This window comes from Ixodes scapularis, unplaced genomic scaffold (assembly GCF_016920785.2).
Source record: "Ixodes scapularis isolate PalLabHiFi unplaced genomic scaffold, ASM1692078v2 PGA_scaffold1__304_contigs__length_218370807, whole genome shotgun sequence".
Taxonomy (NCBI): domain Eukaryota; kingdom Metazoa; phylum Arthropoda; class Arachnida; order Ixodida; family Ixodidae; genus Ixodes; species Ixodes scapularis.
In genome coordinates, this window is record NW_024609846.1 from 130,511,064 (window position 1) to 130,641,599 (window position 130,536).

General features: G+C 47.0%; 2 protein-coding genes across 2 annotated transcripts; one reads left to right on the forward strand and one right to left on the reverse strand.

Annotated features, from left to right (window-relative positions):
- Positions 1-6,255: 6,255 nt before the first annotated feature.
- LOC120848693 lies at positions 6,256-62,535 on the forward strand. Its single transcript, XM_040220708.1, has 5 exons — positions 6,256-6,301; positions 42,475-42,608; positions 52,773-52,856; positions 61,950-62,058; positions 62,492-62,535. Exons 1-5 carry the CDS (start codon positions 6,256-6,258, stop codon positions 62,533-62,535), a joined length of 417 nt encoding a protein of 138 aa, XP_040076642.1.
- Positions 62,536-102,920: 40,385 nt separating this feature from the next.
- Positions 102,921-103,770, reverse strand: LOC120848699. Its single transcript, XM_040220714.1, has 2 exons — positions 103,734-103,770; positions 102,921-103,609 (listed from the first exon to the last, which is right to left on the reverse strand). The coding sequence occupies exons 1-2, from the start codon at positions 103,768-103,770 to the stop codon at positions 102,921-102,923; spliced, it is 726 nt and encodes a 241-aa protein (XP_040076648.1).
- Positions 103,771-130,536: the final 26,766 nt, after the last annotated feature.

Genomic DNA, 130,536 nt, shown 5'->3' on the forward strand with positions numbered 1-130,536 from the left:
TGCTTGGTATCGCAGCCTACATCGCACCCCCAGCACGCGTGTTTCACTGCACCGGTCACCCAAGCAGCACGGATTTTGGCCAAGCAATGGCCAATGGCTGGGAATGGTCTTGTGGCCAGTGGCCAAAGAGTGGCCATTCAGTGGCCAATGTTTGGCCGATGGCTGATGGCCAGTGGCCATTGGCCAATGACCATAGAAAGGCCAGTCATCGGCCAATCTCTGGCCACTGTCTGGTCACTGGCCAAAGGACCAATGCTTGGCCAACTCTATGTTGTTTGGGATATCTACTCCAGGTCGCCCGCCCACAGTCCCGCACTGTCACTTTTTCTACCTCACCTTTATCTCCAGCAGCCAAAGACTGGAACGACCTTTCCTACAGCATCGCTGCCATCACCTGCCGATCAAGTTTCATAGAAAATGTCACCATTAATGCATCGTAGTGAATTCATGTTGCACTTTTTCAAATGTTTATTTTGTACAACCCAACCCTCACGTAATACCCCATAACGGGCGTCTTAAGGTAATGAAGGGAAGCGAAAAATGTAAAATTTTGCATTTTGTATGTGCAGGTGACAGTGTGATTCCGGTAGCGAAATGTGTGATCCCGACAGTGTGATTCCGGTAGCGAGAGCGAAATTTGAGGAATTACAATAATTCCCTAACGTAAATAACTAAGGAAATTACTATACAATTACTTTTCAAAATATGTAATCATTCCCTTACACAAGTAATTTTGTTACTTGTAACGGATTACGTACAAGTTTGTATGTACACCTTTAGCTTGAACCCCCCCCTCCTCCCCCTCCCCCGTATTCTGCAGTATTGTGAAATAAATATAAATAAAATAAAAGGAAGAAACAAGGCACGCTATAGAGGCTTTATAAAAACAGTAATATTTTGTACTTCAGGTTCGGTTGGAGCTGAGGCTATGTACCGATGAAGTCCACCAAGCAGCGCCAAAATTACATCGTCACAGCGCTCATCGTCTTCATGCGTTCGCTATCCCTGCCTATACCAATCACGCTGAGGAGATGCGCCGCGGAAAGTAGTGGTAAAACAGGATGTATCGAGTGCCGCTAGCCAGACAATACGTACGACATGTGCCACGCACTCGATACATTCTGTTTTCTTCGCCGCTTTCCCGACTTTGATGGAAAGGGGCGAATTGTTTACTGTTAAATTGCGCGTTTCGTCATTCCTTTCCTGTCTTGTTGCCATGTGTTCACTTTCTTCCTTCGTGCATTTCCATTGAACTGCAACAGCCGAAGCCCATGAAAGCGTACCGCAATAACCAGCATGCGAGAAAATACTTTACGTTAAAGCGAGGGAACACAAGCTTTCCGTACGCAATAATGCGGGAGAGCATCTTGCGGAGCACGGCAAACGACGTGGGTGCGAACGTTTGTTAGAGCACTTAAAGGGCAAATCCGGCCAAAACTCAAAATGAAATAAATTACTGGTATCGCTGTAGTGACAAAAAATACGACCCCAGCCAAAATATTACGTCCGTGGGATGCCGCATTCTCAACTAATGCCGATAATAAAAAAAGAAAGCCGTTTACAACCCCCTGTAACGCCGAATTAGAGCGCAGCTCTTGAGGAGGAGGAGCCAAGGCCACAAAAGTCACGTGACCTCATCCCCAAAATCACGTGGTGGTCACGTGACCTAAGGGGGGTCACGGGACCTGGGGGTGTCACGTGATCTCGGGGGTCATGTGACCCCCCAGGTCACGTGAACCCCCAGAGAAATTTTTCCGCTAGATTTAGCGGGGAAATTTTTCCGCTAAATCTAACGAGGAAATTTTCCGCTAGATTTAGCGGGGAAATTTTTTCGCTACATTTAGCGGGGAAATTTTTCCGCTAGATTTTGCGGGGAAATTTTCGGCTAGATTTAGCGGGGAACTTTTGCGGCTAGATTTAGCGGGGAATTTTTTTCCGCTGGATTTAGCGGGGAAATGTTTTCGCTAGATTTAGTAGGAAAATTTTTCGCTAGATTTAGCGGGGAAATTTACTCATAATGCGCCGCGCGATTACCCCGACGGCAACGGCGCCAGAGATGCCGATGGCGACGCCGCTCAAGCCGGAAACGGGCGCCTAGCTGCGCTTTAAAATGCGACCCGCCGCGAGCCGCTGCTCCTTAAGTACTCCACCGGTTTTTTCATTGACTCCGATTTGCTTGAAATTTTGCTAAACTAACCAACAAACATTGATAAAATAGTATCCCAAATATTAGGTCAAAATATTGTTTTTTCGCGAAGTTATTGATTTTACAGTTTTGGTCTTCACCGTGTTTTTCAAACTGAAAGTCTCTACTGGCAACAACAACAAAGTGACGTCAGTGGAAGGCAGGGGTTAACTTTTTGGACTACAGAAGTTGTTCCCAACGGATTTGAAGCAGTTTCTTGGTGTCAAATGAGTGCTTTGGAAGCTCGCTCCCGTATCCGCGCTCCAGCACGGAACAAATGATTGGCATATTCTATTTTTAGACTACTTGCTCGACTGGCAAGCCTGCCTGCCACTGACGTCACGGCACTGAAAAGTGCGCGAATATTTGAATATTGGTTTTTGCACCATTTTCATTTGCCGATTTCACAATACTTATTAAGAATTTCGCGATGCTGAATAGCATACCGGAAAGGCTAAAGGCCATGGAGTCAGAAAATATAGTTAGTTGAGGTAGCTCAAAATATCAGTGGAGTACCCCTTTAAAGGCGTATTCACACGACGGACCGGGCCGCGGACCGATTGATCACGTGACGCACGGCCCGCGGGCCGCCCGGCTGCAATGAGCATCCCCACGGCGGACCAAAAGAGCAGACGACAGAGCGAACGGGCCGGTCTAACCCTCTACCTGACAGTTCCGCCAAACGCATGCAGCGAGCTGCTTTGAGGCTATTTGTAAGGAGCCAAGATGGAGGTTGAACGAAAGAGACGTTTGGCCGCGGTGGTCCTGGCGTTGAATATTGAGGGCGAGGAGGACTTAAGTGAACCGAAAAAGGCATGGGGATATCTTTAGACGATTATTCGGGTAGTCTTCGTGACTATTGTCCCACGGAGCGGGGAATCGCTCCATGAGCGCGATGAAGTAAAAAGTTTAATCGTCGCACAACAAAAGGTTCGTCTTCTTCGTCATCCACAGTTGGCGCCAAAAGAAAACGACTTTGGATTTGGATTCCAATCCAAACAACAAAATTCAGCTTGTTGCCAGACTTAGCTCTTCAATTATACTAAAAACGCCGCGGTCCGCCGCCAAGGTCCGGGCGAGAAAAGTCGCTTGGCATTTCTCACAAGCGCGGGCCGCGGACCGCCGGCGGACCTCGAAAACCGGTGACGTAAGATCACATGATGCGCGGCCCGCGGACCAAAAGAGCAATTTGGTCTGTTGTGTGGATACACCTTAACGGGCGGCCAGCGGGTTGCCGATCGCTAAAGCGACATTGGGCCGTGACGTCAGTATCATTCTCTTTTTTTCCTCCGGTTCGTTCGTTGCGCGGAGTGCGCTTCTTTGAGCTGCCACCACCGCTACTTCGGCTTGTGATTGGCGTGTTTAGCCGTTGCTTTTATCTGTAGCGCCTGTAGTTTAGGTATAACCTTTGGTTTATTCGCTTGTGAGGACTCCAAGATCAGTGGCATACCAACTGGTTTTTGAGTTAGGGGCAAACCAGCTCCCCCCCCCCCCCCCCCCCTTCCTCCGCCCCAAGGGCGGGGGGGGCGGTGCCCTTGGTGCTCCTTGGGCGCAAACGGACAGTGTTTTCCCTGCCCAGTGGCGGCTGTTTCAGAGGGGGGCAAAACACATGCCTTGCCCCCCCCCCCCCCCCCCCCCCACTTTGAGAACTGAGGGAACGAGCACCCCCCTTGCCCCCCCCGGTTGGTACGCCCATGTCGAAGACCCATGTTAGCGAGCAACTTGGTGCGCCCATGACCTCCCAGCTGTTCCTCGAAAGATGCCGAGTGCAACTTGTAGCGCTGTGGGCTGCTCAAACAACCCGCTGCGCAATACGGATGTTCTTTTTCACAAGTTTCCAACGGACCGAAAATTGGAAAAGGTGTGGGTGAACGCTGTTCGACGAGTGGACTTTGGACTTCGGCTTTTACGCACCCGAGGAAAAAAGAACGAAAAAAACAGATGTGTATAGCCCAGCACACGTGTGTTCGGGCGCCGCAGCCCGCGCCGGAGAGCCTCAAAGCATCGTGTCTGGGACTGACCCTCAGCGCGAAGACGAGAGGGCCCCCAGTGCTGTACGTCACTGGCAGCGCGGCGTAGAGCAACGCCGCTCCGTCCACGGAGCCCCGATGACAATTTAGGCCTATCGACGAGTACGGAAGACCCCACACACGGCGACAGCCGCCGAGTACGCTACCGAACGAGTTCCTCGTTTTCCAGTCGTTATCTTTCTCGTATACAAGCGACGAGTACGGCGCAGCGCACCCACGGTGGCGGCCTCCGAGTACGGCACCGTACGAGTTCACGGCTTTTCCAGCCGCTGGCGTTTGGGTATATGCACTAACTCTTGCTACGTATGCGGGATAACTATACCTCGTATACAGAATTAAAACAAAATCAGCTTATCTCCTATTTTTAGACGGCTAGCGCAACAGAGGTAGGTGCCGCTCGGCCTGCGTACTCGTTGAACAAGAACGATCCTGATGTCACGTTCACATATATAGCGGCTGATTTCTAATGCTGCCAGGGCCTCGAGCGGCTATTGTTTCGGTTTTGTTGGCCGCGCCTAAAACAAAACTTTGAGGCGTCGATATCTTTAAAACTACGCACAGTAACGAGAAAAAAATTACACCTTGCAATGCAGGGACGCTGACTGCACTAAAAACAGTCCTAATTCAAAAATCGAAAGTATGGACAGGAGCTGCCCTTTAAGAAAGGTAATGAGAAGATGTAAAGAGAATTAAAAGAAGAATTCTTTATACACAAAGCGGCTGAGAGATGCGTAAGCTTGCCATTTTTTTGTCTACTAAATAAAAAAATATGTGTTTCTTGAGGGCTGTGTGTAATGAGTGATAGGAACCTTTATCAGTTGCATCTGCTTAGGCGATTGGGATCGACAGTTTGACGATGATTCGTGTTTCATTAAATCAGCTGGAAGTTGGCGCGTGTCCGTGTCGTACGTGTGTCTTTTTTCGGCCTGTTTTGTTCGCGCCTTTTAACCTTTTAATCGATATGAACCAACTATATATATAGCCCCAACCAAAGTTTTAATTCCTACACCGGTATTCCTTCACATGTACCCCTTCCAGTTTCTTTTCTTTATTTTAAGGGCAAGAGAAAGAGAGGGGGGGGGGGGGGGGGTGCGACGTTGCTAATTACGATTGGAAGCCGTTCTTTGTTTTTTGGTGTTTCATTTCGTTTTATCGAGGAGATATTTACGATTTTGAAAAATATCGTCTGCACACGCGCAGCTCTACGCAGACACTGGTTCGAACTTTGTGGGTAGGAAAACACGCGATTGCGTGTTCGAGCGAATCAAGCCACTGCCTCCCGAAAAGAAGAGTTAGATACTCCTTCCTCAATGCAGTAGCCCTTTCAGCGACCTAAGATTGTTTTGAACAGAGTGAAGTCGAAAAGGACGCACAGCACACTTTGTCAGCGACGGGAGGGGCCCTGTTGCGCCGGTGCAGCGTGAAGGGCTGCCCCAGAGGCATCATAACCAAAACTATGATGGTGCAAACGCACATAACCCATTTGTCTTGACCGTTTGACGATTTCATTTTTGAAGTCTGAGCGGTCGTCGGGCACCGAAAAGAGAACTTCGTCCGATTCCTCGACTCCCCGATCATTATTAGTACTACCGGTGCCGAACGCCGCCATGCTTACAAAAAAAAAAAAAAAAAAAAAAAATATCCCGGAGGCAACATAGCTTGCGGGCTTCGATTTTTGAGATTGCGTTAAAAAACACGTTTTACAAATTCCGTTGTTAAATATTACATATATATCGTGTAAGAGAGAGGAGGTGAGCAGGAGGGAAAAACGCCCACGATAAACAAGCGCGCGGGCGCGGGGGTGAATTTTTTTCGCATTGTTTAATTATTTTGCGTGTCGATGGCTATAACTTGCATTGTATAGGGAAAAAAATTAGAAAAGAACACGCCTTGGGTTGTTATTGCCTCTACAGCGCCTCTGGAGGTACTAAAGCTGACGTCGCCCAGCGAGAGTTTCAGAACTGTACAGGCGAACTTCAACGGTTCCGCATACTATCACTCAACCTCACTTTATACGGAAAATCTCCCGCATCTACTAAAATGGTGTTGCTAAAAGTTATACTCGTCGTTCTAATCTCGGAAATTGGTGAGTGAACAATATGTTTCTTAACGTAAATTTCTAGTCACACACGAAAAAAGGCTCGCTGTTACGTTAGCATTTAAGAAAAACAAAGTAAAAACGATCTGTATGTGGCTTTAGTGGAATATGCGATCATTATAATAATTTATGTGATTAATAAATTATAAGGAAATATCTAAAGAACATTGCGAAACTTGTGAAAAAAAGTGGATAGGTGAAGTTCTTTGCAATCATCTGTTGAGTATTGCAGTCGCTCGAAAGCTTGTCATTGGCAGGGTCTCTGATGAAGCCGCCAATCGCAAACAAACTTTCTAATTTTAGTGTTGAAAATAATTTGTAACCCTCCGCTAGCACATACTTTGAAACATAACAGGTAATAAGTTATGATATAACATAAAGTTATAGGCAGTCATGGGTAAGTTATTTCTAAAAAGTAATTCGTTACAGGTACAGTTACTTTCAGAAAAAAAGTAGCGAAGTTACCATTACAATTACTGCAACAAAAGAGTAACTCGTTACGGTTACAGTTACTTTCAAAATGTAACGACGTTACTTTTCAGTTACTCTTCTATAACACAAAAATTAAGAAAAAAACTAGTGTTCGAAAGAAAAAAATATAGACATGAATCAGTCGGGCTTCCACCATAGCGGTAAATTCAAACCTAATAATTCACCTGGAAAATTAGTCAATATTATGAAAAGAACGAAGTCCAAAATTCAACTGGATATGGTTTCTCAGATTTGAACACGAGGACTTGTTGTCGGAGTACTCCTTGTTGCAAAGTTTGCATACTGCGGTCAAATAGTTCACAACCACCTTCACCACAGAAGAATACTCTCTGTACGCCGGCCACGCTAGTTCTTTGTTTTCATCTACATCCCAATCCTTGGTAGCACTAGCACATTGCTGGCTCGTTGACGGTTGCGCTGGGTTCATGGACTCCTTTGATATATTTCAGTTCGTACCCGGCAAACCGGAAACAAGCCCTGCGCAAACAGCAGTAAATTTTGCCTCCCCCGTTGAAACCACGCCGGAATAGTGGCGCAAATCAAAATACGAAACATACGAAGTTCTCTCCGCGTGTATTGTTGTTTCACGGTTGATTCACCCGACTAAAAGGCGTCCGCAGAAAAAGGAAAAACGGCAACAGAGATAGTGCTTCAATATACTAAGACGTAAGTGTTCAGTCACAAGGACAAGCATATGCGTAAAGATAACTATATTCTTTTTTTTTTCATCAAATCTACACGTGGCTATATTCGGATAGTTACTCGCGAGAAAGAGCGTATTCTCAAGTTAGTGCAAGGCCAGCTGACACTCGAAATGTCGGAGCAGACAATTTGGGAAGTGCAAGAAATAGCTAGATTATACTCGTTCAATGATATATTATTCACAAAGAACTGAAAAGTAACGACAAAAGTAGCGTCATTACTTTCATCGTTACTTCAGAAAAAGTAATATAACTACAGTTACAAGTTACATTCTTACAAAGTAACTCGTCACAGTTACAAGTTACCGAAAAAGTAACGAAGTTACAGCAACGCGTTACTACCCAAGACTGGTTATAGGTGACATAAAACAGCAGGTCATAAGTTAAATCATTAAACTCCATGACAATTTACTGTATCACGCACCGCTTAATCGCTGCAGTGCGAGTGCAACCACCGGATGTTCCGAATAGGTTACTTAGGTCACCAAATAGGGAGCCGGGTAAAGCGCGGCAGAGTCTGTGTGGCTGCCTGATGAAAGACATATTTTCTGCTCGTTCGCCGTCATTCGTCGTAGTTCTCTATTTTTTTTAAACCTTGTGTGGACGACCGTAGCTGCCTTTGTGAAGCCGTGGAAATTTTTACGAAAGTGCAGTACCGCAGGAAAAATGCGCAACTCGTCGAATGCGAGTCTCGCGGTCTCAGGCGGTGTGATCAAAGGACATGTTACGGAACCCCCAGGGTTGGGCAGGAATACTCCAATATGTATTTGGAAATACTGTAGGTAACCTGGGCGGTTCCAAGCGGTTGGCCCAGGCTGCCCCTCTGACAATCATAAGGGGTCATCTTGACCACGAGGGGGCCAAGGGCAACTGGCCACGCGAGCGGCGCTCCGCCGCTGATAAAAGGCCGTCGCAGCGGATGCGCGGGCGCTGTTGGGATCGCGGCGCAGGCGATAGCAGTCATTAAATGTTTACGTGTTGTTGAACCAGTGTGCTGCGTCATTCTCCGAGACGGCAAGCAGCAAGGGAAATCCCACAATACAAATACTGGTATACATTAAAATAGTAGCTAAAATACCGATACTAAAATATATATGTAAGAATGTATCGCGATACGTCTCGGAAATACATTTTAAATAGACGCAAAAAGTCTTTGGGAATACAAATACAGGAATACATTTTAGGGAGGGCAGAAATACAAATACAGAAATACCGATACTGCAATACATTTTTCAAACTTGTTTGAGATGGCAACTGAGATGAAGCTTGAAGTTTGAACTGGAAGTTTTTGATCCCGAAATTACTTTCCCAAAGGCTTGGCACTTTGCCTTGATGGTATGTTTGGAACGACGACGAGGCTTCAATGGTCTCAATAGAACGTTCCATCAAGGACTGACCGCGGTCCCTTCCTTGACATCCTGTCTGTCTGACGAGGGATGCGAAAAGTCTTAAATCCCATCAAAACGTCACCACGGCCCTGCTCCATAAGGACGCCCCTGTCAACATTGATCACATGACGTCACGGTGGAATAAACTGCTATTCTTGTATCTGTAGGTGTGGCCTTGAACATGAAACTTTACCATGCTGCTGTACGAAAGGACAATTCATACTTTAGTTGTAGGTTATCTCGTTGAAGATCGTGCAGGCAGTGCCATTTGGAATTTTCGAAAATAGTGGACCACCTGAAGGATCCTGGAACACATAGGGTATCTTCTGTTAGGGTTGAAAAAACGATACGGTTGCATCCCTGTTGTGAAGGTCCTTTCTGCGGACCCTCCGCCACCGACGCATGGACAGCAGTCCCCAAGTATCGCCTAGCATCATCCAAACGGAAACCTCGTGGATTGCGACCTGATATTGCCGTCACAGGTGCGAGCACTCCGAGAAACAGCGCGCTCGAGACGAGTCGCAGGTGTGCGAAGTCTGGGTCGCCACAGCGAGGGCACGTCCGGCCTCCCTCCTGGGTTTCGGATCACCAGAGCAGCGGGTCACATTCAGGTCGGCTGACGACGTACCCTTGAGCCGTGCAATATTAAGGGCACAGACACAGACACATTCAACCTACCTAAGGACCTGCGGCAGAAGATGCTCTGACTCCTAAAGCCCCTCGATGTGTTTGCGCTTGTTATGCAAGTAGCGTCAAATGCGCGAGTGCACGAGGCCCATGTCTCGAGCGGCCCTTGGAAGCAAATGGCGGCGCAGCACTGAAATGAGTGGGCCTTGGAAGCGAATGGCGGCGGAGCACCCGCTCATGGCACGTGTCTCGCGCGCTTCCACAACAATGGTTGGCGGTACTTGTAAAAAACGCTTTTATCAAGGGGCTTTACTGACTCCACTTCTGGCACGCCACCTGGTTCGAGTCCCCGACTACGCAACACTTCTCAGAATAGAGAAGAGGAAGCATAGAAAAATAGTTTGGAGAATCTGAAGGAACCTTGGTCAGCATAGCAACAATGCTCCAGCATCTCCTTGACCCAGCAGGTGCCCTCACAAGTAAAAAAATTAAAAAAAATCATTCGGACTTGTTTTGTTTGTTCTTAAAATGCGGGGGGTATTGGGGGGGGGGGGGTATTCCCCAAGAAATGCAACGAAATACATTGTATCCTGATTGTATCGCGATACAAAGAAACGTCCAAAATGTATTTCGATACAGGAATACAGATACTGGTGAAAAAATGTATCGCGATACAGAAATACAGATACGAAATGCATTTCTGAAATACTATCGCGATACATTTGTATCGCGATACTGCCTAACCCTGCCTCGGAATACTAAAGTACTTTGTCTTGGTGCCTTTGCACGCTTGGATGCCAATCAAGAACCCACGCACCTTCGGACAAATTTTGAAGGCGCGTCTCGGGTATATGTCTTTGCTGCATACACACAGTGGCGGAGTTCTGGATCGTCCAGCTAGCTGTTCAGGCGACTTGCTGTCACTTTTCAGTAATTTCCAACAGTTGAAAATAAAAAAAAATCACGAATATACACATCCAACCGTCTCATTTCCTATTTCCTCCACATCGCATGAAGACACGAAAGCTATGTCCGTCGACCGCTGATAAATGATGAATTTTGCGGTATTCTGTCATTCGTATCACTACAAAAAGAATACGTATCTAAGAAAAAATCCTCCATTCGACCCTTAGCTATCCAGCATCACATGAAACCAAGGTAGCGAGGGAAACGTTTTACCCTTAAAGGGATGCTGAACCGAAATTAGAATTTCACAAAATAAGGTAGCCGGAGTGTTCAATGGGCGCCAGAAACTCCAAAACACCACCCATAAAGCGATATACGATGGTCGTATTTTTGTAAAATAAGGATGCGATTATAACTTGTTCAATGCTGCTAAAATGACGAAGTGGTTCCTAATAATATCTGCGACGGAAAAGACCACACGAGCTCTCGTCCGTCACGTTCTCTGTTGCTCATCCTGGTTTCGTCGTCGTCTTCTACTATAGTTCACTACAGGTGCCCCCCTCCTAGGAAAGCAGGCTGCAGAGAGGCGCAGCCCACGTGACGTGGTGACGGAGGAACTTGTGTGTAGTTGTGGAAAAAGGAAATGCAGACGGTTGGCTAGCAGAAATATGACGAGATGAGCGAGTGTTGGTGGCCGTTGCCAAGTGGGCCGGTTTAAGTCGGTCAACATACACGGTGTCTGTTCGATCACCTAAATTCAAGAGGAAATGCTTGTCTCGCCGTTTCATGACTTTAAATGGTCCGTCATACGGCTGCTGTAACGGCTTTTGAACCGCATCTCGTCGGACGAAAACGTGCGTGGATGTTTGAAGATCTTGTGGCACATAAATTGACGGCCTTTGTTGGTACCTTCGTTGCACTGGCCAAACTTGTCTCATGAAAGCTTTTAGTTCGCTAGCGAAGGTTCCGGGATCAAGCTCGACTTTATGATCAGTCGGGGTAAAAAAAAATCTTCGGGAAGGCGTAGAGTGGTGCCATAAACGAGCTCTGCTGGGCTGCAGTTGAGGTCAGCTTTGACTGCCGATCGAAGTCCAAGGAGAACTAGAGGCAGGTGTCTGGCCTAATGTGTTGTATCCCCTTTTACCTTGAGTGATGACTTGAGTGATCGATGGGATCTTTCAACCATGCCGTTGGCGATGGGATGATATGATGTTGTGTGCCTCTGTTGGGCACCTAGAAGCTGTGCGTGGGAACGAAATAAAGATGATTCAAACTGTCGTCCCCGATCTGTTGTTATGCTTGATGGTACACCAAACCTTGCCACCCATCCGCTCACGAATACTTGTGCAATGGTAGCAGCTGTACTGTTGGGAATCGGGAAGGCCTCTGGCCAACGAGTAAATCTGTCAATACAGGTAAGTATGTAGGTGTTGCCCTCTGACGGAGGTAATAAGCCCACGATGTCAAGATGAACGTGATCAAAACGGTGTCGGTTCCGGGAAGGATTGAAATGGTGCTGAGGTATGGCGATGAATCTTTGATTTTTGACAACCTATACATGTTCGTGTCCATTGCCGGACGTTCTCATTTATGCCCTGCCAAAGGAAACGTTCAGTGACCAAGCTTTGTGTCGCGCGTATGCCGGGGTGTGACAATCCATAAAGTGCATAAAAGACCTGGCGGCGGAATGGCAAAGGGACGACTGGATGAGGCACTCCAGTTGATATATTACAAAGAAGAGGATAATCAGCAAGCGGGATTGTGATATTCTCAATCTTCAACTTGTTAGAAAACTGACTAAGCAACAGAATGGCATGTCGTTCTACTCTGCAGAAGCCATTGCATTGAAGTCAATGGAAGATGGGAAGGTCTTGCAATTGAAAGTAGCTGAAATGCGCGAGAGAGCGTCTGCTGCTGGATTGTGGGGTTCCTTGACGCGTCGAATGTCCATCGTGAACGCGGCGATGTATGTGAGGTGACGTGTTTCTCGTGGAGAAAACTTATCGCTCGCAGATTTTAACGCATAGTTCAATGATTTGTGATCCGTGAGTATAAAAAAATCTCGACCTTCCAAAAAATGTTTCAAGTGCTTGATGGCCAGGTAGATATCGAGGAGCTCACGTCCGAAAGAGCTGTAGCGGCACTCTGCAGGTTCCAGCTTCTTTAATAAGAACGAAATGGGGTGCCAATCTGTTCCGACATACTGCTGCAAGATGGCCCCAACAACAGCATTAGAAGCGTCAACCATAAGATCGAGCGGGACATTGGGCTTCGGATGGAATAGGAGAGTGGCCTTGGCTAGTGCTTGCCTAGTTTGGTCAAATGCTTGCGCCGTTTTGGCAGACCACTGAAGCGTTGCCGAAGGTGTCTGGGTGCCTTTGAGGAGGTCGGTTAATGGTTTGAGTATTTCAGCGCAGTTAGGAATGAAACGGCGGTAGAAATTAATCAAACCCAGGAATTCCCGAAGTTTCCGTATGGAGGTAGGACGGGGGAAATGTCGAACAGCCTTGACTTTCTCGTCGAGAGGTCGAAGTCCATTCTGGTCGAGATGGTGGCCGAGAAAGTATTTCGGTGATACCGAATTCGCACTTGGCCTTGTTAATTATGAGGCCATATTCATCCAGCCTTTGGAAAAGAAGTTCGAGATGTTCCACATGTTCTTTAGGATCGAGGCTGTGGATGATGACGTCATCAAGATACGCATAACAAAAGGGAAGGTCTCGAGTTACGTGGTCGACAAAACGCTGAAACGTCTGCGCGGCATTTCTTACGCCAAATGACATTCTGATGTATTCAAGAAGACCGAATGGGGTGGTGATGGCGGTCTTGGCGATATTAGCAGAGTATACAGGTATCTGACTGTACGCTTTGACGAGGTCAATTTTGGAAAAGATTTTAGCACCATGAAGGGATGCCGTGAAATTTTCGATATGTGGGAGGGGATAGCCATCCGGCACTGCTGAGTTGTCCAGGCCGCGGTAATCACCGCAAGGTCGCCAATCCCCGGGTGTTCTGTTTTTTTTGGCACCATGTGTAGAGGCGATGCCCATGGACTTGATGAGGGACGTATGATTCCCAATTCAAGCATGTGGGCGAATTCCTGTTATGCCACCTTTAAAGGGATACTTCAACGAAATTTGAAATATTCCCGTCGTGTTGAAAAATAGGTTGAATATGATCCACAATATCCGTAAATGACAATCGCACGTTTGTATTTTGAGCCTGGTGGCTGTATTTTTCGTTATAAACGGCCCACTCTGGCAAGCGCTCGGAGAAGGCCCAGCTTAGAGAACGTGACATCCAACGCAATCGTGACGTAGGTCGTCTCAAGACGAGCAAAGCTACGGCGAGGCTGACGCCGAGAGGATGGCCTAGTCGTTCCAGCCACCGAAGCGGCTGCTTTTGTACGAATTTTGAGTGACGGGTTAATCTTCTATAATCTTCTGGGGGGACAATAGCGACTTCTGCGACACACAAAAGGCATTCTCGGGAAGAGGGGAGTTCCTCCTTCCCCCCTTCTCTCGTAGTGGCCGGAGACGAGACAACCTCCGTCACTAGCTTTCAAGGTTCCTAGACGAGCATTACAAACGAGGCGTTAGCGACATCCACCAGGTGCTCTTTGCTAATCGTTTAATTCGTTTTAAAATTCCTTTTCGAGACTTTTTTAACAAGATATTGGTATGTTCCATGTGATACTGCTCTTTTGAACACATATAGACCAAAAATGAGCGCCGAAATTTCGTTGTAGTATCCCTTTAAGCGATCCGGGTGTAGCCGACGTGGTCGAGCATAAACAGGTTGGCCCGTTGTAACAATGTCGTGGGTCACGTCATGTTTGATTAGATGTTGAAAGTTATGAGGGCGAGTTAACGATGGAAAATGCTGAAGTAGCGTCTCATACCTCGACTCTGCCTCTTGGTGCTCTCTAGTACGTGGATCAGAGGTAGTTAGTGCTATTCTCTGAACCTTGAGATCAGTGGTTGGGTCTACAAGACGCTTGTTCAACACATCAACAATGAGGTTGAAATCCGTGAGAAAGTCAGCACTATTGGGTAGGCAACGTCCGCGACTAAAAATACGCATCGGAAAACTCTCCGGAGTCCGATGGTGATCGTCAAAGCTCGCTCACCGTAAATTGCGATGGATGTTTTATTGGCAGCCTGAAGGGAGGAGTGGGGTTGCTGAGGCTGGCGAGGAAGTGGAGATGAAGGGCAGTACGCTTACTTCAGCGCCAGTGTCGTTAAGGAAGCGCTGGCCGGTATCGCGATCTGTGACGAAGAATAAGCGGCCAGCATCCGTCCCAGCACCACTCGCCGCTTCTAGTGGTGGGGGTCGGCGTTTTCCCTCTCTGTGCACAGTGGTGTGCAGTTCCTGGCCCTTCTCCGAATGTCCGGTGGTACCAGTAGGCTCTGGAGTGCGATGAAATCGAGCGGTTCCGAGGATAGCGTTCATTGTTGCGCTGCCGCGATGTTGATCGAGAGCGCAACGAAACTGCAGCTATTTCATTTCTGAGTTCACTCAACACTCGTTGGAAAACATCCCGTAGCTGGTGCAGCTTTGTAGAGAAATTTGTAGATGGTGATCAACAGATGCGCTAGATGATACTTGCGATTGATGCAAGCCTGCTACCAGCCGTGTGGCAATCTCCCTAAAGAAGTCTGCCAGCTGTGCCAGGGCGGGCAGCTGGAGGTCTGACGTCGTGGCAAGCACCATGCGAACATTGGTCGGTAATCGTTGAAGAAATAGTTCCTTCAGAAGTAACGTGTCGAATGATGCTGGTCTCTCGCCGAGGAGTTGTTGGCGGCGTCTGAGACGCTGCGACGGTTTGCGGTCGCCGAGTTCTTCGCTTCTCAACAGCTGGTGTAGTGGGCGCTGTTCTGATTCCGACGTGCGCTTCACCAGTTCCGTCTTCAAGGTGGTGTAAGGATCGTTCGGTGGTGGAACGAAGATCAAATCCTGTACTTCTGTCGCTATTTCGGGTGGAAGAGCGGTGACGACGTAGTGGAACGTGCGGATTTGCGAAGTGATGCAATACGTGGAAAACTGGCTTTCGACATGAGCAAACCATACCTCCGGATAGGCGGTCGAACACTTCGGAAGGCGAACGTGTACGGATGAGATTTCGCCTCCCGTGGAATCTTCGTTGTTGCTCATGACGGTGCACCGAAGGCGATGGTGCTTTGTCCGCGTCACCACTGATAACTTGTTTACTGTTGCTAAAAGGACGAAGTGGTTCCGAATGATGTCTGCGGCGGAAAAGACGACACGAGCTCTCGTCCGTTTCGGGCTCTGTTGCTCATCCTGGTTTCGTCGTCGTCTCCTACTATAGTTCACTACACGATTGAGTGAGAATCGCGACCTCGCGTCTTCTGCAGAATTCCTGAGGAGGAAGAAAAACGGCCTTGCTTCCGTCAGGGAGCAGCCATGAGCTGCTCCCTAATGTTTTTGTGCTCGTGAAGCCCGAAGTTGGTCGGAACTGCCAAGTCCTGTAAGTCAGTCAAATAATCTGACAATGATTCTTCGGGCTACTGGTAACGCTGGCGGAACCGGTGACGCTCCAGGTCGATGTTGCACGACTTTCTGAAGTGCGCGCTGAGGGTGTCGACAGCCTCTTAGTAGACGTCTCTCGTGGGAGTCCTAGAAGCGGCTGCCGCTGACGTCGTTGCTGGTGACGTCACAGCGACAGCGCGGGAGGAAGGCAACGTGTCGAAGAGCCGCTGACACCCTCCACTCCTAGGTAGTGGCGGAGCAGGCATCGACAACGTTCCTAGGGCAGTGCGTGAGCACCAGATGCCCCACGAAACATTCGACGAGCGAAATCCATCGCTCCCAGGGAATTTCCGACTTCCCTGATCTAATCAAGAAGTCTTGAGGAGGTTTGATGCCGAATCCATCGTCCATTCCGTCGTCAAAAAAATGTGGAGTCCTCGGTGGACCCGGCGGGTCGTGAAGGAACGTCCAGTCACCAGTGCTGCTCTCATGACATTTTATTCAAAAATGATGATGATGATGAAGTAAGTGAATGAACCACTGGAATGAACGCTTACCATAGAAGAAAACGAACTTACCCGAATATATGGAGATATAACAATGAAGACAACATTGGGCTCAATGGGTGCACGTAGTACAAGTGGCAAATGACGGCTTAAGAAACGCAGGGCGTGACTCGTTATCTTCCTGGTCGTGATTGGTTCTGCGGCGTTCGTGTCGGCTAATGTCGCACTCTCGTTGGTTGTGAAGGGATGACGAAACGCTCAAGACCCGCCATGCCCTGCGTTTCCTAAGCTTGAGCTCAAGAAACATTAGTGATCTTTGTTTCTGTAGATTTATAGATTTTTTGTAGACTTTTTGTGGATTGAACTTGAAGTGACAGCTTCCACTTATTTTATTTGTGATATATGTGATTCTGTAAACTGGTGCCATTTGCAACCCAAGTGGTACCACTTCAAGCTGATGTGGCTCCATTTGCAACACAAGTGGTACCACTTGAGGCCCAAGTGGTACCTCTTGAAGCCCAAGTGGTACCACTTGGCTTGCAAGTGGCCCTCCTTGATCTCTAAGTGGTACCAGTTAAATTGCAAGTGGTACCACTTACCTTGCAAGTGGTACCACTTTACTTAAAAGCGGTACCACTTAACTTACAAGTGGTACCACTTGACTTGAAAGTGGTTCAACTTGACTTGCAAGTGGTACCACTTGATCTGCAAGTAGCACCACTTGGAAGCAAGTGGCACCACTTGAAGTACCATTTCATATTTTCACCTGGGTCGGTGTGTTCGATCTTTGATTGCTTGTTTCATAGGAAAATCGGCCGCGCATCGTTTGGATTTATGAATTTCTAGGATATTCAGAGCCCGCACAGTTAGTTATCGCCTTATTTAGGCGATCTCAGAAACCTTCTCAGGGCACCTTTAAGTTCGGTTACCTTTCTCTGGTCCAGTTCAGCTTGCACCAGGCGATTCGCCACGACGACCGACTGTGCTTCCAGCTTTTTAATCCTGTCTTCATGTGCATCACGCATTTTGTCAAACGAGGCACAGACTTTGCATGCAAGGGCGCCGGACTGTTCCGTGCAAGTGGTGGTCGTGTCCCAAAGTAACCACAGCAATCTGCAGCCATCGCGCGTCACCACCTCATTCGTCCTTATTTTTTCATGGTCATCTGGGTCGCCTCTTTCTTGCACGCCATCTAGTGGGGCGCCAAAGAACATCCACCGTCTCACCACTTGGCTTCGGCGCTGGCAAAGATCTGGGCTCGAATGCATAGTTCTGAAGAATTCTTCGCTCGCGCAAGCACTCGCTCAGAGAACGCACTTTCGAAAACAAGGCGCCCACGGCCGTGCCTTTGCCGGAACTACCGGAACTAACATCGAAATTTCGAACTGAAGTGTACGTCCGTCACGTTTGTTACAGTGAGAAACCAGCGACCGGCGTGGCGACGAGCACGTACATGCTAAAAGAAGAGCGTAAAACAATATTAATTCCTATCTCGCAGGTGTGAGCGAGGATCGGTGACGGTGATCAGTGGTCTCGATTTTTACCGACAACTCTACGAAACTGACAAACAGAAGAGGAATCTGTACCTAACAAAGATGGCAGCGCACAGAGTGTTACCAGACGTTCGAACAATTTCGCATATCGTCTATTCCAAGTGATTTGGAGCCGATTACATGCCACGAATGTTTATTATAGCCACGCGGAGGGTTGGTAAAGCACAAAACACGCGCCGAGTTCCACACACATTGTTAAGCGTCGTCTATTTCCGTCCTCAGAACGATTGGGCACGAGCAACTACACTGTTAGCAAAAATAACACGTCCAGACGTGTAAACCGTTGTCCCATAGCGGACACGTCGAAACGTGTTCGTTTTACATGAGGCCATCTGTGTTTTTCGTCTACACATGAGTTGCTGTGTAAACTTAACACGCTACACCGTGTCTGCCTTCCGCAAAACCGTTTCGAGCGTGTTCCTTATGAAACATGGCGGCCAGCGGCCGAGAACAGGCGAGAGACGAGCCCAGCGAGCCGCGCGCCTTTCAGCCGAATTGAAAGCACACAGGGCGCGTTAGTTCTCGTTCGATGTCTTTTATACACAGTAAAGTCTCCAAGCGGCGGACGTAGCCACTTGCAAAGGTACGTACGTGCGTTGTCGGCGGTCGGCGGCGTCAGTAGCTTTAACAAACCGCTAAACAAAAAAAAACAACAAAAAAAAAAAAAAAAAGAAACGAATGCCGAACTTACATGGATAAAAAAACTTGAGCAAACTATTTCGAATCGGGCGGTAGCTTGCGCAACCTATCGAGATTTCTAGCAGCCTGTTTTTTAAAAAAAGACGAGTTTGTAAACACTGCGAATGACCACGACCACACAGCAACCCTACATACAACGCAGGCAACACAGCACACAGCTACACAGCACCGACATGTACACAAACACAACAACTGACACTACGCCCGACACTTCCTACTCGATATCCATTTCTCCTCGCGGCGCATATAAGCTTGACATGTGCGGGTGAGCTCTTTGGTTTGCTGACCATTACAGATTTATAGGAGAATACACAAAATACGGCGCAATGGACAGTCGTGTGTTAGAACTGTTTGCATTTAAAATGTATGGAGGCAAAATCTTTAATGTTAGTCCGTTGCAATAAATAACGATATGTTAACAATAAATCTTAAACCGGTCATGAAAAAGTTCAAATTTTTGTTATATTCTTGCTTGACCAGTGTTATGAGCAGTCCGACTCGCTTGAATCAGATAGGAAAACAAACTATTGGGATTTTGTCATTACGTATACAATAATAAATGAAAATGATCCTTGCGCAAAGCATTTTTTATATATTTTTGTGAAGGACATCCGCCCAACACTTCACTTCCGTTTGTTGCAGCAGTTGCAGTACGGGAGCAGACGCCTTCACTTTTGGGGTGTTTTGATGCAGTTTGTTGTCGTATGTCGTGTCGGTGTCGAGAAGAGCGGTGGGCCTTGGGAGTTTGTGACTGGTGTTATTCGTGAACACTAATGTGGGGCGCTGATGCGTCTTTTTTTTATACTGCCACCACCCCGAACTTTGAAGATACACGGGCCCGTAGCAGTGCATTATGCTGAATCGCGAGCTCCTTCTCTGTTGACGTCGCTTTCCTGGTACCACTCGTGGATACTGCAAGCGTTTAAACAGTGTGCACCGTCTCGCCTACATCCCCGGTGACGTACTCGACCTGTTGAAACTTATTGCTTCGGTCATTTTAGAGTACGCAAGGCAGTTATCTCGTTGGTCTGGTTTCGGTTATAACAGCAAGGCAAAACGCTCGTAGTTCCCGCCCTCAGTACACGTTGGACATCTTCCACATTTTGACACCGGATAACTGAATGAACGAGGATTTACATTCACTTCCGAGGTTACTCTCGCCGCTTCCTCACCATTGAGCAGCAGGATGAGCTGGCGACAAGCCGCGGATGAAAGGCTTGAGCATCAACAGCCCAAGCGCACTCGGTGCCGATGCGGGCGACGCGGGTTTCTGTCAACCGGGAGGCCAGCACAAACCGTGACCATTCCAGCTCTTCGTCATGACACGGTGTTGCAGAGAGCAGGGTAAAATACAGCTACACGGATCACCGAAGCAAACGACTGCTATCTTAAATATTGGCTTGTGATTGCGCCTTTGTAGTAGATCATCTTATTCGTTTTGCTGGAGAGACGCAAACGACGGGCATAACAAAATCGCTTGCATATTCCGCATATCTCACAAAAGCATTTACCCTGTCACCTTGCGAAATGCGCGAAACACGGAGTCCGCACCGTCCTAAGCTTCCCGTTTTTTACCTGCTTTAGAGCAGTTTGTACCTGCTAGTAGATATGCCTACTGAAACTGAAACAGGGCAGTGCCAGAGAGAAAGAGACAAAGTTGAGAAAGCTTGCTCGCTGTCCAATTCCTCAACTCTCAAGTGATTGTACCATAATAAATGCACCAACGCGTCTTCAAAATAAAGAAGGAGCACTACATTCACAACATAAAAAATGGTCTCAGTACATGCATCTGTGGGCAGGTAGAAATCTTGCCCTAATTTATTCACGCCACATGATTGGCGCAATGAACTCGTTGCAGGACCGAATCATCTACTCGAGCGGTGTGCGTCGCTATGCAAACGCAGTCCAACACGAAGCATAAAAAAACGGCAGATTTAAGACAACAATCCGGAGTCTATTATTCAATTAAAACAACGTAATTTTGTTGAAAACGACCGCTGCTTCTTACTCACGGTATGTGTCGGGATACTTCCACAGTTTGAAACGGAACGAAGGAAGATTTACTTTTAAAAACGCTCGCTGCGTCCTCCCGGACCAGCTGGACCGGATCAGCTGACGACGACGGGACTGTACCCGTTGAACCTCCACCACGCAACAAACAATTTGCGCTCCGTGTTAAAAGCGTGGTTCAAACAGACTCGGAATACAAAGCACCGCACCACACACGAGGAATGTTTCAGCTCTTTTTCGCATCGCCGGGTTGCACCAAACAGAACGAGATCGCCGAAGTCAACGCCGCGCTGTCGTGAACCTTGGCTTGTGGAGCCTATATCGGCGCAGGAGTTGACGGAGGCTCTCCCGAGTCACTCAAGTGCACCAGGTCCTGACGGCCTCTCGGTCAAGGAGTTTAAAGCTATTCCTAGGACTTTTTTGACAAAACTGTTCAACCTTTTTTTTTATGGTGGGGGCGGTTGCCACTTAAATTGGCCAATGCTAAAACAATTTTTATTCCAAAGACAGAGAGGTCTTCTAACCCAGCGGATTTTAGACCAATTTCTATTGGATCGGTTATTTTGAGAACCTTCCATAAGATAATTGACAGACGTCTCAGGAACATAGTCCACCTTGTGGATGAACAGCGTGCTTTTAAAGGTACTGACGGATGTTTTGAGAATATAACGCTGTTGAGTACGCTTATTAAAACCAGTCATGCATCAGGGCGAAGCTTGTAATGGCAAGTATTGACTTGTCCAAGGCAACTCATACTGCTATAATGAATGCTCTTGCTCACCATCATATGGTTGGACGGTCTGTGCTCAGTTACCTTCAGTGGTTTTACGATTGCTCGTCTACTCAACTGCAGCACGGAGGAGTAAAAAGAGTAGTTAAGCCGGGAAGAGGTGTCCGGCAGGGTGACCCGTTATCGCCATTGCTTTTTAAAACAGTGTTAAATGAATTTTTGTCTGAAATTCCTAAGGAATTCGGGGTTCGCCTAGGAGATCGAAGTTGCTCCTCTTTAGCCTTCGCTGACGACCTTGTGCTTCTGGCCGAGTCAGCGAAGGGCCTCCAGTTTCTGCTGGACCAGCTCGAAGAGTTTTTGTGTGTTAGGGGCTTTACGGTTAATGTTCCGAAATCTTCCACACTGAGTCTAGTTGGAATTACAGGGAATCAAAAAGTAAAGGTGTGTCCACTCGAATTTAGAATTCAGGGAGAAGTATTGCACCCGCTGGGGTGTACAGAGACGTGGAAGTATTTAGGCGTCGAGCTAAATAGTATTGGAGAGATTCGGCTTAAGGAAATAAATTTTGAGGAATTAATTTCGAGACTCGAAAAGGCACCGCTGAAGCCCCAACAAAAGAATAATCTTTTGGTTTTTTTACCTGGTTCCACGTCTTATTTACGGTTTAGTTATGGGAGTGAAATCTAAGGCCTTTTTGGCTCAACTGGGCCGTAGAATTCGAGCCGCAGTGAGGCTCTTCCTCCATCTACCTCGGGACACACCGCTGGCATTTTTTATGCTGCTGTTGGGGACGGCGGCCTCGGGGTCAATTGTCTTGTGACAATGATCCCTAGGATTCGGCGTGCCAGGGTGCTGGCTGTGGCTGAGAAGGACGATGCAATGTTGAGGAGCCTTGTGTCCACTCACGCTTGGAGTGAGGAGGTGGAAAGGGCAGAGAGATATGTAAAGTTCAAAAATATATCTATAGAGACAAGGAATCGGGAACGCAACTTTTGGCGAGGCCAGTTGTTGAAAATGGTGGACACTAAGGGGTTGGCAGAAGCACGTTCGTGCGTGGTAGCGTCCTTTGTCCGTAACCCTCCGCTGTTTCTGACTGGGAGGGAGTACGTGGATCTAATCAAACTTAGAGCCCACGCGCTCCCGACCAAGACGAGATGTGCGAGGGGCCGGGCAAAGGATACACGTTGCAGGGCTGGTTGTCTCTTCCCCGAAACACATACGCATGTTGTCCAGGTATGCCCAAGAACTTATGCGCCGAGACTGGAGCGACATAACTGTGTTGCGAATTGGGTGGCGGAAAAGGCTAGAGTTGAGGGATGGATTGTCACGGAGGAACCGAGGGTGGTTGTTGGAGATCAAGTAAGATATCCAGATTTAGTTTTAGTAAAAGATGGTAAAGCTTCGGTTGTTGATATTCAGGTGGTAGGGGAATATAAATCATTAAACTCTTTAAATGAGGATAAGATTCGTAAATATTCTGGTGAAGCCTTTATTAGGGCTATTAAATTGTCTTTCTCGGTGTCCTCGGTGACGGTCCATGCCGTAACAGCAACTGAAAGAGGACTAGTTTGTCCCAGGTCTGCTGATTTTCTGTTATCCCTTGGATTTTCAAAGCGGAATGTTTCATCCCTGACACTGAAGGTCCTACGGGGAACGCTCAGTTGTTTTTATCATTTTATGCGTGGGACGAATCGCAGTGTTTGATGTATTTGTGACGGATTTAAAGATTGCAAGAAATATGGACTTTAGATTTTATATAAAGATGTATGTATTTGTTCATTATTGTATAATGATGAATTGAGGTGTGTTTTATGGTTTTTATGTTGTGGGGAAATACACAGTGAGGGCATGATGCAGAGCCGTGCATACTTAAGGTTAAGCTTCCTCAAAAAGCGAATGTATTGAACTTGTTCAATAAACAGAATTGCGAACTCGTGAAGCCTGTGACTTTTTTCGCCTTCAAAGCACACACGACGATTACGAATGCTACTTTCCGTCTTCCAGGAACATCACAGGGGTACTTCTCCGGTCACGTCTTCACTATGTGCTCGCAAACTCCGAAGCTCTATGCGAAGCTTCTCGCGTCCCGTCAAACCAAAACAGTAGCGGTGCCATGCGTACTTGCCAGATTTTCTCCGGTCAAACAAAAACAACAAAAGCCAACCGGCGCTTGCTTCCAGCGTACATCGGCGTTGCGCTTGCGCCGTGGCCAGATCGCTTGCAGTTGAAGGTTGAAGCAAAAACGAAACCAACTGCAATGTCACGTGTTCACATCAAGGACGCGCCTTTTATATCCATTTTAACTGTTTGGAACGAATAATTAGACCCATGACTTTATTTGTGGTGCCTAAGAAACTGTTATCAGGACCCCTAAACTAAATACAAACATGGGCGACATGAGGGAAGCCGCATTGCTATCGACCAGAAGATGGCGGCGAGCACGGTAAGCGCGGGTTTCGCCAACGTCCTGTGACATGGCGCAATTGCTTTTGGTGCATATCTGTCTCCGAGACATGTTTCTTTCCGCGGCATTTGTCTCGACGGTTCTTTCTAAGTGTGTCCCCAAGCATTCCGGTGCTTCGATAGCCGGCAATGCCGCGGTCGTCGCGGGGGGCGATGCGTGTTATCGAGGTCGGCTACACGGTTATGCGTGTATGACCGAACCAAAACACGTTTTTTACAACCTCGCATGATTTCTGAACGAAATATTCATTACTGATTCAGTTCAGTTTATTTTATTTTACCTCAAAGGCATTTCAAATGAAATGCATTACATGAGGGGTGATCAAATGACATATACAGATGGCAAAAAAGTGACGACAAGGTAAATAATACGAAAACGCAAAAAGAAAACAAAAGAACTACAAACTAATTGGACAGATATCAGAACATAACATGTATAAAAAATAATTAGCAGATAAACATGTTAAGGATCAACGCTTTTCAGGTGTGCCTTGCATAGTTCACGGAATGTCTTAGGGTTAGATTCACGTACTATGGATTCAGGAAGGGAATTCCAGTTAGTAACAGCGAGAGAAATTGATGAAAAATGATCGTGTAAATTTATGGTAATTTGTGTAAATAGCGTGTTTTTCACCCCAAATATTCGCCAAATACACGGGACTTGCTAACAGTGTACCCGAATGCCTGCCGAGGCATTGATTGTCACAAGCCCAAATCACACAGAGCTCGTGTACTGGTATGGTACTGGACGCGATCACTATTTTTATCCAGTACACGATATTAAAGGGAGATTCAACAACGATTTATTTGGAGCCTTTTCTCCATAGACGGCTCAGAAGTTTTCCGGTACAAACGAGTTGCTCGCAGCTGCGTATGCAGGTCGGGCGCTAGGGGTCGGCTTCGGGCCACGGGCTGTTCGCCGCCGAAATGTTCGCGGCGAGCATAGGGTGCCTTCATAGGCGAGAAGTTTGGGTATTGCAGCCTGGTTGAATTTTTTCACAACCGAAAGCGAAGATACTTCGACTTCCTCTGCTGGTGCCAAATTCCGAGCTTCTATGCATTATGCAAGTTAAAACAACCGCGTGAGTAGCACGTGCACTACCCATAGTGAGGAAAATAGAAGTCCCCCCCCCCCCCCCCCCCCCCCTAGCAAGCTTCTCACCACGAACACTCCTTCTCATGAGTTGCGTGCAGCAGAGGCAGAAGCACAGGTGCGGGCACTTGGCTTTCAGGTTTGCTTTTCTTTTAGGAGCACCCGCGAGAGGTAGGCAAACCTGAGAGCCAAGTACCCGCTCCTGTACCTTTGCCTTTGTTGCACTCAACATGGGCGAGCTAGATTTTGGTCTCCCTGTGTGCGTCGGCAGGGGCCAATGGCCCGCGCGGGTCACGAGCTACCAGGAGAGAAAGTTGTCTGCTTCTAGCGCAGGAGTTGCGGGGACGTCAGAATGACACCGAGCTCTCATTGGCTTTGATTGGAAGGATAGAGGGTACACCTCAATGCTAGATGCCTTGAGGTCTACCCACTATTCTTCATTCAAAACAAATCGGAGTTCGGCGTCCTAACATCCTCACAACCCCTGCAAAAGAAGCAGACAATATTGCGGTCCACATAGTCAAAGAACTGACTCTTATTTCCGATTTGCTCTGTAGTTGGAACCAGGTTTGAACCATTTAATAATTGTTTGAACGTGAATGAATTGGGTCGAATACTAATGGTTATCGAACGAAAATGAATTTTTGGCTGGGATCAATATCTTTATTAAAATCTTACTAATCGCGTATTGTTTAGTGGGTCAAATGAAAGATAGTAGGAAGTCAAAAGACTGCTTTTAGGCACAAAAATTCGAAAATATAGGGGACAATTTCGTGTCTACTTTTCTTCAAAAGATTTTTGCCGTTTTACTGTGACACATCCGCGGTACACCAAAGCACGTCAGACTAAAGTCCCTTAATGCTTCTTAGTACTTTTTATAAGTAACGACAACTTAACGAATAAAGAAGCATATTCCGTAGGAACAATGTGCGTCATTAAGTTCACTCTTCTGCTCTGTGCCACTATTCGCTTTTTAAAATGTGCTCCGTCACGCAGTCGGCGTTTCAAAGAATCTCGCCACTTGTAGGAACCTTTTATCTAGGAACTTTTCTACCCAGCTAACGAATTGGACACGAGAGCTCCGTCACTCGGACGTATGCGCTCGTGAACAGTCAATCCGTCGACGAATATTCGGATTCGCGTTCGTGGCCAATGAGTGTCCTGACGGAACGTATCGTCACTGGGGAATGACAAGTTCTATGGTGTGCATAAAAAGCACGGTGGAAGCTAGGAGTCATCGCACCGGGGCCCAAGCACGTCAAGACCGCGTGATTTCTCATTTCCCTTTTAAGTTGAGGAGGAAAGCTGAGGAAGAAGTTGGAAAATCATTACATGACCACTTTAAAGGGGCCATGAAACGAATTTTGGGCTGGGATAAATGATTTTAAATTGGGACTTTACTAACCGCATATCGTTTAGTTGGTCAAAAGGAAGAGGGTAGAAAGTCAAAAGCCAGCTTTTGGGTACGAACATTTGAAAACATAGCGGAAAATTTTGTACCTTCATTCCTTCGAAAGCTCTCCGCCTTTTCACTATGATACATCTGCGGTTCCCAAAGCGCGTCAGCGGTGGCAACCTGACGTCAGCCGAGCCCAGCTCACGCACTGGACACGAGAACTGCGCCACTCGGATGTATGCACTCGTCAACAATCAATCCGGCGACGAAAATTTGGATTCACGTTCGTGACCGATGAGTGCCCTGACGGACCTTATCGTCACTGGCGAATGACAAGTTCTATGGTGTGCATAAAAGCACGGTGGAAAGTAGGAGTCATCGCACTGGTGCCGAAGAATGTCACGACGACGTGATTTCACAATTCGCATTTGAGTTGAGGATTAAAGCTAGAGGAAGAAGTAGGAAAATCGTTTCACGACCCCTTTAAACCAACGTTACTGGAGCAAGCTCAGTTTCACAGCTCCGCCTGCGACGTGGGCTCAGTGGCGGTCACGAGAGCTAGCAGCGCTGCAGTCGAGTCTTGCTTCCGGATTGTCTAGCCCGCCACGTTTGAATAGCAGTACTTGAGCTTTGGCTAGTTGTTGATTTACACTAACACCTCACAGCGCAAGGAAACAAACGCACACAAAAATAAATTTCGAACACTCAAAAAAAGAACTTACAATGCGCTGACTCTGATCTTTGTTGTGTATTACAGTTCATCTTCATCATCTTTTTTTTGTTGATATTATACACATGGGAGTAAAAAAAAAGAGGAAAAAATGGAAAAGAAAAGGAAGTTCTTAACGCAGTGGCAGCAGACAACGCGCGAGACAGGGAAGCAAGATCCGACTGCAGCGGAGAGAAAGAAGAAGCTGCCGAACAGTTCGGACGCATTTTTCTTGCTCTTAACCTATGGCCACTGAATTTCTTTTCGGGGGACATGGCGAATCCTGTCCAGTTCCCGGAACTCACCCCACAAGCTGGGCCTTCGACGGAAGAAGGTCCTCTGCCTTTTGCAAGCCAGGCAAGTGAGGCTACTTTCAGTAATATTGTAGCACCTGACGCAGCCCAGGTCAGAGAGCCGAGGATCGGGCTGTGGTCTGAGGTCACGGAGGTTACCGAGAATACGGAAATCTCCGAAGACCACGGAAACAGGTCTACACTACAAGAGGCTCAAACTCAGCCATCTTCAAGCAATGTAGAATTGTCGGCAGAGACCGGGATCAGAAGATTGCTCGAGGGATTACCCCACGAGCTTCAACTACAAATTCTCAAGAAGCTTCTCGTAGAGAAGCATAACGAGAGTACGAGCAAACCCAAGAAAAAGAAGAAATCAAAGAAAACCAAGGGTGCTCCCCAAGGTCACGGTAGCGTGGCTGCGAACCAAGACCGTCCAGGTCAAGGAACGCAAGCAGCGCCACTACCCAATACGAAGCCATCAGGTGATGCCGGCGGGTGCCCCGTCGACACCGACGGTGCAACACCTGCAGATGGAGGCCTGACGTCACTCAAGGAAGTTGCGGAGATGGTGGCGCAAGATTTTGCGCACCGCCAAGCACCGCTAGAAAAAAAAACGGAGGAAGACACCGGAGATCCGTGGAAACACGTCACATAGAAGCGCGCGCCTAAGCGAGCTCGCGAAGAACCTGCGGATGTGCTGAAACCACCAAACAAGACCTTCAATCGATTTTTTGAACTGAAAGTGAGACTTACCAGAAGCCAGACTTCGATCAAGCCATACCTCCAGTCATTAAAATGCAGTGCTGTAAATACCTGCCTGACAAGAAAGTCGCACTCACGCTCCACCTTCTAGAAAACGCCAACATCATTTCGATTCGTACTGACTCGGAGGAAGTGGACCGCCACATCCAAGAAATCAAAACGATACAAGCAGAAGACCTCAAGGAGATCCCCGTGCAAGTGTTTCGCACGTACGGCAATACGTATGTCAAGGGGGCCATTTATGACCTTTTTTCCTTAACCCAAGACAGAGACGACCACACTCTAAACAACGAACTAGAATCGAATAAGATCCAGATCGTTGCAGCGCGCCGGGTTGGCAAGACCAACAAGGCAATTATCACCTTTGATGGTGATCAACTGCCGCGATCGATCCTATACGGGAATATTTACAAGCGGGTTTTCCCTTACAAACCAAAAGCGGTGGTGTGCGCCAACTGCCACTGCCTCGGCCATAAGGAGGACATCTGCCCCAATTCAGGGGTATGTACGACGTGTGGCCAGGCGAAACATGCGATGGTTCTCGTCCCTGACACTGGAGGGATGCAATGCGCTGGAGACACACCCTTCTGTCAGGGATGCAAGAAAGCAGGACACTTAGCAACCAGCAACAGCTGTCCCATAAGGAAAGCAACCAGCATGAAGATGCGAGAGGAACACCAGCGATTTCGCAAGCAGCAAAAACAGCAAACACATCTGCACCTTGGCCCGCGGGAACGACTGATTAAGATTCCAGTACCCCCGAGTGGAAGAAGTTGGGCAGATAAAGTAAAGAACGGGAAGAAGTGTTCTGATTCCTCGAAGCACGATGGAGCAGCACCACCTGACTTCAGGAACCTCTATCTCTACCTCCGAGCAGAGACGGAAGCCATTGCGAAGCATACTGAAGAACAACTAGAAAGAAAAGCACGGAATACCGCCGTACTACAAGCCTTGCAAGCATTCATTAAATGATAAAAGTCCTGCAACGGAATTGTCGGGGGCTCCGAGGCAGGGCGGCGGAGCTCAAGGCAAGGTACGTAGACAGACCATCAGAACGCTCTGACGTCCTGCTGTTGCAAGAGACGAACACAACAAACATTGTACTCCAAGGGTACGAATCATACTCAAGTCCATCGATACCAGGGCGGGCGAACGGACACCTCGTTGACCCTCCCGGGATGGCCATGGTGTACGTTCGCCAGGACTGGCATCGGCACCAAATAAACATTACAAAGTTTTGCACTGAGAATCAGGAGGTGGTTGCCATCAGGGTATCGTACCAGCTCCAAAACCTGGTAGTCGTCTCGGCGTACTACAGACCAAGGCGAGGAGGAGGTACTCCACGGGACTACGGCTGGGTGGCCTATCTGCACAACTTGTACCCACGGGACCACAAGTTGTACGCAGGAGATTTCAACGCACAGCACACTCTTTGGGGTTACGCAAGCAGCGGAGGCGGAGCGGAAAAGCTCATCGAAGAGATGAGCAACTACCAGATGCATCTAACTTACAAAAAAGGAATCAAGACGAGGATCGGTGGCGCCGGCCAGAAGGACACTACCCCGGACCTTACTTGGGTAGCGAATCCTTACATACAGCATCACAAATGGAAGTGCCTTCCAGACAACTAAGGGAGTGATCATTTTCCAATCACTTTTCAATTTTCGTTAACTCGGAAGACACGCGACGGGCCAGCGCAGAAACGACAAGTTAAGACAATATACTGGGATAAGTTCAGGCAAACATTGAAGGACGAGACTATGGAGGCCGCCCCCCTAGATCTAAGACTTCGGTGCGCAATTGAAAAAGCCACAATCAAGACCAAAGTGGATGAAGACGCGCCTACACCCGATTTGGGCCTGCTGCAGCTCTGGGCTCACCGCCTGCGAGCGGTGCAGACTTACAGAAAGGGACCACGCACTCCAATCAAAAGACGCAACATTACGCGAGCGACGGTTGAGGCTAAAGTCTACGCCCAGAAGCTTGGGCTTCAGCGGTGGTTAGATTACAGCTCGACGCTTTCCGAGAAGACGTCGGTGGCTCGACTCTGGGCCACCAGCCGCTCCATGCTTGGAAAAAAGAGGACAAAGGCTGCTACCGGCACCCTTGCACTCAAGATAGGAAAGACGGAAGAGGAGCTGACGGTCATGGCGGGGGACTTGTTCTTTCCGCAACCGGCGGCCGACTCCTCTGACTATGACTCCTACGCGCAAGAAGTGCTTGCACCAGACTCAAATCTAGACAGACCATTCACAAGGGGAGAGCTGGAGAGCGCCCTGCACTCTGGGAAAGCCAACACCGCACCAGGGCCCGACCAAGTCACCACGAACATGCTACGGAATTTACCTGACCTCATCGGACAAGAGCTTCTGTGCCAGATCAATCAGACCTGGGAGACGGGACAACTACCGCAAGATTGGAAACACTCTGCAGTGATTCCCATTCCTAAACCAGGGAAAGACAAAGGTGACCTTGCAAACTATAGACCCATCTCCCTCACGTCGTGCACGTGTAAGGTCATGGAGAGAATGGTTCTGCGGCGTATCGAATGGCTCCTTGAGACGACCGGGGCTTTCCACTCCGTGCAGACTGGGTTCCGGCCCGGCCTAAGCACGCAGGAGAGCCTAACGCTCATATCGGCGGGAGTCATCACAACAGCCACACGCCGAGCCGTGCGTGCCATTGTTACGGTGGACGTCAAGAAGGCGTTTGATTCGGTTCCCCACGCCGCAGTCATTCGCGAGGCACAACAACTCGGCCTCGGTGGGAGACCGCTCAACTTTATCCGGGCTTTCCTTGCGGGAAGAACGTACTCGGTTCAGTGTGGCTCTAGTCACAGCGAACCAAGGGCGAACCGGGTAGGGGTACCTCAAGGATCTGTATTATCGCCTATGCTATTCAACATAGTCATGGCAGCACTCCCACACGAACTTTACAAGGTGCCACAACTTGGGTTTACGATATATGCAGATGATATATCAATCTGGACGAGAGAATCGAGCCTATCCCAACAACAAGACACGCTGCAAGCCGGCCTTGATACGATAGAGAATCATCTTCGTCGCGTCGGGCTACAAGCGTCACCAGAGAAGACCAGTTTCGTCGTTCTTGCCCCGAAACGGCTACGCGAAGCCAAGATTTCCGACGCCTTCAACCTGGTGCTGGCAGGGAAGAGGATCGTCGCAGCGCCATCAGTCAAGATCCTAGGGCTCCTAATACATGAGACTGGTGGAGCAGACCTCTGGCTTCGACAAAATATCAAGCAATGCAACTCGGCCCTGAACGTTATTCACCGCATCTGCTCGGCACAAGGAGGAGCAACAGAAGAAGTGGCCAGACGGATGGTCAAGGCGCTCGTGGTGTCACGCGTCTGCTACGGCGCGACTCACTGCAGGCTCACCAAAGCACAATGGAAAAAACTGGAGACGCTAAACCACCAAGCGATGCGCGTAATCACCGGTCTACCGGCTTACACGGCACTTCCAAGACTCAAGGAGAAGGCTCAACTCAACTCACTCTACGACACGGTGCATGCGCGAGGTCGGGCCCATTGGGACCGACTGAAACACTCTAGACAAGGCAGAGAGATTCTCTGCCGACTCGGCAGTAAACAAGAGGATTGGCCAGCACTCCCGGAACAGCTTCCCCCCTGGGAGGATTTGCTGGACATCGTGGAACACAAACCCCTGGGGAAGCTCAGGAAGGGCGACACACAGAAGCAAGAGAGTCTTGTAAAAGCCCGCAACAAAATGGTCGAATCCTGGACAAATCCAAGTACCATACTCGCTGCATACACGGATTTTTCTCTCGGCAACGACGGCCCCGGGGCGGCAGTAGCCTGCTTTCCGGAGATCCAGGTCGATGCGAGCACGCAACTTCCAACTAGCATGACAGTTCGAGGAGGGGAACTAGGGGCCATTCAAGTGGCCCTAGAATCTGTCCTGGAGGACTCCACCACCAGACCAAAAGAACTACACATCTTTTCCGACTCTAAGGAAGCAGTCACAGAATGTAAAAAAGCCAACAGCCCGTGCCGAAGGGTGAGGAAAATAAAGAAAATTGCTGCTCGTCTCCTCTTGGAGGGGACGAAGACTATTATCAGCTGGGTTCCGGGTCACGCCGGAATCCAAGGCAACGAAAAGGCACATCAGCTTGCTCGCGTCGCCGTTATCTCCCTCCGCGAGCAATCCGCTATGCCCTCACACCAGCTGGACCACGGCTACTCCATCGCTTGTAATCAAGCACAGGAGTCCGCGGACGAAAAAAACTACGACCCCGGTGAAGAAAAGCTTCGCATCAAAGAGCAATACAAGCATCGCCTGTGGGAAAGCCTGCCCCCGGATCCGGATCCCCTTCCAGGGGGATTAGGACGAAGAGGACGAGTAATCCTCACTCGCATACAAGACAACGCCAATCCCACTCCGGCCCGGATTGCCCGGTGGGGTAAAGGACGATCAGGCACATGCGTAAAATGCAACGGAACAGCAAAGGCGGACACTGTCCCCCTTCTATGGAACTGCCCATACTACAAGGACTTGAGGACAAAGCACAAGCCCACAGACATCACATCGCTGGAGGAATGGGTGCGCCCACCTCCAAGACAACCAGACAACGTGAACATCCTGAAGAGTATCTTGGACTTTATCTTTGAGACGAAATTCGATGTTCACATGTAGTGTATATAGTATGTAGCATAGTGCCAAGAGTGTCCAGGTCGCCGTCACCACCGACACCGCCCTTATTCTTCATCCCTTAGTTTATGGAAAATAAACGTTTTCAATCAATCAATCAACCGACTGCAGCGTATAGTTCTCGTGACCGCCAATTGGGCCACTCGCCTCTGCAGGCGAGAATAGGGTGCCAGGGTGCCGCGAAACTGAGCTTGCTCCAGTAGCGTTGCTTTAAACGAGGGGGGATCGGTGGCCGAGTGGTCTAGCGCACATCAGCTCGGAGCACGAGGAGCGAAAGCTTGTGCTGCAGACCTCAGGGATCCTGGGCTCAATCCCCACCCCTGCCCGTTTCAATCTGGATGAGCATCGTACCAGCGTGCGGTCGTGTATCACTACTGCGTGATGCACGGTAAAGACCCCAGGCTAGCGGTTGTACCGCACTGGCTAAATTGCTCATCTACAGCCGAGACCCCAGACGCCCATTGAGGCGGACTAACTTCCGGCTGTATAAACGTACACGCAACAATTTGCCACTTTTACGTATTTTGTGAACACCGATCATTAGCGTGCGGATAGAGTCACTCAACAGCTTGCGAATTTACAACATATATTTGAAACTAAACATTCGAGAGAAATCCCTCTGGTTGGGAAATTAAATAATTAAAATATGGCAACCACCCAATTCCTAAACATGTAGGAGCCCTACGTTTCGAACCGACTTGGTTCTTCGTCAGGGGCGACTGTGGCCGTTGAGGAGCGGCGTTTTTCGGTCTTTTTTTTTTTTCTTCTCTCAGAGATGTGGCGCATTTCTCGATCTTTTTATTTCACGAATATGGGGAAGCCCGTTCACATACATTGTTGGTAAAGCACCAAGGCACCAGTTTATGTTTTCTGGCGTCATTTGAATGTGCCAGGACACGATGAAAAGCCTATGTCGGTTGTTAGTCTCTGCGTCGATAATGCTGGTGTTGCCGAAATCGATCCGGTGGTCTTTGACTTCGCAGTGCTCAGCGACTGCGCTGTGCTCGTGGTCGAGCTTGCGAACGTCGTTTTTGTGTTGGCGTATTCTTTCATTAAAGTTTTTTGTCTCGCCGATGTAAGTGGCTGGACAATCTACACAAGGGATCTTATAAACCACGCCCTGCGTTTTTGCTTTCGGAGGGTTCCTTCCTCGGCTATCTGATCGTACGTTACCCCACATTGTATGATGCGCGTTGAAGCCTCCGCATATAATAAGGTCTTGGCGATGTTGTAGACACCAGCTTTGGAAGCGGTCGAACATGTCAGTGCTGCTTCCGGGACGTATGTATAGAGAGACAACAAGTGCCGTTTCCTTTCCAATGCGTACCTTAGCTGCAACAAATTCTGCGTCCTCCGTACATAGATCAGTGGTTGGGATTCGACATTGGGAAAAGCTCTCGGCGAATAAAAAGGGCTGCGCTCCCATTCAGAAAAGTCGAAATTGATGGGCACGTGTAAGTCTTGTACCTAAATAAAGAGCAACCACTCCGAAGGCCAGCCTCCGAGAAAGCCAAAACTTGTACTGGTGACTGTTTGATATATAATTTGATTTCGGAGAGTTTTGAATTCAGACCTCTGCAGTTCCATTGGAGTATTGTTGGGAATTCTTGTTTAACAGTCATATTGATTTGTTATCTGTGTCTGCAGTTTTTCGGTCTTACATTGTCGGAGTGTATTGTCTTCAAGTTGCCGGTTGTGACAATTTATTTTCTTGATTATAATTCAAGGAGGGCCTCTAGGCACAATATACCCTTAAGGGCCGTTTTGCCCTCGCCTGCTGGTAGACCTTCCATGACTTTTCTAATAGTTGCAAATACTGCTTTTACGATTATAGTTTTGGGATTCTCACAGGCATCTCCACGCTCAGGAAGTGTAGTGCTTGCCGGAGAAGCTTTAATCACCTTTGATTCCTCAGTTGAACCACTTGCTCCGACGCTGGTGGAGGTCCTCGAAGCTGCAGGTGTCATGATCTCTTTTGATGATATAACGTCGCAGTCGTTCGGACGTGCGTCTGAAAGAGCGTCTCTCTACCTTTTTGCTCCAGGCTTCTTTGACTTCCTCCGTGAGAATTATTTCTTGGTTTACCAGGCTGGGAGATAGTTGGTGGTTTCGACGAGGCATTTTCAATCTGGGAAAGCAGTAGGAAGTCATCTGGGCGTGCTGAAAAATTAATTTCCTGTTTCTGTAGTTTTGGTCCACGAAGGAATGCTTTAGCACGTGCCAGTGCTGCAAGTCGAACCTTGCAGTTAACGTAGCTTGCGGGGTGAGGATCACCACAGTTGGCACATTTTACGGTGACGTCCTTAGAGCAAGATGTTATGTCATGGGGACCTCCACATTTCTTACACTTTGTTTCCTTTTTGCAGTATTTTGCTACGTGTCCTATGGCTTGGCACTTGAAGCAGCGTGGTGGGGCCACTACGTGCTCTACTACGTCATGTTTTGTGAAGCCAAGATTTACCTGGCAAGGTCTTTCAGTGTTTGGACGGAAGGTTAGGAGAACTTTGTCCGTTGCAATAGCTGCGGTTCCGGGCTGACCATGTTGGTGAAAGAGACGTCGGACAGCAATCACTCACTCTGGCGCAAGGTAATCTAACAGCTGAGCGTCGGAGTACCACTCGAGAACTCGCTTGATGAGTCCGTGATTTTGTAGATATGTTGTGGACACGGAAGCTTGAACTTCAATGCCACACAGATTCTTCACTTTTAGGAATCGTCTGACTGCTTCCTGTTTGGCGACCTCCGCACGGAGACCTCTACGTGCCGTGAAATGGTAGCACAGTAGTTTCCCACCTGCTGCTGCGCTGATCGCGCTGCTGAGGTGCAATGGGTTCTGCTGCTGTAGGCGGCAAGCCTCGTCCTCATCCTTTGGAGTCAAGAGAAGTGGCACGCCAGTGATTCGTTTACGGCGATGTTCCACGAGGATGAAGTCATCTTCGTTGTCATCCATTAGGTCACCATTGTTACTATCGTCGACAATTATCGTAGATTCTGAAAAGACGCTTTCATTGTCTTCATCATCTCTTTTCTTTTCTACGTTTTACTGGGTTACGTGGACGCATATTATCTACGGTCAATGCATCTTTCTTGCGGCATTGAGGAAAAACGTCACCGCTTTTTCCAGGCTTGCCTAAGTGAGTCATATGTCGAAGTTGTGGAGTCCGAAAAAGCCTCCATGTACTACCTTCGGGTTCCAAGGACCCAGTAGGTAGCCGTGAGCCCCTGAAGTGGCAGTGGTCGACAGGGAATGGCTGATTTTCCACAAAAATATTTGAAGATTCGAGGAGCGTAGAAAGCAGCGATCCTGATACTAACAGTCTCCTTTTCTCGATTTGAGATGAAATCACCCAATATATATATATATACACCTAAAGTATGAACAAACTAGTTTAACTTAAGCCTGTTACAGTTGCTTGGCTTTTCGCTCAGCCAAATTGCTTATATGGGGTGCACTCAAATGAAAACACAATCGTGTTGAATCGTGTAAGAGTATTTAGAATTTTTATTGATCACGCCGCTGAACTTTCATCGCTCGAAGAACTTCCTTTTTGTGAGCGCCTTCTCTGCTTGAGTTTGCTGGGAAAACAGCCACTTTGATCCGAAGCAGTCGATAGCTTTGGTGACGTCAACAAGTACGCGACTCACAGAGCACTGGTGAACACCAATGTTTTCGTCACTCCCGACCAGGGTGTAAGATAGACAGGTGAGAAAACGGCCCATAGAAGCCTACCGCAGCGCCGTGACCGGATTGTGTACTCGTCTGCTTGCGGGTACCCCCGATTTGCGACAGATGGCGCTGCAACGAAAAGAAAAAAAATGGGAATCGAATTTGCATGGAAGTCTATGGGAGAGTGCGAAAAATAAACCGAGAGCACGACATTTCTTCATTGAAAATCCACGAGAAATCACCTCCGCCAGTTTAGCCGGTCGCCACCGCTCGCCCACCCGGAGTGAGAGTTCGTGGTGCTCCACATAGATGGCGCCACAGAAAAAGAGAAAACCGAGGGGGACACCATGCGGTCGCTCATTTGGCTCTCGTTTCCCCACCTGTCTATCTTACACCCTGCTCCCGACGGTTCGCTGGAAGCTGCTAGCGGCGTAGGGACGCGTAAATATTCGAGGACGTGTTGGTCAACCGTTACCACACGGGGCCCTTCGCGACGCCGCTGGAGCTTTCCGCGAAGCTGGTCGCACAGCAAGCGAGTCACCCCTTTGGTCAGGCCGGTATTCGCCCACAACCTTGCATCGCTCGTCTCGAAAGCATCCCGGTTATCTCTAAAACTCGATCTGCTGGCGAACCCAGCAGTAGAGATGCATTTGTTAGGGTCGTCATCTTTTACGATACAGAACGATCTCCGGCTTCTTCTCGACCACTCAGTTAACTGCATCGTCAAAGTGTATCGTGACGACATTTTGATGTCACCGCGAACTGCATCATTTTACGAGCATAGCTCGAACTGCATAAGGAAAAACTACATTTGAACGTCATCTCACGTTCCCACCGACCACAACCTCTACTTCCGGCTTCACTTGAGATTTTCTCGTTTGGCTGGGTTGAGCCGGTGTGTCGCCTCCTCCTATTCCTACCTCCACGAGTGGTGCTGAGCTGTGCTCAGTATGCGATCTTCACAGCCCAGCATTTTGTAAACCATGAGATTTTGGCAAGTACCATCATCAGCGTTCGCGCGTGTGGCGGGTACTTTGCTCGCTTTTCCAATCCGCGAAGAAGCGTTTGCTAGCCTCAATTGATGTAATTTTTTAAACAAAAACGGTGAATAATCCTTTGTCAGCATATGCTCACAAGCGCTCAGAAAGCGTAAAAAAAAGAAAGTAAAACACCACATTTAGCGTGGTGTCAAAACGCTAAGAATGGTTTCTTTTCGACTGTGTAATATTCCTTGTTTTCTTTTAAACATCTAAGGCGCATTCAAACAAAGGTGTTTGCTGAAATTTTCTTACGTTACGTTATGTGGCATCGGGACATCCTGGCTTCATATGTTGCGTGCAAGGATACTCCTTAAATTTTCCGTGGTTCGTATGAAGTACGAAGCACGCAAAGCACGAAAGTACGACGCACGCGTGCTTCGTGTGAAGCCGGGCTTCAATCAAAGCGCGCGTGTCCTGGGGACAGGGACGTGAACAGACGCAAGCCCTCGTAACATAACGCAACGTAAGCAATGTGAACGGACATTCATTGTTCATGTGTATAACGTCAGAAAAAGTACGGGATTGCGGGTCGAGTGTGTTAGCGTGACCTACTGTAATCTTAACCTGCCCACAGAAGAGTGTGCTCACGCGCGCCTTGTAGTACGGGCCGCGGCCGCAGCGTTTCGTCACACTATATGACTCCGCGGCGCTACACAAAGACCTCTTTGTTTCCTAGGGTGTCCGCATATTATTCGAAGGCGGGCAATGCGCGGCGGTGTTATCTGGTCCTGACCTGCTCTCCTCGAGGGCCTCGCGGGATCTCGTGAGTTAGTTAGTGGGCCCATAGCGGGTTCTTCACTAGAGGTGCCGGTTGCCAGCATTGGCTATTTGTGGTGACCCGAGAACGATCCTTATTTTTACGATTGCACGAGAGCAGTCGGGGCTAAAAACGGCCTTACGCTTCTGTGCCAAAGAAACGCGCTCTTTCGATCCATACAGGCATGAGAGCGATGCTGGCGATGCGTTATGCTGCAGCGTGTTACTGCAGACTGCTGGCGCCACGCTACGTCAGGGTTTCCCGAAAAACGGTAATCAAATATCACCAGCCGAGCGCCGTGGAGGCCGTGCGCTAGACACGCAGGCTGTTAACCGAGATGGCGCCGGCTGCCGTTCTTGTTAGATTATGTTTTACTTTAAACAAATGTTCAACTTTACAGATTGATCTACAATGCTTGGAAAAATCATTATGTTGTGCTTAAAATGTCAATTGGGCAATTCCCTCATTTGCACTGTGCTGGTCTCCGGCAGCCACCAAAAACTGCCTCAAATCATGCCTCTACATCAATGTTGGCATCGAGGTTTTTGATACTCGAATGCGTTTTAATGTCAGTTTTGTGTTCTTTTTTTGTCAATTTTATAAGCCGCGGTTGTCGGATCCAATAAGGAGGTAAGATACATCAATTTGCTGCACTGCGCAGCATGTTCAGTACGAACTTTAGATTCGTCTTGACTAAGATACTTGCTAAACTTCTGTTGTCTGGATCGCAAAGGTCTGCTTCGTCGCCCTAAAATTGCCTTAAGTTACGCTTGCAACCCAACGCCGACGATCCAACAGCTTAGATTCTTCGGGCTGATTTAATTCTTACCGTGTGCGCCGATCTTTGTCATACTACTCAATATTATAAACAACAATGGTAATTACCATAAATATTCAACTCCAAAAGAGGTCAAATGAAACCTGTCCTCTTTAATAAACCCACCGATAACTGAATAAAAGGTTAAAAAGCGCGAACAAACGAGAAGCGCCTGTCCTGTCGTCCGTGTTTCCCTATTGTCCTCGTTTGTTCGCGCTTTTAAACCTTTTATTCAGTAATGGACCAACTAGCCCAAACCCAGGTTTTATTTCCACTGATAACAACATAAACATGACGTAATAAACTGGTCTGTTGCATTCACTTGAACACATTCCTAAGCGAATTCGTACTTATAATTCACTTGAACACATTCCTAAGCGAATTCGTACTTATAATTCACTTGAACACATTCTTAAGCGAATTCGTACTTATAATGTTTCCGCGCCTTAGAAACCTGGGCTTTTAAGATGTCGAAGGTCACCAACTCACACGTTTAACCCTGGAGAGTGCGGACAGGACAACACGAATGTCTATATTCGGAGATTTGTTTTGTCGTGTCCTTCTATTCAGCCCCCCCCCCCCCCCCCCCTTTTCTAGGGTTAATGTCAATTCTTAACCTGCTCAACTGCACCCTTGCATTAACTTCAGGAATTGACCGACTCGCCGGCATGTTCTATAATATTTATATATTAGTGTTTGTTTGCTTTTGCTGACCAGCTCAACATTTTCTCGGTAGCAGCCGCCAGATCCAAACGAGTTTCGTAACTGCCTCGCGGCGATGCTGAACAAAATAAAGGATCCTCCACTAGCAGATATTTCTAATCATTACAGAAGGTCAAACCACATATAAAAGAACTAAACCGGAAGTAACAAAACATGTCAAGCAAATCTAGCGCTATATATCTACAAAAGGTTATTGAGTTTTGCTTGTTAAAGGAGCTATGCAACAATTTTTGTACTTTGCGCAAATACCGCTTAAAACGGATCCCTAAAGGCCCTGTCACACTCCGGAAACAGTCGGAGAACTTTGTCCTTCAACACGAGGAAGACATGTTTTCGGGGACCCTGTCACATTGCGGAAACAGGAACAGTCCGGAAACATGTTGCTGTCGTCCGAAAACCATGTTTCCCAACTTGTTCTCCGACACTCGGGGAGCATCCTGTCACACCGAGAAAGCGTGTTGGAAGAACACAAATTGCCTCCTCTCCTGCGCGCTGCCTTCCTCTCTCTCTCGCCCTCGTCTGCCCGGCCGGCTCGGCTAAGCTACAAGCGCGAGCTCCAGGCTTTCAGCATCCCTGCCAAGCACGCGCGCTCGTGCAGTGCAAGCACTGTTCTGGGCGAGATGCTCGCGCTTGTAGCATCGGCTGCGTCTGGACCGAGGCTGAAACGAAGTATAGGCGGCTAGGCTCAGATCCGCTGGCTCCGCTCGCCCCTTGAATCGTTGCCATTTTGGATCGCCGTCTCATCGACGTCGCTCTACCGTAGTCGATTCATCAGCCGCGCGAACCATCTCGTGTTCTCTGGATTTGGCGGTTGCGTTCTGCTACAGGGCTAGACCCTTGCACGATGGCATACGCGCCGGCCACAGCAGCAGCTTCTGCTTTGTTGCTTCTTTGTGCCATCTAGTGCCATCGATTCAGATGATTCTGACGATCAGCTGCCGCCGCGCAAGAAGCCGCGTTTAAAATGGCCCTTCATGCAATTATTGAAGTATTCTCGTGCGACTATCTGTACAGAAAAATATAGATGTTGCCGTGTTGCTGGAAAAAAATTCGCTCAGCCACCGAAATGGGCAACACGTGTCGTCCGACACAAGTTGTCGAGGTTTCCGTTGCCAAAAGCTATCACACCGAGACAACATTGTCGCTGTCGCCCATGTTGTGTTGCTGTTTCCTCAATGTGACAGGGTTGTCGGGCAACAGAGCCGACAGCCGACATGTTTCCCAACTGTTGAGAAACATGTTTTGTTCATGTTTCCGGCGTGTTTCTTCAATGTGACAGGGCCTTAACGTTAATGACCTATGAAACACGCGTTCGTTTTTCACCCCGCGCAATAGAAGTCTCAGAAAAAAAATTAAAGAAAAACGAGCAGCGTTTACCCCCTCAACTCGCAGCAAGAACAAGCGGCCACGTGATCTGGAGCCGATTATATGCCGCCAGTGTTGATCATAGCCACGCGCTGGGGTTGGCAAAGCGCAGGACACGCGCTGAGTTCCAGACATTGTTATGGCTCGGCTGTTGTCCTCGTTGCAGCGATTGGACACGGGCGACTACCCGAATGCTTCTCGAGCTAGCAATTGTCACGAGCCCAAGTCGAGTGCCACGCAATGCTCGAGTCCAATCTATGAACCGCATTCAAATATCGTCACTTGGGTGTACTGCGATCCCCACGTTACGTCATCACATTTTGCAAAAGAGAGATTGAATGAAAATGATCGCTTTTGTCCTTGAAATTTCACCGCAACAAAGGAGTTTCTTGGCCAATGGCGTTGCGTGTGAGTATCCTTGAGTCCCAGGTGTGCCAGTAAGCTCGTGTAGAGAGAAAAACATTCCAATTGAATATCGTTGCACAGCTCCTTTAAACCTGTTGTGCTCTGTCCTGGCGAACAACAGCTATATTTTATGTTCACTGTTTCTGATACCAGTTTACTTTTCTTCACGAAAGCTTCAGTGTTTGGAAAATCTAAGACGCTATACGGTTGGAGCTCGAAGTTCACGTTCCGGACATTGTCAGCACGAAATTCGTTAAAATGTTTCGTTGCTGATTAAATAGAAAGTACCAACCATCGCCAAGTAATATCTTTGTGAAATATATTTAAAAAAAAACGACGTCATTGGAAACTCTGGAAATGTTTAGGATAACGGTTTGTTTTTTAATAAATCAAAACTTTGGAACAAACATTTATGCGCACAATGTTGATAGGTCTCTCTTCAACTACATAAAGTTAAGTTGCATCCAGATGATATATTCTAAGTTGATTAAAGTGAGGAATACTGTTGAGATCTCTAACAAAATATACATACAATGTGGACACCAATGCTTCGAGCTCACTTTACAGGGTCTACAAAATCGATTTTTCAACATATCTTGTTGGGTATTTTATATGAAGTCGAACACATGTATTGAAGTGCGTATTTTGATAGCCCCTAATTCTGTAATAAACATAGCCGCTCTTTAAAGATCCTGATAAATTTTATTTATTCATATAACTTTTTTTAAGTGGAGCAAGGTGAAACACCACATTTCCGCTGCGTGACGTTTGTGCCCAGTTTTGTCAGTTGTAAACAGTAAACAAGTGAAAAGAAAAAAAAAACAAAAAAAAACACTCACATCCTGCCTGTCTTTTGCTTTATTAAAATTTTTGCCCAGGTTCATTTGCGAAGGAAGATGAAAATTCACCTGTAACCTTGCCTCCACAGTCATTGATAAATGACACGGACTCTAAAGGGTGCAACCGTCAATTATTACCCTATTTCGATGGAGACGGAGAAACGGGTTTTATGGTAGGTATTAGGTTCCACTAGATGTCTATTACTACTTGCCTGAATATTTTAATGTCTAGAGGCAATTGGAATGTTAATTAAAATATTTAGTACAGCACAAATTAAAAAAAAGAAAACACGACATATTGTACGGCTATGAAAAAATAAAAGCCACTTTAAACATACGACAAAAACGCGACAATAAAACTAGTGTATAACAATAGAGGTTTTACGTGGACGTATATGTATTATACTGTCCTGATCCCATAGAGAAGAGCGAAAAACAATTTAACAAAGGCACATATATTCGCAAGCGGTATTGCATAAATAGCGAAACGGTTCTTGAAAAGGTAATTCCAACAGGTAGTTCATAATTTGTTGTCATATTAAAAAACAAACAAACAGAGGATGTGATAGTGAAACAAACCAGTTTTCTTTCAGACGGAGGTTATATCGTATCATATGTATGTATTTTAAATGCGATTGCATTGATTTCGGCATACCCTCTTTGGAAAAAATCTTTCTGTAGCACGAAACGAATGAAGATGTGCCTGTAAATGGAAAATAGATAAATTGAGAAAAAGGAGCAAACCTCCAAACGTCCCCCAAGGGGAGTCGAACTCGAGACCCCAAGGACGCTTAACCACCGTACCAAGGGGAGACTTGTAAATGCGACAATATGTGATAAAATTTCTTTCGCCAAGTGATACCACGTATGTGTGCAAGTAGCGTGAACGCGTATCTTCAAGTTTTGCTCCACCTGCACGAGGGCCGGTGCTGCCGAGGTGCCAACTGGCAGAAGGAGCTCGCGCTCCTGCCTGCCATTGTGCGGAGATTCCAAAGCTTTCAACAGAAGGCGCACTTTCTAAATGTTTTATGATAGAAGTCTACGCTTGCTGGAAGTGCCCCGGTGGTCTTCATAATGCCTCGAAAAAGAAAAGGGCAAACTGAATAAGACCTGGCTCTTTGGCTAGGACAAAGAAGCAAGGTGGGCTCGTTCTGCTACGAGCCAGGGTCGAGTGTGGGAATGATGGTCGTTTTAATTTAATCAGCGAAATATGACCTTAATTTAAAAAAAAAGACAAAATTCCGTTGCATTGAGAAGTAATCTGCAGCGAATCACTTCAAAAATGCGACCCCTTTTTTAATTTGTACAGTGTATTTAAAGTACCTGTAAGCAAGTAGAGGTTTATTCTATTGGTGAGGAGCGTGTTGGTATACGTTTTATTCTTTATGCTACAAGTGTGTCGGTATTCGTTTATTCTTTCGCTAGAAGTAGAAGTTATACTCACAAACATTTTGAATTGGATTTCTCTTATGTATTCAAAACAACTGTTCCATTTTCTGTTAACCCTTAGCAAAGACGTTTCCCCTAAAATATGTAATTGCTTTATGTATGTTTTGTTTTTACCAACACTAGATGACAGTAATCCAATTACGAAGATCCATACGATCCACCTGAAGGTTATATCTTTACAAACAAATTACTAACGATTAGCTCTTTTGTAACTTCACTGTTCGACAGTCTGGAAAAAGTGCAAAACACACTTACTCCAGGACATATTGTCACGACTGAGGAGGTGACGAAACAAAGAATAACTGAGGAAACAGAAACGTTTAATGGGGCGAGCTTGTGTCCAGAACCAAAACTGAACGGAAGATAACAACAGAATTCGTCCCGGGCGCCGAAGTCGGTGTAACAGCAGGATCGAACTCTGGGTCGACACGAGGAGCCCCTTACGCACACGCGTTGGCTTCTGGAACAATCGACGTAGAAGGTTCGGCGGCTAAAACATTAGGACCTCGAGCAAGACGCACGGTCCTCGAATTTATCAAGACAATAAACCGAAAGAATAAATAAAAGACGCGTAACTGCCAAGAATCGAACCCGGGGCATTCGCACGAAAGTCAAGCGCAGTGACCGCTCGGCCTCGCACGCGCTCGCTCGCCGACGCGCGTGCTTATTTTAATACAGTTAACCAGACACTTAACGTTTCAATTGCATCCATAAAATATTTCAATTTTATTTTAGGTGATGGCGCCTGTAGGCATATATGGAGTATGTCGAACTTTGAACATAATTGTTTTTCTTTGTGAGTCTAAGTTAAGGTTATTAATTTGGGTCCTTTTGTTTTGTTTGAATCTTCGAAATTGCATTTTGTTACAGTAGTGTGTATAACTTTACCTAAAAAATAGATTGCCTTTGCCACATATTGTTTTACATAAAAAGAAGGTAAATGTAATGTTGAAAATAGATGTTTATTTAGACGAACTTCGGGCTACATATAAAAGAAAAGGGAACCTTACTTCCTGCGACGGCAACAATAGGGCGACTCACCCTTTACCGCGCTCGGCCATTTTTGTACATTTCTTTATTTGTCCCTCGCCATTCAAAACGCTTGCGGTGCTTTAAAGGCGTCTTCAACTGATGTGTTGACCGCCATACCATTTATGCATCGGATGCGGACCCGTAGTGGCAACAATTTACGTCACGTGGGCCGGCGTGTAAGGTCATCGAATTCTGTGATCCTGTCGTTTGGTTATAGAAATGCTGAAAATAAATGCGGGTTATTTAAAAATGACACAAATTTAAAAGGTAATCTTCATAAATGTAAAAGTAAAAAATGTTTAGCAAACCAATATATTTGCAGTGGGTGCAGGCGCATTAAATTATAATGCGATTTCTCCGCTGATAATTTGTGAAATATGTAATTCTCGAATTTTTTTGTTTGTTTCTAGATTTTTCGAATTTGTTATGTAGATTTAATTGACTTGTCTTATGAAATTTGAATTTGCCTGTCAGCGGGTAAGCTGGTAATAGCAGGACTATATAGGGCGGATGGCAATCACATTTTATCCTACCATGGTCCGTTTGCTCGAAGCTGGTTAACTCTAACCGCGGTTCGAAGTTTACCGCATTTCCCTACAAGGGGAAAGTTTAGGTCACGTCACCGGCAGAGTAAGGACAGCAGGGAAACATGGCGGCATTCCATTGAGTGAGCGCTGCTCACTTTTGAACTAATATGTCGTTGTAGCTGCAATATCGGTCGCGTTAGTCAGCAATGAATGGTGCAGGAGGCTTTCGCTTTGCCTTACCGCTTTTAAATCGTAAAGTATGAGCAAGGACCTCGCCGCATTTCTTAGACGGTCTTTCGATTCTGGCCATTCCTAAGCCTAAATGAACGCGGTACCTGTCGGCATGGCAACGTCTTTGGAAAGTGGATTGCCTTAACTCAATCGGCCGGGTATTGATAGCACACAAAAGCAGACGGCGTCCCAATATACCTTTTGCTAAATTCCCCAAGCACCGAGGTGCGTGCTACGAGTGTGGTTATACGCGTTGCACGTAGTGGCGTCTGCTGTAGTAATTGCTCTAAAACAAAAAGCCTAAAACAAATTTTTCCTTGCACGCGCGTTCGTCAAAACCTTATTATGATTATTTACTTCGAATCTTTTATAAGAGGAAGGCGAGCGAGCGCGGATCGTAGAATTACTCTTCCAGCGTTCTCCTCGAAGCTTGGTGAATTTACTAATAGGTATATTTTAACTGGAACCGAATCAGAGCTCTTTTTTCAATTCATAATGGTCTGATATGCAGTTCTTACATGCTGGCCAACCATTCTTCCTTATCGTTTCTAGGACTGAACTTCGTCGTCCTCTTTCGAACTTGGAATGAAATTTCAACGAGGCTTGTCTTCACTTCAGACAGCCAAGCATTTAGAAATTTTCCAAAGAAAATACCTATACCACGAGCAACAATAACTGTTTCTTAAGCTCAAATGTATGCCGCGCTGCTTCGCGAAAACCCGGTAGCGCGCGTTTTTGGGTCCCCTCTTTTCTGGAAAATATTTCACGCTACAACTGTTACAACCAGTAGGTGACACCCTATACCACCCCTTAATAAAACACGAAGCTATCGCTTATCCAGCCCTCGTCAAACTTGGCTAGGTACTTGTAGGTACCTAGTAGGGAAGGGCGCTTAACTTTTAACCGAGGTTAAAGTTAACTGGATTTGAGCAAACGGGCCCATGGGTATAATAAGCCTTTCCTATGGAATTTTGCTTATGGCCGTCATAGGCTCTTTCTAGAATCCCCCTATAGAAAACTGACCTTTGCCGTTGTACTAACTTTGTGCTAGCGGCATCTTACAGTTAACCTACTTAAAACTCACCATCATAAAAAACAAAGCTACGCCTTAGGCTTATGCTGGTCCTACCTTCACTTTCATACATGGTTTGCTATCACGTGGTGAGTAGTCCGAGGACGCTATAATTTAATTTGTGTGGCCAAATTTTTATAATGAACTCTCATACTCCATTCTATACTTATAGTGTAAAACGCTGTCAACGGTAGTGGCTTGAATGCGTGGTTTTATGTTCTATTTCATCTGCTCGAGAGCACATGCAAATCACGAGCTAAATAAATAAGTAAATAGATAAGACGCAGGCATGAAGAAAGAGTTTTATCGTCGACATAGTTTCGTTAAAGGGATGTACTGAACCAAATATTTCAGTGTCTATAATAAGTGGCGCACGATCTTTCTACAAGCCAGCAGCCGCCGGTGTGCGCGAGCACACGCAGCGAAATTGACGTCATAGTCCCCCATTCACAATTAAAATGACAGTGAAATGTGTGGGCTCCGGGGAAACAGAGAATAGACTTTCATCTCCAGAATGGGGTTTGGTGTAAAAGGTAAGCAATTAATTGGTCTAATAAGCACGTAGCTTTCACTTGTTGAAATGAAGGGCCTGTCTTTATTCTCCTTTGGCCGGAAGCCCATACATTTCACTGTCATCTTAAGCGCGAATTGGGAGGGGGGAGGGGAATCGGTGGCCGAGTGGGCTAGTGCACACCAGCTCGGAGCACGTGGAGCGAAAGCTCGCGTGCCCGTTCCGATCTGCGTGGTGCACGTTAATGACACCAGGCTAGTGGTTGTACTGCGCTGGGTAAATTTCTCACCTACAGCGAGTGGCTGGTTGCTAATTCGAAATGGCTGACCAACTTCACGCTGTCTAGATATCCACACAACCCCAATATAAACGCGAATGGGGGACTATCACGTCAATTTCGTTGTGTGCGCTCGCGCACACCGGCGGCTGCTGGCTCGTGGAAAGAACGTGCGCCACTTATTATGAACACCGAATTGTTTGGTTCAGTATGCCTTTAAAACAAGTCCTTTGCATGGACTACTGTAAAACCCTTTATTTTTGCGGCCCCTATTTTTTGCGAATTGGTCGCAGAGGACATAAGCGCGGCCATTAAATTTCGCGAATTCCAAAAGCCGGGAAATTTTCGCGTGCCCTTAAATTTTGTGAATTTCTCCATTCGTGATATTCACGAAATTAAAGCGTTTGCGAGCATTATGGGTTTTAGAGTATTGCTAGCCGCGCGTGCTAATAGCGCGAGCTATTTGCCTTGGATGAAGCCTCGGCGGCTGCACGAGCACTCGTGCAGCGAGTGCTCCAGCATAACCTCATCTATATTGACAAAGCCTGGCTGATCGCCACGAGACGCGGCCGCCGAAATTGAAAATGTAGACCGGCAGACAACGGATGAAAGGAGAGCAACGGGATGGGCGCCCCGCTGTGACCAGACGCCGAAACACCCTTCTCCCGAGCGATAGAATGTCCGGTCGTGCTCCTCGCGTTTTTGGCGCTACAGCTTCTTTTCTTGTCGGGTTTCTGGCGATACAGGAACCTAACAACGATCCATCCAACTGCCGCCTGTCGCCCTACGTAGCCTATTACAGTTCTACGAAAAGGAAGGACTTCAAGCCACGATCTGTAGTCTTTGTTCGCGCCGGCCTTCCTCAATCGCCAGTAGACCTATCTTCAGTTTCGAAGAGTAGTGCTGAATATGCTGCTGTATCTGTTAGATACAAAGACGTGGACTTCACAGTCGTTTGAGTGTATGTCCCTCCAAATTGCAAATGGGATGTCGGAGAGCTTTCCGATGTAAAGCAGAGAAGCAGAGGTCATCTTATACTTTGTGGAGATTTCAACGCCCACAACAAGATATGGGGTGACCGCAAAAATACAAGAGGATTTGGTCTTGATAGTATGACATCTTCACTTCATTTAGAGGCCCTTAATGACGGTGCGGAAACGTTCATCAGACCTGGAGTTGGCCGCAGTGTATTAGACCTGACGTTCCTGTCCCCGGATATATTGGCAGATTGGAATGCGCTAGCCGATTCCTGGGGCAGTGATCATATACCGATCATGATTACCAGCAAGTCTGCCAAAAAAACAAACAAAACTTACAGAGAGGTTCGAGTTACCAACTGGGATGTATTCCGATCTCACATGGACTTTGCTCTAGCTGGCAGCACGACAGAAGACACAACAGCCATGATTGCACGAGCCATTCAGCTGTCAACAAAGACCATTAGAGTACCATGCACCCGGCCTGTTCCCGACCTCATGTACCTAAACCTAAGGGCTGCTCGACGCCGCGCACAGCGACGAGCCCGAAAAACAGATGATCTGGATGATTGGAATGAACATCGCAAGATCGATGCTAAATTTCGCCGATATACTAAGCGCCTCCAACGCCTACAGTGGAACCAACTATGTGAGTCGTTTGGTTCCCCATCGGGTATTTCGAGAGCATGGAGGATCGTCAGAGTCTTGAAGGATAAAAAGCAACCCGAGCATCCCGTTGCAGGATTAGCGCTAGCCCTAGGCCGTACTACTCAAGAAACCGCGGAGCTTCTTGCTGATGCGTTCGCTGCCCCGATTCCGCCACCACAGGGATACAGGGACAAGCCTCCAGTTCCATCGAAAACAAATCCTTGCTCAGAAATGGACGCTGACTTCACCATCACTGAACTTGATGTTGCCCTCCGACGCTCGCGCCGTCGAACCGCTCCGGGACCGGACGGCGTAACGTTTCAAGCACTGAGAAATCTTTCTTTCCCGCATAGAGAAGCCTTACTGGAGTCTATCAACAACATATGGAGAACGGCAAAAATCCCTGCAGCATGGCTCACCTCTGTAGTGGTTCCTATCAGAAAGCAAGGAAAACCCGGTGATCGGATGGAATCCTACCGGCCAATTTCTCTCACCAGTTGTGTCGGGAAATTATTGGAAAGACTAGTACTTTCAAGACTTACGTGGCTGCTTGAATCCAAAGGAGCACTGCCAGATCAACTCTGCGGATTCCGACGAAGGAGGTGCACCTTTGACGCCATTGCTGATCTCGTTTCGAGCCTTGAAAATGCACGTTCAACTCACCAAACAGTCTACTGCATATTTTTGGACATATGCAAAGCTTTCGATGCCTTGCCACACCATACTATTCTGCGTCAACTTACACGGTACGGAATTGGTGGAAGAACATATGACTATATCGCCGCGTTCCTCACTGGCCGCAGCCTAACAGTAAGAGCTGCCGAATGTCTAAGCACTCGTCGGTCGGTGACCCAAGGCGTTCCCCAAGGAAGTGTACTGAGCCCGTTTCTGTTTAACCTTACCATGGCAGAACTTCCGCTATGCATAAACTCCGCAGAAACGTCCAGTACAACAGTTCACATGACGATATACGCCGATGATGTGGCAATTTGGTGTGTCGGTCCATCCAGACTGTCAAGGACCATCGGCAAAAGGCTTCAGAAAGTTCTTCACGACTTCTACTCTAGAAGAACTAGGACTTACTCTATCTACAAGCAAAACAGCCTTCCTTTGTTACCGCCCTGGTCGACATCCAAACCGCAAAGTTGCAAATACACCAACCATCAAAGGAATACCGATCCAAAGAGTCTCAACGTACCGATACTTGGGGATGGAAATAGATGACCACGTTACATGGAGACCCGAGATAAAACGAATTGTAACGCAGTGCACTAAATTATTAACTGTGCTCCATCACTTCCATCGCCAGAAATCTGGACTGCCTCCTCAGGGACTTCTGATTCTCTATCGTGGCCTTATCCTCTCAAGAATGTTATACAGCCTACCTCTCATCACAATCAGGGCTCATCAAATGTCCACACTCGAACGTTTTCACCGTATTGCCCTCCGTCAGTGCCTTGGACTGCCACGCTTCGCGGGCAATACGGCGACACTCGTAGAGGCCAAGGATCAAACAGTAGCTATGCACATAAGAATAAGAGCAATGAATCATATCACTCGTATGTATGGAGCACGATCTGCGACATCACTGCTGTCCAACATTGAAGAGCGTTTTGATTCGCAGATAGCTCGACGTGTACAAGAATTTAACTTACAAATTGGACCTCCTAATTGCCATCACTTTCCTCCGGCACCTTTCATAACCCAACCGCCGTACATTGTAGAAGAAACGCTTCCTTACTTCCCGAAGAAGAATTCTATCTCGGCCACTGTCGGAAGGTCGCTTGCAGCTGACCAACTGACAAGCACGTACAATGGTTGGCTCCAAGTTTTTACTGACGGGTCAACGAATCCCACAACTGCAACATCTACAGCGGCATTCGTCATTCTTGATGCCGGAATCGAAGCATCACACCGCCTCAACTTCGCAACCACGCCAACGACAGCGGAGCTGGCTGCACTAGCAGCGGCATTAGATGCGCTTCACAACCTCAATCCTTGCAAGGCTGTTATTCTCTCCGACTCTCGAAGTGCGTTATCCAATTTGGAAGCTTCAGACCAAGCTCCTTTTCTGGCCCAATGTGTGGCCGACAAGGCCCGAAAACTTTGCATGCGAGGGTGGCAGTTGGCCTTTCAATGGATTCCGTCACATATGGGTATCCCCGGCAAACGAACGCGCCGATGCCCTTGCTTCAAAGGCACACAAGGAAGAAGAACCCAGTCTTTTCATCCCACGTTATTGCAAAGCGCGCAGACTGTGCAAATTAATTACCACAATGCGTCACCCCCATACAGAAGTTGCAAGCGGGAATCCTCCTCCATCGCTCCCCGAGTCAAAACTAACCAGACCAGATTCCACGCTGCTCCATCGCCTTCGTGCAAAGTGCGCCTACACATCAACGACACTTCACAAGATCTCCAGGTCTAGTACACCCAACTGTGCCAAGTGCAATGTCCCAGAGGACCTTGACGACGTCCTCCTAAATTGTTCTCACTACGATCAAGCTCGACGGTCCTTTTTTACCACCATCCTAAGTGCCAGCACAACTGTGACTCAAAAGAACGATATCCTTTTTCCTACCGGAGGTCGACGAAGAAGAGAACTTGTTTATAAATCTCTTCTTGAGTACCTCAAAGCCACTGGACTTGCAACGCGCCTCTAGCCCACCGGCCCGCCACCTAGACCAGTCACGCCTTCTCGTCTCAACTGCCATCGACTAATCTGTGATCTCCATACCAGAAGACAGTTCTGCAGTGTCCCCCCTCCCTCAAGAAAATAGCCTCCTGATTCGACCCTACCCATCCAGAGATTGGTGACCAAATCACCCCCCAACCCCTCTTCTCTTCTTTTCTCACCCTCTTTCCCCGCCTGTGCGAGTCTTGCCCCTGCCCAAGGAGGCTAACATTACGTGCAGGCATCCCCTCTTCCCGTGTGTAACAACACTCAACTCAACTCAACTCAACTTGTCGGGTTTGAAAGCCATGGGTCCTCGCCGCTGCAAAAGCTGTGCGCTGACGACCATGTTCCCTGGGAAATGCTCTGTGCTACCAGATCCTCGCGCTCCAGATTTGCGAGCGGGCACTCTATGGATCCGTCGTCGAACTGCCAGGCTTTATTAGTATAGAAGAGGCTATGCCTTCAGTCAAGGCAGCCGAGGCTACCTGGTCACGGTTGCACAGCTTTCGAAGTAAGTCCATGCTAAGGTGAGACGAAGTATAGTTAGACTGCATCTGGTTCTTCTATGAACGCGTCATTATAGAACGGTTTTAGGATGTGGGTAAATGTTCTGTAAAGGTTGTATAACAAAATAATCAAAATGATGAACAAACATAAACAAGTGGACCACGGCAAACCTTGGCCAACCCCTGTTAAGTATCCCTGTAAAGACCATAACAACCGCGGTCAAGCGACATTACCAAAAAACGAAGAGAACTACAAGTATATTGCTTAGATATTGATATTCAACTTTAAATTGAATCAACCCTAAATATCGTTGTCTGTTGCAAGAGTTTCTTTTTTATATTTTAACGTTGAGTTACAAGTATGGAACTTCCCTAGAGGTTTGTTTGAGAGTTACGTTTTTAAAACTAATACAAAGTATTACACTTCTAGGGTGGTGGTTTCTTGACCGTTAACTGTACAAAATCTTGCCCAGAGGGGATAAAGGAAACGGATGTGAATGGAAACGAATGCCTCGTAAGTTTTTACAGCTTTAATAATTAGTACTTACAGTGATTGCCTCTCGCCATAAAATCATCCCCAAGATTTTGGGAACATTTGACCCTGCGCAAAACGTCATAAAAATTGATTTTAGCAGAACTGCCGAATCTGTTTTAATTCACGGAAGAATTATAAACCATAACAATACAGTATTATGGGGCACCAATTCGAACCTTAGGGACTTATTTTTTGCATTCCTGGCCCAATATGTCTTTAGTATTAGGTTTAACAAAGAGTTAACCTTCGCAATAATTTAAATTTCCGACTACGATGATGTAGAACCGTAATATTACCGAGGATTTTCATCCTCGGTAATATCCATTGTAATTGATATCAAATATATCAATTACAATTTGATAGTTTGCTTAAAATAATTTTATTCCCCAGTTACAGAGTACGTTGTTTAGCAATCTTGTTCATGGATAAAAAGGATGCCTACACCTAGCAGAATGAAATATTTTTCACAAACGTATTTATGTAACCGTTATAAAGTTTTGGTATTAAAAACGTAACTTCGTTTTTGTTAAACAGCTACCAGAGCAAAAATACTGGGAGTTTGGTTGGCGCCTTCCCAACCAAACCGACATCTATGTCTGATGACCAGATTGACAGATGCCGCTGCAGCTTTATCTGTTCTAGCAGTGTGTCACGCTATGCCTGTCAGATTGTATCAACCCTGTCAACTCTGGACAGTATCAAACATAGTGGGGTAAGCACAGAGGTGTGTTTGGGTTTCCTGTGGGTTTGTTAGGTAAACCTGGTGGTCGGATTGCCTTGCTGCCTACCCGACCCGGAGGAACAACACGGAGTCATCTGTTCCAGCAATAACCAAGAACATTCAATTGGCCATAGACAATGCGAATACTTTGTAGTTATTTTTCTCTTTTATCTTTTTTTTTTTTACGCGGGGCATATAAAATGCGATTTATATGTTACGTAAACCACAATAAAAGCAACTTCAAACCTCCGTGACAGAGTAGGTTGCCTTGCCCATGTAGGAGGTGAGTCTGCAGGCACTTTTGGGATACATGTTCGTAGTGGACACAGCGTCTTTTGTAGGATGTATAAGCAATGTGACTGCGGCCTTAGACACGCGGTCAGCCTTCAACAAAATGGAGAATAAAAATTAAGTTTCTTTAAATCTTGATTTCAGTCGCACCGGTTTTGCAATGATGATTTAAATTTAACTTTTTCCGCAGAAATAATCCTCCAAATACTTTTTATTTATTGTTTGTCTATCATTGGAAGCTTTTCATGTGCACTTGTTTTGTATTTAAACCAAAGAATCATAAAACAAAAATACTCTTAGCAAGTTGAACACATATAAAACTCTTCTAAAGAAATTAGAGCGTTTAGCTTTTTTGTTTGATTTTTTACGTTCCATTTTGTTTTTAGTTGCATAATGTCTTCTGCATATAAATCAAAATACGAAATAAACAAAACCAAGAAAAGTAATGTCGTATACCAAGCAAATCAGACCGTGAAAGAGAAAGCAAATGAAGCTTTTCAACTAGCTAACAAAATAAGCTGCTTTGGATCTAGTAAGATTAGGAGCAATAAAAATGTATTTATTAAACTGTACTTAAAAAGTTTAAATGCACAGAAATCATTTCTTCTATACTGTTTTGAGTGAACGAACGAAGTGATTTATCAACCTGTCATGTTTAAAAGTACATACAATGTTAATGAATCACATTTTTCTAAGCACCTTTATTTAAATCCAAATAATCAACCATAAAACAAATAAATGTGATTTTTTAAATAAAAAAAATGATTTGTTTCACCCTGGCCTCCAAACACTGCTAACACAAACACAGCTTTTGCAGCCAATGAATAGAAAGGAAATCATGTCGAAATTGACTGCATATGTACTCTCGGGGAAAAATGAAATGCGAACAGAGAAGCCTGTGGCTCGTGGTACAGGCTGCGCCACCTGGAAGTGAGCCTAAGGGCGAGGGTGCGTGGCCTACTCGGATGTGTCTACGCCCTTCGCTCGGCGTTTCCCAAGCTCTGGCATGGCGCCTCTTAGTCCGCTGAAAGCTATCAGGGAGGCCGCTCAACAAATCACGATGCTGAAACTTATATTTAGACCAAAAACGCAGCCTGATAGGGTATTTTGTTGGGCTAGTTGGTTCATCTTAGTTAAACATATAAAATAGCGAAAAATAAGTAAAGTACAAAAAAACATACTGTGCAATTGTCCTGTTTACGTCTTGTCCTTCTCTTCTTTTGCGCTGTTTTATGTGTTTGACACAGTCTGAGTTGCGACATTAAGCAATGTAAGCGTGACGTTTTGCATTGCTTAATGTCATAATTCAGAGTGTTTTTGTTTTTGTTCTCAACATATGTTTCGGCATTGTCATTCGCTCAGCTGCCTCCGTAAGTTGCGGTGACTGGAGGGTAGCCAAGGTGGTCCCAGTTCACAGGAGGTGATAAATTAAACCCTCGAAACTTTCGCCCAATTTCATTGACCAGTGTCCCAAGCAAAATTTTAGAACATATCATTTATTCTAACATAGTCAATTTTCTAGAATCAATTAAGTTTTTTTGTCCCCTTCAACACGGCTTTCGAAAGACATTCTCATGCGAAACACAACTTGTATCATTCACGCACGACCTTCATTCTATCGTTGACGTTTGCTCCAAAGTAGATTGCATATTTTTAGACTTCTCTAAAGCCTTTGATAAAGTGCCCCATACCTTACTCTTGTCCAAGCTTAGTAAACTAAATATTGATCCGGCGGTACTCATGTGGATACATTCATTTCTAACGAACCGTATGCACCTTTGTCAACGTGAATAATTCAAGCTCTGCTATGGTATCAGTAACATCAGGTGTTCCTCAAGGTTCTGTGCTTCGTTCGTTTTTATTCCTTATATACATTAACGATCTACCCTCTCATGTATCCTCAAAAATTTCTTTATTTGCTGATGACTGCGTTATTTATCGAGAAATTACTCATGATTTTGATTCTAACCTACTACAAAACGATATTAACTCTATTTCCAACTGGTGCGACTCGTGGTCTATGATACTAAATTCTAACAAATGTAAGGTTATGAGAGTGTCCCGCTGTACTTCTTCTCAACCCCATTATACGCTAAATAACCATCCCCTTGAATTAATTACGGCCTATAAGTATTTAGGAGTTCATATTACATCTGATTTATCATAAAGGACTCACATTAACTACATCATTAACAACGCTAATCGCATGCTAGGTTTTCTTAAACGGAATTTTTTTAGCACCCCAGTCTTTGAAGCTAATTCTTTATAAAACCCTTGTATGATCAAAGCTGGAATATGCATCTTCTGTTTGGGACCCTGGTAAGTCTGTACTAATTGATCTGATTGAAGCCGTCCAAAATCGTTCTGTTAGATTTATATTTTCGAATTACCATCGGACAGCCAGCGTAAGCACTTTGAAGTCTTCTTTCTCTCCCTGAATTATCAACTCGTAGAAAAGTATCCTGCCTAAGCTTGTTTCATAAAATTTATTTCGCTAATGAGACGCTGCGTAATAAGCTAATAATACCTCCTCTTTACGTTTCACCTAGACTTGACCATCAAAACAAAGTTGGCATCTCATATGCTCGCACCAACGTCTTTCACCATTCCTTCATGCCGTCTACATACTTTGACTGGAACCCCCTGGCTGCACCCGTAGTCTCGTTCATAGATCTCGACCTTTTTAAAAAAGCCTTGGAACATATTTTTTTTCTAATCTACATTGATGTATTTCCTATGTATCTGTGTCTGTGTATTTTCGATATCTCATGCAACCACTTCCCCCTCTGTAATGCTCACGCCCTGAGGGTAAAATAGAAAAATACATAAATAAATAAATAAATAAATAAATAAAAAATAAATAAATGACACGCTGGAAACAAAATAACAGCGTTTGGCTGGGAATAGAGAAGAAAAGCGGGCTTGTTCTGCTACCACCAAGGACTCAGTGAGGAAACGAGGCTTGTCTCAACTTAACCAGTGGAGTCTGGCCTTCATAGAGGAAACATCAAAATGCTCTCGCATTTCGACGTAGTTTTCAGCGAAGCACCGCGGAGACACTGCACCGTACTGCACAAACGGGTGCAACAGAACAAGTAATTGCGGACGATTTCATTTTTAAATTGTTAAAGAAAAAAGGTTGAAGAATCGAACATTTTCAGAAATGTATATATATATATATGCAGCCTGCTGCAAAACAAATTTAAAGGTTGTTTTTTTTGCCGCAAAAGTAAACTAGGCATCGCCGAACACTCATCCTCCGCCCAAAGGTAGCGCTAGAGGCCACAACCAGATGCCAAGGTTTCAGCTTGATCCGATACCTTATTCAAAAGTTATGAGTGATTTTCTGAAAATTTCAATGGGAAAATAGAGCCCATTTTCGCCCGTTTTCGGTTTGTGGTGCCCATAGAGCCCCATGTATTCGAAAACTCCGTCGGCCACCATTTTCCCATTAAAATGTTCAAAAAATTACTTATAACTTTTTATTAAGTTATCAGATCGGGCTGAAACTTTGGCATCTAGTTGTGACCTCTAGCGCTACCTTTGCGCGGAGGATGAGCGTTCGGCGATGCCTAGCTTATTTCTGTGGTAGAAAGAACGTGTATTTGTTTTTTTGTGACACCATGTATACATATACATATTCCAAAAGGTATTTGCTCTTAAGGAGATGGTCGTCGAAATCGAGGGGAAGGTCACCAGAAAAGTTGTGCATGGAAACGTTTCAAGCCTGGTTGGCTCTTCTTCAGTCCGAGAAAGAACACTTCTTTTTCTTTTAATCACCGAAAAAACGATCACAAAAGAAGAAGTAATTAAAAAAAATGCTTACCGTTTAGCGGGTATTTACTAAACTAAATTCTCGCTTAAAAGTTTAATACATCCCGATAAAACAGGCAGTAAATAGTATTGAAAAAAATCAAATACAATATTATTAAAGCCATTATTATCACAAAACCAGTTTTGGGGCATGTTGTTGGACTTAATCCAACTATACTTGGTGTCATGTGAGGCCAATGAGAGGCTTAATGTTAAGCGTTTGTTCGTGTCACATTTAACGATCAAGCAAGAAAAAAAAAAGCAACAGTGGGGCACTGATTAGAAGATCTCAAATAAATGTCCATACAAAAAGACGGCAATGACCCTCTCGAGCTGTTAAGGCCATTCGGTTCTAAAGTATTACATTTATAAATAAATCAGATTCTTTAGTTTTACGATCTCTGGTGGTTCGAAAGCCACCCTGGAGTATAATAAAATTTAAGTCTGAAAGTCCGCTATGTTCTGTGGAGTTTAAGTAACGAGAAACTGGTCGGGCAACATGTTTGCGTATACGACTTTTACGTAGATTCATGCGTTTTCTTATGCTTGTTTTAGTTTCTCCTATGTATTGAATTATGCCTTTTTTGCATTGAATCAAATAAATAACATTTTCCGAATTGCAGTCAAAGGTACCATTTATTTTACAATTAAAGTTTTTGCTGTGCTACGAATAGAGTTAGCCATTATTATATTATCACATGAACTACACTGGTTATTAGTGCACTTTATGCAACCAAGATGGACCAAGCTACGTCCGACGGAGTTTCTGGTCTGTCTACGAAAATCCAATAAATTACGTGGTCTCCTAAAAACTATACCAGGCGGTCGAGGGATAACATCCTTTAAAGCAGTGTCCATGTGTAAAATATTCATGTGTCGCCTAAGAATATTATCTACGTTTGGAAGTTTTGACTGGTTAGGTAAGATTAGCCGTAATTCATGGTTATTTCATTTCGGTCGCTCCACTAAACACGCGTTCCGAGAGACCGCTCGACTTTTAGATATTGAATTATTTATTAACGGTAATTGGTATCCACGGTTAATGAAATCCTCGCCTAGTGCTCTAGCTTTTATATCAAAATCCTTATTTTCTGAACATAAGCGTCGTAATCGAAGCAGTTGGCTGTATGGTATACCTTTATTGTTTTGTATAGGATGGCTGATTTTATGATGTAGATATTGACGTCTATCTGTAGGTTTTCGATATAAAGCTGTTTTCAAACCATTTTTAGTAAGTCTTATTTTAATATCTAGAAACTCGATTTCTGTATTGGAGTATTTATGCGTAAATTTAATACGTGGATTAAAATTGTTTGCAAAATGAACAAATTCTAAGGGTTTATCTTTCCCATTATTCCTGATTATAAATATGTCATCGAGGAAACGTTTATAAAAAAGTGGTTTAAGCGGAAAGGAGTTTAGTAGCCGCTCTTCTAAAGACATCATATAGATATGTGCATAGGAGGGAGAGAAACGTGATACTACCGGGTGATTCAAGGAGACGGCAGGCTCTTTATATCGACCGGAAAATTCGGTTTCTTAACCTATCACGCTACGACTTTGTGCAGCGTTGCCCACAGATGGTGCATTTTTTTTGTGTAAAATTTGCAAAGAGCCAACTTACCTGAGGAAAAAGTAAAGAAAGAACAAAGGCTTAGCTCCTATGAAACTGCAGCGACGCCACCGGTTTGCAAACAACACGGCGCCGTTTCACACGGGAGACAAGAGATGGCGCAAGCGGTCGCGACGCCAACTGCCACCAACGAACGAGCAGACGACGCCGAGAGCCGGCCTTTTTAGCAGACAAGGAACTGCAGTTCCCTGTTTTTACGCGCCTGTTTTTGTTTCTGCGACTGTCGCCGCCCGCGGAACGCGCTCCGCTTTTGAGTCGAAAAGATTGTCTGCTAAAGACGCTGGCTCTCGGCGCCGTATGCTCGTTGGTTGGTGGCGTTCGTTGCGCCAACTCTTGTCTCCCGTGCGAAACGGCGCCGTGTTGTTTGAAGACCGATAGCGTCGCTGTATTTACATAGGAGTTAAGCCTTTTTCTTTCTTTACTTTTTCCTCAGGCAAGTTCGCTCTTTGCAAATTTTACAAAAAAAAAAGAAAAAAAAAGCACCATCTGGGGGCAACGCTGCACAAACTCGTAGCGCGATAGGTTAGAAAACCGAATTTTCCGGTCGATTTATAGAGCCTGCCGTCTCCTTGAATCCCCCGGTATTGCTGCGTCATGTATCTGTAAATAGTGTTCATTCATAAATGTGAAGTTATTAAGTTCTAAAGCTACGTGTATAAAATATTTAAGAAGGTTTTACTAACAGTGAGGTCGTTTACGTTAACAATATTTAGAACTGCTTGGATACCTTCATCATACGGTATATTAGTGTAAAGAGACACTACATCCATTGTCGCCAGCAACGTTCTATTAGCCCTAAATTCTATTTGGATGTCATTAAATAAATTGAAAAAAAATGAGAGGAATCTTTTACGTAAGACAGGGCACCGGCTACAGTACTTTCAATTTATTCGCCAATAAACTCGAAAATATTTTCTGTATTTGTACCTATTCCAGAAATGATTGGTCTACCTGGATGATTTTGCTTGTGTACTTTCATTAACATATAGTACTGTCCTGGTGTCGGATTTTGCTGAATGAGATACCTTGAAATATTTTTCTCTCTTTTATTATTATCTACTAGGTTGTTTAATTAATTTCTTATTGTCTCGAAAGTTAAGAGTTGGATCATAATGTGGTGTCTTTTTTTTTTGTAGAACTTAGTATCGTTCAGTTTTTTAATAGTTTCCGATATATGGTCGGCTGTGTTAACTATACATATACCTCCACCTTTGTCATCCTGGGCTATTATGATATCTCTGCTATCAGTGAGGTTTTTAAACATTGTTGATCTGTATTAAGTTAAATTATTTTTAAGTGGTCTCTGTTTTTTATAAGCCGATAAAACATATTTCTGGACCGCTTCTATGTATTTTATGACATTAACATTTTGTTTATTTAACAGTGGAATCCAATAGGATTTGTGTTTATATAAAGGCTCTTGATAAGGAGTTCCTTTGAAAAAAACCTTACAGAGCAATTGCCGTGCCAATTCATTTAATCCTTTGTGCAATTCGAAATCATCACTATTGTTGCGAGGAGTTGGGAAAAATTTTAATCACTTCTTAAGAACTAACTTTTGGTGTTTAGAAAGTGCATAGGAAGAATAATTAAATGTTTCTGACTTTTCTTTACCCATATCTGTAGAATGTTCTGAGCAACTTGTGTTTGCATGCTGTGTTCTATTAATTAGCCGTGAAAAAAAAGATTTTCAATTCTTCTATTAGAGGCGAGAAAAAATCCACGAGCACATTATCTCTAAATGCCTGATGATGTACAGTATTATTTACTTCTCGCTCGTTTTTATGCATGTAATGCTGCAATTCTTTTAAAATTATTAACGGCAAACCAGAGGATGTTTTTAAAATATTATCGATCCGGGACTCTAAAGCACGAATGTTTTCGATTGACTGCTGTATGGTAATGCCCAGTAAAGACATTATAAAATTAAAAACGGCGCAAGCCCATGTTTGTACATTTACCTGTGACAACTCTATGGTTGAAGCTGTATATGTGTTATAAAAACCCCTTGGAACCTTTTTTTGTGCGCGGCAATTTCGCAGAAATAGTTTATGGGATTCAAATCGAATTAATTTATCAAAACAAACGCGAAGATTGAAAAAGGGTTGGAGAAAAGCCTGTGAGAGTCAGTTTGAATCCAACGAACGTCGGCGTTTATTTTGTGGGGCGCGTCGAAAACGACCGGATAAGGGATTTCTATTTCGTGTGAAGCCATCGCCCACACTTTGTCTACGCAGCCTACGTAAAAGATTCCTGTCATTTTCTCAATTTAATTAGTGACATCCAAATATATTTTAGGGCTAATAGAACGTTGCTGGTGACAATGGATGTAGTGTCTCTTTACACTAATATACCGCATGATGAAGATAAATAATTCCAGGATATTTTACTGCGCTCCGAATATTACTGCAAAAGGGTGAAGTAATTTAGTATTTCCGGTGATTCGTAAACATTACCTGCGGGTAGGACATAAATGGACGTAAGCTTTCCTATCCCACAAGCGAATAATGGACATTGCCCTTTAACTATACGTTTTCAGTTTTTTAGAAAGTAAATAATTCTAGAAATGTGTCTGTAAAAGCTGACGAATATATAACTTTTTAAATTTCTTTAGGCGTCATGGAATTACTTGGACAATTCAACTGTTACAGTCCTGGTGGGGTCGTGTAAAAATGGATCTTGTAATCCTGGCGATCCCTCGGAGTGTCGTAATATTACGCTTGGTAAGTTGTAAATATCGTTTGTTTTCATTAGAAACCAGCATCTTATATCAAGACTGGCATGTCGCATGTAGAAACGGGCGCCAAACCGTTTTTGATTCGACGCCAATCAAGTTTGCTGACAATATATCTCCTGGTTTCGAATTAGCATCGCATATTTGCAGTTTATGATATAGATCCCTCCGACTAATTGTTTTGTTCATTTTTATTAATCTAATTTTCTACTTTTAAATGAGAAAAATGATATCATATTTGTTATAATCTAAATCCAGAGACAAGGAGCAATAAAATAAAGGGACGTTATGATGTCTCATAACCAGCTCGCGGGCATACTATCGCTTCTTGCTATCATATTTATGCTTGTTCGCTAATAAAATGCCCGTGTTTATTTGAAAGTAAGATCATGAAGACCAATTTTAATACGCTTTATTCTCAGCTGGAGAAGACAGTGAAGAAGAGGAAGAAGAAGCAAACGAATGACATGAAGAAGAAGAAGAGAATAATAATAATCGTTACGAAAACATGCATAACAAAAAGAAATAAAATTTTGATTGATCATACAAAATGACGTCATCTTAGGCGCCCAGTGCTTCAGTAAACGGAAACCCTATCACAAGTGTCGACTACTATTCAAGTGCGTTGCATTCAATGTTAGATATAACGCATTAGCTGTGGGTGAAACTATACATTGTTTCATCTAAGTGTGAGCAAAGGCGACACTACAAGCGCGAGAATGTTGCACTGAACCGTGCCTGCACTTAATAAGCACTCGTACATAGTAGGCTTGCTGAAAGCGTTGCAGTCGCTCTTGTAGCTTCCCTTTCGCTCGCACTTAACGTGGGACGAAATATCGTGTCGCCCAGACTTGTACAATATACTCAAAATGGTATTTAAGTCAGGTAACAAAGTGCCAGGTAATACAGTAACTGATAACGTACTAAATACTTTACTCTGAAGATTATCTCAATAATGCAGTGAATACAATCTACTACATTACTGAAATATTCTTCAGAGTTGAGCCCTTACTAAATACTACGCTAAAATAGTTGAGTAATGTAATAAATACTAAAATAAAATCATGAGCCAGTCTACTTTGCGAAGGTGGATGACCAGCGAAGCTGTTTAGGACACGACACAGACGTGACAGAATTTTGAACAAAGGTGCGAACACATTTATTGTCTTGACCGGTGGTCATGGTGACGAAAGGTACCTACACACATTTATTGCTGTCTTGATCGGTAGTCATTATTTCGGGTGGACGGCTTTCGCCGCCCCGAGGAGCCGGAGGAAACTAGACACGCGCGAAGGGACTGCATCCGGCGGAAAGTAGACACGTTATGGGGCCTAAAACACGCGCGACGGGGCACCACCCCGGGCGAGTGGAAGGAAAGGAAACTAGGCACGCAAGCGCTTGGAACAACGACTAAGAAAGGGCGGTGCGATTGTTGACATAGCCGACTCGGGTCGCATAGCGGCGTATCTTTGAGATACATTTATTATCTACCTGGCAGCCTGCTGATCTAATCTACTGAATAGACCTATTGCTAAATTACCAGAGCCGTATATGTAGAGAGTTTGGTCAATGGGAGGCGCGGGCAGAGCCAGGGCGTGCGGCAGACTTGGAAAGAGGGCTTGGCATGCTCTCTTGACCAACCAGAAGCCGAAAAGAATCCCCTCCCTGTTGGAAAATATCGATGATGGAAAGATGACGGAAAAGGCTCATACAAGCGTAACCGTAATATGGGACATCCTATACAAGCGAAAAAGGCGGCTCCAGTATAGTGGAATAAGGCGGAACGATACAGGTGGGCGGAACCATACAAGCGTGTCATATTATGGGACATCCTATACCAGCGTAGTGGATTACGGCGGAACCATGTAGGCGGACGGAACAATACATGCATAACGTAATATGGGACATCCTATACCAGCAAAAAGGCGATACCAGCATGGTGGAGCCATATGGCTCCAGCATGTTGGTTTCGCCTTTTCACTGTTGTACAGGGCGATTTAGTTTTAAGCTTTACATATATGTTTAGAAAGGTTGTGAAAGCTAAATTAATGCGGTTTGTGCAGGCGAGTTATACGGCCAGGCGTACGTAGTATAGGGACCTAGTCGTAACGATCAGTCAGATAATTAAATACAATTTGTTAATCAACTTTTTAATTAGTGAAAATGAAAATATGGTTTCAATTAAAAACTTGCTGAGTCATTGAAAACCACAAAATCAAGTTTTTTTAGAAGGATATAATGCAGGGGTAGCGTTTTATGCGTTCTGTAAAAAGCTTTATTTGGATGAGTTTCTAGGTTTCAGTTTCTTATCAGAGCTCATCTCTGCGCCCACGGTCCTGTTCCCCAGGGGCTTAGACACGCAACACACGTGCGCCTTGCTTCCCTTCATCCTACGAGGGAGGCGAGGGGGCGGCTTCGCACTGCGGCCACCGGGCAGCTGGACCGCAGGTGCAAAGATGCGCTCTGGTAAGAAACGGAAGTCTGGAAACGCGTTCAAATTGACCATTTTTTTTAGAACGCCATAAAATGCTACTCTTGTCTTATATCTTTACAAAGAAAATTGATTTCGTGTGTTTTGATGATGCTTAGCAAGTTTCTAATTGGAACCATGGGTCTATTTTAACTGATTAAAAATTTCACGAACATACTATACTTAGAGAGAGGCTGAATCAGTTTTCTATTTGAGTAAACACTTTTAAATCTTCTTCATTCGACCTCCAGAATCTCAAATATCAAAATTATTTGCTAATTTAATTAATCGAGGCTGCATAGTCATTTTTAAAGCGCTGTGAAAGCACTTCCCTAGAGAGCGACGTCACAAGAGCAGCTTTCAAAATCTTTGTTCACGCATCTTCAGCGCCAATCAAAGCTATGCACGCACATGCTATTTTTTAAAAGGGCAGAAAAATGTGTCACGACTGGTGCCAATGCCGGAGAATATACCTAGAAAACTTGCGATAGGACGAGCGGCCCTTAAGCGACACACGCTTGGCGGCCGAAAGGTCTTCTTACGATGTCACTGTTGGTAGGATGTTTTTGTGTGTTTTCACACGTTTAGTTATATCTTTGAGGAAAACGAACGGGATATTCAGATTCGCAGGATAAAACTACGCTAGAATGAACCTCCATCTAGTTTTCTGAAAGAAGTCTGGCACATCTCTGTAATAAGCCGACGGATCATTACAAATTAGCCTTTTATACTATGCCGCCCTGGCCATATAACTCACGTGCACAGACCGTGTAAATGTAGCTTTTACGGCTTTTTTAAAAAAATCTGTAAAACATAGAAAAAAACACTCTGTAGAATGTCCCCCAATACGATACGATTGTATGGTTCCTTCCCCGCTTGCATTGTTCAAGAAAGACTTGTGGACATCCAGCATTTCATTGGAATGCTGGATGTCAGCGAGTCTCTACATCAGTGAGTGGTTTCAAACAAGCATGATGTTTGCACACCAGTAAGCTCTTATCCGAGGCTCACCAGGAGCACTAAGAGCAGACGAAATGTCGTGACCTGGTAAATTTGGTTGCAGGTATTTATTTTTACAAGAACTGCATGCAGCAAAGCTTAATTAACTTTGCTCAAAAGAAGATTATTAAAAATTCAATACTGAACAATGGTGTCCCTTGAGTTGTCAGACCAAACTCCCACTCTTGCCACTCAGGAGTTCCTAACTTGTGCGTAGAGGATCAGCACAACCCAGATTTGTGCTGCGAGCGCACCTGCAATATAAAAGTTGAATAAACATGAGATGAAATATGAGACGTTTACAATTCTCTGTAACGTGAAATTAGAGCACAGATCTTGGAAGAGGAGGATGGGAGGGTATGCCCCTCCTCCCCCTCCCCTCCTTTTCTTCTGCTCCCTCCCATTTAGCGGGAAATTTCCCTGAATTTAGCGGGAAAATTTCCCCACTAAATTTAGCTGGTTAAGTTTCCCCCTAAATTTAGCGCAGAAATTGATGTCACATGACCTCAACACAAATGCAGTTTTTCCGCTAAAAGTAGCGGGGAAAATGACGTCGCATGACCGTGTCACGTCATCCATAAAAAAATTCAGTTTCTCAGCTAGACTTAGCGGAAATATTAACGTCACATGACCACAACATTAATTCAATTTCCTGCCAAGTTTAGTTGGGCGGTTACGCCGACAGCGACGCCGCAAAACGCGGAAACGGGTGCTAAGAGCTGCGCTAAAAACTAAATGCATCAGGTGAAATAAAGTGAACATTAAAGATACTGTAAGAAAAAGAAGAGAATCTAAGATACCGTTCTCAGATCCTTCCTTTTGTCCGTTCTCAAATGTTTTGATTTCAAGAAATGTTTATCTCTTTATTCATACCCAGAGAACCCCTCCCAGTTTCAGCATGAATGCAATAAATCAATGCAGACTAGACCTTGTGAACTATAATCCACATGAAAATGAATGTTTGCCACATAGTCATGTATGAGTCAGTGGCTCAGATCTCTAAATACATTTGTATTGAGGAACATTCTTGAATAAAACTTCTGGGCTTCGAATTCAACAGTTTGTACTTCTATAAGGAACACTGTATGGCACTGATTTCTTTTTTTTTTTTTTGTGACACATCAGAAACAGCACAGCACTGTCATCCTCGCATACCTAACAAGAATTTGTATTTTTTTTTTAGCATGGCATGTGCTATTCTAATGCTCATACAGCATCCTTTAACAAAATTTCCTTTGTAGAGCTTTTTATTGGTTCTTATTTAGCTCGCACGACAGATTCGGTACCTTGAATTCTCACTCGGCATCAACAGTTTTATATATTAATGTAATAGCGAAAGACAAGATGTATGGACTTGAGTACGGCTCAGCAAGCACAGATGTTGAGAAAAGTACTGAAGAAAACTCAAATGTCAAAATAAAAATAAGCTGGAATTGATTGATTGATTACGGGCTTTATGGCGCAAAGCTACTATGGCCATACTGCGCCAAGCTTGTTTAGTTGGGACATACTCAGGTCTTTTTTATATGAATTATCGAAAAGAGGTTCATATGACAAGGTTAAAATTCATAGAGTTAAAATTACAACTCTAGTAGGAAGCCGGTTTTTCTTAAGTAATTTATGATACGATCAAATGGTACTATAGGAGTCTCGCCAATTAGCAGCGCTGGGTGAAAAGGAATCTGGTGGGAAAAAAACTCGGGGAAATGTGTACGTCGTTCTTGCTCAGGCCCTGGGCACAGCCACAAAATGTGTAAAATTGTCAAACGCTCCCCACATTCATCACACAGGGGTGGGGCTTCCCCCCTGAGCAGATGTTTGTGGGTAAGGAAGGAATGTCCAATTCTAAGACGACACAAAAGAACTTCAAGGCGGCGGGTTTTGTGGGATGCACTCTCCCATATACCAAGAGCTGGTTTAATCCTGTGAAGTTTGTTTTCGCATTCCAGACTCCACTCCGATTGCCATAGCCGGAAAACTGATGATTTCACCAAGGGCTTCATGTCTTGAAATGGAATCTGTGAGGTGGTTGGCAGTAGGTGCTTAGAGCTCGTGGCCAATTCGTCTGCTCTTTCATTACCTAGGATCCCCACATGGCTAGGCACCCAGCAGAATTTTATGTCTCGGCCAAGCCGCAGACCACATTGTACCTTAGATCGGACAAGTTGTGCCAGTCTATTTTTACTTCCCTTTATTGAGCAAAGTGTGGTGAGCACACTTTGAGAGTCCACGAATAAAATAGATTTCATTGTCTTGCTGATGAGGATATATTCCAAGGCCATCAACACTGCATAGAGCTCTGCCGTGTAAATACTTGCACATTCCTTGAGACGCTGAACCTTACTGAATCCTTCAGAGTAAACTGCTGATCCTACAAAATGCGATGATTTAGCACCATCGGTATAAAATTGGGAGTAGTTATCATACTTCTTCTGCACCCCAAGAAATTCTTGTTGAATCACCACAGGGGAGACGTTATGTTTATTAAATCTAGTAAAATACCAATCACAAAAGACGGGCAACGTACTCCACGGAGCTTCATTTTCACCCTTCTGCAAAAGGTCGGTCTCGTCAAGGGTGAGGTCAAGAGATGTACAAATGCCCTCAAGGCGAAGACTTAAAGGCGGTACAACCCTGGGCTTATGTTCGAAAAGACGAGCAAACCGAGAATGTTGCAAGGCACCATAAGTTGGGTGATTTGGATAGGACAAAATTCTGGAAGCATAAGTCACAGCAAGATAACGTCGTCTGTGCCTAAGTGACATCTGATTAGATTCAGCGTACAAGCTAGGAATGGGCGATGTGCGGAAGGCACCTGTAGCGAGCCTTAAACCGAGATGATGTACAGGATCCAACATTTTAAGTGCAGAAGGCCTCGCTGAGTCGTAAACTATAGCACCATAGTCCAGACGTGACCGGACAAGGGAGTTGTACAGGCGTAGCAGACATATTCTGTCGGATCCCCATGACTTGTGCGCTAAGACTTAAAGAATATTAGCTGATTTAAGGCACTTCTTCTTCAGGTTCTTCAGGTGGGAAACGAAGTTTAACTTTTTATCAAACGTTATGCCCAAAAATTTATGCTCCGTTTTTACACTAATAGGAACCCTGTTTAGTGTCAGTTCTGGATCTAGAAACAGCCCCCGACGCAGAGAAAATGGCACGCAGATAGTCTTCTCAGCTGAAAACTTAAACCCATTTTCGTCAGCCCACTTACTAATTCTGTTGATGGTAAGCTGCAGTTGCCGCTCACAGCTAGACAAATTACAAGAAGAGGCCGAGATGTGAATATCATCCACGTAGAGGGAGTATGAAACGGAAGGTGGAATTACCTTTGACAACGAGTTTATCTTTACGGCAAACAAGGAGACACTCAGTACACCTCCTTGCGGAACACCATTTTCCTGGACATACTGGTCGGATAGTGTGGTGCCGAGTCGAACTTGAAAGGAGCGACCTGTCAGAAAACTGCTTATACACCGCAACATGCGACCACGCACCCCAGAGGCATATAAATCATGAAGGATACCATACCGCCATGTCCTATCATATGCTTTCTCCAGGTCGAAGAAAACAGAGACACAATGTTGCCTATTTATGAAAGCTTCACGTATTGTTGTTTCCAGGCGGACTATGTGGTCCAAAGTAGAGCGCCCTTCTCGAAAACCACATTGGTTATTAGCAAAGAAGTGGTTATGCTCCAAAATATAAATTAACCGCCTATTAATGAGGCGTTCAAAGGTTTTGCCAAGGCAACTCGTCAACGCGATTGGACGATAACTACGGGGGTCCGAAGGGTCCTTCCCAGCTTTCAGCAAAGGAATTACATGCGCCTGTTTCCACATTTGAGGGAAGTAGCCTGCTTCCCACAGATAGTTAAAAAAATCTAGTAGTGTGTTGAGCGATTCTCGAGACAGTTGACGGAGCATTTCATAGTGGATTCCATCAGGGCCCGGAGCCGACCTCTTCTTGGAGCCCAGAGCCACCTCTAGTTCTTGCATTGTAAAAGGAGTGTTGTATGGCTCAGAGCTACAACCGGACATGGGTATACGGTGACATTCTGCATTTGCTTTAAAACGTTTAAATTCCGTCCGATAATTTCGGGAGCTGGAAACATTCTCGAAGTGCTGTCCAAGCACATTAGCAACATCTTTCAGCGAGTTAGTAGGGGAGCTAAATAGAGGAACAACAAAGCAACGGTAATCCCCTTTGATTTTTTTGTACCTATCCCAAACTTCCTTCTTTGAGACAAAACTATTTAGGGAGGAAATATACCTGGTCCAGGACTTCCACTTAGCTTTTCTCATAGTCCATCGGGCCTTTGCTTTTAGTCTTTTAAATTCTATCTTATTTGAAGGAGTAGGGTACCTCCGAAAGGTGTCCCATGCCCTATGCTGCTTTTTCCTTGCGGTGGCACAGTCTTCATTCCACCAAGGCCTACACCTCTTGGGTAAATTTTCGGAGGTGCGAGGAATGGCGTCTTGGGCGGCACTTATGATTTGCTCCGTAACATACACTGTCGCTTCTTCAGGTGACAAATTTGCTAGAACTGACGGGTCAAGCACTGCATCAAGTTTAAAGAGTGCCCAGTCGGCTTTGTCCAGTTTCCACCTAGGGGTTCGTTTTAAAATAGACGGCAGAGGAACGAGGCTTTCAATTACAACCGGGAAATGATCACTCCCAAAAGGGTTCTTTAAAACCTTCCCAGAAAAGCAGGGAAGTAATGAAGGTGATGAAATGGAGAGGTCGATGGATGTGAAGCAATTATGAGTGGAACTATAAAACGTTGGTTCTTTCTTTTTTAAAAGACATACGTCTGAGGACAATAAAAATCTTTCTACAACAGTGCCACGAGAGTCAAGGCGCTTACTGCCCCACATGGGACTGTGAGCATTAAAATCACCACAAATTAAAAAAGGCGTTGGGAGTTGCTGAACCAATCCTTGAAGTTCATGAAGATGCAGTTGACGATGAGGTGGCAAATACAAGGACACAACCGTAATGAGACGATCAGCAAGAACACGTACCGCAACAGCTTCTAGTGATGTACGCAAAAGAACTTCCACACATGCTATGCCACTCCGTACAACAATGGCAACACCACCTGAAGAGTGGTCTGAATCCCGATCCTTTCTAAAAACGCGGTGACGATTAAGAACATTTGTATGGGTGTTGTTAAGATATGTCTCCTGCAAGCACACAGCAATGGGCTGTAGCTCATCCAGAAAGAAATGAATGTCATCAATATTTTGCAGAAGACTTCTACAGTTCCACTGTATAAAACTACTATATGAGTTCATGTTAAAAACGGTTTAAAGTAACAACACAAGAAAAAAGGAAACCTGCCCTAAGTGCCCTGGGGCGGTTTGGGTGGGGTTACTCGCGGATTGAGCTTTTTCTGGGATGACTTTGTAATAAGCCTTGCGTCATCAGGTGGGACTGAACAAGGGGGAGGAGGTTCACCAAGTTCCATCCGCTCCTCCTCAGGCGGAACGGCTGAGGGAGCAGCTGGTACGGGCACCTCCTTACGTGTCGAGGCCTCTCCTAAAGCCTTAAAACGAAAACTACCCTCCTTCTTCTTAGGAGGGGTCCGAGTGACCAAGGCAGGCACATCGTTCGATGGCCCGTCCTTTAGAATGGAAAAGGCACTAGTGCCTTCTCCCTGAGGCTGGTGTTGCCGCCTCTCCTCTTGTCTCCCATCCATTGGCACAGAGGCATCTCTTGCCTCTGCACCATCTGGAGGCCCGTGGTTTCTTCGGTTCCAACGACAAACGGAGTCGTGGAGCGAATCTTTGTGAGGCAGGGGGAGGTGGTGGAATCACCAGGTCATTAGGACAGACCTGGATTCCTACCGAAGACTTTGATGGCACACCCCCTGCACGTGCCACCAAAGAGTAAGAACCCTTCTGCAGGAAGGAGAATCGCTTCCTGGCTTCGGGGAATGAGATGTTCTCTTTCACTTTGAGTGTTATAATTTCTTTTTCTTGTTTCCATTTTTTGCACGATCGGGAATAAGCAGGGTGAGGTTCACCACAGTTGATACAGCAAGGTGCATTAGAGCAATTCTCTGCAGGGTGATCATTTTTGCCACACTTGGCACATGTTGTCTTCCCACGGCAGCTCTGGGCGCTATGGCCATATCTCTGGCAATGAAAGCAACGCTGAGGGTTCGGCACATATGGCCGTACTCTACAGTTCAGATATCCGGCTTTCACTGATTCCGGAAGCGCCCTCAGCTCAAAAGTCAGAATGACATGCTTTGTCTTCACCTCTTGGCCGTCCCGTCGAAAAGAAATTCGTTTGGCAGCAATGACTCCTTGGTCACGAAGGCCATCGACAATTTCATCTTCGGGGGATTCTAACAGGTCATCTTCTGATATTACGCCTTTTATAGTGTTCAAAGTGCGGTGGGGTGATACAGTAACCCTGTAGTCAGACACCACGTTGAGTGCCAGCAGGTCTAAGCTTTGTTGAGCGGTTACAACTTCAACGAGGAGATCTCCAGATGGCATTTTTTTTGCTTTAAAATTTTTTCCGATTACAGATTCAAGAGTCTTAGAGACCAGGAACGGGGATAACTTGGATAAAGGTTTTTCCGTTTCGGAATGCATGACGAGAAATCGGGGAAACTTCTCCACGGGTGCAAATGCTTCTCTGACGTGTACTTCGGTCCGGACCCTTTTCAGGGCCCGATCAGGTTTTTGGTTTAGTTTAGAACCCATAAGAAATGGGAAGGCGTTCGGCATCTGTAGCGCACCACCCACCACGGAGCCCAACATGGGGATAGGTAATGCGCCATAGCAATAAGGGTTTTGCTGACGACATTACGCTATCAGTGCTACCAAGACACTATAACCTAGTGTGGGTCCAGACAAGAGGTCCATTGCCACCCAAGGTTAGCCCTTGCCGCCAAAGAGGGAAGAAAAAGGAGCAAGAGAAATGAGAAGGAAAAGAAGGAAACAGGACAGGTAAAAGTGAAAGATCGGAGGGGATAGTAGAAGAAAAGGCGACTAGACTGAATCATCCTGGCCGGGCCTTACCAGGACTCCCGTCTATGAGAAGCGGGGGCCGAAGTGGTGTATTGCCTCACCCGGGGGGCCCCGAAGGGTCCAAACCTGCCCCGGGCTCAGCTCAACCACCAGGATTCCCTTTTCCCCAGACACGGGAAAGCCACGCACAGCCAGACGTGGGCGGGCGAACCCGCATGGCTCGGGGTCCGTGGAGACGCCACTCTCCAAACACCTGCTTTCACAGGTGCCCCCTGCGGGGAAAATAAGCTGGAATGTGGATACAATTATGGACATGGTCATGAATACAGTTAGCAGATTCAATATGAAGAATGTGTGTTAGACGCATGCTCAAAGAAACCTGTTGCATCTATATTCATTCAAATTACTTTGCAGAACCCAGCGCTGCAGTCTCAGGTGGGAGTTCGCTGAATGAGTCTACTGAAAATGAGTGTAGACGGAAAAAGCAGTTTGATCTGCGATAATGAGCATTACATAAGTGACATGTCATTATTACTGTTACAGTGCCGAATGTTCCAAACTGTCAGTCGCATCATTCTGTGAGTTCCCTCCGTACATTACAGGGTTTGGCTCTCTCGAATGCTTTGCGAGAAAAATGATGAACTGGAAATACCTAGAGTAGTTCTAGAAAAACTATTTCCAGAATCTTATCTCAGCATCGCAAAGAATATAAAAAGTTTCTAAAGACAAGGTTAGTGCAGGAGTTGAATAAACTAAATACTTTGTTTTTCGAAACCATCTTGCCGTAGTAAACGTATGAAGTTCCCCTAGGTAGAGCTAGTCATTACGGATGATTGTGCCCATTGCGTACCATAAAAATTTAATTTGCGACCTACAATATTTACAAACTCAATTAACTCTGAATAAGTAAACCACTTGGCATTAAACATTGGCCTCACCATGACTGTCTGCCAACATCTACATAATAATTTCCATGAACCAATGTATTTCAAGAAAATATTTGGTACGAGCTGCTTAAAACACAATGGCACTTTTTAACAAGTGCTGACTACGTTAAAAAACATGATTGTGCTTTGAAGACGGGGACATAGGAAGGACAGACACCACAGAGTGCTAACTTTCAACTGATTTAATTCAAGAACCTCAGCGTAGAAACACAATGCGTCACCGCACCACATCTCAACCAATCCGTGGCCCTGCCACGGACCGCAAGTACGCCAACTCCTTATCCGCCAAGTCAATTGACGCCACACTGACACAACACATGCCGGAACTATTTATAGCATCAGCCTCCATAATCTCTCTAATAGTCATATCTTTGTGCCTAGCAAGAACAGTAGACTGAGCAAATAATGGTTTGCACTCGCAGTCATGATCTGTCGTGTCACTGTCATGACTGCGGGTGCAAACCATTATTTGCTTCGTCTACTGTTCTTGAGAGGCACAAAGATAGAACTGTTAGCGAGATTATGGAGGCTGACACTATAAATAGTTCCGGCACAAGTTGTGTCAGTGTGGCGTCAATTGACTTGGCGGATAAGGAGTTGGCGTACTTGCGGTCCGTGGCAGGGCCACGGATTGGTTGAGATGTGGTGCGGTGACACAGTCCGTTTCTACGCTGAGGTTCTTGAATTAAATCAGTTGAAAGTTAGCGCTCTGTTGTGTGTGTCCTTCCTATGTCCCCGTCTTCCAAGCACAATCATGTTTTCTACCGCACTTTTTAACACTAATAGAAAGCCTGTAGTGGGCCACAACTTAAGCAGTTTTCACTTCATTATAAAGAGCAATCACACATATGTGAACCATGAATATAGGCCTGCACTAAATTTTTTTCTTAAGCTGAACGTGCTATGCTCTGTTTACTATATAAATCTTTGCAGAGCTGACAATGTGCAAGTTCCTGTTTCTTTATATTTCACATGTCCCGACTGGTGGGTGTGGTAGGGACATAAGATTGATGACACCAACGAAATACAATGATTATTTTAAGAATTTGTTTGGGTATAGCACGAGCAAGGCGATCTGCGGGAAGTTATTTCTGTGACACCGTCGAACCTACATCTGCGGGCTTTAAGTTCACATGATAATCATGTCTGCAGACTCCTTTTTGTAATTGGAATTTCATCCAACCCAAGATTTGGATATGTTTTTTTTTGCATTTTAGGCTTAGTAGTGCTTTTGCTGTTCTATTAATAGGTAAGAAAAATGCTTATTTCAAGTGGCATACCTAACACCTGGTGGCACGAGGACTCCCCTGTCGTGACGCTGATCGAAAGTCACAGGCGGGGAGATACTGCGATGCTCTTGTTGCTGGGATTACCTCCCCCATGGTCCTGGCCAGACCACAGAAAAAGATTGAGTCCAAGCTTGTGACCACTAGGATCTCCAGATCTTGAGGCACCCAAGTAGCTGAAAATAAAAACAAATCACAATCAAGTACTTGGCAGAGCTACATTAGAATGGCTAGCATACTCTTTCGTGATCAGCACATAGATCCTCTTATTTTAGTCATAGTCACCCACCAGGACAAGGCTACGTAGGCGTTAAAATGATGGGTACCGAATTTAGGCGAATGATCAAATGCATTCATTTAACCCCCTTTCGCCCCAACCTGAGAGACTTCTGTCAAATATTCACATTCAATTGTAAAGACTACAAATAAAACTACTACTGCAATGCAAAGCCGTATAGTGGGAGAGTTTAGCCAGCGGGTGTGGCAGCGAAGGCGCCGGAAAGGAGGAAAGGGAGGAGAACGCCGAAGGAGGGATAGAGAAGGCAGCAAAGAGGCAAAGAGATGACCGCCATTTTGACGCAAAGCTGTCGGCACGGAGCACTGTTGAGGCTATGAGTCGTCTGCTACGGGCTTATTTATTTTTTTTTGCCTAAATAAAAGTGCGTTCAAACATAGAGGAACTTCTTTCTTTAGGTTTTTAAGCCACCGAGGAATAACACTATATCATTTTATTGCCAGAGCCTGCTAAATAAAAGGAAAGAACCGAAATTTGAATATCGATCCCATGCCGGGCGAATAAATGAAAATGGCAGCCCTCCCCGCTCAGCTGGGAGCAGCCTAGAGTTCACGCGCATGCGCTCACGCCTCTTGCTCTGTGCCGCGGGCTGATCAGCTCACTCGGAAGGAAGACGTTACGGCAGCGAAATCATAGACTGCCAGACTCTCCCGATATATGGCTCTGCTGCAATGGAAAGATTTTCCTACCCTCGTGCTCAGCGAGTGTCGACTGTGGATACAACTCCAGTTCATACACTCGCTGAACATGAGGGTAGAGTGTACCAGCAGAGGGCAGGTGTCTGTATACAAAGAGTTTAGTTGGCACACCAAGAGGCTAACGAATAAGAATGGGTACTACTCTGAGCAAAATGCCAAAAAAGCGTGGATCTCGGCTTGACACTAACAGCGGCACACAGTATCTATTTTACTGACAAAGGGGTACTAAATCATTACTTTCAGCTACCTAACTAAACTAAATATTCTTCCCGGGTTGCTTTTTAGGAAAATCTCTAAATTTACAAGAACTACTAAGACAACGGCTAAAAAAAAAAAAAGCAATGGCAAAACCAGCAATCGAATTCGCCTGCTCTCCAGTAGCACGACATCTAAGGCAGGCAGACCTGCAGAATGAGCAAGCAGTTTAAAAAACAGAGTATGCCCTATGTATAATTTTTTTCTTTGCTGCAAAGCAAGCGCTGGAAGGAGGTTTCACGACATTAACGAAATTTCTTGCAATCAGTTGAGAACAAATTACAGCAGTGAACTTGTCCTTGCTTCTGGCATAACGTTTTAGTGTTGCCCATGGAAACTTACATACATTTGTAAATAAAAACAAAAAAGACTAACCTTCATAAAAAAATCTGTAACTTTGGCAAAGAAAAGTTACCTTGAACAAAATATGTACAATACAGTTGTACAGCGTCCATTTGTGTGCTTAACCAATTTTGAGGCAAATCGGCGACAATGAAAAGAAGACGTTTGAGTACAATTAAGGGAAAGACAGAAAGGATGCATACCTACAACAAAAAAAATTTAGAACGACCACGGGCAGGAAACTCTGGTGAGGCTCTCGGAGCGACTCCCTGATATGGGCCTGCGCAGACCAGAGAACAAGATCGGTCAGAGCTTGCAGCCGTAAGGTGCTTCATACCATGAAGTTACAGAAGCGGGTGCAATTGGAAGTAAAGTGCATTTCATTTCTCTGAAAAACGAAGAGTTTAATAGCTCGTATGCATTCATAAGGTGATACAGTCATGAATGCACAGACTTTTCAATGCAGCGCTATATCACCAACTTGTTAACCATGCCGGGCAACACTAAAAACTGAGAGCATTATTTTAAAGTATCTCAGCTTAAAGTTAACCACGACAGAAGCTTCAAGCCGTCCTTGCAAATTCAGTGCACAAAGCAAGCCATGTGACCTTCTAGTTGGACGCCATGGTACGTCTAGCTTATAATCATGTGTCATGCTGTTTTAGCTGCAATGGCTTGTAGTGTCAAAAGTGGTCCAGCTTAAAGAGACTAAAAGTATAGACGTTTATGAGTGGGGCCCTCACCTAATCTGCAGCTACATTGCGAAATAAGACGTTCCAACCGGGATGTTTGCTGCCTGTAACCACACGATCAGCTTGTGCCCAGCGATTGTTCCGAGCTGAATAGATATCCTCGACAGTGCCATTATTTGACAAGCATTTCTATGAATGTTAAACATGATTGACTTACAGAGAGACTCCACCTCAACGACTAATGACTTGGGATACCTAACTGAATACTGATATATCAACTAAATGCAAAACAATTACCTGAAGCATTAAATTTTTCAAGAGGCTGGGTCGACTCTGCATTAAGTTGAAGGAGTCGATGCGTAATAGGACAATACAAACAAAAATATGCCTTAGAATTCCTTTTGCACCCCCAAAATGATGTGATTTTGAAGGTAAGGTACACAATGTTCTTGATTTAGAAAGTGCCTCAGCTGTAAAAATGCATATGCAATAAGGGCACTTGCCAAGCCTATTTTACTCAGCTCTGTGCAGGTTAAGCTAAGTTAGAGTATAGAAGTACACGCTCACTGACACCATCAGAAAGGCAGGGAGAAGTCTCCGTTGTTCCACCTCCAGCCCGTCTGCTACCTTCGATGACGCTTCAGCGCCTGATGAGCCTGGAGCGAGCACATCTGTCCAAAGCGGGGTGAAAAGCACAAGCACCTGCTGGAGGACGCCCAGCCATTCTCTTTTTGTCATCGGCTATACTAAATATTTTTAGTAAGACATATTTTTAAGTGAGGAAAAGTACTGCAAATATGCAGTCCACCTTAAAGATAACAACAGTTGCCATTCACCATTTTCCAAATAAGTGCTCGCACCTATCGTAACATCTACACATATGGTACGTGAGTAGGTTCAGGACTGAGAGGCTAGAAAACGAAGCACTCACAAGGCTTGTCTGGCCATTCCAACCATGCGGGTACATTCGTTGCAAGTTCCCGATTTGTAGACAAAATGATTTAGAATGAGCAAATCTTGTCTACGCCCGAGGTAGAACATTGAATTGCGATTCCCCCATATTGTGCGAACCATCCTTCAAACTGCGGTACCACCTGCAAATGAACTATGTTGTGCTGCGGCACGCGTCCATGCTGCCTGCTTCAGAGGAAAACCACTGCTCCTGTTGAAGACGACATCCCACAGTGTACAGGCAACAATGTTTAACGAACTAAAACAAAATTGATATCATTCAATAGACACAGATAGGCTCACAAAGTGTCGACACCATGATTGTTGTTGTTGGTTTTACTCTTGCATACAAACAAAAGTGACTTCCTCTCTCCTCCGATGTACAGTAAAACCCCCTTATCTTGGTGGCCCCTATTTCTTCTCGAATCGGTCACAGAGGACATAATCGCAGCCACTGAATTCCGCAAAATTACAGGCCACGAAAATTAAAGGGTCGCCAACATTAAGGGGTTTACTGTTCTTCTGAGTGTCACATGATGTTAACATTTCAAGGAGGCTGAAGGTATTGCTTTAAGAAAAAATTGACCTATGAAAAAAAATGCCCTTCTCCAGGTTAGGCACACCGAGGTTCTTTTGCACTACCTATAAGGCGGCAAGTTTGTTTCGGCAGAGCTTTTGGTGAAACGGAGTCACAAAAGCAGCTATACTTGGCGTCAACTATTTTGTGCTGCATTATTAAGCTAGAGTAAATTCCACAGTGTTTCGGCACAGCGCTGTTTGTTGCGAGAGCATATGTGGTTTATTGCTGCATCCCATTTGCATGATCTAGAGACACTAGCGCTGACAGAGTTGGAGCACTCCAAATATTAACAGCCGACTGTAGAAGCATTGAGAGATGCACAGATGCGAACTGTGCATTACTTAAAGGTGGATTCGAGCAAAGGTAAAAACAATATCTATACTTACGGCGGCCATACTTGCCTTTCCCAAGCACGACCACTTTTCCCTCGGTAGCACCATCCAGTAAGAAGCACCAGCAACACGCCCATGAGACGCCGCCGACTCCTGGATTGAATGACGACCCGCCTGAGGTCTTGGAAGGAGATCCGGAACACTGGTTTAGGTCAGATGTTGTATCTGGTGGGGCAGGGACTAAAAGTAAAAATTAACAAATTTATCTGAAGCGCTACATTCCTATAGGATGGCAGTATTTCTTTTAGGCCAGTGATGCACTTTAATCGTACACAAATGGTTGGTTTATATGATAAACCAGCAGCCCCTATTTTGCTTAAGTGTAACGCAGTGTCTAACGTTACGTCCGACGGAACCCGAAATAAAAATCAAAGTTACGCCCAACGTAACTGTCAAGCATTCGAGTTACGTCCGACGTAACCCAAAATAAAAATTAAAGTTAACATATTTACTCGAAAATAGGTCGAAGCGTATTTGTTGGACCCACTGAAAATAAAAAAATAAATAGTTCAAATATATGTCGACCTTTTTTTTTTATTTTTAAAAACGGGGGAAATTTTGGGCAAAAGAAACAAACCTTTATTTACATCACTCTCAGCTAAATCACGGGGCGATGCCAAAAACTTAATCACCGTCAGAACTTCTGGACATGTCATCGTCGTCCGAAGCTTCGTCAGCTTGGTAGACATCCTCGCAAATTCGCAACAATACTTCACTGACACCGTGGTAAAATGACGACAAGAAGAAACGAAACAAGGTGCGAAGCGACGAAAGACGAACTACAAAGACGCAAGCAAAGCCGCCGTGTCGCCATGAGCAACACGCGAGCCGAGCCGCCTCAAACAACAAACAAAAGTAACTTTTTTTTTTTTTTTTTTTTTGTGCGCGTTTGCGAGGATGGAGGGCAAAGTGCATGGCGCATCGCGTTTCTTTCCTTCCCCGTTGCCCAGCAAGGGGAACGGTAGTGGCTAGAGGCGCGATGGCGAAACCAGGCGCCCGAGAGGCGCGCGATAGCGGCACCTGCCACCGCGGTTGTTTTCGTGCACCAAAAGCGTTTTGAAACAAGAAGCGGCGCGGCTCTACGGCGGGTCCATATCACAAGAGCGAATGACATTTTAGCGAACGGCGACATTTGAGCGAATGGTCGTTTTAGCGAATAACGGGGGCGCGCGTTAACCCATCCGTCGCGCTGCGCTTTACGCCGCTTCGCGGCGACAGTCTGTGGCAACTCATTACAAAAATATGAACTCATTTGGCCCACCCGAAAACGCCGCTTCGCGGCGTCCGACTATTCGCTAAAGTGTCATTCGGTGAAACGTGGGCGTTCGCTAAAACGTCATTCGATCAAGTGAGTGCCTCCCGTTTTGAAGCATGGCTCCTCGTTCATTGCTCGATTTATATTTTCCGTAAATGACAAACCGCAATGAAGCACAATTATTCTAGTTCAAAATTGTTACGAACACTTGGCACGCATGCTTACACTGTAGCGCACCTAACGTAATTTAAAAGTAGAACGAAAACGGGACGAGATTCGCTTACCGCTTCACGGAGACAGACGTCTTCGGATCGGGAGGCACTCACTTGATCGAATGACGTTTTAGCGAACGCCCACGTTTGACCGAATGACACTTTAGCGAATAGTCGGACGCCGCGAAGCGGCGTTTTCGGGTGGGCCAAATGGGTTCACATTTTTGTAATGAGTTGCCGCAGACTGTCGCCGCGAAGCGGCGTAAAGCGCAGCGCGACGGATGGGTTAACGCGCGCCCCCGTTATTCGCTAAAACGAGCATTCGCTCAAATGTCGCCGTTCGCTAAAATGTCATTCGCTCTTGTGATATGGACCCCTTCGGATCCTAGGCCTCACGGCCGAACTGGGAAGTCGCCTGCGGTCCGGCGATCGGACGAGTCGAGCCGGCCTGACACAGGTTGACCACGCCTGGTTGAACTATGAGAGGCGCCGTCGAGTTGAGAGCCAGAGACGCAGTAGAAACGGACCGTAAAACATCTGTCCCCCAAAACGCAGAACGAGCCAGCGATGCCAAACCGCCAAAACCACTACGTCGCCATCTCCGCGACGACCGGAAGCGTGGAAGCCGGGAAGTCAGAAAAGGCGCGACAGCGGAAGTCACTGGGCGGAAGATTTACGTTTCGGTTTCGCTTTTCTCCGACGCCGGGTTTGCGGCTGGTAGCGACGACGCGAGGGGCCACGAAAAGACGCCGAGTTGGCCGAGTACGAGTCACGGCCCACGATACGAGCAACGGGCCGTTTGACGCTGTCCACCGGCGATGCGGTATCCGCGGCTTGGTGTCACGATCGGTTTGTTGCCGTGCACGCTGACTCAAAGCTCGAAGTTACGCAGTTCCGTTCCGGCACCAGCCGCACCACGTTTTCCGGTGCATCGCACGTGGAGGCCTTTCGACGCATTCAGTGGACGTAAAGATGGTGCCCGCTGTCTTCGGTGCTGTAGAAGTTGCGAGACGGAAGAAGCATCGAAACCAAGGCGTTTAGGACTCCAGGCCGGGCCGCCGGTTCACTCTGAACGAGAGGCGACATGTGTGCGCACGCTTTGAGGAAGCCTCCGCGTTTCGCCGCGCCAGAACTCGCCGATCGCGACCGTACCCCGAGTCCGAGAGGCTCTTGCGCAGCCGGGAACGGCACCGAGGTAGGAGCTGCTCGTTCTGCGCTACCATGCAGTGCTCAACAGTGCTCGGGGCTCTCGGTGTCGTTCGTGCTTGCACCGATGTCTTTGTGACCCCTTCGGACACGCAAGTCGTACTTCGCAAAGGTTTGGACGGGGGCCGCCCACACCGAGCAGCTCCGCTATATTCCGCTTAGTTATGATCACAATAAAAGCTTGCGTTTGTTCTCGGGGAAAAAAATTGCGGGACCGCTCTCCGCGCCGCCGACGAGATTGGCCGCCTCCATGTTCTCAGCTGTTCACTCGCTCCCGCAGCGAGCGCCTTCCGATAATCCTCCCCGTTCCAAAATGCGATGCGATCTCCGTTTACATGGGCTGAATGAATGCGCACTCGACATCTCGATCCACCTCTGTCTAGCGACTTTAATGCGATGCGCTTTGCGCATTATTGTCACGGGTGGTGAGTCGTGACCAATAAACAAGAAATAAACAGAAATAAATAAACGTTTAATGTGGCGAACTTGTGCCAAAAATAAAGAAGGAAACAGAAGAAAGCAGAGCGTCGCGGGCGTCGAAGTCGGCGTGTCAGCAGAATCGAGCGCTGGGGCGAGACTGACTCGACAAGGTCGCGGGCGGCCTCTTATCTAGAGTGCGTCGCTATCTCGAAGATTCGGCGAAAGCTGTTCGAGCGTCGCGTGATCGGGGCGAGAATGAACACGCACTTTCTAGAAAACAAAAGCAGGGATAAATGATAGAAGTTACGTGCGGTACATGAATAAACGGGAACTTTCTGGAGGACCGTGACCGAGCGTTGCTTTCTCAGCCTTGCGCGCGGCATTACTCCCCCCTTTAAAAGTGCATCGCCCCGATGCAGTGTAAAACAAATCAAAATAAAAAAAAAGAACGATAAACTAAAGAGTCTTTTGGAGCACAAAGGTTCCACAGTCCTATCGAGCGTAGTACGGCTTCAGGCGCACGACGTGGACGACCTCAGGTCGTGGTGGGCGGCGTGACGATGTTCGTGTTCCGTCGGGCATCACCTCGTAGTTCAGCTCGCCGAGGCGACGAAGTACTTTGTAGGGTCCAAAGTATCGTTTCAGCAATTTCTCACTGAGGCCGCGGCGACGGATGGGCGTCCATACCCACACCCTATCTCCGGGCTGGAAGTGGACGTCCCTGCGACGAAGGTTGTAGCGGCCGGCGTCGACGCGTTGCTGGTCTTGAATCAGGAGTCGGGCGAGCTGGCGAACTTCTTCGGCGCGTTGAGCAACCGCCTGGGCGTCGTCGCTCTCGTTGTCAGATGGCTCATGGGGCAGCATGGCGTCCAGCATGGTCGTTACCTTCCGACCATGTACCAGCTGGAAAGGGGTGAATCCAGTGGTCTCTTGAACCGCCGTATTGTAGGCGAACGTGACGTAGGGCAGCACCTCGTCCCACGTCTTGTGCTCTACGTCGACGTACATAGAGATCATATCGGCGATTGTCTTGTTGAGTCGCTCCGTCAGCCCGTTGGTCTGAGGGTGGTACGCAGTTGTACGACGATGGCTGGTGTGACTGAGTCGGAGGATTTCTTGGGTCAGTTGTGCCATGAACGATGATCCGCGATCTGTAATCAGAACTTCTGGAGCGCCGTGCCGGAGGACGATGGACTCAATGAAAAACTTGGCAACTTCCACAGCAGTCCCCGAAGGAAGAGCTTTCGTTTCGGCGTACCGCGTGAGATAATCTGTGGCGACGATGATCCAGCGGTTCCCCGACGTCGAAGGCGGAAAAGGACCAAGTAGATCCATTCCGATCTGCTGGAAGGGTGCAGTTGGAGGAGAAATAGGCTGCAGGAGTCCGGCCGGCCTCGTCGGAGGTTTCTTGCGTCGCTGGCACTCGTGGCATGATCGTGTGTACAGGTGGACGGTCTTGGGGAGCTTGGGCCAGTAATACTTTTCACGAATACGGGCCAGTGTCCTGCTGTATCCAAGGTGTCCGGACGTCGGGTCGTCGTGACATGCTTGAAAGATCTCCCCTCGAAGGTCGGTCGGTATTACCAGCAGCCACGGCGAGTTGTTGTTCCCGAAGTTCTCTTTGTAGAGTACACCTTGCCGAATGGTGAAGGTCGGCACGGCTCGTGAGAAAACACGGGGTACGGTACCGCCGCGCCCTTCCAGGTGCTCGATTAAGGCTCGCAGCTCCGGATCGTCTCGTTGACGTCGTGCCATGTCATCGGTGTTCACTGCCCCTAGAAAGCACTCGTCATCATCGTCGTCGCTGCTGCCGGAAGGTGTTTCGACAGGGGCCCTGGACAGGCAGTCAGCGTCGCTGTGCTTTTGTCCTGACTTGTAAACCACAGTCATGTTGAACTCTTGTAGCCGGAGGCTCCATCGAGCGAGGCGTCCTGACGGGTCCTTGAGGTTCGCAAGCCAGCAGAGCGAGTGGTGATCCGTGACTACGCGGAACGGGCTTCCGTACAGGTACGGACGAAACTTCGTGATTGCCCAGACGACCGCAAGGCATTCTTTCTCAGTCGTGGAGTAATTTCTTTCTGCCTTGGACAGTGTCCGACTTGCGTAGGCGATGACTCGTTCGGTGCCTTCTTGTACTTGAACTAGTACTGCGCCAAGTCCTGCGTTACTTCCGTCAGTGTGAATCTCGGTGTCCGCCTCCTGATCGAAATGTCCAAGAACCGGAGGCCTCTGGAGTCGTCGCTTCAGCTCGTCGAATGCCTGCTGCTGTTCCTCGGCCCATTCGAACCTCTCGGCGTCCTTCGTGAGGTTTGTGAGCGGTGCGGAAATCCGTGCGAAATCCCGAACGAAGCGACGATAGTAGGCGCAAAGTCCGAGGAATCTTCGCACGGCCTTTTTGTCTGTCGGCACTGGAAATGACGCGACGGCGCGAGTCTTCTCAGGGTCTGGGCGCACGCCTTTGTTGCTAACCACGTGACCTAGAAACTTCAGTTCGTCATAGGCGAACCGACACTTTGACGGCTTGAGGGTGAGTCCAGCGGTCCGTATGGCTTGAAGAACAGCTCGGAGTCGTCGCAAGTGCTCGTCGAAGTCGCTGGAAAACACCACGACGTCATCGAGGTAGACCAGACAGCTCTCCCACTTCAGTCCTGCCAGTACGGTGTCCATAACACGCTGGAAAGTTGCTGGCGCCGTACATAGTCCGAAGGGCATTGAACTCGTACAGCCCATCCGGCGTGACGAAAGCTGTCTTCTCTCGGTCCCGTTCGTCGACTTCGATCTGCCAGTAGCCGCTCTTCAGGTCCATCGATGAGAAGTATCGAGAGTGGCGCAGCCGGTCTAACGTGTCGTCGATTCGGGGGAGAGGGTAGACGTCTTACTTCGTCACCGCGTTCAGCTGCCGGTAGTCCACGCAGAACCGAAGCGTTCCGTCCTTCTTCCTAACCAGTACGACTGGAGAGGCCCACGGACTGCTTGATGGCTGGATTATGTCGTCGTTCAGCATCTCTTGAACTTGCTCCTGGATCACCTCCCTTTCTTTAACGGAGACTCTGTACGGTGATCGATGCACAGGGCGCGCGTCGTCCTCAGTAATGATGCGGTGCTTCGCCACGGCTGTTTGGCGTACCTTCGACGACGTCGCAAAGCAGTCACGGTATTCGGCGAGGAGGTTCATCAGCTGCCGTCGTTTTGGGTCCGGAAGCTTAGGGTCGATGTCGAGTTGCGCTGGCGACGTACCGTCTTGCTGAGGTGGCGAGGATTCATCAGTAATGGCGGCGATTTCGGCGGAGTTTCGGAGATCCTCGACGTGGCCAACGGCTGCACCTTTCGTGAGGTGTTGCGTTTCATTCCGGAAGTTCGTCACGAGGACCGCAGTGCGGCCATCCTGAAGTTCAGCTACTCCTCGTGCGACGCCTATTCCTCTTCCCAGGAGCAACTGGAGGTTACCTTCCAGAAGAACTTCGCTACGGGTAGCTGCATCGGTCACGACAGGTACGACAACACTTGATCGCGGCGGCAGATTCACGTGGTCGGCAGCGACTCGGACGGCGGCTGACGCAGTTTGGAGTTTCTCTGAAGGCGGAACAGGTGTCCGCAGCGTCAATCTGTTTTCTCCAAGGTCGATGACGGCGCCGTATTCACACAAAAAGTCCATGCCGAGAATGACGTCTCTGGAACAGTCTTGTAGAATGACGAATTTCACAGGACACGTCTCGCCGTGAATTTCGACGCGAGCGGTGCACCTTCCGACAGGCGTGATGAGGTGTCCTCCGGCGGTTCGTATCTGCGGTCCCTCCCACGGCGTCGTGACTTTTCGAAGGTAGCGAGAGAGCCTCCCACTCAATACTGAGTAGTCTGCCCCGGTGTCAACGAGTCCCGATGCGTTTTGGCCATCGATAACAACGTTTAGGTTGTTGGACACCGTTGCAGGCGCGTCGGTGCAATGCGGGGCGTCGAGAGAGTGGGAGCGCTCCGGAGTTCTTGGAGGCTGTTTACTTCCGTCGTTTTCGGCAACGTCACCTCCAGGCGTTGCCGCACTCAGTTTTCCCGACGACGCAGGGGAGACAGGCTCTCTCGGCGGGATCGTGGCGCTGGGGAGGCTGAACGTCGTGGCGATGGGGAGCGGGCTTCACGGCGGAGTGACGACACTGGGGAGGGGGAACGTCGGAGGTACTCCTCGATGTCGTGAGGGCGTTCGCCGTACCTCGGGCGTGGGTCGTTCGGGTGGAACCCACGCAGGCCCATTTGCCGGTAGGGACAACGACGGTAGATATGGTCGGCCTCCCCGCAGTGGTAGCACAACGGGCGTCGATCGGCCGTCCTCCACACGTCGGTCTTTCGTGGAGCAGCTTGTTCTGGGCGGACGTACGCCCGATCTTCATGGCGTCGTGAATACTGCGGCGCTAGAGGTTCACGTCGAGGTGGCGCCGTATACGGGTGAGCAGGGGGCGGCGGTCGTCGGCTAGCTGCGGCGTAGCTCAGCTTCGGTGGTTCAGGAGCGGCGCTGGCGAGAAATTCTGGCTGCAGCGCCTGCTGAAGTTCTTCCCGGACAATCTCGGCGACTGAGGGCGTATCCAGGCTTGTGGCAGCAGGTAGCAACTTCTTCAACTCCTCCCGGACGGCTTCACGGATAAGATCACGGATGTCGGGGAGGGTGGTGCCCAGGTCGGATCCAGATGTCGCTAGAGTAGTTACGCCAGGGTAGGGAGGCTCAAGTGAGGGTGGGTGCAACTGCTAGATCGGCGATCACGGGACATGGACGCCATTTAATTGCTAAATTTTGCTGGGAGTCTATGGGGCAAAGGGTCGTTTTCTTTCCTAACTCGGGTCTTAAAAGCCCATTAAGGTGCTTGAATAATTTACACAAGGTATAAATGATTACTTTTCCATAGCCACCAGTTTTGTTGCGATAGGTTAAGTATTTTTTTAACGCGAAAAATGGTAAATTCCGCCATCTTGGACGTTGCTGCTTGTCTGGCAACTTTGCTTTCTCCGCTCAACGTTTGCAATTCTCGGAGCGAGAAGGAAGCGAGAGAGGCTGCGCCAAGGCGCTCGTTGTTTGCAATGGGAGGCGAGAGGAGGAAAGGCGCATGGAGCAACAGAGTTGCAACAGAGCGGGCGCCTGCTCTCGTGCAGGCAACACTGGCGCATATCCTTTCTCGAATCCTCTCCCTCTGGCGCCGCCATTAAATTGCAAACGCTCTCCAGGTTTTGAGTTGCGCCCACCCTCACTACAGCCTCCCTACGCCAGGGTGTCGTTGGTAGTGTCTGGCGCGGGCTAGCAAGGCCCGTTCCATATTTGTCGCCTCCGTGATGAACTCGTCGACTGTTGTTGGGGGGTTCCGGATGAGACCGCCTGAAATCTCGCTTTTCACACCCCTCATCAGGTGGTGCAGCTTCTTCTCCTCGGTAGCCTGAGGATCGGCGCGGGCGCTTAGGCGGAGAACATCCTCCACGAAGCCGGTGATGCTCCCGTTGGGGCCTTGAGTCCTGGTACGCAGTAAGTCTTCGGCTCTCTCTCGGCGGTGCTGGTTGACAAATGTCGCCTTCAGCTGGCTCTTGAAAATGTCCCAGGATGTCAATGAAGACTCGTGATTTTCGTACCAGCTTCTGGCAGTCCCCTCGAGCGAGAAATACACGTTTTGCAGCCGTTGCTCGTTGGTCCAGCTATTGTGGCGGGCGACGCGTTCGAATTGGTCGATCCAATCTTCAACGTCTTCGTGGAGTTCGCCGTGGAACGGAGCCGGTGTCCGAGGAGCGACGGGTAGGTAGACGACGGCAGGAGCGGCGGGGGCCTGCGACTGGTTGTCCATCGTCGTCTTCTTCGGCTTGAGTTTATCCAGGAGCAAACCGTACTCCGGATCCTCTCCCTTGGTGCGGCGGCTGGTCCGAGTTTCAGGTTCCGCGCTGAGTGGTCTTCTCAGCGAGCTTGGAGTCGGGCTTGCACTGCGGGTCCTGGGAGGGGAACGCTGCACGGGCATGCGGTACCCCGCACCTCCACCAGAATGTCACGGGTGGTGAGTCGTGACCAATAAACAAGAAATAAACAGAAATAAATAAACGTTTAATGTGGCGAACTTGTGCCAAAAATAAAGAAGGAAACAGAAGAAAGCAGAGCGTCGCGGGCGTCGAAGTCGGCGTGTCAGCAGAATCGAGCGCTGGGGCGAGACTGACTCGACAAGGTCGCGGGCGGCCTCTTATCTAGAGTGCGTCGCTATCTCGAAGATTCGGCGAAAGCTGTTCGAGCGTCGCATGATCGGGGCGAGAATGAACACGCACTTTCTAGAAAACAGAAGCAGAGATAAATGATAGAAGTTACGTGCGGTACATGAATAAACGGGAACTTTCTGGAGGACCGTGACCGAGCGTTGCTTTCTCAGCCTTGCGCGCGGCATTACTCCTGGTGGAGGTGCTGGCGCGGCATTACTCCTGGTGGAGGTCGTTTACATGACCGCATATGGAATGCGGCAACTGGATTCAATACGACTAAGTCACATTCATGTAAACGCGGCTTATGTTCTTTTTCGACATGTATGGTGTATGTAACGATACCGGTGGTAAACGATGGACGTTATGTTGGAAGATTGCGGTCGTCTTTCTGCATGTATGATTTGGATATAACGGTGGTGGTGGGGTATAAGCGTTTTTTGTTGGAAAGATGGCGGTCGCCTACGTCATCGGCCGCAAAATCATACCAGCACACCGAATCATATCGGCAAGCAAACTGGCTGCCAGTATAGACAGATAGCGGTGCCGATATCTCCAGTTATGCAGAAAGCCGAACCAAACTAGCTGCATACATAATAACAAGAAATTATGGTGGTGTCATACCCGAACTGTACAAGCAGCAGGTTTGTTTCTTGTACGTTTTTCCAATAGGGCTAGTGGTGGTCGCGAGAAACAGTTCTGAGCCGATCGATCATCGAAGGTCTATGTTCGTATATGGTTTTAATAAGTGCGTAAGAGTGAAGTGTAGTGGCTCTTCATGGTTGAAAATAGGGTGCACGTGTTGTTTTGATCATGATCATGCAGAAAGATGTAAGAAACGAATGCGCCGCTCAACACTGTTTTGCGCGAAGAGAGTGTGACCGCTCGGACGGCAGATTCCCGGCCCTCGGCGCTTGGCGTACGGATTATGTCGATCGTTCCGCTAGTCGCACTCTTCCACCTTCATTTTGGATGAGCGTGCTTGAAACATCACGTGTACCGTATTTTCAGCCATCGAGAGTTACTTCAATGCAGTTATCAGGTTTGTTTCTCGCGACCACCGCCAGGGTATTATTTCCGGCTTCTGGTTGGTCACAGAATTTCTAAAGACGCCCTGGAACACGCCCAGCCCGCTTTCGGCCAATGGCGCCTCCGCATTTGTCTCCTATACTTCCCAACGAATGGCCAAACTCTCTACATATACGGCTCTGTAAATTACCCAAGCATCAAGGAGAACGCAGGAAATGGTGTTCCACGCGCCGCACGTGCATGCGTTTGTAGCAGCATATCCTCCTGGAGCAGTAAGTGTTCTAAAGCAAAAACCTAAGCCAAATGGCATCTTGCGCGCGCGTTCGTCATAGCTTTATTTTGATTATTTACTTCGAATATTTTATACGGGGAAGGCGTGCGCGTGCGGCGCCTTAGCGTAGCAGAAAACTGCTACACTTAGGAGGGTAGATTGAATTGTGTGGAAGCGTGCTTTTGTTTACCCATGGTTCTCTATGAGGCACGTGGTGATCACATCTGCTCACAATGCGGGTGGGGACAAAGCATCCACGATAACGGCACAGCGCACGGGCAAGAGTACAGGGCACGACCTCTTAGCAGTCGACTCCAGTGCGCGAGCGCTGCATTGGCGTCGCCCATGACTTCGGTCTCGCGTGCGTGGCATTCGTCTTGCTCCAGGTAAGTGTAAAGAAGGGCGTAGTGCTGCTTTTCACCCCATGAGCCGTGTCGATCGAATCTCGAGACGAATAAGACCAAACGAAGTTGTTAGCAGGGAACATAAACATAAACTAAGGTGCCACAATCGCCATTAAGATGTGACAAAAATAGCGGGGTGTTCCTGTGAACTTCTTTCTAGAACAGATAATAAAAAATGCAAGTAAAATGAATGCACTTCTCTCACAAGTATAGGTACCAATAGAAGATACAAAGACATCTTGTGCTTTTGTACCGACCACGCTACGCGGAAAATAGATCCAATCGGTTATCATTCCCGGAAAAAAGAGAAGACCGATATGCGTTTGTCCTGCATTGAGGCATCAGTATTGTTTTATTGTGTTTATTCCAAGTCGGTCAGTATTTAGTATATATATAGTACATATATTCCGAGTCGGAAAGCATATAACCTAGAACATTTAGTCCTGTCTGGTTATTGACTATGTTAAAAAGGAGCTTTAGCCGATGAACCTTGAGGCGGGATTTTAATGTAGGGAGCCCAGAACGATTCAGAAGTTCCGTAACCCAGACGCTCCTACAATAAGCGTGATAAAGGAATCGAAGCGCCTTCCTCTGTACGCGTTCGATGCATTCAGTGTCGATTTTTGTGTGGGGGTCCCAGACAATGTCACCGTACTCTAGTAGCGGTCTTACAAGGGATGTGTAGGGTACCAACTTTGTTTTGCTAGTGCCATGTTTTAGCTAGTGTCTTTACAACCATAACTTTTTGTATCCGCCGAGGCAATGCTATTAATATGGTTCTTCCCACTTAGAAGTTAAAATTATTCCAAGGTACTTAAACTGCGTGACTAGGCTAATCTCAGTACTATTACTTTTATATCGGCACCTGATAAATTGTTTTTTTTTTTGCGTGTGATAGTCACATGTGTGCACTTAGCAGTATTTGAACTCATCTGCTGAGATTGACACCATCCGGAAACGGCTGCTTCGAATCGTGTAGAGTTACCTGGTCGCCTGTTGACTTAATATTTAAATACGCAATGGAATCATCTGCAAAAAAAAAAAAAAAACGGCAGCGGAAGCGAGGAAGAGTAATTGGCCTAATACGGAGCTCTGAGGGACCCCTGAAAGAATTGGTGCTGGTGGCGAGTTGGTCCTTTTTATTTGAACGTATTGCAGCCTTTATGATAAGTACGAGTCAAGCCACCGAAGAATTCGGTCGTTTTTTAGGTGATGTTAGATTTTTAACATTGCGGTTATAGTGAAACACATAAAAAAGAGTTTTTAAGAAATCGAAAAAAAAGAAAGAAACGGCATCGATTTGTTTGCCATTGTTCAGAACTGACAAAATTTCGTTGTTTGTGTGAAGTAGCTGGACGACTGCTAAAAAGCCACGTCGAAAACTGTGCTCGCTACCCAAGAAAAAGGTTGTTCTTAAAAAGGGTGCCGGGGTGTAAAACGAATTACCAGTACTTGTAGTACACAACAAGGATATTGGCCGATAGTTATAAACGGGGAACGTGTCACCTACTTTATGGACAGGGATTAACCTAGCAATTTTCCAGTCTTGCAGCATTTCTGCTTTTTGTAAGCTTTTGATAAAAACGATATGGAGGTATTTTGCATACCATTCGAAATATCTGTAAATGCCTTTGGTGAATCGTCTGGCCCAGTCGATTTCTTTGTGTCTAAGTGAAGCAAAGCAAACAAGATTCCCACCTCGCTGATGAACAGTTCTGACACTTCCATACCAGCGCCTCGAAACTCGGTAGCTTGGCCGTTAGTGCGAAAGAACACGGAAGCGAAGTAATCATTGAAGGTTGTCGCAACCTAGTAGGGGTCTGCAATTTCTACGTTGTTCTGCGCTAGTTTTTCTTCACCGGGTTTTTTTTTGGTGTATAAAGTGCTTCCCAAAGTTTCTCGGGTTGTTACAGAGAAAGTTGTGCATCTTAACATTGTAGAAGTGGTATTTAGATAATCTTAATATTGTAATTGGCTTCGTACGTATAAACAGTAATATGCTGTGTCTAGTTTGGCTATACGTGCGTGCGAGTCGTCTTGCACGACCTTTTAACTGAAGTATTTTGCGTGTTATCCACGGGCTCTGATTATTTCGCCTTTTTTTTTCTGCGGTATGTACATCTGAATACATTTATGAACCGTATTTTGGAAGTGCAACCATAGCTGATCTACAGTGGTCAGATCATTGTTATGTATTTTAATAAAGTGGTCGTACACTAGTTCAAGAACGTCCAAAATGCTTTCATCTTAAGCACTATTGAAATTGTGGTAAAGCTTTTTAACTTCACACGCGCTTGCGCGCAACATCTGACTTTTTAAAAGCACCAAGCTGTGATCTAAGATTGCTCGTAATATATTCACCGTAAATTGGAATTGACTAACCCTATGAGAAAGAAAAACAAGATCCAGAATTGAGCTGGAGCTCGATGTGACACGTGCTTGATTATTACCATTCTGCTTTAAATCGCAAGGAAAAGCAGCATCAAGGAGTAAATCTGAGTCCACATAGGGAGACAAAACAAACAGCAAGTCCCGATTTATTCGTGGCAGGTTAAATTAGACATATATTATGATGTGAGCATAGCGTTTGCTGTGCTCACACATAAAATCGTGCAATTTTTCTAAAACAAAATTGTCCGCATTTGGAGGTCTATAGCATGCACAAGTGAGTATCTAAGTTGACACAAGTGAACTATTATGCATACCATTTCAAAACCCGTTTTGTAAGGAACCAGGGTATATCCTAAACCTTACATCAACACTATTGGAACGCCTCCTCCTTTTGAGTTTCGGGCGAACATGGTATCACTGCTGAGTCGGGAGCCATTTCGTGAAGCCACGTCTCGGTAACGACCGTGACGTCTGGGTCATAGGTAACAAGAAGACTGCCGTCATTAGTTGATATAGAGTGATGCTGTGTGTTGCGAAGTTGTGATTTGCTTCCATGTATATAAGTACTCCTGCCGTCATTTAACTTAACTGTACTTTACAAGAAGCCTGCTTGTGTGTATACAGGTAATGTTTGGCGTATGTATACCCCCCGCTGTAATGCCGAAAGGGGCTGCGGGTATTGGGTAAATACATAAATAATAAATCTTCACTTGTAGTGACAAGGCTCCTGGCGTTGAAATTCAGCAAGGAAAACGGTTTTAGATTAGATTGCTGTGTTGGTTGTTACGAAGTTCCTGTGATAGATGGACTGACCATAACAGCAATTGGTTGGAAACTGGCATCATTGCGCAGGAACTGGTACTCTTTTGTTGAGCGTTGATTCATATATTATCGAATAAAAAAAGAAAACCTCGTTTGCGTTTATCTGGTGTTTATTTGCACTACCCCAAAGCTTTTTTTTTTTTTTTTTTTGAATAGCGTGTACATGAGGTGAAAAGTGTTCCGAGATGTTGTGCGCTGTATTCTTCAGTTTTTTGCAGTTTTTTGGCATTCGAGTCTTCTCCCTTCCGTCAACCAGTTTAAAAATATCTGACCGGCATTAACCAGTGACCGGTCTTCCTATTCTACCGGGTTTCCCCAAGTAGCGGCCAGGTTCTTTAAATCGTCCGCAAAATTCGGTTTCTTAATCTATCGCGCTACGATTTCTTTCAGCGTGCCCAGAGAGGGTGCTTCTTTTTAAAATAAAATTTACAAACAGCGAATTTACGTCAAGAAAAAATAAAGAAAGAAAAGGCTTAAGTCCTATGCAAACACAGCGAAGCCACCGGTCTTCAAACATTTCGGCGCCGTTTCGCGCGGGAAACAAGAGATGGCGCAAGCGGTGGCGACGCCAACTGCCTCCAACGAACGAGCATACGGCGCCGACAGCCGGCGTCTTTAGCAGACGATATTTTCGACTCAAACGCGGTGCGCGTTCCGCAAGCGGCGACAATCGCCTAATCAACAACAGCGCGGTAACAAGGGGCTGCAAAGCAGACGACATAAGAACCACGAAAAAACAATAGTCAAAATAATCCGGCAAACTATTTGTTTTATCGATTTTGTGTCCATTCAATGTGTTTTATTAGTAAGGATGATATCATAATGCATTGGCAACTGATATCAAAAAAGCTCGCGCCGCTTTTGAGTCGAAAAGATCGTATGCTAATGACGCCGGCTCTCGGCGCCATATGCTCGTTCGTTGGCAGCAGTTGGCGTCGCGACCGCTTCCGCCATCTCTTGTCTCCCGTGCGAAACGGCGCCGCATCGTTTGAAGACCGGTGGCTTCGCTGCCTTTCCATAGGAGTTAAACCTTTTTCGTTACTTTTTTCTCAGGTAAATTCGCTCTTTGCAAATTTTACAAAATATAAAATAATAAATACACTATTCGTGGGCAACGCTACACAAAATCGTAGCGCGATAGGATAGATGAGCTTGGCCGCTATTTCAGACACCCGGTATATATACGTTCAATGGCAACGTCACGTACTTTTACTAAGCCTGCAAGTATATCATTGACAATTATGTGCACAAGTGGTTGCTGTTCCACAGTGGGTTCGCTAACACCATAAACGATAAGGTTATTCCTCCTACTTCGGTTTTCCAAGTCGTCTACTTTTCTGAGAAGACTTTATACTGTTTTTTGAAGCTCGTCGACCTTACGCGTGTAACGAGAGACGCTTGATGAAAGACCATCTAACTTACTATCGATGGAGGTCAGCTTATTAGTTGTTTCATTTAGTCGTTGTGTTAAGGTGTCAGAATTACTCCTTAGTTACCGAACTTTTGGCTCATCATCGCCAAATAAAGGGAACAAGTCAACAAGACAATCGTACGCTGTACCAAACATAACAACCAGTGATCGTGGGCACGGCAGAAACAGAAGTGACACGCTGTTGATACGGCAAGCGAGAACCGAACGGTTGTCTCTCGCCTGAATGAAAAACAGGAGGGGATTTGTGAGACGCACTGCCCCACAGCTTCCGCCGCGCCAAGTGCTCAGGAACCTTCGTACAGTCGAATTTATAATCTCGTGGAAAGATGCGTAGAAAAACGTGGTGCACGCTGCAACGTAAGCGTTGGGATCCAGCCGACGAGGCTGACGTGGTTGCTGCCGGTGACGTAGCTTGTAGAGTATTCTTGAGGATTGATTGATTGATTTAAAACATCTTTATTGCAGAAAAAAAAAAGAGATTGCGGAGGAAAGAAGGTGTTTATCCGAATTCCGGGATTCCACTGGCCTCCAACGCCTCAGTGGCCCTTTCTACCAGCCGATGCTGGCAGACAGGGTCATCGCTGCGAAGGATGGCCTCCCATTGCTCCCTTGACGTGTGTGAGATCGGGTCTATAGTTGGTGTGTGTTGGCATGCCCATACTGTGCGGTATGCGTCCGCCTTCTCCTGGCAATGCGGGCAAAAGAGGGAATATAGTGAGGGGTACCAGGAGTGTAGTTTAGCCAACGTGGGAAGTGTGTCTGTCTGCAGTCTCCTAAGAATGTATTAATCTTCGTTAGTTAGGCTTTTGTCAGGAGGAGGGAATGTTCTTCTGTTTCTTGAGGAGAAACATTATTCTTACTGCGTCCGCCTTTGTTGGACCCGTGGCGAAGATTGGCGAAGAAGATTTAAAGGAGCTTCATAAGACAAAAAATTGGTGAGGTAGATAATTAAACGTGAGACGAAATTTAGAGCAACTTTTAAAGCGAATGGGTGTAAATGCTTCTGAACTAGACGGCCCAAGCTACCGCCCGATAGAAAGCATATAGACAATACCATCCCCCCATTTATCCATTCGACGATAAAAGACATACGCTTGCTGTAAGTGCTCTGATCGTCTTCGGAATGCCACGCAAGAAAAAGGAGCGGCCTGAAGAGGACACTGCTGGTCAGAAGCGCGGCCCATTCAAGCTGAGTGTTCGTCGGCCATAAGACTCCGGAAAAGAAAGAACAGCGCTCGGCTAGTGACAGAGAAGCAAAGTGGGCTCGTTCTGCTACCACCAAGGGCTGAATGAGGTAACGAGGTTCGTCTCAACTTAATCAGCGGAGTTTGGCCTTCATAGAAGAAACATCGGAATGCTCTCGCGTTTCGACGTAGTCTGCAGCGAACAGTGTTGGAACTAGCGCGTTACATGTAACGACGTAACTGGTATCACTGTAGTTTTTTTACTAACGTACTAACGTTCTCATTAGACTGCCAAATCGGTAACAAGTAATGTCGTTATTATTTCATTGGTATCTCCTATCAAATTACGTTGCCCGTTACTCGTTACTTTTGATTAAAAAAGGCCGCATGATTATTTCAAAACAAAATAATTTTTCTTCTCGACACTACGTAAAGGTCGCAACGAAACCTCAACAAAGCTATGTATATAAGCAGCGTCATTTCAAACTCCTTCGGAAGGCACATTTAACGTTCCCACGACCGGGTCCAAAAGGCACGAGATTATCGCTGCGCTGAACGCCTAAGCGTCGTTGGTGTAGGCTTTATTTAGAAGCTGCTGAGATCACCGGTCGCCGTACCCTGAGCAGCCGTCTCGCTGGAAAGAGGCATCTGTTCAGAAGACAACTGTCTGCCGCCGCTCGAAGGATTTTGCCTCAGTGTCCCTAGCTACTCCAGCTCGTCATATCCTTCTCTTCAAAACAAATATATTATCGTTCTGTCAACAACAGAAAGGATAATATCTAATTTTGGAAGCGTTGACGTTCCCAAGCTTTGAACCAAAAGAAGCGTGTCAGCGGTGACCGGGTGCTGACGTGTCGTTAATTGGAAATGCGACGTTGGTTTGTGAAGGAATAAAATAACGTTTATTTTACCGGATTAACTTTGATTACACGTATAGGTATATTTTGCGTCCGTTACCTGGCGTGCATACGGTCGTTCTTTTCAGAGCAGTTTCTTCCTCCCAGGAAAATGCTATGGGCAAGGTTCAGTTCTCCGAATCGCGCTCGCGAAGCGTCACGTGTTCGAGGATATACATTACACATCCTGCCGACAGTGAATCTTTTATTAACATGATTCATTCAATGTAAATTTATTTGTTAGTATTTTTGGCGATATTGAAATTTTGAAATAGTATTATTGTGTGTTGATTTCCTTTTTATAATTATATTGTTGGTTGTTGGCTTGTGGTCTGTGCGAGTTTCCAACGTATCAATGTGATCTGTAGCCCACTCCTCTGCTGTTCTGCTGTAATGCTCTGGTGCTGCAGAGGATAAATAAATGAATAAATAAATATTCACTCGGAGCAGGTGTATTATTGCCGAATTTTATGGGAGGCGGTTTATTATAAACAGCTGTTATATTTCATTTCATTTCATTTATCTATCTCAAAGACATCCTTACGGATCCAATACACGGATGAGGATTTTACATAGGAGGAAAAAGCACACTATAAATTATAACTCTATCAAAAAAGAATGACCGAATAACAAAGTTCACATTTTCTGCTTCAAACATGGTACCACATCATCATTCCCATTCAAGCATAATCAGGATTGCAAATTTTTAAGTTCAAAAGTAAAAAAGTCTATGGTAAATCTAAGAGGGAAAAGCCATGAAAACCAACAGAAACAAATATCGCATCAGAAATTCACGTTGGCTGGTCCACACATAGCACAACATTATTGGCCACGCTCAATGATTCCGAGTTTTAAAGTATGTACTTTTAGAATATATGCTTACACTTCTTTTTAAACAGCACCTCATCTTGTTCGGCTGTAACAGATTTTGACCGGGCGTTCCAGTCGGAAATGCACAATAACAACAAGGATGAAGAAAAAAGATTAGTACGAGCTGTATAAGGTTTCACTTTCTGTGCGTTATTAATTGTGGCTGAGATATAAACTGCGGGTCTACAGAATGACTGTTTTAAGGTAGAAGCGTTGTAATAAAGACGATGAAACAAAAACACAAACGAGAAATCTTTTTTTCGCATCTCTAGAGAATATAAACCGATCTTTTGTTTTATACACGTAACGCTGGTATAATACGAATGATTACCAGAGATAAATCGCGTGGCTTTGTTTTGCAGTGCTTCAAGACTCTTTACTAGGTAATTTTGATGCGGATTCCAAATTATATTTGCGTATTCAAGCTTAGGGAGTTACGATAGTTTTATAGGCAAGCAGACGCGTACCCTGGGGTGCCGGATGCAATGACGCCTTAGAAAGCCAACTTCCTTTGATGTGCTCTGTATGGCATGATTGATTTGTTCGTTCCAAGTTAAATTGTGCGTAATGTGAATGCCTAAATATTTATATTACGTGGCAACTTCAAGTTCAAGAGAAAGAAGGTTGTATTGGATCGATTACACAGCTTACGTTTTGATGACCGTCATTTGCCGATATTTTGTAGTATTGATGTTTAGTTGCCATTCCACGCACCAAGTGCCAGTTTTGTCAAGGTTATCCTTTAGGGTGAGACTATCATCGAAGTTGGCTATTTTCCGATTAAGACGCAGTCATCCGCAAAGAACTTGATGGTGGTCGTTAAGGTTGATGGAAGGTCGTTGATGTATATCAGGAATAGGAGGGGTTCTATTACGCTACCCTGTGGGACACCTGATGTGACGGTACATTGGGATGAAACGGTGCTATTTAATCTCACTGACTGCGTTCTGCCACGTACAAAGGCTGCTATCCAGTCTACAATCAAAGGGTCTATTTGAAGGTGTGAAAGGTTCAGTAGTGAGAGACAAGGCGAAACTGTATCGAATGCCTTAGCGAAGTCGATGAAGACGACGTCAGTCTAGGTGCCAGCATGGGTGTTAAAGTGCAGATCAGTGATAAATTCGAAGAGCTGATTATTACATGAGTAGTGTTGCCTGAAGCCATGCTGGTTCGGAAGAATGTAGTCATTCCTGTCGAGGTGATCCATGATAGCTAAATAAATGACTTGTTCCATCACTTTGCACGGGACGCTCGTAAGGGTTATAGGACGCTAGTTGGAGGGGTCGGATGTTATGCCCGATGTTCTATCGTCACCGGGAGCACAGTGGGACGTGAGCTGATCTATGATTTTGCTTATGCCGCTGCTTGTAAATGAAAGTGGAGGCATGCGCATAAAGTGGAACCATGGGGGCGAAGGAAGAGGGAATGTCTCCTGCGTGAATACTGTCAACAAAATGCTGTTCAAGATATGTCCCACATTACTCTCGCGTAGGCAGTCACCCTACTGGTTTGTAAACAGTGGACTACATCGGGTTTTACTAGCATTTACAATTTTCCCAAATTTGCGGGGATCCTTCAGTAATACCTGTAACAATGCATCTCCAAAAAAATCCTTCTTCGCTTTTTTATTTCTTTTTTGATATTGTTTGACCAATGACTATGTTCTGACCATTCACCGTCCCCGTTAGTTCTTTTTGCCCCCTGAAAGAGCCTTTTCTTTTTGTTTAACATGCGCTTTAATGATGCATTTGTGAACCATGGAGATAGCGAGTCTGATACAACAGTAATTTTTGGAATATTTATTGACTCTAATTTGTGAAGCTCATATTAACTTAGAGTCCAGTTTTCTTCTGCTGAGCGACCTAAATTATGGTATATGAAATCCTGTAGAAAAAAATCCAGCGACAAATTTATAGCGTTAATATTCGCCCTCGCATAGTTAAAAGTTTGCTTGTGATTATTTTCTCGGTTTCCAGAAGAAAATGTTGTTTGAACGTGGACAATTGCATGATCGCAAATGAAGTCGAGAGCATTTGTGGCGGTTACATGGTTCCTATTGTTAACAAGAAATAGGTCCAAAATCGCGTCACTGCGGGTAGGGGAGTTTACAAGTTGGTGCAATCGGAAGCAGCCTACCAAGGCAAGAAAATCATTGCACTGAGCAGGATTTGAACACTGCGTGGACGGGCTGAAAGTCGGCCAGTCAAAGCCGGGGAAGTTAAAATCACCTGATAATATTTTATCATCATTTGGGTAGGATTTTGTTAAGTGCGCCAAAGAGCTATGAATGGTGTCATGAAAGTCACTTGTATTTGAATTTGGCGGCTTATAACATACACCAATTAATAACCTACGATAACCGAGCTGAAGACGTATCTACAGGGTTTGAAGCAAGGAGTCGGAAGATATTACGGTACATTTTAGATGGAACTTCATAGCAATAAGTACACCGCCACCCCCTGCGCTAAGGCGATCTCTTCGGTATACATTATACTCTTTGCTCGATGTCAGCTCCTTATCGTCTACGCATCATGTCAACCACAGTTTAGTTCCTAAGATAACGTCCGGCTCGCGAGAGGCGGTGATGCATTCAGATTCCAACTGTTTAGAAAGCAGGCTACAAACATTTACTACAAAAAAGACAAAGAGTGTTCAACAGAAGGTTTGCGCACATTCCGGGGTTGTCAGTCCTCTGGGTTTGCTTGCAGGGAGAACTTCACGTGACCTTCGAATTGGAATGACGGTTTCAGTAACACTGTCATACACGTATATTTCACTGCCGACATGCAATTTATCAAATGACAGCTTGTATTTAACATGCTGCTCCCTACACCGAGCGGCAAACTCCAACAGCTTCTTTCGCTCGAAACGCCCTTTTGGAGAGAAATCCTGCGAAATCCACAACCTAAGCGATACATTGTTTTTTTTTTTTTGCTTTTTTAATTTTGAAGCACTCCGGGAATACGTTAGCTTTCTTTTAAAACTGTGAATTCTGACAATAATGGGACGGTTCGAACCGACACGTTTTGGCCCAAGACTATGCATTCTTTCAATTTCGCCAAACTTTGGCATGAGCTTGTCTTTGATGAAATTTGATACCAGTTGTTCGGCGTGATTCCAGGTCTTATTTTGGCTTTCAAGCAAACCGCCAAAGACTAGATTGTTCCTGCGCATCTGGCCATTCATGTCGTTCAAAGTGTCCCTTAATACAAGGAGCTGCTCATGCGCACTGCAAGACTCCCGCTCCACAAGATCAAGCGTGTCGGTGACACAAGCCAAATTTTATTTTATTTGCCCGCTTTCAGTAACTCTGGTTTCTAAATTAGCCACATGACTACGCAGGTCGGCAATGCCTATATTAATTTCATTTAGCCTGCCGATACTCTCCCTCTGGGTTTGGTTGCAGGCTGCTATTAGGCTATCAATTGCTTCTTGCAGTTTGACTATTTTTTTCACTCTTTGTACGCCCGGGGCCGGGGTTTAGCTCAACGTCGGCGGCTGAAGTAAGTAACAGGAAAAGAACTGTAAGAACAGCAATGAGTTTCAAGTGGCTGAACATTCCAGAACAGGAGATATTCAACTGCTTCGGTGGGAACTGAGAAGAAACTTTCTTCTCGAGCACATTGAAAACCTTCCGATGCAAATGCGGTAGGTTGCGATGTCAACACGCATTGGTACACACCGGTGGGATTTCCAGCCAAAAGGAAACTTAAAATGCCTTACAAATACTGAAATGTACGCACCTGCGAGAGATTATTGACCCGTTTTGTGCTCTGGCACACTTGGCTGCAAATACCGAGGCGATGCTTGTGTCGATCGTTTTTGTAGTCCTCTGATGGGGTCACGTGTTGATGACGTGTTGACCAGCTGTCTTAACGATGACGGCCACCGGCGCTCTGAGCTTGAGTGGCGATTCTTGAAAACACGAAGTGCGTGTCAGGCAGAACGCTGTTTAGACGGAGACAGCATTTTAAACGTAAAAATAGCCGGGGTTCCTGCGAGAGATTGGTAAATGATGATGGTGTACCATATGGCATGTTTATTTTTTTTCTTTTGGGGCTGTACTCCGTTTTGACATGAGGACCCCAATACCAAAAAGTGCGCTTATACTTTTCTATCGTCAAACAAATTGAAAGTTGATTTTCTACACGCGAGACTCTGCCCCAGTGGCCAGGCCTGTGTAAAGTACAGTTCGAAAAGCGTGCTTTTTATTTTGTACTGCAAGAGCCTTGCGGTGAAACTTTTAATTTGTATGAACGTGCATTTCTAGCTTGTTTTTGCAGTAGGGAAAAGGAAAATAGCATAGCTCAGCTTGTAACGTCTCCGCTTCAACCACAGCGGATCCAGGTTAGATTCCCGCGGGCGGCCGGCGATCGCTTTCAAGGATTTCGCAACATCGACGGCGGACGCGTTACGTCGCCAACTGCAACATCATCAACATCAACAACTACTACAGCTACAGCATCAACAACTACTACAACGATAACATAAACAACGGACGTCATTTCGAGTGGCGGGAAAAGCCAATAACAACTATAACTGTAAAAAAAAAAAGAGGATAAGAAAATGTCGTCGTAGCACTGTCTAGCCCACAGCTCGTGCCGGAAGACGCACGTTCACGCGATCCGGAACAAAAAATCAGCAAAAGCGTTTTTGTAGTACACCCTCGTAGCACTGTTAATAGCAAGATATTGTTCCGGGAGATGCTGTTTCACGCTCTGCGAAAAAAAAAATAGGTTTGGACCTTGATGGAACAAAACAAAGGCGTTCGGAACAAAACAGATGTCTATTTTTTTCCGAACGTTCACACACCCCACAGTGCGTGAACGCGACGCCAATAGCCAACGACTTTGCCCGGCACCGTGACATGTCGAAGCCATCGCTGTGCCTTTACCGTGAATTTAAAAGAGAGAACTACATTTTTATTTGATTATATACAGGCAAACATGTGTTGTTTATTCTATGGATCATGTACCTCTCGTGCCTGGGCCCCCCCCGGTGTCTCGCGTACTGTTAAATAAAAATGAATACAATGAAATAAAATGTCAAGGCGTACTGATGATACACAATAAAAAAGGCGTGCCTTTTTGTACTCTATAAGTATGTGAATGGTCCTTAAAAAGACCGCTCTGTGTTCTGGGGTATGACAAACAGAGTCCAGAGTTCTAGCCACTTTCAGAAGAGAACATGTCCTAGGGGGACATTAGTTCACGGTCAATTCTATTGTACAGGATGAACACCGAAGGTCTCTTCACCCTCATCCTTGTCGTCAGCTTCGTCGTCGTCTCCACTCTCCTCCTCCGTGTCACTTGCATCGAGGGGTATGATGACTGGCTCGAGGTTCGACTCTGGGACATCACCTTCTCGAAACTTCGCCTCCATTTTGTTTCACATGCTCTACACAGTCATGCCAATGGACAGTTGTTACGTTGTCCACTGCTTCCCTCAAGCGCCGCTCGGCGTCATTGGGCTTGAATGCGATGTTCTTGGAGGCGACCTCCTGCTTGACTCGTGCCCATATCAACTCTATGGGATTTAGTTCGCAATGGTACGGTGGGAGCCTCAACACTGTGTGTCCGACGTCCGTAGCCATGATGTCAACTTTGTACTTTGTGTAGCGATCCTTCACCGTTGCCACGTTGCTCAGAACGTCTTTTTTCTTCATTGTGGCAGTCCAAACTAGGTTCTTGGAAGAGAGCCACTGCTGAATCTCGCCCTTCTTTCTTGCAGTTGTGGGAACAGCTTCAGCCTTTCTGCTGTGGTATGGCGTGTTGTCTATAACAATCACGCTGTTCGGCTCAATGTGGTCCAGCAGATGAAGAAACCATGCTTCATACCTGTTCGAGTCCATTTCATCGTAGTAGTCCCCCTTTTTCTTCCCACGGAACACGTTCAGGCAGCCGGACGCGAAGCCAGTGCCACTACCTGCGTGGGTGACAATCACTATTTCACCTTTTCCAGAGGGAATCTTTAGCCCGGTCGTCAGTCCAGACATGAAGGCTTGCCTTGCTGACTTTATGGTGCTGTCAGTCCACACCTTGTAAACTGTGAGGCCGGCTGTAGTATTATTAGACCGCGCGCTGACCAGCTAGTCTTCGGGGTGATGAGGTGCCGTTCACCTAAAGGCAGGTTCGCCGGGCCATCGCTGGATGCGTGAGGTTCGACTCACCGGGCTGCGCTGTGGGTTCCGGGAAACGGCCGGTCATTTCGGAGTGGCGATTCCTCAGACGACATCAGATCCCGCAGGAACAAGCCAACAGACACGTTCGTTCTGGATCGTGGTCTGAGCGTGTCCTCGAGCGATCGGCCCGACCGCTCGCCTTTTATTGATTTTATAACAATGCAAATTGCTACCCAATCATTGCACTCGCGTGATATGATCTGACGTAACTTTCTCTTTTTCACATCACTACATTCTCCCTCTCTTATATGAAATAGCGATAAAGATGTCTGTTAATAACCAGAGCATTAATTTACAATACTTTTCCCTTTCTTTAAATTAATGAGCCAACTAAAAAAAACTTAAGATGTAATTTTAGACCGTTAAAATTGCTTTTGTTAAAACAGTTGTTAGCCATCCCACGGCCACTCGATTAGGACTCCCCTTGGGAGCGGCCTGCCGTATGCTTCACTCCGCCGGTGAGAGCGATAGTTCTACTTTACCCCGCAGGGCCAGCCGTGGCGCTCGTTATCGGTGAAAGACTGGTGAAAGATAGGGTGCCTACATGTCTGCTGTCTCAGGGTGAAGACATCCATTGTTGCACTGAATGTGCCAGCGCGTGACACTCTCGCGCACTCGGTGCGTGACTTGGGGGACAAAATGGCGTCTATGCATTAGTTAAAGCTCCGCGCTCGAGCTGAGTAACACCGTATTGCGCGCACTTCAAAATGCATAAAAAAACGATTGGGCGTGAAAATGGCTGAGATGTCACCACTCAAGCAAAAGCGCGCGTGTGTATGAAGGCACTCTAGTGAAAGGTAGAGTTCCTTTCGGGGGAGCATATCGAGGAACTCTATTGGCGACGTGCGCGACCGAAAGCGTCGCTGTGGTCGGCCTTCCACTAGAGTGCCTTCATACACACGCGCGCTTTTGCTTGAGTGGTGACATCTCGGCCATTTTTCCGCCCAATCGTTCTTTCTATGCATTTTGAAGTGCGCGCAATCCGGTGTCACTCAGCACGAGCGCGTAGCTTTGGCTAATGCATAGACGCCATTTTACCGCCCAAGTCACGCACCAAGTGCGCGAGAGCGTCACGCGCTGGCACATTCAGGGCAACAATAGATGTCTTCACCCTGAGACAGACAGACATGTAGGCACCCTACCTTCCACGATTGGCCCAAAAGCTGACTATGACGTCGGGAAGGGTATACCATAGACGGAAATAAGAGGAATGAAAGCACTTTAATTTCGACGGTGTTGGCAGTGTTGCTTTGAAAGCGCAATGATTTCAGGCTTCCACCATGCTATTTACAAACACCATCGAACTTGTTGTTCGCAAGGTAATGACGTCACAAGGGGGAACCGTAGGAGGGCGCCACCAAAACATCTCGCCGCTAATACTTCGTTTCACGTTAGTATGTACTTGTTAGCCGCGCGTGCTAAAAGCGCGAGATAGTTGCTTCGAAGGAAGCCTCGGCGGCTGCATGAGTGCTCGTGCATGGAGTGCTCCAGTCAAGGCAGTTAAAGGCTAGCCGCTCGCGCTAGCACAGCGTTCGCGGTTAGTCCATGCTAAGGTAAGACAAAATGTAGTGAGAGAGGAGCAGTACGCCCGGCCCGGCCCGGTGTGGCTATTTAGATTTTTTTTTTTCTTGAAGCCGCAAGTACGCAATTGAAACGAGTGCCAGATTGCATGAATGATGTGACAAATCTGTGTAGAATAAAAGCACATGACTCTTTTTACGAAAAGGTCACTCAGCTGCAGGCTGCGCGTTAAAGCTGCATTCTGCTGGCAGCATGAGCGAATTGTCGTTTTCTTATTCCCGTAAGTGTTGCCCCGTTTGTATTACCACTTTAATATAGGAGTTATAGTTGGATATAGCTAGGCCGTGTGATTTCCGGTTGTAACCAACGCTCGAGCACGCGCGAGCTGTGCCATTTATTCATCTGTGAAGGACAATATAAAATCGGATTCCGCGTGCATAACTTCAGCATTATAAACTTCATTGTTCACAAAAAACAGACCAAGGGAGTCATTTAGTTCACAAGCGGAGTACCTTTCGGGAAAAAGGCTTTCGCGAAAGTGGGCTGTTTAGGTCACCAGCCCAGTTTGCCAAAAATATCTGAGGAGTTTTCTGAGAAAGAGCTCGCACAGCTCTTCGCTGTGGTAGGGGTCTCGGCAGTTAACACACCACATCAGCGGGAAGTCCATAAGGTGTGGAAGCACAGCGCTCGGGAGAACCTTGCAAATCCTTCCACAACCACGAATCTCTGCCGACTGTAGAGCCCTCACGACAAAGGTGCAGACAAGCTTGCACAGCCAGACAGCTTCAGGTCGTGGATAGCTGAGTCCTCCTTGGTCAAGGCTAAACATGGACTGATATGCTCTGTCATGTGATGCATTTCCCTTAAGTTGCGCTTGCATTCAGGACACTTCACCTGCAAAGTTTAGCGGGTTCTACAGATTAGCTTTCCTTGCTTTCACTAAGAAATTCTTATTGCTTTGCTAGGTTGAGTGTTTCAGCTAATTACTTTTAAATTACGACAATTTCTGCAAATAAAAATGGTCACCTTTTGTTCGCAAACGAAGGCCAAGTAGCCAGCCATGTAAGTCAGCGGTGCGAACTCAAGTTCGGAAGAGTCTTTATTGTACTTTATCAACTGCAGGATTTCCTGTTTCGCGAGTGGATTTGGCACATTTAATCGCCGTCTGGCACTCAGAGTTTGAACGCGCATTTACATTTCCGGCAGCTTCCAAAATGCCAATAAAAACCACACACGCAAGCGCAGAGTGACACTACGATATTTTCGCCGAGCACAGCGGTGCATAGGTGGGAGGAAAGCGAGTTTCGCTGCCTTCTGCAACCGCGGCAGCGCCTCGGTATCGGCGACGCCAATGACAGTCAGATATTTAGACCGCGCTGCCCCCTCCGCTAAGCGTTCCACAACGAAGAAGTTGCTACTGCGCCTGCGCGCCGATAGCCTTCACTGTGGAGTTCCCGTTATCGTAGCGGGTTGCGGAGGGCCTTGCGGGACGGCGAGAACGATCTACGAAAAACCCCTATTTTATCTGGGTAGCGGAGCAAGAGCTTGGGCGCCTTCTCTATACTCCGTTTCAGCTTATGCTGTACCGCAGCGAAGGCTGGAAGCGCGAGCTCGTAGCGTTGACAGCTGCCCTTACTGCACGAGAGTTTGTGCCGCCGAGATCTGCCCCAGAGCAAGTAGCTCGCGCTTACAGCCTTTCCTGCGGTACAACATGAGGTGAAACAGTATAGCTTTCAGCTCACAAGACCGCTCACCGATGTGCAGCGCCCCTAGGGAAAATGGGAGAAGTTCTCCTTTCACGCGCGCTCTTTTGTTTTCGGAAAGACATCGGCAGGCCGCACCAACAGGGGGGATCGAGTCGCCGTGGCCATCCTATGTTTTGTAACCAATAACTAGACTGAGCAAAATTTAGTGAGCGCTTGGCTCTAAACGCCTTTAGGAGGAACGTTAGTGCCTTTAGGCCCTCTCTCGTTAAATAATCACTTAGACTCGCGTTATGCACGTTACTACAAGTTACTTGAGGACTTCCGTTATGCACTGCAATAATGTCCTAAAACTAGCGTTATGCAACAAAGCGAGAGGAAAAATATATTACATTTGTGGTTCTTGTCCAATATCGTTAATCATGTCCATAGACGTATTACTGTTATTGAAACTAAGGAACGAAAGTACATAGTCTTTTAATCTTCCTGGAAGTCGCCGTTGCCGCGTAGAACGTCTTGGAACAGCAGGCGATGCTTGATGACCAGCTTGAGATTGTTCGCGTGGTTCACCAGGCCCTGAATCCATGGCAGAGCGGAGTGGTGCAACTGGTACCACTGAAGACACAGACACAACCACGGAATCACTCACGTCACTTCGTGAAGATTCGAGAGGCGGCATCGACTGTGGTGTCTCGGGGCGCGATGCCGCAGGGGTGCTTGCGTCGACGGGGTCAAAATACTCCACTGATACGTTGGCTGGAAGAATCTCTACGGTCTCCGGCTGGGCAACAAGAGCGACCGCTGTTCTTTCATCAGCCGTCGTAGACTCAGGAGTTCTTGTTACCGGGTCATTTGATAAGGTCGGTCTCCTTGAAGCTGTGGGCGATCTAGTCGCTACGTAGATTTTTGGGAACTTAAGCGTGTCGGTGACTGAATCGTCGTCATCATCTTCGTCAAAGTAATCCACACGTTGCAGTTGTTGGGTTTCTGTATTTGCTCTGCTTGCGTGTCGCGCACTTGCTTGATCTTGGAGAGGTGCAGGAGTAAGTTTCTTAGCGTTCCACTTCCGTCCGTCGCTAAACTGATACATGGCAGGGCCAACTTGCTTTTCAATCACTTGCGGACCTGTGTATTTGCTGTGCAACTTGCCGCTGTGTTGTGGACGAAAAATTCGGACGGCTTGGCCGGCTATGAACTTTGGCCGTCTCACAGCTCGTCTTGCGTCCGAGTAAATCTTCATTTTTGTCTAGTACTTCTTGACTCGCTCTTGGAGCTGAGACGTGCTTCTCTCTGGCACCTTGGGTGTCGGAAAGCCCTGCAGATCCAGTCTTGATCTATGTACTCGTCCGTGAAGAAGGACTGCAGGAGTCTGACCCGTTGCTGGGTGAGTAGTACGCCTGTACGCTTCTAAGTAGTCGCGAACCGCTTCAGGAAGTGGCCGTCCTTGAACTTTTGCCAGTTGTAAACATGACTTTAGTACTCGATTGAACCGTTCAACTTGCCCATTTGCTTGCGGATGATACAAGGAAGACTTGAGGTGCCTGATACCTTGCTCTTTCAAAAATTCTTCGAACTCCCTAGAGACGAACTGAACGCCATTGTCCGTGACGAGCTCTCGGGGCAAACCTTCCCGGGCAAAGATGTTTTGTAGAAAAGTAATCACAGAATGATTATAAGCAATTAAATGCAAAGGTGCAAGCGAGCTGGACAAGAATGACGAAAATAATCCCTGGAGAAGGGGAACAAGAGGGACAAAGGACAAACACAAATCTCCAAACACCTAGCTGTGTTTGGAGATTTGTGTTTGTCCTTTGTCCCTCTTGTTCCCCTTCTCCAGGGATTATTTTCGTCGTTAATCACAGAAGCTGTTGTCGCCGCTGATGTGTGTTAAACTTCAGGCCACTTCGAGTGATAATCAATCAGGACCAAGAAATATCTTTGACTTGGTGGAGCTCCGTCGATGGGACCCACGATATCCAAACCGAGCTTGTCCCATGGTCGCTCTGGGAACTCGACCGGCTGAAGAGGAGCAGGCGCTGCTTTAACCGGTTTGTCTGTTGCGTTGCAAACGGTACAGTGCTGTACTTTAAACTTGATTTCGGCGTCCATGCGTGGCCACCAGTAGCGGTCTTTGATGCCGCTGATGGTTCTCGTAATTTTTTTATGCGTCTCGTGCGCAAGATTGATGATATTCTCTCTGAGTCTTTCTGGAACAACTACTTTCTCCCCTTGTAACAATAAGTCGTTGTGAACAGACAGCTGGTTCCTGACGTTAAAGTAAGGGCGCAGTTCAGGTATACTGGTGCTATCTTGCGGCCAAGATGACGCTGTGTAATGCATCACACCGGGCAGAACTGGGTCGATTGCCGTAGCTTCTTGAAATTCTGAGCGTGATGTTGGAGCAATCACGAAGGAAACTATGTCTTCGTCGAAATTCATATTATTTTCTGTGTCTGAAAGGGGAAGTCTGGACAACGCGTCGGCAACGAGATTGTCGGCACCTTTCTGGTACTCCATACGAAAATTATAATTCAAGAGACGCGAAGCCCATCGAGTTATACGCAAAGGGCGAACCCCAGAGCCTTTGTTAGACAACAGCGTGACTAACGCTTGGTGGTCTGTTCGAATAGTGAATGGCCTACCCCAGAGGTACACATGCCATTTTTCACATGCCCATAAACAAGCTAGGGCCTCCTTTTCTTCCGTAGAATATCTACGTTCAGCGTCGGTCAGCGAGCGTGATGCGAAAGCAACCGTCCGAAGGTTTTTCCCGTACTTTTGTTGCAAGACAGCTCCTAAGCCATAGTTTGATGCATCCGTCGATATTATGACTGGTAGCGTCGGATCAAACATGGAAAGGATTGGTGCATTCTGAATGCATGATTTTATCTTGGCAAAACTTGCCTGAGCTTCAGGGGACCAAACAAACTGTACGCCTTTACGGAGCAAACGACGCAATGGTTCGACGAAGGTCGAACAGTGGGGTATGAATTTACTGTAATACTCAATTAACCCCAAAAATGCCTTCACCTTCGACGGGTCTGACGGAGTTTCGAAGTTCCGGACGTCGTCTACTTTTGATGGAAGGGGTGCTAAACCATCCATTGAAAGACTGTGGCCCAGAAACGACAACTCGCGTACGTTAAAAACGCCCTTTCGATTAAGTTTCATTGCCGCTCGAGATATTGCGGACAAGACTTGACGCAAGTTTGAATCATGCTCTTCCTGTGAAGACCCGTACACAATGATGTCGTCTAGGTAAAATTGGACGCCCTTACAATCTTTTAGAACCCTAGACATGATCTGCTGAAACGCTGCGGGAGTGGACGCCAAACCAAGACAAACTCGCTTGAAGCGGAATAATCCTTCGTGAGTGATAAATGCCGTCAGGTCTCGGCTCACCGGGTCGAGTCGGATCTGGTGGTAAGCCGACGCCAGGTCCAGCTTCGAAAAATGAGATGCTCCGTGCAACGAGTGCAGGAGCTCCTCTATGTGTGGCAATGGAAAGGAATCTATGACGACGGCTTGGTTGGGCGCACGCAAGTCGACGCACATCCTGATGCTGCCATCCTTTTTTCTTACTACAACAATTGGCGAGACCCACTCTGACGTATTTATTCTTTCGATGACGCCTTGGCGCTCGAGCTTGAAAATTTCTTCTAAGACCGCTTCACGCAGACTGATGGGTAGGCGACGTAGCCTGGACTGTACTGGAGGTACGTTTTGGCGCACCTTGACAGTGTGTGTCGGGTTTCGTAGCAGGCCAAGTTCTGATGTTAACAGATGCTCAAATTCCTCGAATCGGCGTGGAAGTTTTGACGTATCTTGTACAGGAGGACTTGAAGCTTGTGTACAGCTTACCGCAGGCTGCTTCAACTTCGTGGAAAACTCGTCCACGCTGTCTGTACTTGGGGACGGTGATCGGGCGGCGCTGGTGACCAGTGGTGATCTTGACTGAGGGTGGGCTACGTTAGTACCTGGTGGCACTGACGATTGGCCTGAAGGTTGTGTACCAATGCCATGGGCATTCGGTAGATTTGCCCGTAATTGACTTGAGCGCTGCGACGATACGGTGAACGGGCGCCCCTGACGGTCACCCGCCGGCCTCACATTAGAGCGTGGCGTTTGGCCTGGGTTAGCTGCATCCAGTCTTGTACACGTTACTCAAAAAAAGTAATCGATTACAATTACTATTACTCTAGGCTAAAAAGTATTCGATTAGATTACTTGATTACTCGATGGTAAAAGTAATCGGACATTACTTAAAGAAGTAATCGTTACTTTTCCGATTACTTTATTGTGTGAAGACACATCTTTATCGCTCATAACAATGAACTACTTCCAACCTATATTTCACATCTGCACAAGTACTGAAGAAGAAAAACTGGCTCCCTCTTCGTGGTCGTTGCACCTTCACAATGCGGACACAAGCACAGAATTCGTTTGAAGACACTTAATGATTTGGGCGTTCCCCAGTGTGTGTGCGTGTGTGTTTGTGTGTGTGGGGGGGGGGGGGGAGCGGAGGGGGTTCTAGATTTTGTTAAGCTTGAGCTAGGGTTGTCGCTCAAAGTTTGCGTCGCTCATTTGATTGTTCACATGTGGATGAGCTCGCCTGTTATACAAAAGAGCAGCAGCGCCAGGATTTGAAACGGATCATGTGTAGTATCCATTAGCGGAAGAGATCGCCCCGACCACTTCTCAACTCGAAACATTGCTTGTCACAAATACCACGTAGGGGAAATGGGGAAATATTTCAACTGCCTTTGTTATATTTTGCATCCGCTTTAGGCATTCTTCGGTTCTGGTTCTCCTACGGGCTGCGAGTAGGTACCCTAAGAAGGATTTTTTAATTTTTTTATTTCTATGTGTGTGCACGTGAGGAGGCTAGTTTGAACGAAGGACTCACAAAGCTACATTCTGCTTCCTCAAACTTCGTCCTGAATGGCCTTTGTCAGGCACTGTGGCTTCCCACTCCCAGTCCCAGCTAAAAAAAAAACAAAAAAAAAAACGGAGATTTCACAGAAATGTAGATAGAAAGAGATTGACCTCGTTTCCTACAGCTCCGCAAAAAATCTTTCTTTTTTCCGTTCGAAAAAAAAAAAAAAAATGCAAATTTTATTTTTGTCATTTTATAAAAAAAAGGCGCGTGCCGGGGGGGGGGGGGGGGGGGGTGTCCCTTGGACAAATTGTAACGGTTACAAGTAATTTCATTACTTCAAAAAGTAATCAGATTACTCTTGTGATTACTGCCTAATAAAAGTAATCAACTGATTACAAAATTACTCCAAAAAGTAATCGATTACAAGTAATTTGATTACTTGTAATGAGTACGGTACAAGTCTGGCTGCATCCAGATGAAAACATTCAAATTCAGCTCCTGATAGCCGAAGTTTCAATTCTCTGACGGCGTCAGTGCCAAGTAGAGAACGTCCTCCATGAATGACGTAAAAATCTAGTGGCGTCTGTCGGTTTTTGAATACGACCTGAGCCGTGAAACATCCCAACACAGGAATCGGTTGATGCAGATAATGCATAAGCCGTCTCGTAGGCTTGCGTAAGCGGATCTTTCTTGTCTTTTGTTAAGTTGCTCGAAAATCTTTTCGTCCAGAATTGAAACCTGCGAACCAGTGTCGATCAGTAGCTGGAGAGGCAAGCCGTTCACCTTTACGTCAGCAATGAAGGCGTCGTACAGGCTACAGTCCTGTGACTCCAAAGACAGGACGGGAGCATCCCCGTCGATGGTGACGTTATAGTTGAACGCAGTGGTCGGACCAGGCCTCCGCGGGCGTTCGGAGTTCTGTCCACGGCCACGACTTGGAAGTGCAGGTCGCCGGCGTTCACCATCCGCGGCTGGCGGCGGCGCGCGGCTTCGACAAACGACGGCAAAATGTCCGATTTTACCGCACTGGAAACACTGCGAGTTGAGTGCAGGACAGTTCTCCCTGGCGTGATTCCTTCGGCCGCAAAACCAACATGAGTAGTTCTCCTGGTGCGGCCCCGTTCTCGGAAGAGGCGGGTCTCGATGTGGAATGGTAGTCTGTCGCGCCGGCGGGCGCGGAGCATGGGCTGTCCCAGGACGCCCCCGTTGAGACCTCGGAGCAAGTCTGGTGGGGTCACATGGCCACGATGGGAACCTTGCCCCATGTTCACTGAAACAGTCGTCTCCCGAGAAGAGTGCTGGAGACTGGTCGTTATGACGAGCAGCAGCTTGTACTCGTTCGGTCTCGGGCCCAGCAACATACTGCACGGGTGCAGTGGAACAGCTGGCGACGGGCTCCCCCTGACGTGGCAGATGGTACTGCTCTGCTGTGCGTGCCAGCTGCTCAAACTGCAGCGCGAGCTGTATCGCGCGCTCGAGCGTTGGTACCTGGCGACCTACGCAGTCTCTTAGAATGCGATCTTGAACACGGCGCGATATCAAACCATCAAGGAAAAGATCACAAAGTCGCGTGTTCTCGGACCCGTCTTCAAACGCGCAAAGCGCGTGCTGATGGCGTAACGCCGCTAAGAATTCCGTGACACTCTCTCCCGGCTGCTGAACGCGAAGACGGAGCTTCTTACGCTCGAGTGCTAGAGATCCGGAAAAAAACAAAATGGCTCTCCACGGCCGCTAAAAAGGTCTCGAACTCGCCAAAAAGTACCGAGTGCGGAAGGTTAGTGAATCCAAATGCGGACACTATTCGTTGCCCTTCAATACCCAGCAGCGAAAAAAGAATCTAATTCTTCCTCTTCGGGTCAACACCCCCGAGGCCCGCCGCACCTAGGAATGACATGAATGTCTCTTTCCATGCAGGCCAGGCCTGTGGTGGCGGTCCCGGAACTGCGAGAAACGGCGGTGGTGGTGGCAACGCCGCGGGCTGAACGACCGTTATCTGCCGTTGTTCAGTATTCATGATGTCGCTGTTTCAAAAGGATGTATCTTAAAGCAAGAGTATCCGCTCAACTGTGAATGAAAGGTCGCGGACTCTTACAGCTACTTTACAAAACAGAACCAAAATCGCGTAAAACCCGAAAAACACTTTGGCTTAAAGCCTCTGAGCACCGCTCCGCAGATCAAGAACGAAAATTGCGTAGCTCGAGTCGCACAGTCACGATAAGCGAGTCGAAAAGGTGCGAGAACCGTAATCGAAGCTCACATACAAACTGCGGCAGCTAAGTGCCATAACGACTTCAAAGTGTAAGTTGTGAAAATAGGTGAGCGACTCAAAAGATGCTCGTAGCCAACGGCTACATACAGTTAATGCAGTATACAGAGCACTTAGTAGTTGTTGTGGCAGCAGCTAGCGCCACGTACCGGGCGGCCGCCTCGTGGGACAGCGTGCAGCGGGCACGGGACAGTTCGAATGCTGGCAGGCGGCTGTCGGCCGCGTTTGCTCCGTCATTTTGTGTGTATACTTCTGTACATATAAACCTGTAACAACTGGCGACGAGGATGGGATACGAACCCACGCGGGCAAAGCCCGCGTGGGTTCCACGAGTACCGCCGATATGTGCTATGGTAACGGTTGAGGGTCAGACGGTGCGTATGGAAGTTGACACGGGGGCCGTCTGCTCGGTCATGAATGAGGTGGAGTTCAAACGGTGTTTCCTGACAGTGACTCTTCAACCGTCCGACGTCAAGTTGCGAGGATATTTCGGACAACAGGTGGCGGTTGCCGGGAAGGCCATGGTGGCTGCCGAGTTCGCAGGAAGGCACGCTGAGGAGGAATTGGGCGAGAGCTTTTGGCATGCCGCTCGACAGTCTGCTAGACGTCCACCGCGTCGACAGTGCGGAGGATTGGGTCGGCAAATTCCCAGAACTGTTTGCGGAGGGACTTGGTACCCTTCGTGATGTCAAGGCAAAGATAAGAGTGCCCGAAAACGCCAGACCAAGGTTTTTTTAGGCCAGGAGCGGTGCCGTTCGCACTTCAGGATTTGGTGGCGCAAGAGCTCCAGCGGTTGCAGCGTGAAGACATCCTGAGTCCGGTGCGCACATCAGAGTGGGCAGCACCGCTGGTTCCAGTTCTGAAGAAGGATGGAAAGATCCGGCTGTGTGGGGACTTCAAGGTTACCGTGAACCAGGCGGCAGACATTGAAACGTACCCAGTGCCGCGGGTGGAAGAAATCTGGACCAAGTTGGCGGGAGGCATGAAGTTCTCAAAATTAGATCTCCGGGACGCCTACCAACAAGTAGAGTTGGATGAAGCATCAAAGAAATATGTAACTATTAACACCCAGCAAGGACTTTTCCAGTATAACCGGCTTCCGTTTGGTGTGGCTTCGGCGCCTGCAGTGTTTCAACGGGAGATGGAAAACCTGTTGCAAGGTTGTCACAAGGGGGTCGTCTATTTTGATGACATTCTAGTGACGGGCGTGACGGAGGAAGAACATCGCCGGAACCTAGAAGAGGTATTGCGGCGTCTAAGCGCTGCAGGATTGAAGCTGAAGCGGCAAAAGTGCACCTTCGGGGCGTCGAGCGTCGAGTACCTGGGCTACGTCATCGACAAGGATGGCCTGCATCCGGCACCCCAGAAGGTCGAGGCCATTGTCCAAGCACCCCAGCCAACGGATGTACGTGAACTACAAAGTTACTTGGGTCTTCTTAACTTCTACCGACGTTTTTTGACGAACTTGTCATCTGTGCTGCATCCGCTACACCAGTTACTCAAGAAAGGAACATCTTGGAAGTGGGGTCGTGAGCAAGCGGCAGCATTTGGAACCAGTAAGAAGTTGCTGACGTCTGCTGATGTGCTCATTTATTACGATCCCAAGTTGCCGTTGCTGCTATGTTGCGATGTGTCGCCGTACGGCGTTGGAGCAGTGTTGGCACATCGAATGCCAAATGGTGCAGAGCGACCTGTGGCGTTTGCTTCAAGGAGGTTAACAGCAGCAGAGAAGAACTATAGCCAGTTGGACAAGGAGGCTCTGGCAGTGATGTTCGGGGTGATGAAATTCCACCAATACGTCTGGGGAAGGTTATTTGAAGTATTTACAGACCACAAGCCATTGTTAGGTCTGATTGGGCCGGACTGCCGCATTCCGCTCCAGAGTTCACCGCGGATACTTCGGTGGGCGTTGACACTGAGTGGCTACAATTACAAGCTGTCCTACAGGCCAGGTGCCAGTTTGGGTAATGCAGATGCCCTGAGTCGACTGCCACTACCAGTCAAAATGTTGGAGGAGTCAAGAGTCTTAGATGTATTCATGCTCGAGGGGACATACCCAAAGGTTCTGTCGGCCGGAGTAGTGGAGGCGGCGACTGGCCGAGACCCAGTGCTGGCGTCGTTACGTACGGCGTTGTGGACTGGCCGCCTTCCACCATCCGTAGCTGAGTGGCGGCCATTTGTAAACCGCATGGAGGAATTCTCGGTGATGGACGACTGCGTGCTACACGGGAACCGTGTGGTGGTTCCAGCTTCGCTGCGAGCGGCAGTGTTGGATCTGTTACACGAGAGTCACCCGGGGGTGGAGAAGATGAAGCTGGTGGGACGAAGTCACGTTTTGGTAGCCGGGCATCAATGATGACGTCACGGCCAGAGTGGGCAGATGTGCGGTTTGCCAAGTGCATCGGAAGGCTCCACGGACAGTGCAGCAGACACCGTGGCCCTTCCCGGAGCGTCCGTGGTCACGCCTCCATGTGGATTTCGGGGGACCTTTTCAAGGTGTCTACTTCTTGGTGTTGGTGGACGCGTTCTCCAAGTGGGTGGAAGTAGTCCGCGTGCCGTCACCGTCGGCAGAGGCTACCGTGAAATGCCTGAGGTCCATCTTCGCAAGTCATGGGTTGCCAGATGTGATAGTGAGTGATAATGGTCCCGCATTCACAAGCGCACAGTACAAGTTGTTTCTGGACCGTAACGGGGTCAGGCCAATACTTATCCCTCCATACCATCCAGCCTCGAACGGCGCCGCAGAAAGGGAGGTACAGACTTTGAAAGAAAAACTCAAGAAGTCCGCGCCTGGGGATTTCGAGTGTCAGATCGCAAGAGTGCTGTTCACGTACCGGACAACACCACATGGTCTTACCGGACGCACCCCAGCAGAGCTGCTCATGGGTCGGCGCTTGAAGACAGCACTGGACTTATTGCGGCCGGATCTTCGGGGCAAAGTGCAGTTCCGACAGTTGCAGCAAAAACTATACAGTGACCGGTCAGCACGAGCAGAGCCGGAACCCCGGCCGGGAGATGCTGTTTGGGCCAGGAATTTCAGGCCGGGACCTCGTTGGGTACCTGCGATTGCTAAGGCGACCACTAGCGCATCGTCGGCCGAGGTTCAGCTGACAGATGGTTCAGTTTGGAACCGCCATAGAGACCACCTGCGGCATCGGGTCACAGAGGCTGGACTAATGGATGACGAATCGGGAGAGCATCTGCCGCAGTCCATCGGGCAGCAACCAGAGGAGGCAGATGGGGCAGCTCCAGATGGGCAGGTGGAGCTGGCGAGCGACTTCCGGTCCGGCATTACAGAAAAACCAGGGCTGTCCGTCAGCCCAGCAGGCAACTGTCGCCCAGAGGTTCCAGTAGCTGAACAGTCTCCAGCACTTCGAAAATCTACGAGAGTCCGAAAGGCGCCGCAGCGTTATTCGCCATAACCACGGACTTGTGGGGGAAGGGTGTTGCGGCAGCAGCTAGCGCCACGTACCGGGCGGCCGCCTCGTGGGACAGCGTGCAGCGGGCACGGGACAGTTCGAATGCTGGCAGGCCGATCTCGGCTGTGGGCCGCGTTTGCTCCGACATTTTGTGTGTATACTTCTGTACATATAAACCTGTAACAGCAGTTGCACACCCGTACGCGGTGTTCAGGACAAAAGGGGGAATTCTGCCGGCAAGCCGCGAAACAGAAAAGACGGTGACAAACGAAATGAAAGCAAAGAGCTCGGGGCTTCAAACCGCTACAATAAACCAACGTAGGGAGCCGGGATAGCTACCGGGTGCCCAAGCCGATGACTACCCTAACGTTCCAAACGGCGGTTGGCTGTAGGAAAACGAAGCCCGAATTGACAGCGGAGAGCGGCAGACGCGGAGGACCGTCAGACCACGACCCCTGAACAATCCTCGTCGCCATAAATGTAGTATTATAAGACCGCACGCTGGCCAGCTAGTCTTCGGGGTGATGAGGTGCCATTAACCTAAAGGCAGGTTCTCCGGGACATCGCTGGATGCGTGAGGTCCGACTCACCGGGCTGCGGTGTGGGTTCCGGGAAACGGCCGGTCATTTCGGAGCGGCGACTCCTCCGACGACATCCGATCCCGCAGGAGCAAGCCAACAGGCACGTTCGTTCTGGATTGTGGTCTGAGCGCGTCCTCAAGCGATCGGCCCGATCGCTCGCCTTTTATTGATTTTATAACAATGCGAACCGCTACCCAATCAGTGCACTCGCGTGATATGATCTGACGTAACTTTCTCTTTTACACATCACAACACCGGCATTCACCCAAGTCTCGTCCTGGAAGTAGACCTTGCGGTTCTGGGCTCTGTGCTTTCCGATTGCCCTCAGATACCGCCGCCTCCACTCGACGATGTCCTCTCTCTCAATTAGGAAGGAGTCGCGATTCTGTTTCTGTTTCTCGAAACCCATGTCCTTCAGTAGGCGATACAGGGTAGACCCGGAACAGGACGGCAGCACGTCGTCTTCTTGGAGACGAGGGGAGATTTTCTTCAATGTTGGGATCTCCCCCCATGGTACGGGCTGTCGCCTTTCCGCGGTGCCACGGTTCTCCTGAGCCAATAAATATTACGATTACGATTACGATTACGACAGAAGAAATTGTGCAGGCAGCTTCTCACGGCCGTCAAAGTGCACGCGTCGTGATTTGAAATCCTCTTCCTTTTCTCAGCGAATTTCGGGAGCTTCTTTGAAGGAGATTTCACAGCTCCGTTGGCACGTTTGAAGCCATGCTTGATCTCGTAGACCGAGCTAACACTGATCCCTGTTGCGGCGGCAGTCGGGTTGACGAGTTCCACCACAATTTTGTCTTGGTACTGCAGCCGCATCCGAGAATAAACGTTCAAAACACACTGCCTTGTCTGGCTCGACAGGACATTTCCACGTGCATGACATTTGTAGTACACCCGAGGGGAAACGTCTTCAGGAAAGAGTGCTGACATCACGGGCCGATCAGCCAGAGTTGTTGGAGTCACCATTTTAGAAGACGAGCAACAGCGGCTGGCCGGCTGGCTATGAACATCGATCCTCTATCTTGTGAGGCTTTGAATTACGTGAATACACGCGTACTAAGGAGGTGTATTATTTATCCTACTGAGAATAACAAATTTATTTAAGCTTAAGTAACGCTAGTTTCCCAGAGAGCAAACTTTTATCGAAACTACTTCGCAGAACAGAATAATATGTGCAACGGCATGCGGCCAATAAGCCTGCGACGAGAGGGGCACGCCCACTTTTTTCTTAAGGTGAAAACGGGTATAATTTGTTTCAATTTAAGTCCTACTGCAGCTGAAGCTACGTACCGGTGAAGCTAACTGAGCGGCGCCACAATTACATCGTCACGCCGCTCATCGTCTATTGAAAAGTAAACATTTCGGCGAAATCTGCCTGATGAGGTGAGTATTAAGAAAAGAAACTGGAAGTCTAAGTTTGGAAGCAGCCGATACTACTCAAAGTTCGACTTTTCGAAAGGTTATTGGCAGGTGCCGATGCACGAAGGATCAAAGCAAATGACAGCTTTCCCTACGGCTTCGGGACTTTCTCAGTTTCGATTTATGCCATTTGGCATCAAGACTGCACCGGCGGTGTTTACTCGGCTCACGAGGAAGGTTCCCCAAGGTCTGCCAAACGTCTACCACTATTTGGACGACGTCCTCATCGCCACAGAAAACTGGGAAGAGCACCTGGAAACACTCAAATCATTCTTTCAGCGGGTGAGAGATGTTGGTTTGACGATGCGGCCAACCAAGAGCGAAGTCGGCTTTGCAACAGTCAAGTTCCTCGGTCACATCATCACATCATCCACGTTTCGCGGCCTGCTCGGTCGCTTGTTCACGGGGGGACTGATTTGGCTGAATGTTCATCTTTCTCTTCTTCTCTTTGTCGCTGCCATTAAAATCGTCTTCTTCTCTTTGTGACTCCTCGAAGTCCGTGAATATAGCTGCTTGGGAGGGTACTGATCGACCGGTTCAGGTTGTTCTTGGTATGCTGGATATGCCAGGACTCTAAATAGAGTCGTTTTTTCCAGTTTCTTTCGGTGTCTAGGACAGAACTGCTGTCGAAGTCGATGACGTGGTTGTTCTTTTCCGCATGTTCCGCTAAAGCGTTTCCTGGCACGTCCTTCCTTTTTTACATCATATTTATGTCTGCGAAAACGTTCGGTGAAGTTCTTGGTTTCTCCCACATATGAGGCGTCGCAGCCTCATATATGGCATGAGCGTCAAGCTCCACGTAGCACACGGCTGTTGATGTGCTTTGCGGAGTTTATGGACAATAAAGGCTGATGGTCGCTTTGCTGAATGAAGGGTTTCCCGTACAAATACACATAAATTTGTTTAACTGCCCATATCAGTGCCAGGCCTTCTCGCTCTATTATCGAGTAGCCGGCTTCACGAGGTAGCAGTTTACGACTCGCGTAAGCTACAGGATGGAGTATTCCATTATGCCGCTGCATGAGAACTGCCCCCAGGCTTGTGGATGATGCATCCGTACTAAGCACGAAAGATTCAGAAAAGTCTGGGGCCCTTAAGATGGGTCGACTGGACAGTAGTTCTTTCAGTTTCTCAAAAGCATGTTGTTCCTTTTCCCCCCCAAATCACTTTGTTCGGAGCCCTTTTTCGTGTCAACTCCGCCAGCCGTTGTGAAATTTCAGAGTATTGCGGAACGAAATCTCTGTGGTGGCCTGTGAGACCAAGAAACGAGCGGACACCCTTTTTGTCTCAGGTGGCTCGGCAACTTGAATCTTTTTTAGCGTCTCGATTTGCGGTCGCAGGGGGTTATGTCCAATGATGTGACCGAGGAACTTGACTGTTGCAAAGCCGACTTCGCTCTTTGTTGGCCGTATCGTCAAACCAGCATCTCTCACCCGCTGAAAGAATGATTTGAGTGTTTCCAGGTGCTCTTCCCAGTTTTCTGTGGCGATGAGGACGTCGTCCAAATAGTGGTAGACGTTTGGCAGACCTTGGAGAACCTTCCTCGTGAGCCGAGTAAACACCGCCGGTGCAGTCTTGATGCCAAATGGCATAAATCGAAACTGAGGAAGTCCCAAAGCCGTAGGGAAGGCTGTCATTTGCTTTGATCCTTCGTGCATCGGCACCTGCCAATAACCTTTCGAAAAGTCGAACTTTGAGTAGTATCGGCTGCTTCCAAACTTAGCGAACATCATGTCCACCCTTGGGATGGGTTCATTGTCGGGGACGAAGACCTTGTTCAATTGCCTGAAGTCAATGCACAGCCGCATTGATTCGTCCTTTTTCTTTACCACCACTATGGGGGATTGGTACGGCGATTCGGAGGGTTCAATTATGCCCTGCTGTAACATTTGTCGGACTTCCTTCTGCACCCTTCTTGGATAGCGAACGGTATCGGGTATTGCTGTATTCGAATAGGAATGTCGCTGGTGGTCTTCAGTTTGCACTCCACCAGGCGGGTCATTCCTGGGACATCTGTGAAGCCTTCCTTGAGCGCAGCCAAGAGGATAGACACCTGCGCTTGTTGAGAAGCTGTTAGGTCGTTCGAGACTTTCACATCCTGGTGAGTGTCCTTCTTGTGGAGTGTCACAGAAGGTATGTCCTCTTCCTCTGCCTCCTCGTGCTGAACCGCGACGGAGGCATACTGGGGTGGTTTGTTAGAAACAGGTCTCTCTTCGTACTTTTTCAGCATGTTAATTTGGAATAGACTGGTTCTTGTTCCCAGATCAATGGCGTAGTCGGTGTCATTTCTTCTCTCCAAAACCCTGAAGGGGCCCTTCCTGGTCAGGATCAGCTTATTGTTATCGGAGGGGAGAAGTAAAACCTTATCTCCAACAAAGAGCTGGCGCACTCTCGTCTTTTTGTCGTAATACTTCTTCTGTACTATCTTCGCCGTTCTGAGCTGCTCCTGTGCTATCCGGCAGGTGTCTTCCAAGCGCTGGCGGAGCTCGACCTTGTAGCCGTACGAGGTTTTCGTGTTTTCGTGAAGGTGCTCTCCTGTCCAGATTTCCTTTAATATGGCTATCGATCCTCGGACGTACCTGCCATACAGGAGATCAAATGGTGCAAACCCAACACTGCAACCCAACAGTGGTGCCAAGTGCAAACTCAACAGTGGTGCCAAGTATCGGTCCATCCTTTCGGGCTCTATTGACACATTCGTCGTATCATCTGTTTCAGTGTGCTATTAAACCGTTCCACGAGGCCGTTGGGCATTGGATGATACAGCGTGGTTAGCATCTGCTTAAACGAGAGAAGACGACAAAACTCCTTCATGAATCCGGATGTGAATGATTTGCCCCGATCGCTGATGATTTCTCTAGGAAATCTCACGCGGGAAAACATATCGACGAGAGCCTGTGCGATCCTCTCCATCTCAATGCTTGGTGGGGCAACTGCATCCGCATAGCAGGTCGCGTAGTCCACCTTGGTTAGTACATAACAGTTGCCCTTCTCTGAGGTTGGTGACAGTGGTCCTACGATGTCAATTGCTACCCGTTGAAAAGGCGCCTCGGTCGCGGGCATGTTTCCCAAAGGCACGTGGCCTACCAAATGTTTTAGAACGGTTCTTTGGCAGACGTCGCATGACTTCACAAACCGCGTGACATCCCCTTGTACCCCTGGCCAGTTAAACTCTCCGAGCACTCGATCTGTCGTTCTTTTGATTCCTTGATGTCCAAATAGTATTCCCTCGTGTGCCATTTTTAGAACGAATGTTCGGAGGCCAGTTGGGACAACGAGTTGTTCCATTTCATTTTGCGATGGAAGTCTGTACCGTCGAAAAAGAATCCCCTTCATCAGAATTAACTCGATGTCGGCTGATCTTGAGGCAACCTTGCTTCCCACTGCTTCAAAGCATCTTTTGAGTGTAGCATCTTGCTTTTGCTTGGCGCTTAGCTCCGCCGGGTTGATGTCCAGTGGATTTATTTCTGCAACTGGTAGCCCATCAGTTGTCGCCGAGGTCCGCATCGTTACGACACTAGCCTGAAGCTCGCCTTTCTGTTCTTCGGAGCTCGATGAGGAGGTCGTCCCTGCCCAAATTCGTTGCTTGTCCGAGATTTTGTGTTTTTGTTGGAGCTTTTCTTGCAGGGGACGAAATTTCCGGTCTACTCTCCACTTGACATCAGGATCAGAAGCATCCCGTACGCCATCGATGTTGCCCAAGACGACATCATACAGCGGGCTTTCCATTCAGGTCGCCCTTACTCTGCCCGTGAAATAAGGTGAGTCGATGTCCAACTCCGCTTCAGGCAGGCATCGAACTGTCCTGTCGAGAAGGTAGATCGATCGACTCCTTTTTGTCAACTTGTCATCAGGAACCAGGGCTCGCTTTATGCTGACCGAGTTGCATCCTGAATCACGCAATACAATGATAGAGTGTCGTTCAAGCAGTCCTTCAGCCGTTGGCATGCCATCTGTTTGAACATCGATTCTTCTTTCATCCTCTTCTGCTTTCACATTTCTTTTGAGGGAATGACTGTCCAAACCAAATTCCCAGGCTTATTCTGAGGCGCCAGGGAACACGATGCTTGTCCACCCGCGTCTGTCTTGTTAGGGCAAGACTCTGCTTTATGCCCGCTTTTGCGACATTTCCAGCAAACAGTTGACTTTGGGTTGGATCCTCTTGACTTGGACTTACAGTCTGTTGCACGATGTCTTTGTTTGTTGCAAAGAAAACAGGCGGGTCTCCCCGTTGCATCTAGAGGCTTAGAAATCTTCGCTTTCCCCAATGGCTTCGCGTCTTGGTCCTTGTTGGTTCTGCCAAGTTGGACTAGTCCTTGAGCCTCAAGATAATGATCGGCAGCTTCCGCCAACTTGTCAAGTCCTTGGCAGCCTCTTTCCCTTAGAAAGATGGTCAGTTTTTCCTGACATCTCTTGAGAAACCGTTCTGACACTATTTTGTCCCGGCGTGCGTCGTAAGTATGCTCCGTTTTGCCATTTCTTGCCAATGGTCAAAATATCCCAACAGACGACCAGTAAACTGTCTGCCTGTTTCTGCCTCCTCTGGTCTTGGCCTCTCTGAACTTGGCGCGGTACCCTTCTTCAGTATACCGGAATCGCATTCCTTGGGCCGACTGCAACGCCTCATATGTGGGTGAAACCAAGAACTTAACCAAACGTCTTCGCAGACATAAATATGATGTAAAAAAGGAAGGACGTGCAAGGAAACGCTCTAGCGGAACATGCAGAAAAGAATAAGCACATCATCGACTTCGACAGCAGTTCCGTCCTAGACACCGAAAGAAACTGGAAAAAACAACTCTATTTAGAGTCCTGGCATATCCAGCATACCAAGAACAACCTGAACCGGTCTATCGGTACCCTCCCAAGCAGCTATATTCACGGACTTCGGGGTGTCACAAACAGAAGAAGACGATTTTAACGGCAGCGACAAGAAGAAGAAGAGGAAGAAGAGCACCCAGCCAAATAAGTCCCCCATGAACAAGCGACCAAGCAGGCCGCGAAACGTCGTGAAATTTAAACCAGTTGGTTAGAGTACTTACAGTTTTTGTTTTCTTTTCTCATCGTTTATGTGCGTTTGCTAAATCAATTTGGTAAATATCACACACAGCAAATGTGTTGCAAAAAGAAGTGATAAAAAAGACTGCATTGAATGTAGCTTCCCAGTCTCTACTCACGAAGTGTGTAATACCCCTGTTACACGGGCACACTTAACCGCGGTAAACTTAGCTTAACTGCTGTTGCGCGGCACCACAGATATTGCACTATACTCTCGGACAGCTATTCCATAAGAAGTGAAGAGCGCGCGTGCACTGCTTCGATGTATGCTCAAGATGCTCGAGCGCATGTTCGCCCATACCTTTGACTGCATAGCCGCAGAATGTTGTCGGCAAGTATTGTGCGATAACTGTGGCTTAGCGTAACTGCAGTTAAGTGTGCCCGTGTAACAAGGGTATTACACACTAAATACATTTTTTTTTACCGCTGCCTTTGCCACGATAGTGCGGAAGGGGGCGAATTGTTTGCTGCTGCCTGCTAACATGTTTTTTCCTCATTCCTTTGTTGTCGTATTGTCATATGATCACTTTCTTTACCCCATGCATTCGTTTTGACCAAACTGAAACAGCCGATGTCCGTGAAAGCGTTTCGCCATAAACAATAAACGTGAGAGAAACTTAATGTTATAGGTGTATACAGTAAGAATAACAAAGAGTAACCATATTATCAGGGTAAAAAAGAAAGTGGGACGGTATAAACAATAATGCCTTTAAATATGTATAAAAACAGCGGCTGGGAAGTTGATTGATTAACTTACCGATTAATCGATTAATGCTTTAATCGCGATTGGTTTTTAAATTTTAATTAGTTAATGGGTTAAGTCTTAAAAAACAAAAACCTGCAATAATTCAACGTTTTTAGCACGCAGGCGTGCAATTGTACGAAGGTGAAATTTTGGCCTCAAATAAACTGTAGGGACAAAATTTGTCCCTACAGATTCACGTCCACTTCAAACCTGTGTGAGTTTCCGTTTGGCCCAGCACAGGCTATTGTGAATAATTAAAGCAGCTAGTTCTTGCAATATAATGTAAACGAACCTCTTTTCCCCTGCAGCTGAGGTAATAGTTTGCGGGTATGAATGTCTTTGAACTGTTCTTAACTAAACATTGAAGTTGGTTTACAATCGAAATCGTACATTGATTTCGCCGTTTATCTCATATTCAGCAAAGGCAACACAAAACGTAGTTTGACGTTTTTTTATTATGCATGGAAGTGAATGACACCGAATAATCTATTAAATAATCGATTAAGGGGTGTCAATTATTCAAGCTAAATTGCTAATAGACGCCCAGCCATAAAAACGTTCCAGTGTTTGCATGCTTTGATATCTAATTGTAGATCATACCGGTACATGCCTGGTGATGTACTCTTCCGAGAATTCCTACAGTTTTGGGCATAACTCTTTTGTGTCGACCGGGAATTTTTGCAGTTTATTTCTCGGGCCCGGTATCTGGATTGGGAAGAATATTTAGTTAAGTATTCGACGTTAAACATTTATATCGAGGGTTTCCAAATCCGGGCCCGGGGGCCAGATCTGGCCCGGGGAAGAGTTGCGGCAGTCCCGCGGACGGATGCGGCCTTTCCAGTGGCACCCTGCTCGCTGCCCGCTGCTACCAACGCACAAAATAAGCGCTCGTAAGCTCGTAAAGAGATCGGCGCCGCGACGCGCACCAAAAATCCAGACAAAGATATCAGAACGAATGAGAGAATATCGTAGTGTTGTGCGAATATTCGAATTTATTCTTATTTAATTTCCGCCCCTCAAGACTGCAACAGGTCTCCAATCCGGACCCTAGCCAAAACGTTTGGAGATTCTTGGTTTTAATGAAGAGTTTGCAAAAGATATACATCTCAATTGTACAAGCTCTTATTCGAAAACCACTTAAGGGCGTCCGTTGTTTATTCTACGGAGGCAAGGTACGGCTGTCACGATGCAGCGCAAAATGAATTGTTCAATTTCTTTTCTGCCTCTATGTCCAGTCGTTGGCCGTGAATTACTTCCCCATGACGAGAGCTTATTGCGGAAACATACACGCAAACAGGTGGTAACTTGCTCTGTCAGCGCATTGAGGAAATAAATGCGCTCTTAATGCTTGTAAAAAAAAAAAAAGAAAACACTATGAAGTTCAAGTTGTTAGCCCGTGAGCCATCTGCAGTTGCTGCTGTCGGAAGCGGCGTGTGTTTGGATAGCGAAACACTATTGACGTATCTTGTGACTTACGTTACTGGAAAAGTACAGCGCAGACCGGAATGTCCCTTTCTTTCCTTCTGCCTCTTGTCCCTAGTTCTCGACCATCACGCGTTCAAAATAAAATCCGGAGAGTCTGCGTCTTTTAATCGTTCAGAGACCGTATTACGGAATTCAGCGATGAAAGCAACTATTGGCGATTTTAATCACGTGTTTTCAAACTAACTTACTTTCACATCTGGTATCTGAATCAAAAGACGCCGTCAATATCTGATCCGCTCGAAAAGGAAGGCGAGCGAACCTGCCGCCACAGCTTTCTGTTTTAGTCGTGACGTGCCGCCGATTTTACTGGAGCCGTCAATACTCCGTTTCACATTATGCGGAGAGCAAGTCGTCTGCTTCTTGCACATGGTTTGCGGTGACGTCAGAACGACGCTGAGTTCTCATTGGCTGCTTCATAATAATAGCTTTATGTACCATATAAATATGGTGGGAGCTGAGGAAAAAAGCTGTCAGCAGCTTGACTGGTCCTCTGCCCCCTCGCAGGAACACAGCGGTTGCAAAAGCATACACAAGAGATTGTATTTGATTGGAAGGCTCATCGGTACCACCTCGGTGGCTCCGAGGCGAGAGCGCCGGCCTACGGATCCCCAGGTGGCGGGTTCGAATCCCGACCGAGGTGCCCGCAATATGACGGAGGCTTATTGCGGAGAAGGCGCCGTGTAACCGAGCTTTCGGTTGCACGTCAAAAGATCCCCAGGTGGTCGAAATTAATCCCCAGTCCTCCGCTGGGGCGTGCCAGATGCCCGTCGTAGGTTTGGCACGTAAAACCCCCAAATTTGACTTTTTTTTGGCTCATCGGCAAACCTCAATGCTAGACGCTCTGTGGTCTACCCACTATTGTTTTTCAATCAGCCAATAAAAGCTCGGCGTTCAGAGGTCTCGCAACCCCTATGCAAGAAGCAGACAACAGACCGTAGCATTTGCTACGATCTGTTGGAGCCAATCAGGCAGCGCCAAAAGTGCATCGTCACGGAACCAATCACGCACAGTGAGTATGGCGAGACCCTGCGCTTATTTTTTTATTTGTCCATGATTGGTTTAACCGGTGATAGAAAGCGCACAAAGACGACGACGACGAGCGCGCAGTAACGATGAACTGTTGACACTGCTTCATTGGCTACATCGGATTGAAGCTTTGGTTGCGGTCAGACTTAGTGCGAAACGGAGAGTGTAGCGTTTCAAAGTATTACGCGGAGCCACTGAGTGTCAGTGTTCCCAGAGTGCCGCATTCCGTATAGCGTCCGCTTGACCGGACGTATCCAACCAATCGCGCGTTCTGGCTGGCGGACACCGGTATCGGGTAGCGGCCATATGGAATCCAAAAGAAAAATGTATGAAAACATTTGTGAAACATTAATGCACGGGAGCTCTGCATAGGCCGTGAATTAGTATAGACGCTTTGCACACGCGCCAGATTACAGCCGCCATTGCTGACCTTCTCTCGTCTTACCCATGTGCCGAGCCGGTGAAGCGAGCGTTGACGAGCTTCTACGAAGCCCAATGTTGGGGACAAAGACAGAGTAGAACCTAAAATGGCAATAACCTGCCCTGCTGGGGTCGGGGTCAAGTGAAGTAAACGTAATAAGAGGAAACGAAAATATAAGGTCGGTTACGGGCGGCCCTGCACAGCTGCTGCAAAGCGTCTACAATGGACCTTTTGCGAGACGCGCTCTGCGTACGCGCGAGCGCTCGATGCTAAGCGGCGGAAGTGGGCACGAGAAATCGAGGAAATTCGGAAGGGGACTGTGAATCAGCGAGTAGAACACGTAATTTCGGCATATATATAATTGTGTTACACAAAAAAAGAAAGGGGACGGAAAATTAAAACACGATGTTTGGGTGGACGGCAGTGTTGCTCCTCTTTAAGTCAATCAGGCTGCACCAGACACGCAATGTCACAGGGTTGCCATTTGTTTTTCTTTTTTTTTCCTTGTGCGTGGGCTATTATCAAGGCCTGAACCAATCAAGTGTAGCAAAATCGCAGCGATATTAGCTTTTTCGGATGTATGTCCGGGGGGATCAGTGGCCGAGTGGGCTAGCGCACACCAGCTCGGAGCACGTGGAGCGAAAGCTCGCGCTGCAGAACCCAGGGATTCTGGGTTCAATCCCCACCCCTGCCCGTTTCGATCTGGATGAGCATCGTACCGGCGTGCGGTCGTGTATCACTACTGCGTGGTGCACGTGAAAGACCCCAGGCTAGCGGTCGTACTGCACTGGCTAAATTACTCATTTACAGCGAGTGACTCGTCGCAACTTTGAAATGGCTGAGCAACTGCACGCTGTCTAAATATCCACACTACCCCAATTATTTGATTTAGATGTGTGTTCTTAATTATGTCGTCGGTCTTTCGACTGGGCTCTGGCCTGTGAGGAAACGAATGGACCTTTCCACATACCGACGGCACCAGGCGGTAGCTGCACGAACTAAAAATCGAGAAAGTGACCTGCGCTACCAATCGAGAATGGGAGTTACGCTACCAGTTTCTTCGCTCTCCGAGCTGAGGTCGCGCACGCGAGCCACGCGAGCAGTACGAAGGTACGCACTTAGGGGTTTTCATACCTCGTGATCAGCTTCGTAGGGAGAACCAGGGGGAAGCCGCGGAAAACAAGGTAACCTAGTGAGCAGCGAGCAACGATGGCGACGGCGGCGGACGGGTGTGGCAGGACACAATCAGAAGCATAAGGCCTCATTCACACAGCCGTTTTTTTACCCCGTCCTGGTGATAGAGCCGCGCGGCATTCCCGCCGGGAGAGAGGGTTTTCGAACCGGTTTCGGATCGAAGTCGGGCCCCCGGAACCGAAAAAACCGAACGACGGTGTTCCACGTCCCCGGCGCCGACGGGAGACGGTGGGCGCCGGCGCCCCGCCCCAGTGAGGAACGGCCAATCACAAAATAGGAAAATTTTGAAAAATCCTCAAAAGTTGGGTGACCACGGGCACGGCCGCGGGAGTGGGGATAGACCGTACGCTATAGGAGGATGCGGTGAAGGCGTGAAGAACAGGTGATTCCGGTGAAGCACAGGTTGCACAGCTCACGACTACGGCGATTAGAGGTAAAGCTTTCATTCTAGGTACTTTTTCCCTACGGAGTTGTTGCCTGGTCGCGCGACCAACGCGACTTTAAACGGATTTTAATATCAGCTGGGCTCTTGCCACGGTTATAAGATATAGACGCTTTACACACGCGCCAGATTAAGCCGCCATAGCCGCCCTTCTCTTGTCTTACCGAGATGCCGAGCCACTGAAGCGGGCGTTGACGGGTCTTCACAAGGGCCTATGCTGGGCACAAGAACACAGTAGCATCTAACATGGCAATAACCTGTCCTGCTGTGGTAATGATGAAGTGAAGCGAACGGAATAAGAGGGAGCAAAAACTGAAGGTCAGTTATGGCGGCGCCCACGCACAGCTGCTGTAAAGCGTCTATATATAAATGGGGGAACCACGTGCATCGCAGCTGCCAGATAAGTTCTCTCCTTGCCTTCGTTGCAAGCGGTGCTATCGGATGACTCCTCGATATGCGGCTAAGGGCAGCCTACTGCGTGCTCGTTTTTAAAGTAGCTTTCTGTGTGCACAACTTCATGTAAAACTTGGCACTTGGGATACGCGTGTTGCTTAGACACCGCTCCGTCATTGAGTTTTGTGCCTCAAACTCTGCATTAACGGTTTTATGAACGCGCTGAAGCG

Excerpts from the sequence above, each read along its gene's own strand:
- LOC120848693 (XM_040220708.1), top strand. The coding sequence starts at position 6,256 with ATGGTGTTGCTAAAAGTTATACTCGTCGTTCTAATCTCGGAAATTG. Across the intron at positions 6,302-42,474 it reads CGTTCTAATCTCGGAAATTG|GTTCATTTGCGAAGGAAGAT; the intron begins GTGAGTGAACAA and ends ATTTTTGCCCAG. Across the intron at positions 52,857-61,949 it reads TGAATGGAAACGAATGCCTC|GCGTCATGGAATTACTTGGA; the intron begins GTAAGTTTTTAC and ends AAATTTCTTTAG.
- LOC120848699 (XM_040220714.1), bottom strand. The coding sequence starts at position 103,770 with ATGACCGGCCGTTTCCCGGAACCCACAGCGCAGCCCG. Across the intron at positions 103,610-103,733 it reads GGAACCCACAGCGCAGCCCG|TTTACAAGGTGTGGACTGAC; the intron begins GTGAGTCGAACC and ends CCGGCCTCACAG.